This window comes from Lissotriton vulgaris, chromosome 4_1 (genome assembly GCF_964263255.1).
Source record: "Lissotriton vulgaris chromosome 4_1, aLisVul1.2, whole genome shotgun sequence".
Classification (NCBI taxonomy): Eukaryota; Metazoa; Chordata; class Amphibia; order Caudata; family Salamandridae; genus Lissotriton; species Lissotriton vulgaris.
The window spans coordinates 768031367-768175545 of NC_141691.1; positions in this window are offsets into that span (position 1 = coordinate 768031367).

Sequence of the window (144179 nt, forward strand, 5' to 3'; positions counted from 1 at the left end):
ACTGTTGCATACAGACAAAAGAATTCGTGCACAACTCGAAGAAAATCCGACTAAAGACTCTAACCAACTGTAACACATCAACTGTGATCTATGCGATTGTCTGCCCCTGTAATTTGATCTATATTGGACAAACCCAACAAAAAATCAAGCAGCGGGTTCTACAACATATGAGCCGCATTAGATGTGAAGTGTTGGGTGCACCACTAGTTGAACACTTTAAATCAGCTCAACACCCACCTGAGAGTCTAAACTGGACCGTGATTGAGAAAATCAATCTTGGTCCCAGGGGGGGCAATATCTCCAACATACTGAATGTCAGGGAATTGAAATGGATGTTTTTCTTTGATTCCATACAATCAGGGTTGAACGAACATGATAGTTCATTCTCACAACTTGCCACCTTACTGTAACAAGCATTACTAAAATTCTGTATCACGTAATGACCCATTAGCACAATCATCAGTGGCTAGATCATGTACTGACCCTATGATGTACGCATCCATTGCATTATGCTTTCTTTCGCCAACACATTACTCTAGTTTAATACACACTCAGGGGACAACCGCCTATACCGTCCTGTGACAGGTACGCGGCATGATGTTGAATAATAGAATGACTGCTAATGACATAGCTGGGTGCACTCTTATAGGTCTTTTGATAACCGTTTACGTAACATGTCTCTTTATATTGCTCATCAAATGACTGACAATCGCTGCCTTACCATCATGTGATAGGTACGCAGTATGGCAAACATTATATTGTGACTGTTGATTCATCATCCGATTACCTGCTCTCTAAATGCTTTGGACATAATGATTGTACAATAATGACATGATTATACTGCTATACGTTATTTTGCAAGTATGACCCATTTGGTCATTCTCGAACCTCCACTGTCTTATGTGCCCCTCCAATCACGACGGACTTCATTTAACCTACTCTAAATAGGATCAGTCATTAATAATCTCGTTGATAATGTTGTTGCCTTTAACGCGTAACCCCAATTTCCTAATTCATAGCCTCTAACGGGTCACATTATAGTGATTCATGATGACAGCTTTCCGGTTACCTAGGTCACGGACCAACCCCATGAGTCTGTCTTCCAGGTCTACCACATGTGACCTTGGTTGCCATGACTACTAGGATACCAGGAAGTTCCTCGACCGCCTCGAGGATTCCCGATTAAGACGCCGAGCACTTTGCCGACTGGTAAGTGCGCTGACTCTTAGGTGCTAAACTCTGTTAAACAATTCACTGCCTCGTAACTATCCATGGTAATGACGCAGTTTTTTATCTATTCAACCCATAGACACTTCACCCGATCTACTCAGCGTGTCTTTTGCGTTTCGAGCGGACTTCCTACCGACTCGGTAAATTCCGCTTTCACCCAACTCTCCATCAAGCCCTGCCTCCCAGAGGCCTGTATCTAAACGATGTTCCCTTCCTGATAGATTGTTCGAGCGGCCCCCGTCCAGCCAATGGATCTGATACGGGAATTCCGGATTTCACTTCACTAGTAGGTCCTTAATTATATCCTTACAATATGTCGGATTTGATCATTTCTATACTATTCTAATGATTATTCATATGATTCCTTCTTAAGGTTATGAACTCTTGTCACTGATCTCCAGTGGGATTTATCTCCCCATACTGATGTACTCAGGTACGTCCTTTTTTGTCTACCCTACCCACTTAAATTAGAACGAGATTTGTCCATTACAAAATTAACTCACCCCTCCCTTTTAACATTAGGTTGGCTGCCCCTTCCTTATTGCCTGTCCTGAAGAAGACCCACCCGCAAGGAATCCCAATTATCCTGCTTAATAGGGTCGAAACGTCGACGCCCGTCCCCCCGACAGCCCCGTTCAACCCACCATTCGTTTTCATGATGGACATGGGGGCATGTTTCTTTAAAATTTGTCATTAAGTAATTGTTTGCTGTGTATATTGTTTTACACTGATATCTCAATACTACTGGATCAATATCGTGTTTTTTACTGTCACTAAAGAACCCCCCTTACCTTACCTTCACTACATCACTTCCCCTCCTTCCCTATGGGGCACCTGTACCATCATAATTGTATATATTTTGTGAATACTCAATAATGCTCGTGTTCCTATAATGTGAATAAAACATTATAGAGGTACTTCTGTTTATGAGATTTACTTGATTGTTTTTCTAATTAATTTGTTCTCCTTCACTGGGACCCCCCTATTTATAACGGTGGGATGAGCGAAGCTGCCCTATCTCTACTCCCCCAAATTGCCAATCGCGGCACACTCTGGTATATCTGCAGTGCAGGAACATCTGGCGCGGACCACACTGCAAGCAGTCATGATCTCGCACATGGGGGACTTGTATAAACAGGGCCAGTTCCGTTTCCTACTGGACGTGCAGATGGGCCAACCGCGGGGCTCTATGCTGTGTTTTATGTACATGCAGGTTCGTCTAGCCATCCAGGATGTCTATTCAAATTTCCCTACGGAGCCTCAGACATTGTGGGCGCTGCAGGCGGTGCTTGTCGGGTAGGTCCGTAAGGGACTAAGCTTTACACTGCGTCTCTTCGCGAGCGGGAATCGGAGGAGCATACCTCATATGATAAATGGAATGTAGCCCTTGGTAATGTGCTGACAGTGGATCATTGGCACTATTGCCACAAAGTGACTGGGCGACTCACAGCCAACTGCAACCTAAGCATCATACACTTCTAATTTTGACATCACCTTTACTATACTCCTGTGCAATTGCGTAGATTTGGCTTGCAAGATACTGCTTGTTGTGTGCGATGTGGGCAGGCAGACACTGACTTATTACATCTCTCCTGGCTCTGTACTGGGATTGCCACCTTTTGGGTTAAAGTTGCGAGTGTACTAATGGACATTGTGTTGTAACGAGTGCAGTGCATTCCTGAATTATGCTTGTTGGGTAATGTGTGGTCCTTGAAACTTTGCAATAGGAAGCTGGTTGCTGTGGATACACTGATAGCAAAGCGGGCTGTGACACAATGTTGGGGCGCAAAGAGATTACCCACGGTTCGAAAATGGATCCAGGATTTATCCTATTGTAGGGAACAGTTGGAAATGTATGCAGAGGAGCTGCCTGAATCATCCCGGCCAGAGGACTTCTGGGCCCCACTTCCATTTTTTCTCATGAGCCATCCTGACCTATAAGCTAACTTGCACATTCCAGTTCGCTCCTAGGGTATCCTAATGTACTGGGCCTCAGGAATTTTTTTATTGCTCTTTATGGACTGGAATTGCAATTGGAATTGGAAGTGGATTTGTAGAGCGCGTGGCTACCCAGGGGCGTCCCAGCGCTGAGCTAGAAGAATGTAGCTAGGGAGCGTATGTGACCTAGGGGAAGAGCCAGGTTTTTAAGAGCTTACAAAATTTAGATAAGTTGGTTTCCATCCGGATGTTCAGGGGGAGGGAGTTCCACAGCTTGGGGGCATTATACGAAAAAAGGCGTCCTCCTAACCGCGCCAAAAAGAGGTGATCGGATCTTAGATTCCTGTTGGCTTTGAATGGTTTAATCAAGGTTTTCAGAATCGGGGGGCCCTTATCCTGCAGAATTTTATATGTTATGCAGAGAGATTTGAAAATAATTCTCTCTTGGATTGGGAGCCAGTGTACAGAGTTAAGGGCACATTTGGCAGAGCTTCTATTTTTTGTGCCTGTTAGCAGCCTAGCTGTTGAGTTCTGGACAAGTTGGAGTTTGTTTGTGACTGATTTCGGGGTACCATGATAGAGGGCGTTCCCGTAATCTAGTCAGGAGAGAACGAGGCCCTGAAGAAGGAGTTTCTTGGATTGTGGAGGTAGGAGGGGGAGAATTTTTCATGTGGTGCGATGAAGGTCAAGGCAAATTCCCGTGGTTATCGTGGCTTGGGTTTGAAAAGTGAGGTCCTGGTCAAGCCAGACACCTAGACTTTTTCTTTCTTTCTTCGGGGAATGAGCTTGTCCCATGCCGGAAGGCCACATCAATTTGGGGGGGAATTTGGATTGATTACCTAGCATTAGGATCTCTGATTTGTCTCCATTTAGTTTGAGGTGGGACTTGCTCATCCAGCTGGAGATTTCTTTGAGACAATGGTGTATGTTTTCTGAGGAGTGGTCTGTCTGTTTAAGGGAGACAACAAGTTGGGTGTTGTCTGCGTACGTGACCAACTTAATGCCAAAAGGGGCCACGATTTCCTCTAGTGGGGACATGTACACATTGAAAAGTGTAGGGCTTAGGGAAGAGCACTGAGGGACCCCGCATTGGAGTGGAATAGCTCTGGATCGAGTGTTGCCTTTAGAAACCTGAAGTGTTCTGTTTTCTAAAAATGACTTGAGTCAGGATAGGGCTGTCCCTGTGACTCCTTTGCTCGCAAGTCGTGGACCGAGCAAATTTCCCTCCTGGGGATTTTAATGGACTCAATTCTCTAAGAGCTGGGTCTGTAGCTGATTGGAAAAGTCTACACGTTACCTGGACCTTTGGAACTTCTGCCTGTTTGATTTACGATTTCTTGGCATCTGGGCATTCACGGGGGAGCGGGACTGCGAGGCCCAGAGGTGTTTGCGCTGTGACAACCTGGTGCCTCTTCCCGCCCCTCCTCCCTGCTCCTCCGTGCTGTCCACTGTTTATTTTAAATACGACTCGCCCCGCTACGCGGGAGCTGCTCGCAAGCCGTGGACTGAGAACATTTCCCTCCTGGTGATTTTAACGGACTCAATTCTCTAAGAGCTGGGACTGTAGCTGATTGGAAAAGTCTACATGTTACCTGGACCTTTGGAACTGCTGCCGGTTTGATTTACAATTCCTCTGCATCTGGGCATTCACGGGGGAGCGGGACTGCGAGGCCCAGAGCTCTTTGGGCTGTGACAACCTCGCGCACCTGGTGCCTCTTCCGGCCCCTCCTCCTCCTCTTATTTGAGGAACGCCCTTTACGCTACCGTGGGACGCGCGCGGGACGAAGCCCGGGCAAAGGGCAGGCAGTCCGAGGACGGTCGAGGCCGGGCTGGGCCATACCATTTGACTCCTGGTTTCGTGCCTATACTGTGTTAGTATATACTATATATTTAGTGAGCCTTTGCCATATCTAGTGCTCATTGGTAACTGCTGATTCTGTGTCATGGCTTTACGATCAGGGAAAAGTAGAACTGTTACCTTGAACACTAATGCTGGAATGGTCACGGGCAGATTGGACCAGTTCTTTAAATGGGCTACTGGTATCTTAGAGAAAGAAATAGCTTTTGCTGAAAAACGCTTTTCGATAGATATTTTAACGGGCAAACGGTCCTCTCCGGGTGCGATTGGGTCTGCTGTAACACTGGCTCATTGTAATGACCCGGTAGTTCTGGCAGATACTAGCATAACCTCTTGTCCCCTCTGGAGGAGTTGCCAGGTGGTTCAGTTACCGGCTCTATGCTGGGCTCAATCTTGATTAGTCAGCTTTCCAGTGACTTGAGCCATAGAACATCCACACCAACGCCTCCACCCCCTGCTCCCCATATAGAACAAGATCAGATTTCGAGGGAAATAAACAAGAATGTATTGTAACTCCTAAGCAGGGGAAAAATAAGAAAGGGGGAGGAAAGAGGATGGGCTGCGGTAAAAGATCCACAATAACCCAAAACTCCAGGGATGTTCCACAGGTCTTACTGCAGTCTCCTATCCAAATTGATACACTAACTAATATTGTTCCATTATCGATTCAACAAAATCCTAATGAGGATCTTCTTGCTAAAATGGAAATATTATTAAGGTCTTTAATACTACCCTTGATTAACCGAACAAAATTAATTAAAGAAAAATTAGATCAGATAGAGTTAATGACGAAAAGGAATACTTCAAAACTTGATGCTATAATTAAGAGCACAAAAAGTAATGAAGTTAGAGCCATCCCAACCATATCCTCAGGAATTGTTAAGCCGCCTAAAGCTGTTCAACTTGCTACAAATGTAACTCCCGTGGTTCAGAATATTCAATTAGCCACAGGGGAAAAAGGCGCAGCATGTAGAAAGACCCAAGCTACTGAGGCAGATATGGTGGCTGTCTCTAAACAGGTCTTAGATTCAGGACAAGGGGTTAAACAGCCTTTGAGTAATGCACCGCAGGGCAAAGAAGTGCCAAGAAAAAGGCTCCCGCGTGTAAATCTCCCCCCGGAATCTATGCCTCTGACTATTATCCTAACAGGGGTAACAGAAACTAACCCAGAACATCAAGATCAGGCTTAGTAGGAATAGGAGATTGCCCCCGGGTTTAACTTCAGAGATTCTAGGCGTGAGGCGAGTGGCATGGCTGGGGCATAGCATTAAGGACCTCGTGGGAGATTGTATAATTGTTAATCTCAGAGACCCATGGGTTGTGGACCACATACGTAGGGAACCAAGGTTTGCTAGATTAGGCGACATCAAATCATTAGGTTTAGATTATTTCTACTCCCATGTGAGTCCCAGCTTGCCACAACAAACACAGAATTTTGGTAGGGGTAGCTATATGGGTTTTAACAGCTTGGATTGGCTACCTCTAAGTTTGATCCACTCATGGGATTGAAGGGGGTGGACTGACTTCGGAATATTGGCTTCCTTAATAGCGGGGTGGAAGATATGGATAGGGATAGGACTGTTAGCCCAATGTGGTCAAACCCAGATAAATCAGCTGGAACTGTGGTAGAGACGGTTAGTAATATACATTTACATCCTAACCAGTTGATTGTTCCTTTAATAGCGACCAGGGGAGGGAGAGACACGGCCGAGCAAACAGTAAAGATATCTCTGGATCCAGATGATACCGATATTGCATTAAATCAGGGTGGGATACCTAATACCAGACAGCTAGAATCGGTTCCCTTGGTTACAGATACTAGCTCAATAGCAGCAATATGGAGTGAGAGTGATGCGACTCAGTTGAAAGTAATAATACCCCTGGGGGAAGCAGATAGTCTGGCCGAGGGCTGCCTTTTCCGCCTGATTTCATGGAACATAGCTGGTCTTTCCCAGGAGGCTTGAGGATCAGGCATGGTTAAAATATGTCGAATCTTTTGACATAATTTCCCTCCAGGAGACTTGGAACAGAGGGGACCTTAGCCTGGATGGATACCAAATGTTTAATGTTTGTGCCCAACCCTCACATGCTGGAAGAGCTAAGGGGGGTCTTATGACAGCTATCTCTGTGAAGCACAACATGATAAAAACTGTTACACTGGTGGAATCCCCCTGGTACCAAATGCTTATGATTAAGGACTTATTTCTGGTGCCTTTGCTTTTAATTAACTGGTACTACAATACATTTCATACCCATGTCACATCGGTAATTGAAAAATTACAGGATGAGATTGATAAAGTAACTAATACTATATTTCCTCTTTTTATTATGTGGCTAGGAGATTTTAACTATAGTTTGTGTAAATTTAGGGGCTCCAGAGTCTGTGGTGTGGTAGATCTAAATGACCAGCCATTGCCACACTTCAAGCACTCGAAACAAGGGGATGCCTTAAATAATATCATAATGATTAATGACCTTTGTGTCCTGGACATGCCCAATTTTTCTAGATCTTTGGGTATACCTACCTATCATGGTATAGGGGGTCAGATGAGTGTAATTGATTTTGCTTTGGTCTCTAGAAGCTACATTCATCTTGTGAATGATTTTCAGATTGAGGCAAATCCAGTTAGTGACCATAACCCTCTAATTTTGAGCCTGAGTCCTGTTTTGAAGAGAGCTCAGACCCGGGACCACCCAATTAAATTTAGCCAGAACCACTGGGGTCACCTTAAAGTGGGATAAGGTAGATGCAAGCCACCTAGAGGTGGAGATTTTTAAAGCAAACAAAGAAAGATAGATGATTGCTTAACCCCCTCTAACAAGCCAGATGTAATAATTAGGAACTTTGAGGCTCTTCTAGGCAATGTGGCTTCTCATCTTTTAAAAACTGTGGGTGGGAAAAAAGGAAATGGTTGCAAATGGTTTGATGCCGAATGTTCCTGAGCACAAATGAGATTAGCGAAGGCACTACACCAAGTCCCACGGGACAGGGAGCTAGTCAGAAGGTCAAGGAAAATGTACAGAGATGCCATTATTAGGCGTTAATCAGATTTAAAGAAAAAGGCATGGGACGACTTAGGAAAAGGCTCAGAACTTAAGGATAGTCGGCTCTTTTGGGAGGTAATAAACCGCCCTTTCTTAAGAAGTGATGATAAGGACAACATGCTGGTCCATATCCCAGGGGACACCTGGGAAGTACATTATGGTAAAATTTTTAACCCAAAAGGGGCGATCCAGCCAACTGTTAATGAGGGGAATAGTGATTTTAATCTGGAGTCAGCTCTAACGCTTAGCCTTTCATTGACCCTTCCAGAGGTAGAGGCCGCACTAAGAAAAGGTACCCCATTAAAGGCCCCAGGGCCGGACCCAGTCCCTTTGGATCTTTTTAAATACAACATTGAGGTGTGGGCACCAATCCTATTACTTTTGTTTAGAGCAGTTGTGGTAGGGCGTATTCCAACTTCCTGGCAAGAGGCGGTATTGGTATCGATATTTAAAAAGGGCAACAAATGCGATCCTTGTTGCTACAGACCAATATTGCTAATAGATGCGTCTTGTAAACTGATGGGTAGGGTGATACAGGCCCGCCTGGAAACCTGGGCAGAGTCAGCAGGTATTATTGTGGATTCCCAGTACGGGTTTAGGCGGGGAAAAGGAACCACTGAGCAGTGCCTTAATTTGGCTTAACCCCTTCGATGGGGATGACAAAGCCAGCTCGTCATGGGCTTTACCTGCGCTGCGCGCATGACGAGCTGGCTTTGTCATGAAAGCCACGATTTTCAAATTTCAGCGCACAGCGGGAAAACCCGCTAGCGCTCATGCGGTTAATCATGGGTAAGTACATGAGGGCTAAGCGTGGTTGTATCCGCTTGGCCTTCATGGACTTATCCAGTGCCTTTGACACTGTATGCAGAAACAAACTGTGGCAAATGATGGAGTCCATGGGGTTTGAAGAACCGTTGGTCACTCTTCTCCGTAGACTGCATGCTGCTACAACAGTGAGGATCAGATTCGGCCCTGGCGGAGAGAAGACAAAGTCCATTCCATCGACTGAAGGTGTCCGCCAGGGGTGTATCTTGGCCCCTTTTCTGTTCCTGGTGTACACAAATGGTCTGGAAGGTTTTTTTTGGAAAGTTGTGTAGATTTTCCCCAGGCAAACGGTAAACGGATACCGATGTTATCTTATGCAGATGACACGGTGCTGATGACCCTAACTGCCAATGGCATGCAAACTTGTTTGAATGCCTTTGAAACTTTTATGCAAGGATTAGACCTAAGGGTCAACTTCACAAAGTCCTTTGCCATGGTCTGCGGCACAAAAGGGGTGAAATCTTGCAGGCTTATGGTGAAAGACTCAATTATTGTGAAAGTTGATAGTTTTATTTACCTGGGGAATCTATTCAATAAAACCTTGAATTGGGATCCTCTAATATCAGCTCGTGTTCAAAAGGCTACGCAATCGATAGAGGGCCTTTTCCGCTTCTCAAGTAAATTGGGTCAGAAGCCGGTTGCAGAACTAAAAATCTTATATAAAGCAAAATGCTTCTCTGTTGCAACGTACAGCGCCGGCGTGTGGGGGATACAAAATTGTAATAAAATCTAAATTATGGAAAATACATTTATAAAGCGCCTCCTATCTGTCCCATCCGGTACCTCAAACATTTTTTGTCAACTTAGGTGGGTCTTGAATTTGTGAGTGACACTATCCATGTCTCCCACTTGCTGCTATGGAGCAAGGTTTGGAGTTCTGAAGAACTGAAACTCATAAAGGGAATTGTGCAAGATTGCCTTAAGCTTGATTATTCTGTGAAGATCCCATGGTTATTATATGTTAGGGAAACCTTTCACAAGACAGGTTTGGGTCATATTTATCTAAACCCCGAAACTGTTGGTAGGGAGACCAAGCTAACAATTAAAGAGGCCTATCGCACCAGGTTAGGCATGTTGAGAAATAGTGAGAGTGTGATATATGATAGGGGGAGGTTGCAGCAGCAGCCTTACCTTTTATATATTGTGCATACCCAATGGCGCTTTTATTTGACTAGGTTTCGCCTCAACCCACTGCATTTTCTTTTTGCTTTTCCAAAGCAGGTGGGGTGGTGTGAGAGACTACCCCCTTGCCCCTGTAATAACAATGTTTCACAAAATACTGTGCATCTTATTCTATTCTGTACCCTGTACAAAGATCGAATTATTAGGCCCATTCTGCTAACTCTTGGATCTCGTTACTACAAAGAGGGATACGAATATTTATTGTCCTTATCAACTCCAGCTATATGTAGTGCTGTGCTTAGCTTTATCAGACTGGCGCTCACCATCAGAAATCGATATTGACTATTACTATCGGAAATTATCGATTATTCTTTGATTTACATCTATGAGATCAGCGGGTACATTGCCATGCCTATGGATTGCACATGCACTTTACAATAATCCCTGTTTACATATATGTGATCTTTTAACTTAAATGTATCCCAAATGTACTGTAAATTTAATTCTGGATATATAATATGTCTTATGGATGTTAATATAACTGTATGGTCTTTTTAAATTATTTGTGTAATGTGTAATGTTCTTTTTAATCTGTTTATACTTTTATGATTCCATTATTGAATCGAAATAAAGTTTATTGAACTGAACTGAGTCCTTTGCTGTTAAGACGGTGGACAAGGATACGGTGGTCCACCGTATCAAAAGCAGTGCTTAAGTCTAGGAGAATCACTGCTGCAGATCCACCTGAGTCTAGGATCGTTTGCGCTTCTTCTACAACTGCCAGCAAGGTGGTATCAGTGCCCTGGCCAGGCCGGAAGCCTGTTTACGAGCAGTGTAAAAGGCCATTAGATTCAAGGAAGGTGGAGAGCTGTTGGTTAACCAAATTTTCTGCCACCTTGCTAATTCCAGGGAGTAAGGAGATGGGCCGGTAGTTGCCCAGCTCTAAGGGGTCCAGATGAGGTTTCTTTAGTAGTGCTCTTACTGTGGCTTTTTTTCCAGTTGGGGGTAACAGTACCCTGTTCTAGTGAGGTGTTTATTAAGTTGGTGATGGTAGGTGTCACAAGTTTCAGGATGTTAAAAGGTGCAGGATCGAGGGGGGAACCAATTTTGATTGAATTTAGAATATGGGGAAGCATTTCCTCAGTGAGGGGGGAGAAGGAGTCTAGGTGGGGGGTATTGATTGCGGGAGTGAGGGGGTGGAGTCTCTTCACACGTAGCAAGTGCTGTCACTGCCTAAGCTGAAGAAATCTCACTGACCTATAGAGGCGAACAGAGCTGAAACATGTCGACCGTATTTTAAAATCACCTTTACAGTGCGCTCGAATTCCATAAAAATTCCATAGCTGCACATCAGCATCCTCTTCCCATTTGGGCTACCCGAATCCAGAGCCATTAAAGTTTTTTTATCTGGCTGTCCGGGTATTTTAACCCCTTCTCCTAATCACACACTACCCTTCATTCACGATCACTACTGAATTTTAACCAAAGGTTAACACCTCCTGGCGGAGGTTGCATGAATACTAACCCAAGGATTATGCACACATGTGTTTATAAGAGAGGGGAGACAACATATACCTCTACGATAACTTTACTTACACGTGCATGAGGGTCTTTTATTTGAGAGACACCACACATCGACCTGCAAACCTTGGTTATGCAGGACCAGTGATCCTTCCCCCATGATTTTTTGAGTAACCATAAGGAGACTGAATGGATCAGTACTCTTCCTCCCCCTCTTGATTTTGTGAAGGGGGTGTGTAGCCAGGTGAGAGCAACGTGATTTTAAAAGCAATATTGTAGGAAGGTAGATACCTGACTATGGTTACCCCAGTTTTATTGCCTTGTGTTTAGCTGGTTTTCGACTTAGTTGGCCTGGTTCCCTGCTAATCAGGGCCCCCGGCTATCTGCTCTCTCCTTAAAATGGACTCCCTGCACCCTAGGTGCATAACCAATTTGGTACTGGACACCTTGTCAGCCCCTATACCGTGCACTATTGGTGCCAAGGCCATAGGTGCATCCAAGGCCGACCAGGGGCTGCAGCATAGCTTTTGCCACCCCTGGCTGGTTCTTAAATTGACACAACTGGCTGATCACTCAGCTGGGGCAAGGTGGTGTAATCACCCCTTGCTTAGATATAGTATACCTATATCTAAACCTATATCTGGACACATACAAACCTATAGGTCACTCCTATGGCAGGCCTTATCAATCCTGGAGGCAGAGTGCTTGGTTTTACGTGAGATGGTGCTCTAGCATGAGCTGAGCCTGTCTGCAGCTGTTGGGAACAACTCCATTAGCTGTTCCGGGATAATGCCATACCATATACTCTTTAGTGCATTATAATCCATCGCGGTTATGTGCTAACTTTGGTTTGGCTTTATCAAAACATGTTGTGTAAGGTTTCATACGATTTGGAATACTATCCCCTCGACAGTCCTGTCGACGGGGATAGCATCCCACTCTTCTAGAGGGAGAAGACATGTTACTTGGCTAAAACACGGTTAATCCTAACCAGAGCCTCAGCATCACAAAATGGATGCTGCTGCCACCGACACAAGTCTGACCTCCTGCTGCTGACCGAAACTTGGCAGAGGAGGCCTGGACAAAGGGTTTCCTGTCTCAGGAGGTGCTACACCACCCCAGACAGGAGCTAGTGTATTAGGGCAGGGAGGGCTGAAAGAAACTAGACAGTGCCTGGGGCTCACAAGTCTTCCCCTTGCATAATCCGGTCAAACCGGTTCTGGGGCACACCAGCCCCAGTCCCAGCGCGACCCTGGACAAAGGGAAAGGGGTGTAACCAACCCCTTCCTGGGTCCCATTCATAGGAGGGATCTTACAGGAGATCCAGCCCACTAGATTGGTATAAGAATGGGAGCAGTGCCAACGCACTCAGCTTATCCTGACTAAAACTTATGAAAGGAAACTCTGGACTCTTCGACATCCTACTCGACGTAGAAGACTGAAGAATCTCCTTTGTGGTCAAGGAGTGACCACCCTGTGCAAACAGGCACCATCCAGCACCTCAACGTTTGCTTTGTTGCAGTTCCCGCCGGAACTCGAGCGACAGAGATCAACAAGACCCAGCGTGCCTGCCTTCTAACAGCCTGATCCACAGTCCCTACAGAGCTGAGACCCGTGGAGGCGACCTGAAGCGTGGGCCGGCCATCTTGGAAATACTACGAGGCGCTGACAGTGCAGCTCCCGAGGCATCCTCAAAGCTGTGCATTGGGGTTTGAGAAGCTCCAGCCCTGAGCCACTCTTGCACTGAAGCTCACCCCTCTACACTCACCGAGTGCTGCATGGGGCCCTTCTGCATCTTTTGGCTCAACGCGTTGGTCCGGTCGCTTGCCCGTCGGCTAGCGGCCCCAGTACCAACGAACCTTTGAATCTAACTTGTGAGTCTGGTTGCTCCAGACTTTCCCTCGCTCCCCTGAAAAGGAGCACCCGCTCTGACCCTCCTGGTCTGAGTAGAAAGCGATCTTTGAATCCTGCGTGGGCTGAGCTTGCCAAGGGTTGTTTGCTCCGATCCGGAAGCTGACACCGCCGACAGTGAGAGCCTTTTGTGGGACAGATCGTGATCCACTCCTGGACATCCTCGGTGCCCCAGAATCCATGTGGCAGCGGAGACAAGCTTCACGACATCGACCTGATTGTGCCCGACATTGCCTGGTTCCTTCCTGGTTCCACCCTGGTCACTGCTGAGTGACCCAGACTCTGTCCCTTCTGCTCTCAGGTCATCTACATCTTTGATCCACCCTTGGATCGCACCGGACACTTCTCTTCTGGCCGCCTGCAGCATCTTCATCTCCAGGCTCCATAGATGTACACGACGAAAGCCGACACTACTTTGCCCTGTGCACCTGCTTCCTGTGGGTGAGGTAACTCATGAACGCCGGTGCTCCTGTACTGGTATACACCTCTAGTGTCCATATCTAAAGTTTTGTCCTTCTAGGTCAGTCAGAAGACTCTTAAAAGAGTAACTCGATAACTTTTACGCACCATTGGCTTTGCATCGGTGCATGTGTGTGCTTTAAGCGTTGCACCCGAATCCCGCGGGCTTTTCCCGACTTAAGCATTGCTAGTTACGATTGCTCCCAGCGATTCCCCAGGCCCTAGGCCTGACCACTGTTCGACTAGTGATACCACTTTTTTGATATATGGTTTGAGTGGCCCCTGGGCCTCATCCATAATTGTGCAACTTTTATATGTTTAACTGTGCTTTTGTTTAAACGCTTGTGCTTCTAGACTCATAAAGAGTATAGAGGATTATTCTAGTAATAAATACATATATTTTTATAATATATAACTTGTGTGGTGTTCTTTCATTTGATATTACAGGATTGTGATTGGTAAAACAGCTTGCTTAACACGACCTCTTGAGTTAAGCCTTTAAGTCTGCTTCGTCCATGCTACCCTTAGGATAGCTTGTCTATAAGGTTGACTTACAACCAGACACCATAAGGGATTTTTTGGACTGATACAAGGTGCCCCCATAATTGGAGACATCTTATATCAGGCCAACTACTCACAAATATTTAAAACAATCTTTTGCTGGTTTGAGAAGCGTGATAGTGCGCAAAGGTCTTGTGGGCAGAAATGGATTTAAAAGTAATCTATGGGAGCCCTTTGCGACTCGCTCCAGCAATGTGACAATTCGGTCTCCGTTACCTGGAATGTCGAGACTGTCGGTGCGTGGGAGAGCTCAGCTCTTGTACTCCTGGTGGGCAGATCAACTAGCCTGCCAACCCGCGCGCTGAAGTGAGGGGAAGTAGTATTCACTCCCGGCCCGCCTTCCCTCCACAACAACCTGACAATTTCAGTGGTGGGCCGGGGAAGGGGGCGTTTTGTTTTCCTCACAAATACTAGTTGCTATTTCCTGTTTCATATGGTTTCTGGCCTAGAACTGGGGGAACATGAAGTCGATAACTACCTGTATCGTATGTCCTAAATGACATGGCCGTCCCGAAGTGGTTGTAGGCGACTTGCTGTGTATAATTTACACGTCCATACTGTTCTGCTTGCTATTACCTTGCGCTGCCGACCCATTTAGGGATGGGGGCATCATGATGTGTTCCTTCAACTTTTTGCCCTCAATAAAGGTTTTTGAAATAAGCATGATGTCTATCTGGACCACCTGGAAGCTCAAGTCGTAGACTTGGATGACACCCATGCTATGACGAGTGAGCCCCTCCTTAGAATGGATAATGTTCTTTATCTAATGAAGTCCAAAAACAAGGACTTAAAGGTGCTATTGAGGTGCAACAACCTGTGCATTATTGCGTATGGGAATCTACAGCCATTGACAACATGAAGGACTATGTTACAACACTGTTAAAATCCCTGTTCGGGGAAGCTTTATCCTCAGTCTTCATAGTCGAACACGTTGATCGTTCCCTCACGCCGAGGAAACCACAGGGGACGTCCCATAATTGTGCACCTTTTAAACTACAAAAATAGGGATATTGTTCCAGAGACTTCGTCAAAACACAATCTCAAGGCGACGTTATCTCATTTTACCCAGACTTTACAATTGCAGCCCAAGCTGCACATATAGAATTCTTGTCCGCTAAAAAACCTCTCCAAAAAGCAGAGATCAAGTTTGATCTCCTCTATCATGCCAAATTGTTAGTCATGCAGGAAGGAAGAGCACACCATTTTACTGATGTGAAGGTTGCCAAATTCGCCAGAAGCAGTTCAACAATATCACCCCCAGGGTCCCCACAGGAATGGGAGGAAACACACATGGAAGAAAATTACTGATAGCACTGTCACTGAACTCATTTATACACCCCTTCAGCAGTAGCATCAAGTCGGCTGGTGCTACTGAACCTTATATGCCGCCACAAGCACAGATGTAACAACATACATGGATCAATGGACAACTAAATGGGTAGTACCGACCATTTCAGCAACCCAACCTTAGTTAAGCTGGGAAGTTTACTCTGCTCTTCTAAACCATCCAGGATGGGTCCCATATAGAAGCATTGTGTTGGGGAAGTAAATGGGGTGGTGGGTGGTAATGGGTTTGTCAACTAAGTTCAGTGGCTGGAGTAGGTTGGGGTGGGTTTTTGTGGTATTGTTTTGGACTGTTTTCTTTATTTATGATAATGTTCATTTCTTGGTGGTTCTGACAGCAACACGCCCACCCCTGATCCCTACACATAGCCAACACATATGTATCTGCACTTACACCTTATCTTGCTCCCCAGCACACCTGGATGGTCTAGCTTTAAATTTACGTCAGGGTCCATCTCTCTACACTCTGACCATATAAGTCTACAAGTTAGAGACCATGGCCCGATTCACAGAACTAACTTAAGACAAAATCCTAAATGTACTACTTTTGGTATTCACAGAACATACTTACTACTTTTGGTATTCAAGGAATGCACTTACTACTTTTGGTATTCACAGAATGGATTTACGACTACTAACTTTACGTCCGCACTCGGGTCAGAGATTCCGGCTCGGTGGCGGAGATTCCGGCCCGAAGGTGGATATTCTGGCCTGGAGGTGGAGAGTCCAGCCCGGAGATGGAAATTCTGGCCCGAAGGGGGAGATTCTGGCCGGTGGCGGAGACTTAGCCATGGCCAAAGTCATCAGGGATTTTTTAATGTAAATTTAGGGGTGGGGCTGCCCAAAATGAGCATGCCTATGCTCCCAACCCCCATAGAAATGACACAGTATTTCTGGACCCCGGAAGCAGATGCCCCCTGGGGGAAGAAAGTCCACTAGGCAACAGGGATTTTTTTATATAGGTTGGATTGGGGGCTGCCAAGAATGGACATGCCAATGCTCCCACCACCAAACACAAATGGGACTTTCTCCCCACCTGCATTTTTGGTCCCAGGCTCAGCGGCTACTCAGAGAATACTACCAAACCCAGACAGTTCTGAAAACTAGACACCTGGGTGAGTCCAGGGAGGTGTGGCGTGCATGGATCCCTCAACATTTTTCTTACCTAGAATCCCCTGGAAAAAAAACTCCAATTTATCTGAAATAATTACATTTCACTCACATTTCTGTGAGAGAAAAATGTGGGATCACCTGACAGATACAATTTTCCTACCACCCAGCATTCCCTCAGGTCTCCCAATAAAAATGGTTCCTCACTTGTGTGGGTGGTTCAAGTACCTGCAGCAAGGATGGGCTCAAAACATATTGTGAAGACATCAATATTATGTATCACAAAACAAGCTGGCTTGGCAGGGGGAGCACCTGCGTTTTTGGTCCCAGGGGCCCGGCTGCCATCTAGGGAAACCTACCAAATCCACATATTTCTGAAAACTAGATACCATGGGGAGTCCAGGGAGGTGTGACTCGTGTGGATCTCCCAACGTTTTCCTACCCAGAATCCCCTGCAAATCTCAAACTTATCTGGAAAAATCAAATTTTTCTCACATTTCTGTGTGGGGAAAATTGTGGGATCACCGATCTGACACAAATTTCCTACCACCCAGCATTCCCTCATGTCTACCAATAAAAATGGTACCACACCTGTGTGGGTGGGCCATGTACCTGTGACAGGAATGGGCTCAAAACATATTGTGGAGACATCAAAATGATCTATCGCAAAACAACCTGGATTTGCAAGAGGAGCACCCATGTTTTTGGTCCTTAGGTGCTGGCAAAGCTAAGATCCAAAATCCACAGCTCAGCACATTGCGAAAAAAAGCGTAGCTTTCGCTCAAAAAAGGTGATGTGTCCATGTTGCGTTTCCTGCCTCAGACCCTAGGCCTACCAACACAAGTGAGGTACCATTTGTATCAGGAGATTTCGGCGAATGCTGGGTGGTTGGAAGGTTTTTGGCTTCCCACAGATTCCAGAATTTTCCATCACATAAATGTGAAGAAATTAGATTGTTTTACCAAGTTTGAGTTTGCAAGGGTTTGTGGGTAACAGAACCTGGTGAGAGCTACCCAAGTCACCCCATCTGGATTCCCCCTGGATGTCTAGTTTTAAAAAATGTGTAGGTTTGATAGTTTGGAGGATGAAGCCATTATTCACTGGAACAATGTAATGTCCACATTGCGTTTCAGGCTGTTTCTTGTCGCGGGCCCTAGGCCTACCAAAACAAGAGAGGTACCATTATTAGTTGACTTTCGTTGCATTTCTGCCTTCCAAATGTAAGACAATGTGTAAAAAGAAGTCGTTTTCAGAAATGTCCTCTAATTCACATGCTGGTATGGGTACCCACAATTTTGGGGATGTGCAAATAACCACTCCTTATGAATTCTGTATGTTATACCCATTTTGGTAATATACATGTTACCTTGGTACTTTATATTTACCAAATAAATTGCTAAATACCGGGTACACAACGAAAAACATTGCAAGCCACACCTCAGATATTGCCTTTGAGTACCTCTGGTTCTTGTTGAACCTACGAGGCCAATTGATGCATAACACCACCAGAAGGGTCCAACGGTCGTAACAGTATATTGCTTTTAAAAATCTGCCATACGTAGAAGAATTTGCAGTTGAAAATTTTGACACAAATGGCTGTTTTTTCCAGCGCAAGCTAATTTTTTATTTCAACTGTTAGTTTCTATGGAAAATCCTTGAAGGATCTACACAAATGACCCCTTCCTGAATTCAGATTTTTGTCTACTTTTCGGAAATGTGCAGCTCCGTTACTGCTCTCACACCCATTTCCACCACTAACTGGAAAGAGGTTGAAAGTACAAAAAATCAGAAAAATAGGCTATGCCCCAGTAAAATGTTTGTGCATGTGTGAGTACGTGCATTGGCATATGTATAGGTTTGTGTATATAAATATAAATAGATTCACTGAAAAAACCATAGGTTTCAGGGACGTTGTAGTTAGTAATTAGCATTTAAAAAGCCTGAGAAATTCACTGAAAGAAACACAGATTTCACGGTTGTTATAGGTAGTTGGATATTTCACTCGTACAAAACCAGAGAAATTTGGCCGTTATAGTTAGTAGAGCTGATTATAACTTGCGCCCCCGCAATGCACTGCTGATGACGTCACATATTACATCACTCATTCCATGGTCAGTGACATCACTTATGATATCTCAAATTACATAATTGATGACATCACTTATGACATCATCCTTGTGATGATCTTATGCACCTCCTCACACCCTAATACAAAATTTTATACATCCACTCTAAAATACAGGCTACCAATATTGAAACCATAGACAAACCAATAACAGTTAGTACATACCCGCTCAGAGATTCCTATGTCTACACACACACACATCCACTTATTCACCCATACAGTAACTCATACATGTATTCACTCATCAATACAGCACTATCATATGAACTCATACACCTACACATACACTCACACACCGCCACTCATCCATAGACTTAATCGCACACCTACTCAGTTATGCAAAGAATCAATCACACACATTTACTCACCTATACAGTTATACACATAGTACCTCACTTAATTAGACAAATACTAACACATACTTTCTCTCTTATACAATCACTGATATAAGCACACACTCATCCATACAGCCACTCTCGCAATCACTCACTCTCACATATAGTCATTTATATACTCCAACACTCACATATACTGCTTTTCACATATGTAGTTACTCATACATATACCACTGAGACATCCATTCACTCACAAACAAACACACCATAACACACTTACCCACACATACAACATTTCACAGATGCACTCTTGAACCCATACACCCATGTGAATAACCCACTCTCATATCTATGCACAGTCACCCACCCCTACCTGTGAAATTGTAAAACGACAAACATGAACATTGCCGGCGCCATCTTGCTTAGCGAGAGCCTCTGCGTACGCGTAAGCAGCAACCATCTTAAACATCGAGGCCATATTCTACTCTGCTGGTCACCTATGTTTCACCCTGACCTCACTATCATCCCCCAGAGCTCTGACTAAGCATGAACAAAGGTACTGGGGTTGTAAAACCTTGTCATCCTTACAAAGCCCTGGAGTTACTTTCTGTCCTAAACCCGTTTGTCTTTTCATCCTCCGTACATGGGCAAGCCCTTCTGATAACCTCCCTCACCACACCTGGCTGCTCAATCCAGTCCCAGTCACTAACCGACCTTTGCGGACATAGTTTATTGCCCACACATGGCAGGACTAGTTGCACTGACAAAGAGGCCTGATTTAATCAATGGCGCGAACCCTTAGATCTGACCGATCCCACATGTTTTTAGATCCTGTCAGAATGTCCAGCTGCGAGATAGTGATCATCTGTTAGATCTGGGTGGGGGACGATTGCTGCTGGGTTTGTGTGGGAACCTGCTTGGGGCGAAAATTCCGAGGATGTTTAACCTACCAATAAACTGATGCAAATGTGTATATAAGAACGAGCCACAGAGATGCAGTTAGAGCACCTCCCGAAGACATTCTGGTGTCCGAGATGATGTGTTCTCCTCTGTGGTAATAAACCTGTTTCTTGCCTTCGAGTTGCCAGCGCCTGCCTCGTTATTATGATAGATAATCGTGAGTGAATATGAGGCGACTTGTGCCGGGCAGCATTGGTAGTATTAGGAGAGTTGCTGCTTTTCACACACCCACTCATACAAACACTCAGGCACCCAAACAGATACTCAGACAACCAATCATCAGTAACCCAAATAGACAGTCATGTAACTGCTTACCAACTCATGTAGTCACTTATACTCCCACTGGCAGACTGCTACAGACATTAACACAGTTTTCTCACTAACCCATGCATTCATTAAGATACGCTTATTCAGTCACTTATACAATCAGTCTTCCACCTACTAAATCATCCATTCAGAGACTTATAAACCCAGACTTATAAACCCACTCATTCCTCAATACACCTTGGCGCATATATATATATATATATATATATATATATATATATATATATATATATATATATATATATATATATATATATATGCAGAAAAACTCCAAGACGCAACCTCCAATCCCCCTTGGATCAGCGAAGCAGGAGACGGACCACCAGATCGGTTTACAGGTTTCTTTATTTCAGTTTCAGTTGGTAAAGCAAGACGCGTTTCGGGCTAAGGAAGCCTGTATTCACATGCAGAGACTGAATGTTACTTTTTGGATTTTATAATACTAGTGACTCGCCTACATCCAGCCTCTAGATTGATCATGTGACCATGGAAATAGACAACATACTGTGAAATTGTAACCTTTGTATAAATACACATTTTGAATCGTAAATAGATCACATATGGCATACACAAGTAAGAACAATTCCCATTAAAAAAAGATATAATTTAGATGGATAAATCCTTAGATGAAAAATGGGACAACACATTTCTGTATAATTCAGAAAAAAAGCATGTTGTTTTGTTAATACAAAAGAGTTTGTCGCTGGAATATAGAAAGGCGGGTATATATTGAAGTGCTACTAACAGTGAAATAAAGTCGGTGCCTGAAGTGCAAAAAGCTGTGTAAAAAGTGCAACAAAGATAGGGTATAAAGTGCTGAAGTGTATGATAAAACAACCTGTATATTCATGATTAAATATTGCCATCATTACAATTAGGACTAAGTCTTATTTTGTCAATAAAAATCAATTTAAAACATTTCATACTTTTTGGTAATTTATCATATTCACAAGTGATTAAAACACCCTGTGTATAAAAAAAGTGCTAAAAAGGATCAACGGGGAAAAACAGGATATTAAAAATGTTAAAGTGGGGAGGCTGGGGAACTGATATATACAAGGCAATGGATAACAGGGAACCTGACTATCCATTGAAAACCATAATATCAAATTCAAATTCAAAAGAAACTTTATTCGGTATATTTCAACCATAAAAGTACATTAAAACATACAGTACATACATCAAATTTCATTATAAATCCAAAAAAAAAGAATTGCATACATTAGTTCGTTCATTGATCCAGACAAAGACGCAGTTTGAGAACCAGCTTCAAAAATTCAAGAACTTGAAGGACACTTTCACTGTAAAGTAATTGTAAATATAAAAAGGCTGGTCGTATCTGTTTAAAATTCATTTTTTTAAAAAGGGCAATTAAAAAGCGTTTGCGGGGGAATTCATAATATTTACATAAAAACATAAAGTGCATCATGTCCTGTGGAGACTCTCCGTCGCAGCCACATGACAAAGGTTTTTTACAGAAGCTCTCCTTTTTGGGTCTTATAATCAGATGTTGAAACTGGTTAAATCTAAATCTTGTAAGCAAGAACTTATCATGGGTGCTGAAAGTGCCAAGTAAGTAAGGCTCAGTTGTCAAGCATGTTTTAACCATGATAAATTTCCTCACGCTGACTTTTTGTAGCTCAGCACCCTCCCTCTCAGCCTTCTTATGCTGAGTAAACACCTGCTTCACTAGGTCAATGTGCGCCTTCACAATTCCTGATGGGTTTTCAAATAGATCCGGGCGACCCAACTCAGAAAAACATGTTTTTAAATACTTCAGCCAGGGAGTGCCTAATGGGTTCTCAAGAGCCAAGAAGTCATTAACAATTAAATGTGTAAGGGGAATATCTTCACATAACCACATTTTCAACCAACATAATAGAGGTCGTAGGGACAGGATATCGCTCAAATACCCCACTCCTAATTCCTCGTGTACCATAAAGTTGGAAGTAGAGGCTGGAACACACAAGAGTCATTTATAAAACGTATTTTCTGTGATCTGAAGTTGGTCCCGACCATATAGCCCCAGAGCTCACTCCCGTATGCTGCGGTTGCTACAGATTTTGCGTCATATAGTTTAATCATAGCAGCCGTGGGTTTTTTACCAAGCTTTGACGCAAAGTTAAAAATGGAAGCATTAACCTTAAGCAAATCGCATTTTTTTTTGGCAAGTTGCGGGGCCCAAGATAATTTCGAGTCAAAGAGTACTCCTAGATAGGAAAATGTGCTAGAAAATGGTATAGCTACGTTATCTAGTTTGAAGGTATATTGTCTCTTTGGCTCTTTCCCCACCTGCATAATGAAAGATTTGGAGTTGTTCACTAACAAGTCTCTATCTTCCATGAACTTTTTGAATGCATTAAGCAACAATTGGAGGCCTTTTTCTGTTCTTGCTAACAACACCGCATCATCTGCGTATAGCAGAATGGGGATGCTTCTATTTCCCACTCTAGGACTATCTGATTTCACCTCCCGCAAAACACCGGCCAACTCATTTATAATAATAATAATAATAATAATACTGCATTTTATAAAGCGCGAACAGCTACCTCGCTAGGAGGTGTCCCGGCGCTAGGAGAGCACAGTTGACCTGGGGCGAGAGTAAGAGAGCTAGCGGGGTTGGGTGAAGAGCCACGTTTTCAGCAGTTTCCTAAAGCAAGGTTCAGAAGGGGCCCGCTGGATTTCTTGTGGTAAAGTGTTCCATGGTGAGGTAACGTTTGCCGAAAAAGTCCGTCCGCCTAGTCGAGCCTTTTTCGTACGTGGGACGGCCAGTTGAACGCGGCAATTGGACCGCAGTGCGCGGGTTTGGGAGTATCTCGGGAGGCGGTTTTTCAAGTATTCTGGGAAGGAGCCATACAGAGATCTGAACGCCAGCGTAAGTGCTTTAAATTTTATTCTGCTGGCAACTGGCAACCAGTGCAGTGATCGAAGATGCGGAGAGACTGACTGCTTGAGAGAGATTCGCAGTAGCAGTCTCGCAGCCGCATTTTGAACTACCTGAAGTTTTTGCGTCAGGTATTTTGGTAGGCCTAGGTAGAGTCCGTTGGCGTAATCCAGTCGTGATGTAACAGTGGCATGGATAACCGTTTTCCGGCAGCTCTCCGGGAGGAGTCTCAGGATTTTACGGAGATTTCTCAGTTTGCTCAAGCAGCAGCCGGAGACTTGTTGGATGTGGGAGGTGAAGGACATGCTATCGTCACACCTCACTCCAAGATTTTTTGCCGTGCGGCTGGGTGAGGGGGCTAGGCCCATCTCCGTCGGCCACCAAAGTTCTGAGGCGGGGGTGGGGCCTCTGCCGAAGAAGATTACTTCGGTCTTATTGGCGTTTAATTTTAATTTATTCGTGTTCATCCAAATGGCTATATCTATGGAGACAGCCTTTGAAGTTCGAGAAGGACTCCTGCGTCATCTCTGAGTACGGAAATACCAACTGGGTGTCGTCGGCATAAGAAATTGCCTTGACACCCCAGTTGGCAATCAACGTAAAGAGAGGAGCGAGGTAGATGTTGAACAAAAGGGGGCTGAGAGCCGACCCTTGCGGGACTCCGCAGCTGAGGACCTTGGGTGCTGAGGAGACCGTCCCTAGTGCCACCTTTTGAGTTCTCTGGGACAGATAGGAGTGTATCCATCCCAGTGCCTTATCCTGGATACCTATCTCGGCCAGGCGGCTGAGTAGTCTGGCATGATCCACCGTGTCGAAGGCGGCCGACAGATCCAGGAGTACCAGCATCGCTGAGTTACCTACATCCATCGACCACCTTACTGACTCGGCTACCTCGATAAGCGCTGTTTCCGTACTAAAGCCGGTCGGAAGCCTGACTGTGTCTCATGTAGTACCTTATTTACTTCTATAAATTTGCTCAGTTGGCGCTGTATGACTTTCTCCAACATTTTCCCCAGGGCGGCTAACAGTGATATTGGAGGGAGATTACTAAGGTCTTCTGGATCCCCGTTAGGTTTTTTCTTTAGTGGGAGGAGAGTAGCATGTTTCCAGACGTCCGGGAATATACCCGAAGCGATAGATGAGTTCCAAATGTGTTGTAATGTGGGGGCTACAAACTCAGCTAGAGAGCCCCATAATTTAGCTGGGCACGGGTCGTCTGGGGAGCCGGATTTGCATCGGATAAGTTCTTGTCTTACCTCACTCAGGGAAATATTCATGAACTGGGTGAAGGTCTCACCCGGCTCGTCTTTAATCGCGAGGTCCTGATCAATGTTTTTATTTCTGGTCCAAAAGATTCATACACCTTTTTGATCTTTTGGTCAAAGAACTCAGAGATGTGCTCGCATAGTAAAAGTTAAAAAGGAAAGGGGCTAATATGCAGCCTTGCTGTACCCCCTTCCCAGTTCTAAAATCGTCGGTTACTCACAGGTCTTGAGAGTACCTTATATTTGCACTCGTATTGTTATGGAGAGCCAGAAAATGTATAATGTCATTGTCCACTCCCTTGTCCCTCATGGACCCCCACAGCTTCCCCCTGTTAACACAGTCGAAAGCTGAGGATAGGTCCATGAAGGCCAAGTGGACTGTACCCTTTTGAATAACGGTATATTTACTTAGTATTAGGAAGAGGTTCAAACACTGAGTTGTGGTCGAACGGCCATTACAAAAACCATATTGGGCGATAGACATAATATTGTTGTCCCGTGTCCAATCTGAAAGTCGCCCCAATACTATTCTCCCCACAAGTTTAGCCATGGAGTTAATCAGGGAGATGGGCCTGTAGCAGAGGGGACTATCCCTGTCCCCCTTTTTAAATATCGGCACAATGGTAGAGAGCCCCCAGGATGGCGGGCATCCCACCTTTGCGGCTGCGTTGATAACTGCCACAATAATCGGGGCCCAGAAATTAGGATCAGATTTAAAGAGATCCGGGGGTATCCCATCCGGTCCGGGTGATTTGCCCGCTGTGAGCCCCTCTATTCCCACCACAACCTCTTCTATACTAACATTCATACTAGGATCCCCTATAGTGCATTCAAAAGGTACCGCGTTTATTTCAGATCCCCCATACAATTGTTTAAAATGTGCAACCCATTCCTCTTTTGTAATGACACATTCTAACCCCTCCCCTGAGTCTTTCACCAGGAAGGGTTTCTTAAGCACCACCCAAAATCTAGCACTGTTTTTCAGAGTGTGTGGTTCCAGAATCTCAGTCCAGGCATCGTTCTTCAGTACCTCCTTTCTCTTAGCAATGACTGATTTATACTCTTTGCGTGATCTCTGAACTAATTCCTTGTTTCGAGGTTTTAGCGACAAGGCCGCTCTGAGATCACTAGCTGCCTTGGAGCATTCCTTGTTGAACCACCTCGGGCCCACCCTCCCTCTACACGTTAAAGGTTCTGTCATTGAAATAGCTATTTTGTCAGTTAAGCTCTGAAAATCCGACAGAACCTGGGTTGGATCAGAACCAGCCTGAGTGCATCTATCGATGATATCGCTACAGTTAGTTTGGATGTTCTGATATATGAGGGCCGGGGTGCACATAGACCATTTTAGAGGCGCCGTCTGCCATCAGTTACTGTTACCCTGCCCTTACCCAGATTACGACTTTCTCTAGCCGCCCAGGGCCCCCTTAGATGTATAGTCAGAGGGTTATGGTCACTATGTAGATTATTATCTATGGAGAATGAGCACACAAACACCTGCATGGGCATGGTTAACAGCATGTAATCAATGAACGTCCCCTTCCCATGCCCTTTAAAAGTTGGGGTAAGAAAACGCTTTGATTTGAGGGATCACATAATGCCATTCCGATGGTGAGACCATGTTCATTAAGTAAGTTATTAAGACAGTCCCCCTCCATGGTATGTTCCAGGTGTAACCCATTTAATCTGGTACAGAACAATTCCTGAAGGTTTTTCCCTAGGGGGTCACCACAAGGGTGAATATTAAAATCGCCCACGATCAACAAGTTATGAGAGCAATCCCTCATTGAGGTACCTATATAATCACTTAAGGTTTCTAAGTTGCCATAACTTGTAGCATCGTTAGTAGAATTATAAAAATTGATCAGACCAACCTTGCAGTTGCCTGCAGATAAAACTAGCCCTTGTATACCAAGGGTACTTGATGGCCTGCAAGCAATTGTGCATTTTAGGGCTACCGATATATACATAACCATACCCCCCTTTGGTCTTCCCCGAATTGCTGATATAGCAGGTACAAAGTATGCCTTATATCCTTCAATGTACATATCACATTTTACAGACCAAGTCTCTTGTAAACATATAATTTGAAAGTCCCTAATGTAAGCTAACCAGCTTTCATCCTGCATTTTATTTTCTAAGCCCGCCACATTCCAACATATAACATTATTTTTTGGGTAGTTGGTGAGATCACCTCTATCTGTTGAACTGCAGGAGACTGTACGGTACACTGACCCTCCGAGACCCTCAGTCAGTCACAGGTGTCCAACCCTGAAAGCATTTCAAAGCGGTTCTGTATGTACCCTCTAATGTTCTGGTTGCCAGCATTAAAGTTTGCTGCAGGTGTCCGCCATCCATTGGCATTTACTGCCAGTGTTTGCCAGCCACTCAGCCCACTAGTATTATTATTGTACATGTAAGGTACTCCCGGACTTGGGATCTGAGCTTGTGATATGGGTCTGTACCCACGAAAGTTATTAGGGGGATTTTCCAGGGGAGTTCTGGTCAGGCGCATAGAAGTAACCCAGAGGTCGCACACAGACACTGTTTGTATTGTAAACCAGTGAGGATGCACGTAATAAGACCGTGGCGACATGTTGGGGGTGCTGGAAGTTAACAATCATACAATCCCCCGTGGTTGATTTCCTTGACGGTCCCACCCAATTAACTCTTTCGGTAGATATGATTTGATCATAATAGTGAGATGGGTAGCCACAGTTTTTGTTTAGCCATGCCACCGTTTTGTTTTTTAGAGAGTCGTGGGATTCTCCATGTGGTTGGGCTGGTACTTCCTCATAACGTGGAACATTAGTTAGCACTAACTCGTATGGGACACAGTCAGGGGGGAGATTTACGTTCCTAAGTCTGGGCCTCTGTGGGGCCACTGCACAGTTACCTAGGGGTACAGGGGCCTGCGGGGTAGGCTGGTTTACTGGAGCTGCGGGTAACACAGCCACATCACTAACCAAAGATTGGGAATTTGGCTGCCGCTTCTGCTGCCCACTCTGTCCCCTGGAAACATCCTCCTTCCCTCCCCCAACAGGGACAGTTTTAGGAGTTGTCACGCTTGGGGCAGGGGTCATGTATCCAGCCACCAAGCTGCCCAGTCTTTCTACCTCAGAAGCTACTATGTCAAGTTTGGACATTAGTGGAGTAATTAGATCTACAATTTTTGCCTCCAATTTTCCTACTATTGTATTTATAAGTGCTTCTAGATTGGTATCAGACAAGGTCACACTTCCCCCATTGTTACTACCATCTTTGTTAGTTTTTTCCAAGCCCTGATTGCTTGCACTATTGGTAATAGTGCCTTTAGAGTTATTGAGTGGATTGGTGTAAGATCTAGTATTTGCAGACTTTCCCCCGCACCTCCCATGTGTCTTTCTGCATTTCCTCACTGGTCTTTGTGTAGCGGGGACCTCTACTAGCTCTCCTACTGCTGAGTCTTCCTCTGAAGTGACAGACAGGTCCACGGGCTTCTCAGAGTGAACCTGTACTAGTACGCTGGGGCCCTTTGTACAGCATGTGGAAAGTTCTAAGGTGCCTTCCAAACATTCTGTGATCTCATTAGGCACAATATCCATGACAGGGGGAACACTTTTACTACCTAATGATGCCCTGCGATCATTATTAATTTGCGTAACTTTTTTTACTAAAAAGTTATCCATAGTTTGTAGGCCCGATGCTGCTGGGTCCGTGGTAATTGTGGGCATGTTGACTAGTCTCAGACGTGGTGTGTTATCCCAATATCAAACCAGTTACCCAACAACACACGAATGAATAATGAATGAGTTATGATCGGTGCAGAGTCTTACTTGATTGTTCTGGGACCTTGGGGCCAAGATCCGTGGCCCGTCCTGTCCTCTTCCGGCCACTGAGGGCCAACGCTGCCCACGCGCTCACGCGACGCGGGGGGTGGTGCTGCACTATATGCGCCGCCTGGCGCCAACTCTCGGTATGCGGCTTCTGGACGCAAGGAGCGCTGGGGGTTGTAGTCCTTTCCCCCGAGTCCCGGTCTGTGCTGCAGCGCTCGGTGCCAGAGAGCGCCGCGGCTGAAGGCAGAAGGGCAGGCTGGTGAAGTCCTTCAATGCGGGACCCCTGTTGTGTGCTGTTGTGTCACCCCAAAACCACAATATCAAGCTTCAAGGCAATAGAGCCCTACTTAAAACAAAGCATCCCCACAGGCAACAGGGAACTTGACTGCCTGCAGGTGTAGGGCACGGAATTGAAGTATGAGACAGAATTTCAAGAAAGACTTTAAGATGGGTGCATGCTGCAAGGTAGAAAGAGGCAACTATGGGTTTAAAATAAGGGAGCCAAATTAGAGATGTGTTTACAGAAAATTGTGGATGTCCTCGGTATTATTCAGGCCATTCGGCCATTTGCTACCAAACTTAAGGATCATGCTAGACTCCAGTTGTCTCAACCGGAGCTCCCTATTGCCTCCCCTACATAGTTTAGGTACTGCTCCCACCACATAGTAAGTCAGGCAGCCCACATCTTTGTTGTGTTTTTTCAAAAAACGGCGTGCCACCGGGTAAGCAGGATCTCTGTGTAAAATAGCTCGAAGATGTTGTAAGATCCTGACGTGACCTGTAGTTTGGTACTGCCTATGTAATTAAGGCCACAGGTGCACATCAGGACATACTCAGCGAATTCTGTCTTACAAGTGTGGTTGCCAATGATAGGGATTTCGGTGGGACTGAAGGTGGTGCAATAATGTGTTTTGTTTATCCCAAATGGGCACGCTCTGCAGTTTGAGCATTTGCGAAACCCAGCTGCAGGTTGCAGCCATGTTGCTTTTTGTTTCAATTCTGGGCTACTCTGATCTAGAACGGCCCCCATACTACGAGCTCTACGGAAAGTGACCAGTGGTTTGTTGGGTAACATGAAGCCTAGTATGTTATCTGTAAGAACAATAGGCCAGTTTCTTATGATAATGTTTCTGATCTTCGTTTCCTGATTGCTGAAGGCAGTGATCAATCTTAGACAATCATTTTGTTCATTGTCCACAATAGGATTAGATTCAATGACATGGCTGCTGGATGTGTCAGTTGGAAAAAGACTTGCCCTAGTTCTTAAATTGGCTTTGGCCAGTGCCTGATCAAACATGGAGTCAGAATACCCTCTGGCTTTCAGCTGACCTCGTAACTCCCTCACACATTTCTCAAATTTGCTAGTGGAACTACAGATTCTTTTGAGCCGTAAGATTTCTCCAAAAGGGATACTGTTGATGGTGTGCTTGGGGTGGAGACTTGAGGCGTGTAGAGTAGTATTGCCTGCGGTGGGCTTTCTGTAGAGTGTGGTTTGTAATCTATTATTGTCAATAAAGATCCTCATATCCAAAAACTCAATCTGCTTAGCACTAATATGTGAGGTAAATTTTAGGTTTAGGGAGTTATTGTTAATTTCTTCAATAAAAGCCAAAGCTTCCTTCTCCTCCCCTTGCCACAAAATGAAGATGTCATCAATGTAACGCAGGTATGTGATGATCTTCTCACTAACCCATACCCTGTGCGATGTGCGGAAAACCTGCTCCTCCCACCAGCCTACGTGTAAACACGCATAGCTGGGGGAGAAACAGGCTCCCATTGCCACGCCCCTCAATTGTCTCCACTTATATATATATATATATATGTATATTACCTACTGGCGGTCGCCAGTAGGTATATATAGTTAGGATTTTTTTGAATAGGGATTTCTGAAAATTCTATGTTGAATAACTTTGACGTTGATGGACGGAATTGGCTGACATTTCCAGGAAAATGGCACATTTTGTTTCTGAGCGTCCCCTGAAAGTTTGGGTGGGTTTCGTGAAGCGGGGGCCGAGAAAAAAGGGGGGTCCCAAAACATGTTTTTAACATTGAGTTTTCCGTAGGGCGGTTGGACTCACTTTTAGCTCGAACGGCTGAATGGATTTCTATGAAACTTGGAAAATTGTAGGGACTGGTAGTCCGATGTGCCTTTGCTAGGTCTCAAGATATGTGCTCCAGTGGATTTTGAGTATTTTAGGTTCAAAAAAATATATATATCTGTGACAGCGTCCCGGTTAGCACCCCGGTTCGCGTACCAGACGCGTAACGGAACTTCGCGAGGAGAAGCGGATTGGCTCTCCGTTGACTGTGAACATTCTAAACAGTTCGGAGCGGCCGCCATCTTGTCTCTCGGTAGGATCGAGAGGCAAGAGGTGGCAATAAACGAAGGGGGAAATGAATAAAAGGGGGCAAGGAAGACCCCTCCTGACCCCCTACGATTGATGTGGGGGCTATTAAAGGGCCCCGCAGGGCAAAAAAATAAAAAATAATTTTTTTTCGATTTTTCGTGGTGGAAGCGCTACCCGGTACGCGAACCGGGTAGCTTACCGGTAGCGTAACGGGACTCCGCCATCTTGCGTTAAGGTGTCATTTGGACACAAGATGGATGATAAACAATGCTGGGATTGTGTAAAAGGGGGCAAGGGAGACATATCCTGACCCCCTAGGTTTTGTGAGGGTGGATGAGGAGGCCCATATATTCCCCCCCCAAAAAATCAAATTTTCGCGTGGTTAGCGCCCGGTGCGCGAACCGGGTAGCGCTCCGGAAAGCGTAAATCGTGAAAATTAGTAAAAAAAAAAGTTACATTTTAAATTTATTTAGAGTGATCATAGTTAGGGTAGCTCTGAAAAGAGCTTTTGGGTCTGTGGAAGATTTAGGTACTTATAAGTAGGTACCAATACACAGTCTTAAATTTTGGATGAAAACTCTGTTCCCCTCATCTGAGAAGTGCACACCATCTCCTCTGTAGATATCTTGCATGTAGTAACGCAAGTTATTGTTGTAAATGGAGCCCATTCCATGGTCTCTCATGTAAGCTGAAATAGACTTATTTACATGCTTCCTCGCTTTCTCACTTTGTGGACAAAATTGATTGGACCACCTCCTTTTCTGTCTTTGGCATATATTTGAATATACTAAGGCAGTTTGAGGAAAAAGTGCCATCAATTGCTCAAAGGTGTCCTTTAAAAGCATTTCCAGACCTACCCCAGTCAAAGTGCCCAAATCATTTCCTCCACAGTGCACTATTATGAGGTCAGGGTTTGGCAAATGCAAAAAGGTTTTCACCAATGGTATCAATTGGTGACATCTCAATCCTCTCTGGCCAATCCACTTGATTTCCACATTTTGTAAATTGAGGTTGTGTAAATTTCTGTTATCAGCATACCTGTGAGCCCAGTGGATGTAGCTATGTCCAAGAATCCAGACAGAAAACATGGTGAGAGGAGGTTCTGCTGCAGTCAGATGAAGTGTGGGAATGAAATGGCAGTTGAAACAGTAGGAGTTTGTAATGAAAAAAACTGTGGAGTTTCAGTGCTAATGATTCAGTAGCAGTGATTGGTGGATTTTGATTGCTGAAAACAGAAAGTTAGGTTGCATGGATGTGTTCTTTGAAAGATGTAATTCGAATGGTTAAGACAAAATCATTTTAAGAAACATTGCACTGGATAAGCAGGTGTACTGAGAGTTCAGAGTTCAGTTGAAACATTGTTGCGTGAACTTGTAAACATGAGAGATCTGTCAGGAGCTAGTTGCTATGGAAAAAGGCAAAAAGGGCAGAGGGGGGAAGTGTGTTGATTTGAAAAATGTGAGGGAAGAGTTTTGATTCGATGACATGAGAGATATGTGTTATGAATTACAGAATTTCTGTGCCATTGTTGGTTGCAGCCTCTGGAGTGCATACCCTTTGCTCTGCTAAAGAAAAATTGGTGTGTGTCTGAGACTGTTTTGAAATTCAAAAAGCATTTGCTAAGGTGAGAAAAGATTCATTTAATTTAGATAGAGACTAGTATGCGTTAGGGAGAAAATTAGGAAGCAAGTTGTGTATTTAAAATGTTGCTTTGTGTCAAGTGTTTTACAAAAAAGATTTTGTTTCTTTGAGAAATTGTAATTGGAGATAATGTGAAGTATTAGTACTGACAGGGTGTGCTTGTACATAGGAGCTGTGCTGTGTTTTCAAATTATGACTTGAAAATCGTTTTTAAGGAAAAGGAATGCTTTTTAAATTTATGAGAAGAAAAAAATGGTGTCTGCTTCTTTAAACAAATATTTCACTTGCCCCATGAATCTGGGAGAATAATTTGCTTACTTGATGTGTTTAAAAAAGTTTTTTGAAGTCATTTAGATTTCTTGATATGTACTGCAAGAGTTTCATAGCCAGCATGGGGCATGTTTATAAGGACTTTGAGCCACTTTTACGTTATTTTCCCCATGTTAAAAGTGACGCAAAAGTGGTGCAAGGGCCTTGTAAATACGCCCCCATGTGTGTTAGGCCATTTTAAGTCATTTCCCCCATGAATCTGGGAGAATAATTTGCTTACTTGATATGTTTAAAAACGTTTCTTGAAGTCATTTAGGTTTCTTGATATGTCCTGCTAGAGTTTCATAGCCAGCATGGGGCATATTTACAAGACCTTTGACCCACTTTCACGTCATTTTCCCCATGTTAAAAGTGACGCAAAAGTGGTGCAAGGGCCTTGTAAATACGCCCCCATGTGTGTTAGGGCATTTTAAGTCACTTGCCCCATGAATCAGGGAGAATACTTTGCTTACTTGATGTGTTTAAAAACGTTTCTTGAAGTCATTTAGGTTTCTTGATATGTACTGCTAGAGTTTCATAGCCAGCATGGGGCATATTTAGAAGGACTTTGAGCCACTTTCACGTCATTTTCCCCATGTTAAAAGTGACGCAAAAGTGGTGCAAGGGCCTTGTAAATACGCCCTCATGTGTGTTAGGGCATTTTAAGTCACTTCCCCATGAATCTGGGAGAATTATTTGCTTACTTGATGTGTTTAAAAACGTTTCTTGAAGTCATTTAGGTTTCTTGATATGTACTGCTAGAGTTTCATATCTAGCATGGGGCATATTTACAAGGCCTTTGAGCCACTTTCAGGTTATTTTCCCCATGTTAAAAGTGACGCAAAAGTGGTGCAAGGACCTTGTAAATATGCTCTCATGTGTGTTAGGGCATTTTAAGTCACTTCCCCATGAATCTGGGAGAATAATTTGCTTACTTGATGTGTTTAAAAACGTTTCTTGAAGTCATTTAGGTTTCTTGATATGTACTGCTAGAGTTTCATAGCCAGCATAGGGCATATTTACAAGGCCTTTGAGTCACTTTCACGTCATTTTCCCCATGTTAATAGTGACGCAAAAGTGGTGTAAGGGCCTTGTAAATTCGCCCCCATGTGTGTTAGGCCATTTTAAGTCACTTCCCCCATGAATCTGGGAGAATAATTTACTTACTTGATGTGTTTTAAAAATGTGTTTTTTGACTTAAAATGGCTCAAAGGCTTTGTAAATATGCCCCATACTGGCTATGAAACTCCAGCAGTACATATTCTGAAACCTAAGTGACTTCAAGAAACGATTTTAAACACATCCAGTAAGCAAATTATTGTAGAAGCATTCCATTCCATTGCTACTATTTGTGGGTTTTAAATTTGTCTATGCTGCTAAATTACCGTAGGTAGAATTGACAACTAGTGTGTTAATTGTTTGCTTACTGTTATTGGTTTACTGTTTGGTAATAGTGGTTAATAACCTTTTTTTTAGAAAATTTACCACAGATTCAACTCAAGATCTTTTGAAAAATTCAAAAATGCCCTCAAGGCAAAGAAAAAGAAAAGAAGCAAAGCGACTTACACCCCACATTGGTAAACCTTTGCAGCAGTCCTCTACAGTAAAAACTTGTCAAGTCACCAAAAAAATTCCGGGTAAGACAACAAAATCTTTTTTAAGAAACATTTGCAGACGAAAAAGTATCACTACAGAACATGTTTTAGTCCAGAAGAAGAGAGCCAATTTAAACGGGAAGGAAAGGCCCCTCAAAAATTTTACTGCTAGAGCAGGAGATAACTCTGTGCATGGTAGTAGAAGGAAAAATCTGTTTAGGGACATTCGTAGACGAATGTTCCGTAACAGGATAATTGGCAATTTGTTAAAAAATATTAAGAAAGGTCAACAGAAAGTGGCTTTTTATAAGAGAAAGAAAAATGTAGAGAAAATGATTGATCAGGCTTTCGAAATTAAGCGAAAGTTATTTATTTTGATAATCAATAGAATTAGGAAACTAAACAAGGCAATTTATGATTTCAAATCAAATAGTAGATGGAAGTGAACAGTTAATCGTAGTAATTTTTGTGAAGTTTTTTCAGGAGAATGGATGCATAGTTCAAGTTGTGAGGCATTTTTTAATGAGGAGAGTTATTTCCAAGACAATGATTTGGTGCATGCAGTTGACACCATTGGTCGAGCATATGAGGTGAAAGACGGTTGTCCGGTTGAAAAAGAAAAACTTGTGTCAACAGAGGCAGAAGAGGTGTTAGGTAATGAAGTTTTAGGGAGACGTCCTAAGGGACCAGTGTACACCTGAAAGTGTAGTACTATTTGCAGTGTGCGACAGGATTCCATCAATTTGCTTTGTGATTTTGTACGGACATTTAATAAGAAAAGTTTAAAACAGAAAAAGAAGTTGTTTCAAGAATTAGATCCTTGCAGAGTGAGAGAAGTGACAGGTTTGCATGGTCATTCACTGGTCTTTCCAGGAGAGTATGCCAGAGTGTTTTTCATCATTTCAGGATGCTAGCAGTGCATCATAATAAAGTGAGGAAATCAGTTAGAATGTTGTATTATGCTGAGTCCAGCAATTATGCTTAAACAATTAAGCACTGCTCTTTTGCATGGTTCGGAAGTAGATGTGAGGAATATTTGTGAAGAAATGTTTGTTACTTTGCTAGTAAAGAGAACAATGTTGAAATTGACCCAGTAGAAGAAGGTAATGTGGAAGAGTGTGTACAGATTTCCAGTACAGATAAGTTTCACAAGGAGATTTGTTTACGGTGAAATCAAGTGAGAGGCCTAATTTCACTTGTGTGTGTTGTCGACGGACTTATTATAAGAATCAGACTAAGTTAGTGGATTTATATGCAAAAAGTGAAATGGAAAACAATAGTGAATGGAAGGATTTTGCAACATACTTGATGGTAGAAAATTGTTTTGATTTGGGATCAGATCAACGTATGTGTACTTATTGTTTTAACAAATTAAATCAAAACCGGATGCCTGCTAGAGCGGTCCATAATAATCTGGAATTGGTTGACATTCCTTCTGAACTAAAGGATTTAAATACTTATGAATCTATTTTGATTCAAAGTGTCCTTCCTTTTCAGGCTATTGTTCGAATGGAGCCTAAGACAGAGACATTGCCTCCTTCAGATTTACAGAGAGGATTAAAGGGAAGAGTTGTTTATTTACCTCTGGATTTGAAGAAAAATATTGATACAATTGGTGTAGACAAAGTGGAAGAGGAACCTCTGGTTATCCTAGTTAATGGGGTTCCGACAAAGAGTAAGAAAATCTGGCAAGATTTAGTGGATGTTAGGAAAGTCAAAAAGGCAACGTTGTATTTGATGAAAAACAATGAGTTCTACAAGAATGTATGTGTTGCAGAAGAGGAACTAAGTGAAGAAGAGGACAGCGATTTGTGTGCTGGACAAATAGAGAAAGTAGATGCCTCTAAAAATGAAGAAATTTATGAACATTATAGTGTTCATCCTTTGCATTCTAAAGAAGTCATGGGGAATGCTATTGAGTTGTTTAAAATGAAACAAGCCAAAGGGAGTCCCATTAGTGTTTGGGAGGAAAGTTTGGAAGCTCGGTGTTTCCCACAGTTATTTCCAACAGGTTGAGGAGGAAGATATGATGAGCGACCTGATCAAATTCCTGCTTCTGAATACCGGACTTTACGATTGTATGCAGAAGATCCTAGGTTTTGTCAATGCATTCCCTATTTGTTTCATCTACTGTATGAAAGTGATCTGTCTGGACTGTCTTATGCAGTGAACCACATCCTTAAAAGTGGTGTACAGCTGCAAAATATCTCGGCAAGGGAGTTTATGGATAAAGTCAATGTGCAAGACAGTATTTTGGATTCTCACCTGATTAATCTCATGGCATGTCAGCGTGGTACTAATGAGTATTGGTACCGTCGTCATGGTGACTTAAAATCTATGCTTAGGAACCTAGGAACTCCCACATGGTTCCTCACTCTCAGCTGTGCCGAGCATTGCTGGGAAGACTTACTTGAATTTCTACGAGAGGCAAATGGAAACATTGAAAATATCGAATTCAAGACACCCGGAGAACTGTGCTCTTTGGATCCAGTCAATGTATGCAGGTACTTCAATCATAGATTTGAAGCTATGATGTCTTTCATTACGAACAAGAAAAATCCACCTCTTGGAGAGGTGTTGGATTTCTTCTGGAGAAAGGAGTATCAAGCAAGAGGTCCTCCTCATATACATATGCTGCTATGGATCAAAGATGCACCCAAATTTGGAACAGATCCGGATGACTTAGTGATGAGTTTCATAGAACAGTATTCTACATGTGGTGTTCCAAAGACAAAGGAAGACAAAAGTTTAAGAGAACAAGTTTTACGCTTTCAAAACCATCATTGTGGAAAGTACTGTCGTCGTAAATTCAGAAACAAGAACAAGTTCTATACAAAATGTCGTTTTGGGTTTCCACGATCAGTGATATCTAAAGGAAGAGTGAACAATTTGATGTCTTGGCTGCGACATAATGTGACGAAGAAATCACCCAAAAATACATACAATTTAAAAAGAAACGAAGAGTCCAAGTACATCAACAACTACAACCCAGTTATTTTGTCCATGTGGAATGCTAACATGGATATACAGTTTGTGGCTGACAACTGTATGGCTGTGGCTCGGTATGTGACATCTTATATCACAAAAAAAGAAAAGACAGAACTGAAGGATAATGTGGGATGACATTTCACATGAAAAGAGCCTCAGTAAGAAGTTGTACAGTTTCAGTCTAAAGATGTTGTCGCATCGAGAAATCGGAGCATACGAATGTTCTGATCGGTTATCTTCAGCAAGTCTCTATGCCAAATCTAGGAGTATAATTTGGGTGAGTCTTGGTCTTGCTGCAACACGTAATCGAGTTCTGAAACCTATACGGGAAATTGAGTATTTGGCGGAGAAGGAGCCAAACAGTACAGATATTTTGAAGACCAACATGTTGGATACATATTATCCAAATAGAAGCAGTCACCTTGAGAATGTTTGTCTGTATGAGGTTCTACAAAATTACATATTCAAGAGGAACATCAAAGAAGATATTGATAAAGGAGTGTATGCTGTAATTGGACGTGAGGGATGTCTGGTCAAGCAAAGAAAATGCCAATTGGTAAATCATCGAAAATTGAGTTGCGAATCTCCTGAAAGAAAAGAGTTTTTCTATTTAGCTCTTTTGCAACTTTTCAAGCCTTGGCGTGCAGAAGAGGAACTGCTTGGAGATTTCCTCTGTTATGAAGATTCTTTCAATGCAGCCAAGGAGTCCATAGGATGTCCTGTTTTTCCTAAATATCTAGAAATGTTGAAGGCAGAAATCGAGCAGGAAGCGACAATTGCAGCCGAGATTGCTAGACGCAGTTCTCAGTCAGTCAGAGTTCCACTTCATTGAGTCAGGATCCACTAGGAGGACCAGTTATCGAAAATGAAGCTGCCACTGCCATGATTGAAGTGGAAAGAGCCATGGCACATGCTCAGGAGGATGCGGTTAACTTAGAAGATTTGGAAAGACAACTCAACGTTGAGCAGAGGAAAATATATGACGAAGTTACCAACCAAATTGATCATGGATTAAGTCATGAGAAGAAAGAGTGCTCATGTACGTCGTTGAAGCCTGTCCGACTGTACGTGAGTGGAGAAGCAGGAACTGGAAAAAGTTTCCTCATTAAAGCAATTTCATGTTGTTTGCAGAAAAGGACTGAGTCATCGCTGTCTTGTGTTGTCACCGCTCCAACTGGACTGGCAGCACATAACATTAAAGGTATTACTTTGCATCGTCTACTGACGCTGCCAGTGGAGCATGATAACAAATTACAATACCACAAGTTATCTGGAGATGCTTGTTGTGATGTTTCAAGAGTCCTAAAGAAGATGAAACTTCTTATCATTGACGAAGTAAGCATGGTTTCCAATGTCATGCTTGCCTTTGTGCATTTGAGAATGCAAGAAGGTCTTTAAACAGAGTATGATGTGTTATTTGGTGGCAAACACATCATTGTTTTCGGTGAACTTCTGCAGCTGACACCAGTGAAAGGACAACGAGTGTTTAAACTACTTACGCATGAAGATACCAGGAAGTGCCTAGGGAGCATTGGCAACGTTAATATATGGTTAAACTTCAATTATGCTGAACTGCGTGAAAATATGCGTCAGGCGAAGGATGAAGATTATAAGAATATTCTACAAGATGTTAGAATCGGAAAAGTGACCGAGCATGGGAAGGAAGCTTTACATGCACGATTATTGTCAAATTTGTATCCAGATGAAGACATTCTGCCAGAGAATATTTTTCAGAAAATTACTGAGAAGAAATCTGGGATATGTTTGATGCCAACTCTGCAAGAATGTTCCATCTTCAACAACAAAATGTTGAATTTAGAAAACCAAGACATAGTGAAACTGGAAGCTATTGACAGAATTGAGCATATGGGAGCAACAATTATTTTGTCTGAAAATTTGAAATCTAAATTGGATTTATTAGAGAAGACTATATCTAAAACTGCGGGTTTTGAAAAGACTTTGAATGTGTGCTTAAATTGCCGTATCATTTTGAGAAGGAATTTAAATGTTGAAAGAGGTCTGGTAAATGGATCAATGGGTAATGTTGTTGATTTTGAGAAATACAGAAATAGAGATGGAATTGAATTTTTAAAAATTAAATGTGATGGCATTGAGGATGTACAGCAAATTGGTTGTTGCTCTGCTAGGTTTTTGCTTGTTAAAGACTTATATGTTCGGTGTAAGCAGTTTCCTGTTTGCTTGGCATATGCAGTGACAATCCATAAATCGCAAGGTTTAAGTGTAGACAGTGCTTTGGTGAATATTGGCAGTTCTGTGTTCAAGGAGGGTATGGCTTATGTGGCATTATCACGGGTCAGAACTTTATCTGGATTGTACTTGATTGGGTGTGATGAGACAAACATTTGTGCAGATCTAGATTGTGTTAAGGAATACAATAGGTTAAGAAGAGAGTATGCGCCACATTTGTCTCATTATCCTTTGTTTGAAAAACGTGTGGTAGGCCGGAAACGAAGAAATGTAACCAATAGTAGGGAGGTTGTAGCAAAAACACGAAAAGTCGATGAACCCGAAATTGTAAGCAGAAAGAAAATGGATGCCGTTCAAGATGTTGTTGGTTTTCAATTTGAAAATAGTTCTTGTGTCAACTGCTATGCTAATGTAGTGGTTAATGTTGTCTTTTCTCTAGAAACATTAAAAGAACAGATTGTGGTCAATTCGGATCAAAGATTTTGCTGTTTGTTAAATTCTGTGTTAGAGAAATGTAGCACTGATAGAAGAAAAATAGAAAGTGTGTCTGAAATTCGAAATCTCTTAGACAAATGTTCAGGTCTAACGCAATTCTCTCAAAATATTCAGCAGGATTGTCAGGAGTTTTTAATGTATATGCTTGATGTATTGCAAGATGAAGGTGTAGATGTTTGGCCTTTCTTATCAATGGCAGCATGACTGCGAGAACTGTAGGCTATCAAGTACTACTAGTGTAGACTCAGAAAGATTTCTATATTTAACTTTGCCTGACAGTAAATCAGTATCCTTTAATAAGCTAGTATAAGCAGCTGATCAAACCATGGAGTGTAGCCAATGTAAGTCTGCAATGATGTCCACATTATTTATACAAAGTTATGGCCAGTATGTCATTTTAATGTTCCAACGATGTAGGTCTGATGGAACTAAATTGACAACTTTAATTAAAAATGTTGTGGCTTCACAGTTGTCAATATCAGGAAGGACCTTTGTAACTGCAGCAATTATATATCATGACGGTCCTTCAACAACTTTAGGACATTACACAGCTTATTTAAAATCTGGAAACGGCTGGTCATTCTGCAATGATTCTGTTTTAACTTTCAAAAAACGTTTACCATTCTTACCTATTTTTTTTACAACCAAAATTTTAGGGAAGGAAAGTGGCCTACGAAGATTGGAGCAGTTGATAAATTTTAGTCTGCTGTTTTAAATTGCTTTGTGAATTAGAGTGAACATAATAAATAAAAATGTAAAGTAGTCATAGAGGTACATAACTGGCCTATAATGATTCAAAGAGTTGATATGATTCACTCTGTTGTTTTGAATTGCTTTGTTAGTAACTGAGATCAAGAGAATGAAAAAATTGGAAAAGTCATAGAGGTAGTGTAAGTGTACCTCATAGTAAGTGGTATCAATGTTATAGGAAATGTGAAACACGAGTAAACTAGAAGGGGAGATATTATTAGTACAAGATTGTGGAAGTGATTTTGGACGTGTTCTTTCTGAAAGTCGGGGAAAAAGAAAATGATGGGATTTGCTTTGAGGAATTCGAAGAGTTTAAAATGGCTCTTACACGATTTGGCCTTGGGGAGAAGTGTGGTAGAGAGCGAAAAGTCATTTATTGTTTCTAACATATTACTTAAAAAGAAAGAGCTTTTCTTTCAGAAAGTGGCGGGCACGGATTTTTTAGAGCACAGCAGAGTATAAGCTGTTCATAGCATATCATTCAACGTACTGGAAAGTAAGTGTACTTTTGATGAGTTCTGATTTCTGATTTGTTAGATTATATGGGTTTTTTAAACACAATCATTTTGATTGTGGTTTTTTTTCCCCGCTGTTATATGATGAATACCTTCAACTCACTGTTTTTAGTGAAATTTGATACATTCTGAGAACAGCAAAAAGTAAACCATTTAACATGTATAATTAATTCTATATTTTGTATTGTGATTTTTAATTTGTACTCATCGTGTCTCATGCTCATTTGTCTTTTACTACCTTATATCAATTCTCTTTACATACTCACATTGCCTTTTGTTTTATTCTCTTTCACCCTTGTTCTCTAACTACACTTATCTTTCAACCTTTGTTTCCTTATTCCAACTCTGCTTTTTTCTTTTCTCTCATGCACCATTTTCTAGCTTTTAGACCCTCTGCTTCGCTTCTCTTTTCCATCTTTTCTCCTTTTGTTTTCGAAATTAAATTTTTGGGGGTTCTCCTTTTTTGTTGCAATCAGTTAGTATAACTCACCTTCACTCATTTATCTTTCTTTGTTGCTTCACTCAGTCTGTATCTGACACTCTTTCCTTCACTTTCTCTGTCCCCTCTCTCCTTCACTCTCTTTTCTTTATTCACCCTTTCCTTATTTAGTTTACCTTACTCACATTCTTTTAGTATCTTACACATCTTCAGTTTATTTTTCTCTTCTATCCTTCTTTTCTGTCACTGAAACTATCCTCCTTTTTATTCTCTTAGTATTTTACTCTATTTCTATTTCTTTTTGACTCTGTCTGTCTTTCACCGTTACTTTATTTTCCTGTTTGAATGTTTATCTCTAACTTTATTTCTTTGTAAAATTGTATGATTTTCAACCTTATGCCTTGTCTTTTCTATTTTTTAAATACATGTTTTAATATTTTTCAAATTTTTGTTCTTTCTTTCACAGATTGATAGTAAAAAAATTATAAGTGATGGAGTTAACAACAACTATAAAGTAAGTATTTAGTACTTTTTCCCTTACATCTCTATCACAATCAACTTCTATTACTTCTACTGCTTTATTCCCTTAACCCTCAGTTTCCTTCCTTTGCTTTTTCCCTCATTCCTTTTCAATTACTTACTTACTCCACTCCTTCCACTCCTTTTGTCAGTCCCTCTGTTCTCACAGTTCCTCACTCCTTTTCACTTAGTCCGTCTCTCTTATCTCTCACTGTCTCTGTCTCTTCACTCTTTTACTAGTTGTTCATTATGCTTTCTCCCTGTAGTTCAAGCACACTATCTTATTTACATTTTTTTGCTGCTTCAATTATTCTTTTTCTGTCACTTCTTCTTTTCTTCTTTCTGTTTTTTCTCTCTGTCATTCCACATGTTTTAACCTTATTCACTATCATACACCTTGTTTTAATCATATTTACTTTCACTCACTGTTTTTTTAACAGCTTCCCTCAGGGTTGTTGTTTTAGTCCGGTTCTATCCCTACCTCTTACTCCACATCCTTTACTCTCTTTCTTTTTAATTTGAAGATTCATTCACATTCTCCAAGTAACTCTTGTTTATTATTCTTCAACTCTCTTTTCTTCTTTCACTTCCTTTTCTATTTTCTTTTTTTCAAGTTTACCCTCTTACATCTTTACTTTGTATAATTATCTATAATACAGTATCTCTGTGTTACTCCCTCTAGCTGTCTTTCTTTTAACATTATTCTCTCTGTCTCCTTCCCTTATATTCACTCTCTATTTTTTTTTTTATTTTTTTTTTTGGTTTGCTTCCGGTTCGCGCACCGGCGCGCGAACCAGGATGCGAACCAAAAAAAAAGAGATTGCCAGAGTTTTAAACATTTTAGAAATTTTTTATAAATGGGAGGTAGTTCTGAAAAGAACTTTTTTTATTGTTTTTGTTGTTTTATATTTTTTTTATTTTTTTTCTGAACTTTTTTTTTTTGAACAATTTTAAATTTTTTTTTTTTTTTTTGAGGGGGAACAACGAAAAACAGGCATTAGAAAAGGCCCAACAGGAGCAAAAAAAAAATTACTTTTTGGGGCGTTTTGAGCACTTGTGGTTTTCATATGCTCTGTTCATTAAATTAACACTCCTCTCCCCATAACAAAGTAGTTCCCCACAATAAATACACACTAGCTTTATGTGTGCAAAATTGTTTTGAATACTGGGGACCGTCTCCCTCGCCTCTGGTCCCGATAGACTTTCCTGTGTCGAGGTGGTGGCCACAGGAGTTGGTGGATTTTCTTGGAGGTGACGCACCTCAGCCATGCTGTAATTAATTGGATGCCACCTCTGCATGTGGCGGTGCATAGTATAGTTTCCGAAACTATACTTTTTATCTGTGCCTCAGGACAGAACTCCTTTGCAAATGAGGCATGTTACATGTCGGGCATTGACCTTTTTTTGGCCTTGAGGGAAAGAAAAAAATTGCCAAATAAAATTGTCTTTGTGGTGGGATTTCCAGGGCTGTTCAGGCAAGAATTGTCTCTGCTGTACCTCCTCTTCCTCTTCTTCCTCCTCTTCCTCAGGGTTGGGAAGGAACTGTGTAGGTGGTCCTTCCTCCCTAGGAGGATGTGGTGGTGGTGGGGGTCCACCAGCTGCAGCTACTACTGAAGCCATCACTGAATAATGAGAAACAGGTCTTCCTCTCACAAAGTTGAAAGTCAGAGTGAGAAAAAAGGTGGGGGCTTTCATCATTTGGGAAAAAAATGTTCTAAACCAATGAAAAGTGTTATTTTCAGGTCACATGACCTTTTACGCTTACGTTACGCGTCCCGCTACGCACCCGGAGCGCGTCCGGGGTGCTGCGCTTCGGGCCTCGGTTCGCGCTCCGGAGCACTTCCGGGTGCGCTAACGCGGCGCGTCATAAGATGCATTACGCGGCAACGCGATACGTCGCGCTTACGCGACGCGTCATGATGTTGTTTTCGAACGCGGCAGTTGCGCTAACGGAACGTTTCCCGGAACCAAATTGAGCTAACGGGAAGCTACCCAGTGCGCGGACGGGTAGCGAAACAAAAAAAAATAAGAAACATAAAAAATTATACACATAAAAAAATTATATTAAAAACAAATAAAATATATTTTTCCTTTAAAAGAAGAATACATTTTACAGCTTTTAATATTTGCTATTAAAAAAACATTGAAATTCACTCAAAAACCATAGGTTATAGACCATATGTAGTTAGAAATGAGCATTTACAAAACCTTATTTTACTCACCCAAAACCATTGAAATTCGCATATATAGTTAGTTGCACTAACTATATATCACGCACCCGCAATCCACTGCTGATGATGTCACATATTACATCATTCATGACATGGTCAGTGACATCACTGATGACATCACTGATGACATCTCAAATGACATCACTGATGACATCACTGATGACATCTCAATTGACATCACTGATCACATCACTGACGATATCATTCATGTGATAATACGATGCACGTCTTTACACTCTAATATAACCTAAGAAACACTCTGTTAAATACAGACTACCATTCTTGAAACCATTGACACACCAATACCAGTTACTACATACGCACACACTAATTCCTAGGTCTACACACTCAGTCACTCATTCACCCATAGAATCACTCATACATACAGTCACTCATCAATACAACACTATCATATGCACTCATACACCTATACAGACACTCACACTCTGCCACTCATCCATGGAGTTACTCACACATCTAGTCAGATATGCAAAGAATTAATCTCACTTCCATTTCTTCAACTATACAGTTATACACACAACACCTTACTTATTCAAACATATACTAACACATACTTACTCTCTTATACAATCACTGATACAAGTACACGTTGATCTGCACAGAGTCACACAACTTTCAAGCACTTACACACACACTCAGTCTCCCATACAAATACTTGGGCAACTAATCCATAACCCATATAACCACTCATATAGCTAATAATCAACACATGCAGCAGCTTGCACAACAACAGACATAATGATGCCAACATTCAGACAGTTTAGTCACTAACCCATGCATTCAGTAAGATGCATTTAATCACTCACTCATACAGTCAGTCACGCACCTACTAAATCCTTCATCCAGACACTTATACATCCACTCATTCTTCAATATGTAAAACATATTTAAACTTTACAGAAACACAGTAACTTGATGATGTCATCAGTGATGTCATCAGTGATGTCATTTGAGATGTCATCAGTGATGTCATCAGTGATGTCACTGGCCATGTCATGAATGATGTAATATGTGACATCATCAGCAGTGGATTGCGGGTGCGCGATATATAGTTAGTGCAACTAACTATATATGCGAATTTCAATGGTTTTGTGTGAGTAAAATAAGGTTTTATAAATGCTAATTCCTAACTATATATGGTCTATAACCGATGGTCTTTTCAGTGAATATATATATATATATATATATATATATATATATATATATATATATATATATATATATATATATATATATATATATATGTGTATGTATATATATATATATATATATATATATATATATATATATATATATATATATATATATATATATATATATATATATATATATTACCTACTGGCGGTCGCCAGTAGGTAGTTATAGTTAGGATTTTTTTCAATGTTAAATCTCAAAATTCTATTTGGAATAACTTTGGCGCCGGTTGACGAATCTGCCTGAAAATTTCCTCAAAATGGCCTCGTTGAGCTCCGGTCCTTCCCTGAAAGTTTGGGGGGGATGCGTCAAGCGGGGGCCGAGATAAAAGGGGGGTCCCAAAACGCGTTTTCCACATGTTAATTTCCATAGGGCGGTCGATGTCACTTTTAGCCCGAACGGCTGAATGGATTTCCACCTAATTTGTCAAAATTGTAGGGACTGGTAGCCCGATGTGCCTTTGCTATGTCTCGAGATATGTGCTCCAGTGGATTTTGAGTAATTTAGGTTCAAAAAAATATATATATCTAGAGCCGCGCCCCGGTACGCGCGCAGGGGAGCGCTCAAAGCGCGCCACGTGACTTGCGTACGGAAAGCTGATTGGCTCTCGGGTGTCTGTAAACATTCGAAACAGTCCGCAGCGGCCGCCATCTTGTACCTCGGTAGGATTGAGGAGGTAAAAATCAAAGGGGGAAATGAGCAAAAGGGGGCAGGGTACACCCCCCCTGACCCCCTAGGTTTGATGTGGGGGTCATAAAAAAGCCGTACGGGGCCCCAAATTTTTTTTTTTTTTAATTTGCGCCGAGGGAGCGCCTGGTACGCGCACCGGTGAACGTACGATTGAGAAAAAGAATGACACTTTTTTTAAAAAAAAAATAGCATTTTTTAATAAATTGGAGGTAGTTCTGAAAAGAACTTTTTTTGTTTTTGTTGTTTTATATTTTTTTTATACTTTTTGAAACGATTTTATATTTTTTTTGGATTTTTTTCAAGGGAAAAACAAAAACAGGGATTCAAAAAATGCTCAACAGGAGCAAAAAAATGAGAAAATTTAGGGACGGGGAGAGCATTGGTGTTCCTGTTTCTTTATTGCAATGAGTTCAACGCTCTGCTCCCCGTAACAGAGTAGTTCGTCACAGTCCTTGCATAAAAATTTTATTCCTGCAAATACCGGCTGGACGTTGTTTCTTTATTGCAATGAGTTCAACGCTCTGCTCCCCGTAACAGAGTAGTTCGTCACAGTCCTTGCATAAAAATTTTATTCCTGCAAATACCGGCTGGACGTTAGGGACCATTCTTGCACGTGTTGAACCTGAAGGTGTTGCTCCACCAGTGGAGGTGCTGCTGCCATCTCTTCGTGCCTTCTCTGCCAGCTCCCTGACACTCTCCCTGGAGTAATTGTTGGGGTGTCTTCTTTTGACATGCCTAATTAAATTGGCATTTCCAAAGCTGTATTTTTTTAGAGGATTGCCTCTGGATAAAATACTTCCACATATTTTACAAGTTACTTTACTTGCATTAACTCAGGGGTCTCCAACCGGTCGATCGCGAGCTACCGGTAGCTCGTCGAGACCCTGTGAGTAGCTTGTTATACTTGCTGCTCAATTTAGTAACCCTTAGGTGTTGTTTGGGCTTTTTAGGCTTTTTTCAGGCTGCGATTCCCGACCTAATCCAAACCAGCAGCTCTGATTGGCTTAGAGTTAGCTGGGGCGGGTTGGGCCGAAGAGGATGACGTTCCTCTTCTACATGGAGATCAGCCCCCTTCCTTTTCCTCCATAGCACTGCGCTGTTCATTGTTAGAATCACGAGCGCGAAAGGTGCTAGTGTGGAGCAGAAGCAGTCATTGCAGAGCAGGGTTTCGAGGTCATACAAGCAGTATAGAACTGCCGGGACCCGCGCCATCTGCTGATTACACCAGTGCAGCCTGCCACCTTATCGATCATCAGCAGCAGGCAAGACGTGAGAGCACACCTTGGGGCCTGGATCCACAACACTCATGCGGGTAAAAGTAAATTTTACATACAACGCTAGAATACTTACAGCTTCTTTCCATGTGCGTGCACAATAAACACCTCAGTTGTGCCCTGGTTTTGCAGTTAACCTCTGGCAGTGCTACTGTACAGCACACGAGAAAATGTCCCACAACATCTTATTCCACTACAGATGCTGCAATTTTCACAGCGCGACACCAATTAAAGTCCCTTCACATCATTAGTGCGATCTCCCAGCCAGATGGACGCCTCTTCTGTGCCTGCCAGGTCTAAGGAGGCAGGTCTACAGTCAGTTATCTGTAAAGGGAGGCAGAGGCCCCGGGGTGCCCGGGGACAGACGGAATTCCTGCAGCACAGCTGAAAGAGGCCTGCTGTACGTGCACTAGGTGTAGGGGCAAAGTCAAAGGGCACAATCTTAAATGATGAACACATTCCTGCTCACAGACAACACAGTAACATTCTAAAGTAAAAATCATTTTGTGTTGTGTTTTATAGCGTTTTACTTTCCCACTACTAGCAGTTTCTTCTCACTTAAACAAAGGACACCAATTCAAAGCTTCTCTTTTTTTTTAACGTTGTGCATGAAACAGAATGACTACACATCATGCCAATGTGCACTGTATCACCGTGCGCACTTTTAGAGTAACATGGCTCGTTGATGGCACCTCTTCAAGAAAGCATATTGACTTTGAAGCAATTTTTTCATGGTGTGCAGCTTGAAAAGAGCATTAAAGTTATGAAACCGGGGACACACTGATTGATATTCAATTCCAGACGTCTGTAAACATCCATTCCAGAGCGTCTTGATAAGTGTGCTTGAAGGAGCAGGACTGCTCTTGAAGCCCTGGTATCAGAAATGAAAGGCGAGCGTGAGACTTCAGTGAAGCAATGTGAAAGCAATAATTAGCTTTTGGCGTCTGCCACCAAGTCTTTAACCGCCCCCAAATGAGTTGCGCCCTACAAAGTGAAGGGGCACCCTGTGGCCTGGTGTGGTGTCATAAATCACACAGTCCTAGAGCCGGACCTGCGTTGGTGGCATTCATGCATGACCAACAAGGAATTAACAGAAAAGCCCAGCATCTGATCGCTCAGGGGTGTGATAGCTGTATGTATCGAGTCTCAAAATAACAGAGCACTCTACATAGGTCAGGAGGTGAAAAGGGGAGCCAGTAGCTCCGGTGTGTCAATCCCTGGGCTTTCAATAGTTCAGGTCTGGAATATTAGCCCATTACTCGGGCCCCCCATGTCCTCTCTTGCCCTTTGTGTACTAAAACCGGCTTGCCCAAACTCAATTAATCGGTCAGCATGGGTGGACCACATCGCCTCTGTAGTGCCTCGAGGTTACAGTAGTAGTGACTATTTTATTGCCAAACATTGCGTGCTGCAAGCACAGATAGACTAGTCTTCATACCTTGAAAAACATCTCCTACTATTCAAAATGTCTTTGGTTTACAGTTTAAAACCTAATTTGCAAATGTTGCCCACTTTTTAGCTTTTAGATTTGGCGTGGGGGGGTCTCTCGGACAAATGCGCGAAGTGCTTGGGGTTTAGTAGCTCACGACAATTTTCACGAACCAGAAGTAGCTCTCACTACACAAAAGGTTGGAGACCCCTGCATTAACTTTTTTTTGTCCTTCAGGGATGTCATAAAATTTCCAGATGAAGTGGTTCTTTGTTTTCTGGTGAGGAGGGTCCTCTTGCACAAATCCATCTGAATCACTGCTGGAGGACTCCCTTGCAGTCATTGCTGTAGATCAGGAAAGTATGAGTTCAAAATTCACAAAACACCTCTTGCTCTCTCCAAGTGCAAATCAATAGTGAGAGAAATGGGTGGGTTTCTCTAAATTTAGAAAAAAATAATTATTGAACCAATGAAAAGTGTTATTTACAGGTCACATGACCATGGGCTTCATCATTATGAAACCAAAACTGTTATCAACCAATGAAAAGTGTTATTTTCTGGTCACATGACCCGACGCGCTTACGCGACGTGCCGCGGGGCGCGGCCAGAGGCGCGCCGCGTAAGCGTGTCAGACGCCTACATTGCGCGATCGTATTCGCTCGAGTGCTTCCGGGTGCGCTTACGCCGTGCGTATCATGCGGACGCGGCTACGCGATATGTCACGATCATGTTTTCGTTCACGATATTGGCGCTCTCGGGACGCTCCCCGGAGCGCGCCTCGGGACGCTTTATAGAAGTACACTTTTCGGGGCGCTCCCCGGGGCGCGCATCAGGAACGCACAAAACAAAAAAAAGGGAAATTGTAGGGACAGGTAGCCCTATTCTGAAGTGCTTTTTACGAAAATTAACTTTGGAAAAAAATGTATTGTGCTACATTGGGCTTTATATATGTTAGAGCAAAAATGTAGCTCAAATATAGCCGAACTGTAGCCCAATGACAGAATGTATCAGAGTGTTCTAAACAACTAGAGCGCTAACAGTCTTACTTATGAAGTGAGACTTATAGTTAGGAATTAGCATTTAAAAAACCTATGAAATTCACTGAAAAAACCATAGGTTTCACACCAGTTATAGTTAGGAATTAGCATTTAAAAAACCTATTAAATTCACTAAAAAAACCATAGGTTTCACATCAGTTATAGTTAGCTGGAAAATTTTACTGACATAAAACCATTGAAATTCAACCTTATAGTTAGTTGGACTCACTATAACTTGCGCGTGTAATGCACTGCTGATGACGTCACATATTACATCACTCATGACATGGTCAGTGACATCACTCATGACATCACTGATGACACCCTCCAGTGAATGTGTGGCTTTCTGAAAAATAAATATATTTTATATATGTATATGTAAAGGTCAATGGAAGAATAAATGTTTAAATAAGTGTCTTAATGGATGTTTTTTAAAAAAATGATTGGTTAACTGGCTTATTAAGTGTATCTTAGTGAATACAAATATGATGAGTGAGTATATGAGTATATGTATGAGTGACTATATAGAACTGTTGGTGAATGAGTGAATGTGTATATAGATGGTGGAATTATTGAATTGGTTGTTGTAACTAGTATGGGTATCTCCATTTTTAAAAATGTTTTAATTTATATTTTTCAATATGTGTTTTCATGGGTTACATTACAGTGAAAGGAGGTCTGTCACTCTGTCACAAGGATGATGTCATCAGTGATGTAATATGTGACGGCATCAGCAGTGCATTACACGCGCAAGTTATAGTGAGTCCAACTAACTATAACGTTGAATTTCAATGGTTTTATGTCAGTAAAATTTTCCAGCTAACTATAACTGATGTGAAACCTATGTTTTTTTTAGTGAATATATATATATATATATATATATATATATATATATCGCAACGCACTTCCAAACTTTTGCGTCTAGAAAAACGGCAAGCACTCCGATGTTGTGATCAAAAAAGTTAATTTATTTCCAAACCCCCTTCACCCCCGACAGACGCGTTTCGCTCACAGGCTTCGTCAGTGTAAATATATATATATATATATATATATATATATATATATATATATATATATATATATATATATATATATATATTACCTACTGGCGATCGCCAGTAGGTATATATAGCTAGGATTTTTTCTCTATGGGATTTTTGAAAATTTTATGTCTAATAACTTTGGTTTTGTTTCTGAGCAGCCCCTGACAATTTGGGGGGGTTTCATCAAGGGGGGGCCGAGAAAAAAGGGGGGTCCCAAAACGCGTTTTTTCCATGTTAATTTCCATAGGGCGGTTGGCCTCACTTTTAGCTCGAACGGCTGAATGGATTTGCACGAAACTTGGCAAAATTGTAGGGACTGTTAGCCCGATGTGCCTTTGCTAGGTCTCAATATATGTGCTCCAGTGGATTTTGAGTAATTTAGGTTCAAAAAAAGATATATATCTGGGCGGAGCCTAACCACACATCTGATCTGATTGGCTGTCAGCACTTCATCCAAGAAGTGTTGGCAGCCATCTTGGGACTAATATACATGATAGCACCTCATTAAAAAACATTGTAGTTAATAGAGGGTTTAGGACTTTAGTTACATTATAAATCATTTGTTGATGGTACCATACTCGTTTTAGGAATTGTGGTGGGTTCTAAGGTGATTTTACCATGTGAAAAAACCTTCTGCTGTGATATCATGAATATTGTTTGAAAGAAAACTAATATCTCATGATTTTCCCACAGTGGTTTGGAAGGGGATCTATAAGCTAAACTGAAAGCATATTTTCTGTAAATTCACATTATCTTTCTCAGTCATGTGAAAATGAAGTCTGACATTCTCAGTAAAACATCTACATCCAACAAGGACAGAGACTGTCAGTTGATTCCTTTGTGTTCTACTGCAGCCTCCTAGAGTGTTCTAAAGAACAACTAGAGCGCTAACAGTCCTACTTATTACAAAGGTATGGCACACCTGAAGCCATCTTGATTGGAATAAAGTGGTAACTCTTAAAATATTTAATTTAAAAAGAAACAACATGAGGGGGTATATTTTGCCATAGAAAGTATGATTAGTGCTGCAGAAAGAAAAATTAGGGCACATTTTGAGTGACTTCTCAAATCCTTTTCTATTTCATTAAAACATTCTGACATGCAGTCTACCAAAATGGCCACCAGAGACAAAAGAGCCCAAATGTAGCCCAAATATCACCCAGATGTAGCCCAAGTATAGCCCAATGACAGAATGTCCCAGAGTGTTCTAAAGAACAACTAGAGCGCTAACAGTCCTACTTATTACAAAGGTATGGCACACCTGAAGCCATCTTGATTGGAATAAAGTGGTAACTCTTAAAACATTTAATTTAAAAAGAAACAACATGAGGGGGTATATTTTGCCATAGAAAGTATGATTAGTGCTGCAGAATGAAAAATTAGGGCACATTTTGAGTGACTTCTCAAATCCTTTTCTATTTCATTAAAACATTCTGACATGCAGTCTCCCAAAATGGCCACCAGAGACAAAAGAGCCCAAATGTAGCCCAAATATCACCCAGATGTAGCCCAAGTATAGACCAATGACAGAATGTCCCAGAGTGTTCTAAAGAACAACTAGAGCGCTAACAGTCCTACTTATTACAAAGGTATAGCACACCTGGAGCCATTGTGATGGGAATAAAGTTGTAACTCTTAAAACATTTAATTTAAAAAGGAACAAAATGAGGGGGTATATTATGCAATAGAAGGTATTATTAGTGCTGCAGAAAGAAAAATTAGGGCACATTTTGAGTGACTTTTCAAATCCTCTTCTATTTCATTAAAAAATTCTGACATGCAGTCTCCCAAAATGGCCACCAGAGACAAAAGAGCCCAAATGTAGCCCAAATATCACCCAGATGTAGCCCAAGTATAGCCCAATGACAGAATGTCCCAGAGTGTTCTAAAGAACAACTAGAGCGCTAACAGTCCTACTTATTACAAAGGTATGGCACACCTGAAGCCATCTTGATTGGAATAAAGTGGTAACTCTTAAAACATTTAATTTAAAAAGGAACAAAATGAGGGGGTATATTTTGCCATATGAATTATGATTAGTGCTGCAGAACGAAAAATTAGGGCACATTTTGAGTGACTTCTCAAACCCTCTTCAATTTCATTAAAAAATTCTGACATACAGTCTCCCAAGATGGCCACCAGAGACAAAAGAGCCTAAATGTAGCCCAAATATCACCCAGATGTACCCCAAGTATAGCCCAATGACAGAATGTCCCAGAGTGTTCTAAAGAACAACTAGAGCGCTAACAGTCTTACTTATGACAAAAGTATGGCACACCAGAAGCCATCTTGATTGGAATGAAGTGGTAAGTCTGAAAACACTCAATTTAAAAAGGAACAACATGAGGGGGTTAATTTTGCCATAGAAAGTATGATTAGTGCTTCAGAAAGAAAAATTAGGGATCATTTTGAGTGACTTCTCAAATCCTCTTCTATTTCATTAAAAAAATTCTGACATGCAGACTGAAACATGCACTTTGAATACCAGCAGCAGACGTCCCTGGTGAGCAGTATCTTTACTACAGTGATCTAATGTGCAACTAGAGTGCTAACATTCAGAATTTATGGCAAATGTGTGACACATCTGAATGCCTTCTTGATGGAACCAAAGTAAACAAGCATTGAAAATGCAACAGATCTCGCCCTCGTTTAAGTTAAAGCCATTCTGTTTGTAATGAGGTGGCTTTTTAGCTTTGCTTTTATTAGTGTTTTTTCAACTTTCATGTAAATAACATGCATCTGTATGCATATAAGTATATGTATGCATGCATTTATGTTTGTATTTATATAGATATACAGATGATATATGTTTATATATGTATGTATATATATATTCACTGAAAAAACCATAGGCTATAGACCATATATAGTTAGGAATTAGCATTTACAAAACCTTGAAAATTCACTGAAAAAACCATAGGTTATAGACCATATATAGTTAGGAATTAGCATTTACAAAACCTTGAAAATTCACTGAAAAAACCATAGGTTATAGACCATATATAGTTAGGAATTCGCATTTACAAAACCTTATTTTACTCACACAAAACCATTGAAATTCCATATATAGTTAGTTGCACTAACTATATATCGCGCACCCGCAATCCACTGCTGATGATGTCACATATTACATCATTCATGACATGGTCAGTGACATCACTGATGACATCACTGATGACATCTCAAATGACATCACTGATGACAACATCCAGTGACTGTATGTTTCTGTAAAGTTAAAATATGTCTTACATATTGAAGAATGAGTGGATGTATAAGTGTCTGGATGAAGGATTTAGTAGGTGCATGACTGACTGTATGAGTGAGTGATTAAATGTGTCTCACTGAGTGCATGGGTTAGTGACTAAACTGTCTTAATTTGTGCATCATTATGTCTGTTGTTCTGTAAACTGTTGCATGTGTTGATAAGTAGCTATATGAGTAACTATATGGGTTATTGATTGGTTGCCCAAGTATTTGTATGGGAGACTGAGTGTGTGTGTGGGTGGCTGGGAGGTGTATGACTCTGTGCATAGATGTGTGAGCAGTTGATTCACTAGATGTATGGTTTCAAAAGTGCATGTGGAAACAGCTGTATGGGCGGTTGACTGTGCATGAGTGTATTGGTGAGTGAATGGATATCTCAGTGCTACATGTCAAAGTAAGTACATATGTAAAACACAGTACATGTGAGAGTTGACATATATAAATAACGGTGCATAAGAGCCAGTGAATGTGTGAGTGGCTGTATGGATCATTGTGAACTTGTATCAGGGATTGTATAAGAGAGTAAATATGTGTTAGTATATGTTTGAATAAGTAAAGTTTGTATAACTGTATAGTTGAGGAAATGGAGGTGTGATTGATTCTTTGCATGACTGACTAGGTGTGTGAGTAACTCCATGGATGAGTGACAGTCTGTGAGTGTCTGTTCACACTGATTGCATCTAACGTTATATTAGAGTCTGAAGAGGTTCATCGTATTATCACATGAATGATATCATCAGTGATGTGATCAGTAATGTCAAATGAGATGTCATCAGTGATGTCATCAGTGTTGTCATTTGAGATTTCATCAGTGATGTCATTTGAGATGTCATCAGTGATGTCACTGACCATGTCATGAATGATGTAATATGTGACATCATCAGCAGTGGATTGCGGGTGCGCGATATATAGTTAGTGCAACTAACTATATATGGAATTTCAATGGTTTTGTGTGAGTAAAATAAGGTTTTGTAAATGCGAATTCCTAACTATATATGGTCTATAACCTATGGTTTTTTCAGTGAATTTTCAAGGTTTTGTAAATGCTAATTCCTAACTATATATGGTCTATAACCTATGGTTTTTTCAGTGAAAGTGGTGGCTTCTGATCTCTTGAAGTGAAGTGGTCCTTAACAGAATATATATATATATATATATATATATATATATATATATATATATATATATATATATATATATATATATATATATATATATATATATATATATGTATATATATATATATATATATATATATATATATATATATATATATATATATATGTGTGTGTGTGTGTGTGTAACATATTTAAACTTTACAAAAACACACATTCACTGGATGATGTCATCAGGGATGTCATGAGTGATGTCATTTGAGATGTCATGAGTGATGTCTCAGTGATGTCACTGACCATGTCATGAGTGATGTAATATGTGACATCATCAGCAGTGCATTGCGGGGACGCGAGTTCTAGTTAGCTTTACTAACTATAAAGGCTGAATTAGTGCCACAGAGCTGCATTGAAGAGAGGTGTTCTGAGGCCACACCCCTTTTACACCACACTGCAAACGCTGCTTCTGGCACACTGTTTGGAGGATGAAGGCTACTTGTGTCCTGAGGTCCTCAGTAGTCGGCGATTCTGCCAGATCGATTATAATGATTACAAACACAGTTTCCATGGGGAAAATGGGTAACTGCGGAAAACCTTGAACCCTGTTGCGGGCACCCCATGGTGCCTGCCACACTGTGCATGGTTTTACAAGGGGGTACCCCCTCAACCCCAAACCGGAGGACTCAGGATGAAGGGAGGCTTGCTAGTGGTCCCCAAAGTCAGTTTCCAACAGCCTTTTTATGACGAACAGACCGAGTCGGAATGGCTGTCGGTCAAAATCGCTGTCCATACAGCTGTATGAATTTTCTCCTACAGACTCCTGATTCTCTGAGTGCCGGTCAGAACCAATTCAGTATGACCGAACAGTTCCCCTTCCGACTGCAAGCATCATAATCGGTTGGTCGTAATGTTTCCAAGCGTAATATAAGGAAAATTGACAATTATATATATATATATATATATAGTTAAACAAATTGCCCAAGCTGCGAGAGGGAACACGACCGTGCTCAGCCATCCGGCAGTAGTAGTGCAGCCTGCATTCACTCCAACTTGGTTATTTTTCGCCGACGCGTTTCGAGGTCCTGAGCCTCTTCTTCATGGGCTGCTCAAGAAAGCACACTGACGCAATGCAATTCAGGCCATTTCCGGTATATTTATTAACCATGCTCACTCTCTGTTGGTGTTTTGCATATAAGCCGTGAATGATGCATGATGGGTATCTGAGTCCTGAAGTGCGTGCATTTGTATTATTTTCTTTCAGTAAGTTCAGTTTTTTGCTTTCTGCTTTAGGGAGCGTTTTCAATTGTTTACAATCCTGTAGTAGGAGTTAGAGTCACTCTGCAGGCTCAATTCGCATATTGAGAACGGTGCTTGAAGGGTCTCGATCCGTTCGACACCAAAAGCCTCTATCAGCTGGAATTACGTTTCTTTTCCAACTAAAGATGGTTCCCCTCTCCACGGCAAGACGGCCGTGTAAAATGTAGTTAAACAAATTGCCCAAGCTGCGAGAGGGAACACGACCGTGCTCAGCCATCCGGCAGTAGTAGTGCAGCCTGCATTCACTCCAACTTGGTTATTTTTCGCCGACGCGTTTCGAGGTCCTGAGCCTCTTCTTCATGGGCTGCTCAAGAAAGCACACTGACGCAATGCAATTCAGGCCATTTCCGGTATATTTATTAACCATGCTCACTCTCTGTTGGTGTTTTGCATATAAGCCGTGAATGATGCATGATGGGTATCTGAGTCCTGAAGTGCGTGCATTTGTATTATTTTCTTTCAGTAAGTTCAGTTTTTTGCTTTCTGCTTTAGGGAGCGTTTTCAATTGTTTACAATCCTGTAGTAGGAGTTAGAGTCACTCTGCAGGCTCAATTCGCATATTGAGAACGGTGCTTGAAGGGTCTCGATCCGTTCGACACCAAAAGCCTCTATCAGCTGGAATTACGTTTCTTTTCCAACTAAAGATGGTTCCCCTCTCCACGGCAGGACGGCCGTGTAAAATGTAGTTAAACAAATTGCCCAAGCTGCGAGAGGGAACACGACCGTGCTCAGCCATCCGGCAGTAGTAGTGCAGCCTGCATTCACTCCAACTTGGTTATTTTTCGCCGACGCGTTTCGAGGTCCTGAGCCTCTTCTTCATGGGCTGCTCAAGAAAGCACACTGACGCAATGCAATTCAGGCCATTTCCGGTATATTTATTAACCATGCTCACTCTCTGTTGGTGTTTTGCATATAAGCCGTGAATGATGCATGATGGGTATCTGAGTCCTGAAGTGCGTGCATTTGTATTATTTTCTTTCAGTAAGTTCAGTTTTTTGCTTTCTGCTTTAGGGAGCGTTTTCAATTGTTTACAATCCTGTAGTAGGAGTTAGAGTCACTCTGCAGGCTCAATTCGCATATTGAGAACGGTGCTTGAAGGGTCTCGATCCGTTCGACACCAAAAGCCTCTATCAGCTGGAATTACGTTTCTTTTCCAACTAAAGATGGTTCCCCTCTCCACGGCAGAACCAATTCAGTATGACCGAACAGTTCCCCTTCCGACTGCAAGCATCATAATCGGTTGGTCGTAATGTTTCCAAGCGTAATATAAGGAAAATTGACAATTATATATATATATATATATATATATATATATATATATATATATATATATATATATATATATATATATATATATATATATATATATATATATACATAATACTCTTCCACACAGCTGACATGTACACAATCATTTACAAACATACTCATGTAATCTTTCTTATTGTTTACTGTTTGAGAATGTATACACCTCTATTCTCAAAATACAATACTGCAATCTAGAATACACCACCAGGCTCTGCTTCAAACTCTTTTGCACTTCTTGTGTTTGAGGTTCTGCATGGCAATAATAGTTCATATTACACAGCGCTGTCCATAACAATAACAGTTCTTTCTGTAGATTTAACTGATCAGAGTTCTTTCTCTGCTCAATCTGGCTCAAATGCGGCATAAATACCAATGCCGGAATAGTTTTAGTCTCTTAATTATGCATGCATCAAAGAGAAAATGGGTTTTACCTTGAGTGAATGCTACTAGGAAAGCACATTGAAAGCGCCATGCTTGAAGCTTGAGTAATGCTGCTGTGCTTCCCTTTCAGACATTATATTAATTAGAGGCAGCACAGCAAAATCAATGGTGAGGAAGGGGGAAAGAGATCGTAGAGTCTCCAATGTGGTCTGGAATGGAGCGGAGCTGAAGCCAGGTAAGTGCTGCTGATGAACGGGTGGACTGGGATCACACGGCCCCCACCAGTCCAAAATTGGCCCCATCCTTCTGGCCCGCCGGGGAAATTACCCTTGCCCGCTTTGGCCAGTCCATTCCTTCTGATAAATCAATGTGGCAAGGGTCTGTAAGGATTATGCTAATGTCTGTGATGTGCACAAGTACAGCAAGTGCATGACTGTCTATATGGGTTACTGATTAGTTGTCTGAGTATCTGTATGGGTGCCTGAGTGTCTGTTGGGTGAGTTGTCGGTGTTAATATAGAAATGTGTGTGGGTGTTGTTTTTGTCTGCTCTTGGTTGCCAACAGGTGGGGTTTAAGGGTATAGATACAGGCAGTGTGTGATTTATGAAGCAGACAAAATGTGCAAGATGCTTACCACTGCCACGAGAGATGGTACAAATGGGTCTACATAACTGTGGCAACACATTAGTCGTTAGAACATCGTTGAGTGCCTACAACTGCCACATATATCATACGGAAAACATACATCTTTTTGCTACACACAGAGGGAGTGCACTGGTGCAGAGACACCTGAACTACATGCTTTCATGACACAACTTGGTTTGCGGGGTGGACAATTGGACACAGTTATATATATCTTTTTGGTTAGAGATAATGTCAAAAAAGAGAGGAATTGAGCATAATTTAGGTATGAAAAATGTTGAAATTACATGAGTGGCTGAAAGAGATTTAAGTTGTATTAGAACATTGGAATGTTGGACGCTCCATTGGAACAATGGCGTTGTTCCGGGCTTATAATGGCTGGTATAAGCCCGGAGTTCCAACATTCAAATGCTACTTTGTTCACAGCTGTGGCTGTGAGCAAAGGCTTCAGGGAGCCTTGGGGATTTCAATTCCCTTGCACTCCCTAAAGCATTTGTTTCTGCACTCTAGTGGCAGCATGTTCTAATAGCCTTTTTTGCCCTTCCTAGCTTTGCTAAACCGGCTATTAAATTCCCGCTCCCTTGTTAAAGTCCCTCGCATTCAGCTCAGGCCTTTATCACTGGAGCGGGCCTTTAATGGCTGGTATACCCCGGTACGGCGGGCTATAATGCGATCATAACATCCTACCTCTCATTTCATCTCTTAGTAATTGTGATCCTCCCCATTTTATAATTATTCATTGTGGAGGGAAGGATATTGGTCATCTCACTGTTGTACACATTGAAATGGAGATGAAAGCTAATTTAAAATCTTTAATAAGTATATTTATTCACAGCTATTTTATATATTCTAATATTTGCCAAAGTACTCGGTAAAAAATGCAGCAAAGTATAAACAAATTACAGGCAAATAAACAAAACTGTGTCTGCCTTAGGCCTGGGCGGTGAACTCTGCTCCTTTTGTGGAGTTTACAGGGTTTTCTCCACTCAGTATTCTGCTTCGTGTAGTGCAGCAGAGTTGTTTCCCACCTCGCACACAGTAAGTTCGCAAACGCGAGCTGCCACTCGGGTAGAATTTCTGCCCGAGCGACAGGAAGACCAGTTGCACTGCACACTGCCACTTGCGGAACACCGCAGAGCTTTTTTGTAACTTAACAGACTTCCGCGAATCAAAACTGCGAACTACACCCAGGCCTGGTCTGCCTTCCTAAGAGATCACACCATGTGTTCCATATGTCACCTCAATATTATGTTTCCCAAAACGTACCTTTAACTTGCAGAAAGTTTATATTTTATAGCAACTGACAATAACATATTCATTAATAACATCTGGCAACTCCTACTAAACCATATGTAAATCCAAAATACACATATGTGATAAAAGGCTCTGTTTTAAAAGAAAATACTTGTATGGTACTGTAGCACTCTCTAGAGACAAGTGCAAAAGTAATGCAGGACATTTATACATTTCCAAACATAATTGAGTACATATCACAACAGTACCGACCTCAGTACAACAACAATTACAAGCCACAACTTTTTTCATGACACCTGGTGCAAAACACAGTGAACGTGCTGTACAAAACAACTTGGCTGGCATCAGGATTTGGAAAAGTGCACATTAGCCAATCAGATAATCCCTTCTCATCACTATGTACCAAGATTGTACTGCGGCACTACTGCGGCCACAGATATATCTAAAAAAATACCTTATAACTTAACTTCTACTTATTCTACTTTGATGCACTAGCCCACAGACTCATCTAAACCCCTTACTATATAATCTCAAATTTCACAAAAATCCAGGTGGCAGTTTTCACTCTATGCAACATACAAAAGTTCATGAAAAAGGCATTGGAATTCAAGCATGTATTGGGACCCTGCATTTTACTTTGCACCCCCTTCATGAAATGCCACAAAACGTCCAAGACTCAGAGAGTGAAATAGTGGCAGCAGGTCTGCAAAGTTTCACGGACATTCGTCAAGCTGGTGTCAAGTTATGAAGGGATAAATATCATCAAAACCTCTATCTCTCATCCACCTATTGGTAACCACAGTGTGGATACTGCCACTTATATTAACATGCATTCCATAGCTAGCAGTAATCACAGTTTCTTTAGCTATGTAGTGTGCTCAGGGATTGTCTCTGTGCCCCAGTTTGGTAACAGAACCAGTCTTGTGGCATTTAGAGCTATAGCTATTTGTCTTCCCAGAGTGAGAACAAGGGAAAAGTCAGGTGATTGGGGAGGCATAGGAGTGTGTAGGTTGGGGAGCATGGGATAGCTGTGTTGAAAGCTTATAAATATCATTTAAGATCAATTTCCAATATCGCACCAACTTGGCGTGGAGAAGGGAGCCAGTCTGTCTGCATCCCTGCCTGCAGAGCATCAAAAGGTCTCTATTGGAATTGAGTAAGTGAGCCGGTATTAGGTACCAATATGAGGCATCTTTGTAGGCTGCCTTCATGCCTGGCATGTTGTGTGCTGTATGGTGTACTCTATAATGTATGTCCTGTCATTCTTTGTCGGATAAAGAAAGGGAGAGGATGTAGCCTGACGACTAGACCGGTTGACTTTGAAGCTGGAAAACCAGGTTTCAACCTAGGCAGGAACGCTCACTATCCTGTGATTCTGGGCATATCACCTAATCTCCCCATGCCTAGCAAAAATTAATGTGTCCATCTATAACAAAACTGGTCCTCATGTAAAGCGCTCTGATACCTGATATCTTCGGGTCGAGTAAGCATTATAAAAAAATAAAAAGTGCACCCCAGCTCCTCCTCCCATTTCAGTTGCCCTTTTGACTTGGTAGGTTTGTGGGGTCACTGAGAGGAGGGCATTGGAGATGATGCGTTTGCTGCCATCTTTGGTTAGCTATTTTTCGAAATGGGTCATTAAGCCGAGGCTCCTGGCCTCATGTTCAGGAAAGACACTCAATGTGACACCTGACTGAATGGGAATAGGTCAGATGCTAGGAGCAAGTAGTCACGCAGGAGCTGGTCATATGGAAATATCCCATTGGGATCGTATATTGAACCTAATCGCTTGCAGCTCTGCTCGTGCCAATGCTGAAATACCTCGAATTTTCATCCGGGGTGGGGGGAGTCCGGGTGTCTACTTTTTGCGTCATCGGTCAGGGGAACGTTGTCAGATTGTATCACATTGCTACTGCATCCTAGGTCTTAAAAGTCGTGGCCGTCACAGGAGAGGAGTGGAGCCCTCATGCCAAATCTCTCTCCATGTGTTTGTACCTGCTGGTGTCTGATCCATAAAGGATCAGTGTTTTTATGAGAGCGGGCGGTTCCATTATATTATAAAGCGTAGTTGTGAAGGCTGAAAGTATCTAGAAGTCAGGGGTAGCACCATACCCCCTCCATTTAGGTTTAGTGATAAGATGAAAGATAAGACGCAGCTGCTTGCCACCCCAGACAAAAGGATTGATTGCGCACTGTAAGTTCAGTAGAATCGACAGGGGAATGGTCTGAAACATATAGAGGATACATGTAGCCAGAATGCACATGAATATTATCACATCCGTGTTGAGCAGAGAGATGGTGCAGTATGTTCCCCATTCCTTGGGATCCTTGTGAGGCTTTAGGATTATGGAGATGGATGCGTCAGACACCAAATCGGGTAGGCGTCCTGAGTGTAGGAGCGAGTTGAGCAACTGGGCCTACAGCGTGGCTAGGTTCTGACAGAACGTCTTATAGAACAATGTGAAGAAGCCATCTGGACCTGGAGCTTTGGATGGTTTAAGGCACTCAATCACTGAAACCACCTTGTCAATTTAGATAGGGTGATCCAGGTGGGAGGTTACCTCAGATGGGACCTGCACTAGCTGCACTTCCTGTAGATACGAGTTGATGACACCAGAGGTAGAATCCTCTCCTGCATAGAGCCTGCTGTAGAAAACCTGGAAGGCCTCTGCAATCTTGGGGTCTGAGCACACCTCCACTCCGTTGGGGGTGCCAACCGACTCAGAGATTACCTTGTTGCATAATTTGTGAGCTAGCATACAGCTTGAACGATCACAACAGACAAAGAATTTATGTTGGAGATAGAGCAGGGTGTATTCCGCTCGGTTGAGGCCCAGCCACCGTAGGATCAGGCACTGCTTTCCAGCTCCCCCCCACATCCTGGAGGTGCCTATGAACTTATGGATTGATTCAAGCTCTGCTACCCACGTCTCTATCTGTTGTCGCTTCTTGGTGCTCAATTTATTATTTTCCATTGAGATAGCTATTAATTCACATCCGATAACAAGTTCCAGCGCCTCCTATACCGAAGTGAGGTGGGTCTCCTCACAATCATTTATGCTGAGGTAGTTTGTAATAGTTGTGCAAATTTATTTTACCATCTGTTTGAATGGCAGCATGGCATCCCGCAGGCACCAACGAGATGGGCGGCAGTGGAGGGCACCAAGATTCAGCGTTAGTATGATTGCGCCATGATCAGACAGAGAGCGGGGCTCAATAGCAGGTTCTCCCATGCAGGGTGCTCAGGCAGCCGTTGTGAGTAAGTGGCCAATGAGAGCATGGGATTTGTGGCTGCTGAATAGAAAGTGTAGTTTCTGGTAGTGGGGTGTAGTAGTCTCCAGGTGTCATTAAGGGAGCTGCCAGCCATTGCAGCCCAGAAGGTGAAAATGACCCTGAGTCATGCTTTTGCTTGATCCACCTAGGTCTGAGTCAATGACCAGGTTGAAGTCTCCTCCTATCAATATGGCCTGATATGGAGAGGTTAGGAATAGCTCTAGTGTATTGATGAGGAACTTTTCCTGATTATCATTTGGGGCGTATGAAGTGGCTGCCATGAAATGTGTGGACCCCCATTGAATCCAAAGCCCTTGAGCTCTGCCCTTAATTTCCATTGATGTGGAGGTGACTTTCCCATGGAACTTCTGGACAAGCAATATGGCCACCCCATTCTTTTTAGTTGAGCCAGATGACCAGAACTGTCATTGGTACCATATTGAATGCATGCAGTAAGTGTCCTTAGCCAATAGGTGCGTCTCGTGGAGTGTGCATATGTCGCAGCCCGATCACTCCAGGAAAGACAGTATCACTCCATGCTTTACTGAGCTATTAAGGTCTCGGAATTCGCGGCTTAAAATACGCAGAGACTGCTTCACGTGGCTGTGGGGTGCAGAACTCTGGCTAAACTGCTTTGTTTGAAGGGCTTTAATGAGGTGAGGGAGGAGCGTGTGCAGGCCCGTATCGAAGTGGCGGTGGCTAGCGTTGGACGAGGAGGATGGTACAGAGGAGAAGTAAATGAAAGAAGACAGAAAGATACCCTGGAATAAAATGGAAGGAACATAGACAATAACATCTGTTGACCAAAGTCCATCTGTTCTGTTTGGTTGGGGAGGATCAGTGACTAAACACAGTGTTTCTCTGCAGCAGGAAGGTGATTCCTGGCACTGCACACTCCACTCGGGCCGGGCAGTGGAGGGTTATACCTTCAATGTCCTGGACCCTCCACTTCCCCTGCTGCCACCACATTCACCACTAGGCCCCCCTCCATGACCAGTTGCAGCCAGTCTGGCAAGGCCTCTGGATGCCCGTGATGGCAGATTCCCCAAAGAGGGCCTGCAGGACCAGCTGTCTTCATTGCAGATGGTGTCCAGATCCAATTTTGTTCTGGTCAGTGTGTTCTTGCCTTGTTGCCATGTCTTTTGTTTCAACTTCTTACTGCTAACGGGAAGACAGCCGCTCCTGGGTGTCACCTGGTGTGTCAATTTTCAGCAGGGGACAGGCGTCCTTGAGGTGTCTGATCTAGTAGAAGGTTCTTTCAAGGCGGAAGATGATGCAAAAGGGGTGGCCCCATGAGTAAGGGATGTTGGCTTTTTGTAGATGTTCTGTGACTGGGCCAAAGTCTCTGCATTTCTATAAGGTGATCCAGGAGAGTGGTCTCGAAACTCGATCAGGTGAGCATCTCATGCTTTCTTGAGAATGTCTTCTTTTATTTGAAAATCATGCACGCATATCAGGATATCCACAGGGGGCCATCTCTGGTCCGAGATGGTCCTCTCCGAAGGACCCGGTCCAGCTGCAGAGCTGTTTAGCTTGTTTATCCCAGGATATGGTGAAAATGTATTCTCAGAGGTAAGACCCTTCTGTTTTTGATGGCACTCTCTTAATGCGGATATCATTCCATCTTGGTTGTTTCTCTAAGTCCTCATTGTTTGCCTTAAGGTCCAGGTGTAGTCCCTTGAGTCTCAGGACTTCGGGTTTTAACCATTCCAGTTCTTCTTCCTGGCTTGTTTCTCTGTCTTCCATAGCAACCACCCTATTGCCCACCTCCTCTATGTTTTACAGCACTTCCCAGAGATCCGCCCCAGCTCCGTTTTCATGGTCTGCAAATCCACCCGCAGGGTTGTGAATAGTGACTCTAGGAAGGTCTTAGTCACCAGCCCCTCCCTGTCATCAGGGTCCGATCTAGAAGCACGTCACTGCTTGTCTGTTCTCAGGAGCGGCACTCCCCTGCTTACCAAACATATCTTTTAGGAAGCAGTCCCTCTGCTATGTTTACTGCCATGTTGCTGTGTCGTATGGGGACTCCAGAAGAGGGGCTGTTCTCGCACCTGAACTGCCTCCTAGGAACCCTTTCACTTCAAGTCCCCTCTTTGAGTGTCGAGGCCTAGGTATGTGGCATTACGGAACTACTGGATTTGTGGGTGTATGTTGCGCAGGTCACTGGACAGACCAACGGCGAAAGGCATGCCCAGCTAGTTTTAAGTCTATTTTTTGTGAGCACTCATGGTGCGTTAGGGGCCTCCTCTGTCCCAGCCCGAGAGGTCCCACAAGACCGTAGGAGGTATTGAAGGGCCCGGGCCTTTTTGCCAAATACACAATTGAGGGTAGTGTACATTGCCTGGGCAACCATGCCTCATTTTCCCAGGCCCCACAGAGCCCCCAGTGTGCTTCCCCTGGCCGGGCAAAGAGGCAATGGAGACTCGTTCATATAAAAGCTACCTCGCCTTTTCATGTGTGCAGCATCAGGGAGAAAGTCTGCAGAGTGTGTCATGGCCCAGGCAGCAACAGCACAGTAAGTCTTTGTGGGGTACAAGAGTGACCCCCTTTAAGCGGTCTTGTGTCTCCTAGGGGGACCGACTCCCGGTTGTTGCCCCTAGTTTCATTGCCATCTCATTGTTATAAAACGCCAGGGCATGGTTCCAGTAGCTTGAGTCCTCCTCGATCTTCACCTGGACTGTGTCACAGAGTGAGTTGCAGCCCAGAGTGGACAAAACCACCAGGTTCACCCGGGTCTGGGACCGTCATTGCCGCAGACGTCAAAGTGAAGCGCCAGTGAGGAGACTTTTGTTTGGCCCTCCCCGGCTCACCCACTACCCCAAAGCGGCCTTATGCGATCCTTGACCCCATTCTGCAGCAGACCAAGAAGTGGATGGGGGTGACTCTTCTTTTCCTAAGCACTGCTGTGGTCCCCGGGGTTCTCACTTGTGGGTTGTTGGGTTTCCAGGAGCCCGAAGGGTATTGGGGAGGCCAGGCACACCCCAGGACCACGCAGTAGGCGGCACCCAAGTCCGGATGCCTCCTACTCTGTTTGAGTGCTGGGTCCCGATTCATCATTGGGTTTGGTCTGGATTGCTATCTCCTGGCAGGCGTTCCGCCATTCAAAGTCAGTGGCACCGTTTTGAGGCCCTGGATGAGCCGCCGGTGGGCTAAATCTGGTGCTGGTGTTGGTGGCAGCTCGGAAAGATCAGGAAAGACGTCCCAGCTGTCTGCCATCTTGGGCACACCACTGGAGCATGTTTCATAAAATAATTTTTGTCAGGTGCCACACTGGATCCATGATTCTGGCCTTCAGGCCCCCCAGCGATCCCAGTGGAAAATGGGTTACCTGGCTGGACCCTGGGGATTGGGTCCCTGGAGCCAAAATCAGTATGTGGAGTGGGGCTGTATGGCTTCCTTCAACCATTTGAAAAAGACCAAGCCCTAGGAGAAAGGGATCCATGGGGGTCTAAATCTGTCTGTGGAGAGGGGCCACGTAGCTCTGCTCCCTTATTACAAATAGGCTGGAGCAACCACTAGTACATATTATATAGTAATGTTAGTGTACAACCTACACTCTGCTTACACAAACTAGCTTTTAAGTAGTAACTTTTAATCTAAATGTATATGTATATACAAATGAATATATATGGATGTAAAAGTACCCCACATGGTGGCACATGTGCACCCTTACCTGGAATGCTCAAGTTGCAGTGGTTTGTGGATCCCTGATTTTCATGGTCATGGGCATACACAGATCATGCTTGTGTGCCATGATATAGGCTTGTCTCATGGATAGTGGTCTAGTTGGGCAAGGAGAAGTGCCCAAAGAGGGGGCTACAGTAAAGATAACTACCACTCCCAATTGGGCCCTCACCTGTGTACTGAGTTAGAGGGTGCCACAGAAAGAACAACAAGATTTGATCATTGTGGAAATGCCCAAGCTCCCAGGGGCCCTTCCTGCACTGTGCACTGGTGACGGCTGTGAGCTCTGGAATGTGTTTGGAATGTGGGGGCCTCCTCTATGTACTTTGCGGGTGTCCCTCTTAAGTTGAGTTACACTACTTGATTTGCCTAGTTCAGGCTTGCATCCAGAAGAGAGCCACTGACTAAGGATCAGGACCACAGCAGATGTCCTCCCATTCCTGTGTGAGGGATCACAGGAGCTTACTGTCTCATCTGAGGAAGCATGTTGACTATAGTGAATGGGAAATAAACCTCACTGCTAGTGAGAGGGAAGTGGGATTCAGAGACTTGCCCATCGTACACCAGAGCCCTGACCTCAGGATAAAATATTCAAAAAATAATATTATGATACAAAAATATTGTGTCAAGAAAATCGGGATATCAAACATATTGTCGTCAGGAATATCAAAGGTAAAAATATCATTTTAAGTGTTATTTTGAATATTGTTTTGAAAAAAATACCAATTTCAAAAATATTGTTGCATATGAGAAACGGACCGAGTTGGTTCGATCATTACTGTACCGCTTCATTAACTGACCTAAAACAGGCGCTATCACAAAAGCCCAGGGATATTAATTTAATTACTAAATTAAGATTGGAATATAAATGCACACTAAAACAGAGGAAGAGAGAGTTACAGCAGCAGGCCTAGGACTCTCTCAATCAAGCAGGGGAGTTATCGAATAGTACTTTGATTTGGGCCATGGTTAACTCTACTTTTCTTAAAGATGAAAAAAAAACAAGTTAACTTCTAATGTACCGAGTGATGGATGGATCGCTCATTTCTCTAATATTTTTGAATTCAACAGAATTGTAGAAACTGATCCTAATAGGTGGTCTGTCTTGCCACTGGATATTTCGGTAAGAGAGGTAGAATGTGGCATTCGTGCAAGTAAGGGAGGGAAAGCCCAGGGCCCGGATGGGGTGCCTATCGACGTATATAAAGCAGCACCTGAGATGTGGGCACCTCTTTTGGCCACTGTTTTTAATGCAGCTGTATGTACTGAGACCCCTGCAACCTTGGGAGAATCAATTATAGTGCCGATTTATAAAAAGGGAAGTAGGTCTGATGCTAAAAACTATCGCCCCACTTCCCTTCTTGACTCCTCAGTTAAGATCATGAGTAGAGTCATGCTTGTTAGATTGAAGGAATGGGTCGAGCAGGAGGGCATTCTGGATGACAGTCAGTACGGATTTAGGAAGGGCCGGGGTACACTCGATCAGTGCATTAATCTCGATTTATTGATCGGGAAATATACTGAAGCTAAACCTGGCTCACTCTACCTCTGCTTTGCAGACCTCAGTAGTGCTTTTGAAATGGTAGATCATTCTATCTTATGGCCTACTTTGTTGCAGTTAGGAGCACCTGTTGGCATAATCTTCTTTCTCGCCAGGTTGTATGAGAAATTGCAAACATGTGTGCGCTTTGGAACCAGAGGAGAATGCACCCCAAAATTTTGAGTTAAAAGAGGGATTAGGCAGGGCTGCGTTTTGGCCACCCTCCTTTTTATATTATTTATTAATGGAATTGATGCTGTTCGAAAAAAAGGTTAATGCAGACGCCCCAAGATCAAAGGTGCCCCGGTGCTGGTTTTATTGTATGCCGATGATGCTGTTTTGCTTTCCAGTACACCCGTGGGACTACAGCGATTGATTGACAGTTTTTCCTCCTTTATAAAGGATAGACAATTAGTCATTAACAAAGAGAAAACTTACACAATGACCTGTGGGGCCAAAAGCACATTTTTAAATGCCTTTTTTATTGATAGTGAAAAGGTGCAGCAGGTTGACAAATGTTGTTACCTCGGTATAACTTTCTCCAAAGACAGGAAATGGACCAACGAATTTAATAATATTCGGAATAAAATGGCAAAAAATGCACATGGAGTTTTTAGATTTGCTGCAAAGGTCGGGGACCGACGCACCAGGGATATGCTTAAGATTTATCAGGCAAGATGTGTTACCATAGCATTGTAATGGGCGGGTGTATGGCGCCACAGATGCAACTATAATCTGCAGCTGGAGGAAACTTCTTTCCTAAAAAAGCTCCTGTCTTTACCAACCTCCGCCCCAACCGAACTAATCCATCGAGAATTAGATACCAATTATTTAATTGATCTGTTATCCCTAAGGCCACTTATGATTTGGCACGCTATTTGGCTTAGGGAAGAGAATTTTCTTAGCAGGTCTATAATCGAGGATTGCTTATTACTGGATAAACATCTAAAGATACCCTGGGTAAAATATGTTGTTGTTTGTTTCTCAGATATATTTGATTTGAATATTTTATCTTAACCAAGTGCAGCATCTAGGATACCTAAAGCTGAGTTGAAAAGTAAATTTATGGCATTTAGGGAGAGGAAGCGGGCAGTAGCCTACGGATCTCTATCCACTTGCATGTTTTATGATAGATACAGTTTTGTAGAAGGATTTCCTCTCTATTTAACCATGGTGACAAGGCCTATACATAAGTTTGTGATCACCAGACTAAGGTTTGGAATGGCTCATCCGGATATAAAAAAACACCCGATTGGGCCATGTATGTATGATGGCGTTTCTATTCCGAGCACTTTGCACTTTCTGCTGTTTTGTAAACTGTACATGAACTTTCATACTACCTTTCTGAAACCTATGTTAGTAAAATATGGTGTACGTACAGTTAAACAGGCCATGAATTTAATTTTTAACCTGCAATCTGCAGATATTTGTTTTTATACTGCAACCTTTTTAAATTGCTGCTTTAATTCCAGGAAAAGTATGTGTTTTTAATGAATTACCTCTGTTAAATCTACTTGTAACATTTTTCTATGAATGGTTTTATCTGTTATCCTTTTATGTTGTTTTCCTTTGTGCTTTTATGGTCATTTTATATGTACCGAATAAAGCTTCATGAATTGAATATCATTTGTAAGTGATTAGCATGTCATTTGTTGTAGTAAGTTTATTTCTATAAGTTTATTAGTTTTTTTGTGTGTTTTGATTAAGGTAATTTATTAAATATGAATTTGTTGATATGTGTGTTTTTAGTTGTATTAATGTATAGCAGCAAGATAATGGGTTCAAAGGGAATAATGTTCTGGATATTTTGAAAAAGTGGATATTTTTATGTAAATCTAATGTTAATTATTTTATTATAATGGAAATTAATATTGTAGAATGTGTTCATGTATTTTGTAACATTAATAATTTTTATAAATGATCAATTACAACATATAATAATTATATCACATTTATAAAAAATGTAATATTAAAATACATTTTTAAATTACTAACTTTTACAAAAATAAAACATAAATCCAATAACATATGTTTTTAAATAGCAATGTTAAATTTTATATTTTTTTGTGAAAAATTAATTGAAATAGTTACTTTTTTGGGGAAATTATATCTTTGCAAAATAATATTTTTAAAAATGTGATTAAGAATTTTCTTAACTTTATAGTTCAAAGTGTAGGAACAGTATTACATAGGTTTTTTTAATTATTACTAGTGATACAAATATTCTTTTGAATGTTAATGCTTAAATAAGAATATTTAGGTTTGTAGTTTTGATTAGATTGTTTGTAAATTAAATTTCAGTCTATTACATTGATAAAAATTAAGTGTCCGTATGGAGTATTGATTGTGTATATAAAATCTTTAGTCTGTAGCACCATCTATAAAATGTTTTAGATTGCAGTGGAAATGTTAAATTTCATCACTTTAGTGCCCAACACCTTCCCCAAATTGGAATAGGTTGGAATGGGAATAGAAAATGCCATCCTTTTAATGTCCAACACTTCCCCAAATTGATTTAGATTTGGATAGGAATAGTAGATGCAGGGCCGACAACCAGGTGGTGCCACCGAACCAGGTACTTATTTCAGGTGAGGGTGCCTGTTTGCAAGTATATTATGGTTTTAAAAGCACCTGCTGCCACCTTCGTGGGCTCCAGCAACGTTTAGCCAGCCATAAAAATGTCAAGGTAACTCCAGTGATTAATGTGGATTAACGTGAAGAAGTGTGGCTCAATGGTTAGAGCAGGCAGACCTCGATGCAGAGCTCTGGCCAGGGACCAGGGTTCGATTCCTGCCCCGGCGGGTCTCGGGTTAATTAATTCCCCAGACCGGATATTCTTGCCTCAGTGCCTATTCTGATCATGGGTCCCATGCTGCAACTCTGGTCAATAGCTTGCTTAGTCTCCACAATGGCCCCACAACGCGAGGGATGCCTGGTCTGCACCCTGGGGGTGCCCAGGAGTGGACACTTCACAGGGAAAGCCAGGAAGGGTTCCCCTGCGGTATTCGTACAAGCGCCGGGAAACCCACTGCGGGTAGCTGTGCGCTCTACAAGTACAAAAACATTTACATTTACAAAGTTCATCCTGGAGAGAGTTCCGAGTTTTCTGTGGTGGAAGTTTTGATTCATCATAAGGTAGCACAGAGGGTTAATATTCGTGCCGCAAAGAACATGTACTGTGCAGATCATAATGTATATAGTTCAGTGGGTTACTGCTTTTGTCAGAGACTTCCTTTTGTTACTTGGAGTTTATAAGTTAAAATCCTAATATAGAACAATGAGCTATTAACTGACATCAAAGAACTGCTTGCAGACTGAAAGGCATAGATGAGAGCGTTATGATTTTTTCCAAATCTATAATTTCCCTAATGTTGCAAAAAGGGTTCATTTGGTTAGAAGTCAATGTTTATTTTTATTAAAGCGAACTCTCAACCCTGGTGTTACCATTTTAAATTCAGATTTTGTGCTATTCCAGACCAAGCACTCTTAAACTATACTACTTACCAGTATGGGCGGCATGTGAATCCTATAACTAGTGGTCCTCTGTCTTATGTAGCATTTCCTATACACTGATTTACACACCTATGATTGATTGTCTCTGTGCAATGTAAGTGTGATGTAAAGTCGTCTGATGGACTTCACTTTTATGAGTGACGCAATAAAACTAATTTAAATTCATCTGATAGAGAGTGGTTATGCAGACTAGAGGGGCACTGTTAAAGGTTGATAGTGAGATAATCTGTGGTGGAGGTGGTCATAGGGGAGACACCCAAAAACAGTGTTACATTGGGCGCCACCAGAGACAAAGAAGGCTCTGAATAATTGTAGCATCTTTAGTGATCAACATCTTTTCCAATTGGTGTAGATTGTGGTGGTAATAGTAAATGTCACCCTTTTAGCGTCCAACGTTTTATAGATTTGAGTGGAAATAGTAAATACACCCATAGAGTGTCCAGAATAAAAAGATGATAGACAGAGTGCCGAAACTTTTTAACACTCACCCCCAGTCATAAGTTTAGGCTTAAATTCATCATTTTGTGGCTCACCATGCCACTCAATTTAGATCCAGACTTATGCATCCAATTTTGACCCTGCTCCTCATGGGAACTTGAGGAGCAGGCCATGTCTTCCCTGGAACAAAAGCACGTATCCTGGGATCGGTTTTAAGGTATTACCATTTACCAGCCAGGCTAGTTTTAACCCAGTGGCACAGCGAGCAATATATTTATTTTTAATTTAAACATGTATATAAAAACATTTTGGTTTATTTGTAATAATCGCTTATGTAAATAGTGGTTTTTTATATTTATTAACAATAATATAATTATTTTGGCAATATTGTGTGAATTGAAATACTTGAAATGGTATGTTTGTTTAAAGTTCACATCATATTTATTTCCATTATTTGTGTTTTCGATATTTTTGTGTTTCAATATTGTATGCATCAATAATATGTCACTGATCTGGGACTATGTGTTGCTTGTGTATGCTGTACTTCACTTTATTTTTCTAGGTAAATAACTTCTTTCATAAAAGCAAAAATGTGATTAAACATTTGTTTCTTGCTGTTATTGAATGCATGTTTAGGTGTGAGTCTCTGTTCGTTCCTTTGCATCAACCTCACCCCTGAGAAGCCTTGGACTGCTTGACCCCCACAACCACTAAGATTCAAGTGACGCTCTCCTGGGACAGAAGGAAGCTGCAACCTTTACCTGTGACGCTGCCCCCTACCCTTGACTTCTTCTGCCTTACTTGCCAGCTTCCAACATTGCCACCATCGCTGGGGTGGAACTCGGTCCCCTGCTCAATGCTCTTCCTGGCAGGGGGCAGGGCTACGGAACTGATGCTGTAAAGGTGCGGCAGCACTCCTGCAGCACGGGATGCTCTCCTGGAACAGAGGAAAGCCGCAACCTTTACCTGTGATGCTACCCCCTACCCTTGCCTTCTTCTGCCTTGCCTTCCAACATCGCCGCCATCGCAGGGGTGGGGCTCAGTCCCCCGGCTCAATGTGCTTCCTGGCAGGGTTGGGGCAACAAAACTGACGCCGCACAGGCTCGGCGGCACTCCTGCAGCATGGGATGTGCATGGGCCAAAGGCAGGCCCGTTGATGCTAGTCAGAGCCCGAAAGAGGCTGGGCTTGGCCTACTCTCTTAGCTCAGGGTACTGGGCATTCCCCTGCAACCACTACTGCATACTCTGTGCTCAAGCATTTTAGGACCCACTGGAACTTTGTTCATGTTCCTGAGTAAATTTATTGACTCAAAAATAACTTTCTTTTAGTTAGCGCTCCTTTTCCTTTATTATTTGTGTTTTAAATGATGGCTCCAAAGTCCTTTCAGGAACTCCACGCTCGACTGCTTTCTATAACAAGCTGCCAAGGTCATTGACAAGGAAATCTTAGTTGCTTTCCCTAGAGGAGGTTCTGATTGCAGCTGTAAACATGGAACAAGTGCAGACTGGGCAGTTATGTGTCATTGAATAGGGTATTCACGCTCATGACAAAATCATGTAAGAATTATCTCCCCCCAAGTGGACCTCGCCACAATCATCTGTAACCCCGTCATGTTATCTCCTAGTAAAAAGGAAAAAGAAGGTGAAACACTCGGAACCTCCACCGGTCGCAAGGACCAGATCCAGGAAAAAGACTCAGGAATCAATAATTGAAGTGTATAGTTACTCAAAGCAAGCAGCTTCAACTGTGATGCACTCTGATTTGTCATCTCCTAACCGTATAGGCATATCGCTGCAAGATATTGAGGCTTTTATGATCTGCTTTGAAAATATAATATCTAAAAATATCTGGCCAATATTGGACAGGCTTGACAAATTGGAGACAAATATGGGAACAATCCAAAAGTCTCTTACTAATCTAATGACTGGGGAAGGGCTAAACCAAAATGTTGTGAAGAGGGGGCACATTCCCATGAGAAACTGCACACTGTCGTGTCCCTACCACTGAAATACATAGGAGTGAGTTGGGGGACAGTATCACAAAAACCATTGGAACCTACCTGCATCAGACATCTGGTGAGGGAAAGGCAGCCCCCTAGTAACATCGGGTCTACTGCATGCAGTACCTCACTCACAGGGAATGTAATTGAATATAGTAGACAGACACCCCCCGAAATGTTTGATTTTACTCATACGAACAATTGGGCCAATGAGATTACCTTACAAGTTCCCCCATAGTGTTGCCCATATGTGGCAATTTTTACTAGTGCCCCCCATTGCAGAACAATCACAAAGAAACACACAACTAGCTTAAAAATAAAGTTTGCAACTGGTTATCCGAGAGCACAAATTTTTCAATTACAAACTACCATGATATTTTGTTTGTGAGACGTGTAGGCTGGATTAGCCCTCTATGCAAGACCTCAACTGGAGACTGCATAGTTATTAACTGTAGGTCACCAACGCTTGCAGGGCAGTTGCTTAGAAGTGGTAAGTTTCCATCTAACCAGGGGCCTAGCCAAGAGATTGATATTGTGCCACTTGGCTTTTTCTACAGGCATCTCAAAAACATAGGCCCAATCGTCCCACAAAATGTGTACAATGCCCATAAACCGTAGGTGAGACAGGAGCTTTTCCAGCTGGAAACTAGAAATAGATATGAAGCCCTTACTGATTTGGACACCACCGACTGACTAAACCCTGGAATCACTGAATCGCTAATGACCTGCAAGGCATTTCCCGTCATCCAGTCTGAAGGGGTTACAAACACCGAAATTGTATTTTGTGGCCCAGTTACCAACTTATGCCACCCTGCACTTAATCTAGATTCAAAAAGAGCACATCCTACAATGGTATGTCAGTCCGAGGAGTGTGTAAAAAATTACCAGGACTTGAAAATCATATCTAGGAACAAGGCCAAAACTATATTACCCAGAATGGGGAGATTTTGTGCATGGATTTCACATATGTTTGTTCCAGGAAACCTGGGCGATTGAACAAGTATATATATTGGGGTTTTCTACTTTTAGTTTTGAGGCAAGACATTCTCCAGCTGGCCGTCAACTGGTGGATTATTGATCTGGGTTAAGACTATCCTAGCATGTAAAATCAAGTTACTGAAACTAGAGTCAGAGGGGAGACTTGGTTTAGAACTGATATATTTAAAAGGAAATATTCATCTTACGGTATTTACTATATATATATAATCAATTTAGTAGCCCCCAAAAACCTTACAACACGATAACCTCACTAACCAACTTTCTTTATACATCTAGGGAACAGCACCATCTCATAGTCGCTCGTGATTTTAATACAACATTTGAGCCCATTGACTATATACAGGAGAGGGTGCAAAATTACCAAACAAGCTAGAGGGGTCAAAGCTCCAAATGCCAGCGATTAAGAGATGTACTAAGTATGGTAAGGCAACAAGTGGTATCTACACCATTGCCTATGGAGTACAAACTTGTAATGGGTGAACTTGTTGGGACGCAGAAGCGTGCTTTACAGTTAAGGAGGGGAAAGCCAAGAGCAGGATTGACTATATTTTGGTAGACCTTGACCTCTGGCTAAATGTTAATGACATGAACGTATTAAATTGGGATGATAGTGATCATAATGCTCTTTCACTGATGGTAGCCGGTCTCCCAATTCTGTATGGCTGACCCCGACAGATGGTGACCCCTGTTATTACCACTAATAACAATAAAAGAGTGAAATGGCCACAGATATTGGCTGATGGGAAATTCCTCCCAAAAGTTTATGCTGAAGTAGCACAGGTCCTTCCTGTCATGGGTAATCTAGATATTAGTGATGAGGATATTATAACTACTTTCTAGCAATAATTTTATACCCTAAGATCCTTTTTTAATAAGCAGTGCAATTTTAATCCAATCCAACGGAACACTGCTCCATCGTATAATGAAGATTGTAGGCAAGCCAGAGATGGACTAATTGTGGCAGTTAAGAAAGAAACACAGCTAGATATTAAAAATACAAAGAAAGTGTATATTAGGGCACAGGTTGAGGGAAAAAGGGACTTGGAATTCAGAGAACTGGTGCATCCTTGTAGAAGCTTCAAGACTTAAGGATTGTCAATTATTTTGGCACCTCTTGTCAAAAAGGACACCCAAGCAGAAAATTGAAACTGACTTCCATATAAAACTCCATGTCTGGGAAGAGTATTTTACGAATCTCTACAAAGGCAAAATGGAGATCTCTGTCTAGAAGCATAGGGCTAGATTCACAGAATGAACGTAAGACTCAAACCTAAACTTACTACTATTTTGGTATTCACAGAATGCACTTACTACTTTTGGCATTCACAGAATGAATTTACTACTTTTGGTAGTTAGGATTTTGTATTAAGTCTGTTTTAAGACAAACTTAAGACAAAATCCTAACTTCTGTGAATACCAAAAGTAGTAAGTTCATTCTGTGAATGCCAAAAGTAGTAAGTGCATTCTGTGACTACCAAAATAGTAGTAAGTTTAGGATTGAGTCTTAAGTTCATTCTGTGAATCGGGCCCATAGTCTTCCAGAACAGGATTAGCACAAGCCTGTGAAATTAGCTTTTCAATAGAGGAAACTGTTACAGCCATTAGCTCTTTGCAGAATGGGATTGATCGGGAGTTGGACAATCCACCAGGAGATTTGTTCAATGCGGAGCCTACCATATGGGGACCTCTGTTACAAACTGTTTTTAATTCCATCTTGCGAGGTGAAGATATTCCTGGAGAGGTGCTGAAATAATCCTAATATTCAAAAAGCGAGACAAGGGGGATCTAGGGAACTATAGGCCAATTAGCCTTATAGATGTTTCTCAAAATAGTTTTAGTAAAATCGATTTAACCCGGATCCATGGTTGGATCGAGGAGAATAATATTTTATCCAATCTATAGGCAGGATTCAGGGCTTCCACTAGTTCTCTAGACCGGTACTTTTCTCGTGTTTGTAGGAAGGTGGATATCTGACTATGGTTACCCCCAAACTTTTTGCCTGGTGTTTAGCTGGTTTTTGACATAGTTTGCCTGGGATCCTGCTATTCAGGGCCCCAGGCTGATTGCTCTCTCCTTAAAATGGACTCCATGCACCCTAGGTGCATTACAAATTGGAACTGGTTCACCTTATTGGCCCCTGTAACAGTGTACCCTAGGTACCCAGGGCATAGGTGTTTCCAAGGCCTACCAGGGGCTGCAGCATGTATTGTGCCACCCCTGGCCTGGCCTCCATATTTGACACAACTGGCTGATCACTCAGCTGGGGTAAGTTGGTGTAATCACCTCTTACTTAGGTATAGTATCCCTATATCTAACCTTAAACTGGACACATATGTTCCTATCAGCCACTCCTATGGAAGGCCTCATCAATCCTGGAGGCAGAGTGCTTGGAAATATGTGAGATGGTGCTCTAGCTTGAGTGGAGCCTGTCTACAGCTGTCGGGAACCACTCTCTAAGCTGTTCCGGGATATTGCCATACCATATACTCTTAAGTGCATTATAATCCTCGCGGTTATATGCTATCTTTGGTTTGGCTTTATCAAAACATGTCGAGTAAGGTGTCATACGAATTGGAATACTATCCCCTCGACAGTTCTGTCGACGGGGATAGCAGTCCACCCTTCTAGAGGGACACGACATGTGTGTAGCCTTAACCCCGGTTAAAGTTAACCAGAGCCTCAGCATCACAAAATGGATGCTGCCACTGCAGACACAAGTCTGACCTCCTGCTGCTGGGAGTCCTTCCAGCGAGGGAGGCTTGGACAAAGGGTTTCCTGCCTTGGGAGGCGCGAGCACCACCCCAGACAGGGTTTTGTGTATTGGGTAGGACAGGGCTGAATAGATTGAGACATGCCCGGGGCACACAAGGTGTCCCCGTGCATAAGCCAGTCCAAACCGGTCCTGGGACTTTCCAGACCCAGGCCTGGCGAGGAGCTGGACAAAGGAAAGGGGGTGTAACCGCCCCCTTCCTGGTCCCACCCAGAGGAGGGACCTAGTAGGTGATCCACCCTTCAGATTGGGAATAAGAGTGGGAGCAGTGCCATTGCACAGCAGATCATCCTGAAATCAACTTTAAACAAAGAAGAAAACTGGACTTCGACATTCTGCTGCACAGAAGACTGAAGAGAATCTCCCTTGTGGCCTAGGAGTGGCCACTCTGTGAACACAGGTACCAACCAGCGAATCGTTGTCTGCTTTGCCGCCGCCTCCCGCCGGAGCCCGAGCCCAGAGCCTGACAAGACCCAGACTCCCAGACTTCTCACAGCCCGATCCACAGTCCCTGCAAAGAAGGGACCCGTGGATGCATCGAGAGACGTGGAACCGGACTTCTTGGAAGACACCCGAAGAGCTGACAGCGCAGCACCAGAGGCATCCTCGACGTTGTGCTTTGGGGACTGAGAACCCCCACCACCGAGCGGCCCTTGCACCGAAGATCAGCCCCCCAGCATTGCCACGATCTGCGTGGGGCCCTTTTGCATTGCGCCACTCAACGCGCCATCCCAGCCACTAGCCACGTGGTCAGCGGCCATCTTGGCAACAAAACTGACAAACTACACTGCGGGTCTGGTTGCTCCAGACTTGCCCTTGCCCAACCCAGGATCTGAACCCTGTGGCTGGACCGGTGCCAGAGGAGAGTCCTTCCTCCCTCTGCACCCCCTGCCAGGGTTCCGCACCCTCCCACCTGGAGTAGTACCCCTGAGAGTCACAACCGGGGGAACTCTGAATACAGAGATTCCTCCCGCCAGGTCAGGCAACCCCTGAACCTGGCCATCCAACCCAGGATCTGAACCCTGTGGCTGGACGGTGCCAGAGGAGAGTCCTTCCTCCCTCTGCACCCCCTGCCAGGGTTCCGCACCCTCCCACCTGGAGTAGTACCCTTGAGAGTCACAACCGGGGGAACTCTGAATACAGAGATTTCTACCGCCAGGTCAGGCAACCCCTGAACCTGGCCACCCAACCCAGGATCTGAACCCTGTGGCTGGACCGGTGCCAGAGGAGAGTCCTTCCTCCCTCTGCACCCCCTCCCAGGGTTCCGCCCCCTCCTACCCGGATAGGTACCCCTGAGAGTCACACTGGTAGGGTCCTTAGTTACTGGTACCCCACCCTCCAGGTCAGGAAATCCCTGCACCTGAAACCCCAGTCCAGGTTCTACACCCTGTGACTGGTCCAAACCCTGAACCTCGGGTACGCTGCCAACATGGAAGTACCTGGCACACATGATTCTAAGGTCTTCAGCTCTGACTCTGTTAGCTGAAGCCTGTGTGCCAGCTTCCTTTCATTCCTTTGCAAGGCTCACATTCTCCCTCTCATGCTCTAACCTCTCTGACGACGCACACCTCCTCTCAGGGTTCTCTGGTGTGCCCGCCTCCCTGGGTGTGACCTGCCCCTCCTGTCCCCATCCCCTCTCCCCTCTGGGTGGGCTCCTACCCATGCCCCCAAAGTGGTACGGAGTTCCTTCTTCCCTCCGCCCAACAGGCAACCCCATCCCCTGACAACACTCCAGTACGCCAGGTGGGGACTCAGATAATTCAGGAAAAAGGTTCTAGGATGTGGCGACAGGATGAGGTCCAACAGGCCCTGATACACTCACAGGCTAGACAGTGGAGGGGTCAATTCCTAAGGCTTGCACACACAATAATTGTGCAGCCCAATTGCTGTGCACCCTGTCCCAATGAAGGGTGCTGCATGGTCACAGGTCCTGGATCCCACCGCTCGACACCAATATGTTGGAACTGGGGTCACCAGTCCCCTAGGGTAGCATGGCACGAGTGGGTAGGCATCCGAAAGCACATGTGTTAAGCGATCATGCAGCACACACTCACACTGAGACAGAAACCTGGGCACGCAATAAATGACTCCACTCCAGAGCTTGTATAAAAACAAGTGATTTGTATTAGGATAAATAATCAGATAGATAGATAGATAGATAGAGCAGGATCAGGGAAATCACAAGTTCATTTAAAATACATATGTCTCAAAACTTGCAATCAATATTGGATGAATTGATATTAAATATTGGATCAATAAATATTAGTTAGATAAATAGTAAATATTCAAAAAATATCAGATATTAGATAAATACATTTTCAGAAAACCACAGGCCTGTCCTTCGCCTTGCTTCTTGACAGCACCTGTAAAAAATGCATTAAGGAGACAACCAAATAACATGGCATTTGTTCCTGCAGGTATTTCACCCATGTTTCACCAACCATAAATAGGTAAATAAATAACTGTAGGTTTCAGTAAATATAGCACTGTATAGGAGAAAACATGTCATTAGAATAAACATCCCCTAGTGCAAGTATATCCATCTCCTTAATCAGGAATGACCAATTTATGCATCTCTCCCAGTAGGAGTAGACATTCCCTAGATCAGGGCTACACAGTTTCAAAACAGTAACATCTCCTTGTGCAGGAATAAACAGGGCATTAAGTGTGGAGCAAACATTTCCTAAGTATAAACATCCCTTGTGCAGGTTTAACTAGTTCCTTAATTAGGAACAACCATTTTAGGAATTACCCCTAGTAGGAGTAGGTATTACGCAGTTCAACAATAGACGTAACCTTTTCATTGTAAATATGCCCATTTCAGAAACCCTGAATAGGCATTGCGTTAGCCATTCCTTCAACCGGATTAACACCTTTAGTGAAGTAGGGGTAAACATTTCAACATGAATATCTATCTCCTTAAAAGCTTCCCATCAGTGCATTTCAGTAATCCTGTCTGGAAAGAAATAATGTTTCCTTATACAGCAGTAAACAAGCAAATGAGTAACGGTAGGCTTTCACTAAATATGGCACTCAGTGGGAGAAATCATTTCATAAGAATAAACATCCCTTAGTGCAAAATTAACCATTTTTAACAGGCAAGCCTGAGCTTAGAAGACTTGGTTTATGCATGTAAAGCCTTTTAGTAAATGAAAACATTTCTTTAAAGCAAGGAGCATCTCACTCCATAACTGTGGGCATGTGCTCCACCTTTCAACCAACATGAATAAATATTTCATTATCCAGCAGACACAGTTCATTATGCAGCTGTTGGCGTTTCCACCCCCAGGTCAGAATCAACATTCTAATTCCTACATTAAGCAGGCATAAACCTTTCAGCACCCAAGAGTAATAGACGGAGTGCTGAAACTTTTCAACCACTCACCCCCAGTCAACAGATCTGTGTTTAATCCATCATTCTTTTGCTTACTATGCCACCCCAGCTTGGATACCGCCATGACCCTGCTCCTCAAGAAAACATCCTAGCCTGAAATGGCAGGCCTTGTATGCTCTGGACCAGAAACAAGAATCCTTGGACCATTTTTGGGGTATCACCCCATATCAGCCAGGCTAGTTTGAATCCAGTGGGACAGTGAGTAAGGGACTCTTGCTTGATTCGGCTCCAAGGAGGACCTGGCCTGGCAGTTCTAGCTGGACTGTTCCCATGAGGAGCAGGGTCAAGACTGATTTGTATATGGTGGAATCTAAACTTGAATACCATGGTGTGCAAGACAACGATGGGTTTAGGACCAGATCTCTGTACTGGGGTGAATGTTTAGCATGGTTTCAGCATTCTGTCCATCAATTGATCTTTTTGCACCGTAACAGTTCTAGTCATTAATGTAAAAACAAATTTACTTAATCAAAGTACAGAATTGTTCCTTTTGTAGAGTAATTAGAACACCGTTTTTTTTCATAACCAAGGACTCTCTGGAAAAGATTTCAGACGCCTGACCAATAACATCATACATTGAAAGTATGAATAATATACTAGAACTTATCTCTGTCTCTTGGTTGGATGCTGTTCTAAGTTGCTGTGATCGTAATCACCCCCTAAATGTCCAGGTCAGTGGCCACCTAGTTGCAATGGACTGGAGAGAATGTGTATCTTCCCAAGGAGTTCCATGGTGTTCTATCACTGGGAATGCTGTATGATATTTACATTAGTATAACAGAGGCTCGTTAAGAGTCAGGCAAAGTGGGAGCCACGGTGCCCGGTGTAAACAAAAGGACCCCTATGATGCATGGCGTGGGTGTAAATGACAGCTACTTTGTCAGAAACATGAGCAAGAAGGCAGAAAAGACACTAGCACATGTGTGCATTCTTATGAGACCCCTATAGACTTGAAGTCCAATAACTAAAGTCCTCTCCCAAAAATGCCTTAGTTCTGTTATGCTTAGAATTTGATATATATTTCTGAATAATAGGTTTGGAAATTAGACTGGGAAATCTCCCATTGTTATCTTGTTTGCTTTCTTAATTAATATCAAAAAAGAGAAAGCCTTGAAGTCACATGAATAGTTTATAGTCATCTTGATCCCGCCTTAAAGTTGCATGAATAGTTTCTATTCATCTTGATCCCGCCTTGAAATCACATGAATATTTTGTAGTCATCTTGATCCCGCCTTGAAGTCACATAAATAGTTTATACTCTTCTTTGTCCCAGCTTAAAGTCACATGAATATTTTCTAGTCATTTTGATCCCGCCTTAAAATCAGATGAATTGTTTATAGTCATCTTGATTCCGCCTTGAAGTCACATGATTAGTTTATGGTCATCTTGATCCCCTCCTTGAAGTCACATGAATAGTTTATAGTCTTCTTTGTCCCGCCTTAAAGTCACATGAATAGTTTATAGTCTTCTTTGTCCCACCTTAAAGTCACATGAATCGTTTCGAGTCATTTTGATCCCGCCTTGAAATCAGATGAATTGTTTATAGTCATCTTGATTCTGCCTTGAAGTCACATTAATAGTTTATGGTCATCTTGATCCACTCCTTGAAGTCACATGAATAGTTTATAGTCTTCTTTGCCCTGCCTTAAAGTAACATGAATAGTTTATAGTCTTCTTTGTCCCACCTTAAAGTTGCATAAATAGTTTCTAGTCATCTTAACCCCGCATTGAAGTCACATGAATAGTTTTTAAACACCGCCTTAAATTCACATGAATAGTTTATAGTCATCTTGATCCCGCCTTGAGGTCACATGAATAGTTTCTAGTCATCTTGATCCCGCCTTGAAGTCATATGAATAGTTTCTAGTCATCTTGATCCCGCCTTGAAGTCACATTGAATAGTTTATGGTCATCTTGATCCTACCTTGAAGTCACATGAATAGTTTATGGTCATCTTGATCCCTTCCTTGAAGTCATATGAATAGTTTATGGTCATCTTGATCCCACCTTGAAGTCACATGAATAGTTTATGGTCATCTTGATCCCGCCTTGAAGTCACATGAATAGTTTATGGTCATCTTGATCCCGCCTTGAAGTCACATGAATAGTTTATGGTCAGCTTGACCCCTTCCTTGAAGTCACATGAATAGTTTATGGTCATCTTGATTCCTTGCTTGAAGTCACATGAATAGTTTATAGTCTACTTTGTCCTGCCTTAAAGTCACATGGATAGTTTCTAGTCATCCTGATCCCTCCTTGAATGAATGAAAGGATTAATTAATACTTTTGTAAAGCGCGCAATACCCGAGGGTGTCTTGGCGCTGAGTGGAGCTAGATGAAAAAAGGGGCAAAGACCCGGGAAGTGTGTTGGCAGACACTAGAGCTCAGTCGGCGGAAACAGCCAGGTCTTTAGCTGCTTTCTGAACAGCTGCAGGCTGTTTGGGAGTGGAGGGCCGGAGGGAGGGAAATCAATAACTTTCCCCCCTGGAATGTCAGAGTCCTCCCGCCCCATTTCAATCGCTTGATTCTCGGAATCTGAACCTTATGCTCCATGCTAGATGTCAATTTTCTGTCACATGAATAGTTTTTAGTCATCTTAATCCTGCTTTAAAGTCACATGAATAGTTTCTAGTCATCTTGATCCTGCCTTGAAGTCACATGAATAGATTCTAGTCATCAGAAACTATAATTGGGCTATTGGAAACTGAGTCATAAAGAAAAGTAATATTATTCTGATCTGAAAAGAGAGTGCAGAACTTGTCACGTGACTCCCGTGATCTATGTAGCAACAATCCCACTGACTACATCATCCTGCTTGGTCACTCTAGTACCGGTATAACAACAACTAGTGCCAATCACAATCTTTCCTATCTAATCCACAGCTGCAGTGCGCCAATATGATGTGGCTAATTCAGAAACCTCCAAGAAATCCAGTTTGTCAGAAGTATTCAAGGAAGCTAGGACTGGTGTGAAAAGTACAAGTACCGGACCTCAAAAGTCCAGAACCTTGAAAACCAACCACAACACAGGTATGACCTTTCCTAGGGCTGTGATAATGAATGTGTGTTATCTGCCAGTGTACCTGTGCTTGCATTGCTTCAGCTCATGCCTAAGTGTCGACCTGAAAATCTTTCTTTATAAAACATGTATGCCTCTTTATGAAGCACTGAAACTGCATGAATTTTGTACTCCATAGAGAAGGTGAGGAGTTACGAGTTGTGCATGCACAGTTATGGGTCGAGATGGTATTCTGTCTGCCTTTGGGGTGGCATGTTGCCACTTTCTCTTGCATGTCGCTGCATACATCTTACGCTTTACTTCCATATTCAGCTATTGGTCAAGATGATGATGGTATCAATATTTTGTCATCAAGAGCAGTACTGTCATTGTAATAGGAATTCACATCAAAGAGGCGTAAACACAGAATGACGAATTATTAAAATGGTCACATGCACGTAACCTATACAACAATTGGAATAAAGATACTGGACAATTAGTACAAATGTCCCTGAATGAAAGAAATCATAGTTGGAGCTCTAATGAACGCTGATGACGTGAGCAGCACCTGTGCAGGTTTTTTAAAGACCGAGATAGCACCTACTGTTTGGTCATGACATAAGAGCGAGATAACAATTAGAGGAGCATTGGCGGATGGTACAATCAGGAGTCCCTAGAGGATGATTTTAAAGGTCACTATCTCACTTTTTCATCCTAGTCTCGCCTTAGGAAAGTTTGAGCTCCTGGTATTGCAATTGACACATTTTTTATTAATGTGTTGGTTTTGAAAATAGCTAAATTAATAGCTTTGTCATTTACAATGCCAATAGTTTTAACTTTCACAAATGTGACACTTATAGCATTTGTAATGTAATATGTGTTGTATTTACGTGACTTAGATGTATTGATATTACAAATAACAATGGCTTTTATTTTTTTTAAAATAATTAATACTTTTAAAAAAACTATTGTAATTTAAAATGGCAATAGCTTAAACTTTTGAAAATAACTTTTGTGAAGATTATGTTCAGTGCATTTTATTGTGATGCAAATCCAAGAACAGAAGTGAAATATTGACATCTTTTTGTGACGTTTGTAATAAAGCTTGAAACATTGAGAGAACATATTTGAACCAGTTCTTGTTGAATGGTTGCACAGATTGATGCTGTGGTGGCGCTGAATGATGTTGTGGTGGCGACGAGTGATGCTGTGGTGTTCAGTGATGCTGTGGTAGCGCATAGTGATGTTGTGGTGCCCCTGAGTGATGCTGTGGTGGTGCTGAGTGATGCTATGGTGATGCGATTGATAGATTGAGTGAGTGCGATAGATAGATAAAGTGAGGGCGATAGATAGATAGAGGGAGGGCGATAGATAGATAGAGGGAGGGTGATAGATTGATAGATAGATAGATAGATAGATAGATAGATAGATAGATAGATAGATAGATAGATAGATAGATAGATAGATAGATAGATAGATAGATAGATAGATAGATAGATAGATAGGTGGCGATAGATAGATAGATGGAGTGATGGTGATAGATAGAGTGGTTGCGATAGATAAACAGATTGAGAGGTAGATAGATAGATAGATAGATAGATAGATAGATAGATAGATAGATAGATAGATATATAGATAGATAGATAGATAGATAGAATGAGGAGTGATAGATAGAGTGAGGGCGATAGATAGAGTGGGGTAATAGATAGATAGAGTAAGGGCAAAAGATAGATAGAATGAGGGCGATAGATAGAATGAGGTCGATAGATAGAGTGAGGGCGAAAGATAGATAGAGTGAAGATGATAGACAGAGTGAGGGTGATAGATAGAGTGAGGGCGACAGATAGAGTGAGGGTGATAGATAGAGTGAGGGCAATGGATAGATAGAGTAAGGGTGATAGATAGATAGATAGATAGATAGATAGATAGATAGATAGATAGATAGATAGATAGATAGATAGAGACAGATAGATAAAGTGAGGGGGATGGATGGATGAAAGGATGGATGGATGGATGGATGAGTAGATAGATAGATAGATAGATAGATAGATAGATAGATAGATAGATAGATAGAATGAGGAGTGATAGATAGAGTGAGGGCGACAGATATTGTAAATTGTAAATTGTTGTGTCTTGTAAAGCGCGCTGCTACCCGGGGGCCTCGTAGCGCTATAGACCGCTGGGGAACCCGTCCTGGCTTTCCCTGTGAGATAGTCCCTCCTGGGGGTCTCCAAGGTGAAACCAGGCATCCCCGGCGTTTGTGTGGGGCCGTTGTGGAGATGAGGCAAGCTAATGCCCAGAGTTGCCGAGTGTGCTCCCTGGTCGGAGTAGGCACCGATGCAGGAATTATCAGTCCGCTGACCCTGGTCCATGACCCTGCCGCGTCGGGAATCGAACCCTGGTCCCGGGCCGTTCTCTGCACTCAGGTCTGCCGCCTCCAACCAGTGAGCCACACCTCTCCACGGTAGACAGAGTGAGGGTGATAGATAGAGTGAGGACGATGGATAGATAGAGTAAGGGTGATAGATAGATAGATAGATAGATAGATAGATAGATAGATAGATAGATAGATAGATAGATAGATAGATAGATAGATAGATAGATAGATAGATAGATAGATAGATAGATAGATAGAGACAGATAGATAAAGTGAGGGGGATGGATGGATGGATGAAAGGATGGATGGATGGATGGATGGATGGATGGATGGATGAGTAGATAGATAGATAGATAGATAGATAGATAGATAGATAGATAGATAGATAGATAGATAGATATATAGATAGATAGATAGATAGATAGATAGATAGATAGATAGATAGATAGATAGATAGATAGATAGATAGATAGATACAGATAGATAAAGTGAGGGGGATGGATGGATGGATGAAAGGATGGATGGATGGATGGATGGATGAGTAGATAGATAGATAGATAGATAGATAGATAGATAGATAGATAGATAGATAGATAGATAGATAGATAGATAGATAGATAGATAGATAGATAGATAGATAGATAGATAGAATGAGGAGTGATAGATAGAGTGAGGGCGATAGATAGAGTGGGGTAATAGATAGATAGAGTAAGGGCAAAAGATAGATAGAATGAGGGCGATAGATAGAATGAGGTCGATAGATAGAGTGAGGGCGAAAGATAGATAGAGTGAAGATGATAGACAGAGTGAGGGTGATAGATAGAGTGAGGGCGACAGATAGAGTGAGGGTGATAGATAGAGTGAGGGCAATGGATAGATAGAGTAAGGGTGATAGATAGATAGATAGATAGATAGATAGATAGATAGATAGATAGATAGATAGATAGATAGATAGATAGATAGATAGATAGATAGATAGATAGATAGATAGATAGATAGATAGATAGATAGAGACAGATAGATAAAGTGAGGGGGATGGATGGATGGATGAAAGGATGGATGGATGGATGGATGGATGGATGAGTAGATAGATAGATAGATAGATAGATAGATAGATAGATAGATAGATAGATAGATAGATAGATAGATAGATAGATAGATAGATAGATAGATAGATAGATAGATAGATAGATAGATAGATAGATAGAATGAGGAGTGATAGATAGAGTGAGGGCGACAGATAGAGTGAGGGTGATAGATAGAGTGAGGGCGATGGATAGATAGAGTAAGGGTGATAGATAGATAGATAGATAGATAGATAGATAGATAGATAGATAGATAGATAGATAGATAGAGACAGATAGATAAAGTGAGGGGGATGGATGGATGGATGAAAGGATGGATGGATGCATGGATGGATGGATGGATGGATGGATGAGTAGATAGATAGATAGATAGATAGATAGATAGATAGATAGATAGATAGATAGATAGATAGATAGATAGATAGATAGATAGATAGATAGATAGATAGAGACAGATAGATAAAGTGAGGGGGATGGATGGATGGATGAAAGGATGGATGGATGGATGGATGGATGGATGAGTAGATAGATAGATAGATAGATAGATAGATAGATAGATAGATAGATAGATAGATAGATAGATAGATAGATAGATAGATAGATAGATAGATAGATAGATAGATAGATAGATAGATAGATAGATAGATAGATAGATAGATAGATAGATAGATAGAATGAGGAGTGATAGATAGAGTGAGGGCGACAGATAGAGTGAGGGTGATAGATAGATAGAGTGAGGGTGATAGATAGATAGAGTGAGGGCGATGGATAGATAGAGTAAGGGTGATAGATAGATAGATAGATAGATAGATAGATAGATAGATAGATAGATAGATAGATAGATAGATAGATAGATAGATAGATAGATAGATAGATAGATAGATAGATAGATAGATAGATAGATAGATAGATAGATAGATAGAGACAGATGGATAAAGTGAGGGGGATGGATGGATGAAAGGATGGATGGATGGATGGATGGATGGATGGATGGATGGATGGATGGATGGATGGATGGATGGATGGATGGATGGATGGATGGATGGATGGATGGATGAGTAGATAGATAGATAGATAGATAGATAGATAGATAGATAGATAGATAGATAGATAGATAGATAGATAGATAGATAGATAGATAGATAGATAGATAGATAGATAGATAGATAGATAGATAGATAGATAGATGGATGGATAGATGGATGTATGGATGGATGGATAGATAGATAGATAGATAGATAGATAGATAGATAGATAGATAGATAGATAGATAGATAGATAGATAGATAGATAGATAGATAGATAGATAGATAGATAGATAGATAGATAGATAGATAGATAGATAGATAGATAGATAGATAGATAGATAGATAGATAGATAGATAGATAGATAGATAGAGATAGAGTGAGGGCGATAGGTAGAGTGAGGGCGATAGATAAAGTGAGGTGGCCTCGTGGTGGACGTGATGGTGGCCGTGGTGGTGGACGTGGTGGTGGTGGACGTGGTGGTGTTGGAGGTGGGTGTGGTGGTGGTGGTGGTGGAGAATGTGGTGGTGGTGGACATAGTGGTGGTGGATGTGGTGGTGGTGGATGAGGTGGTGGAGGTGGTGGTTGTGGACGTAGTGGTGGAGGTGGTGGTGGGTGTGGTGGTGGATGTGGTGGTGTTGGTTGTGGACATGATGGTGGACGTGGTGGACATGGTGGTGGGTGTGGTGGTGGACATGGGGGTTTTGGTGGTGGACGTGGTGGTGGTGGGCGTGGTAGTGGTGGACGTGGTGGTGGTGGATGTGGTGGACGTGGTGGTGGTGGTGGACGTGGTGGTAGTGGGGGATTTGGTGGTGGATGTAGTGGTGGACTTGGTGGTGGACTTGGTGGTGGACGTGGTGGTGGGTGTGGTGGTTGTAGTGGATTTGGTGGTGGTGGAGGTAGACATGGTGGTGGACGTGGTAGTGGCCTCATGGTGGACGTGGTAGTGGCCGTGGTGGTGGTGGACATCGTGGCGGTGGACATTGTGGCATGGTGGTGGTGGATGTGGTGGACATGGAGGTGGTGGAGGTGGTGGTGGTGGTAGTGGTGGTGGACATGGTGGTGGTGGTGGACGTGGTGGTGGTGGAGGTGGGTGTGGTGGTGGTGGACGTGGTTGTGATAATTATGGTGGTGGTGGACGGAGTGATGGACATAGTGGTGGTGGATGTAGTGGTGGTGGATGTAGTGGTGGTGGATGTAGTGGTGGTGGACGTGGTGGTGATGGGCGTGGTGGTGGTGGAAGTGGTGGCTGTCGACATGGTGGTGGTTGACATGGTGGTGGTGGATGTGGTGGTGGTGGATGTGGTGGTGGTGGATGTGGTGGTGGATGTGGTGGTGGTGGTTTTGGTGGTGGACATGGTGGTGGTGGATGTGGTGGTGGTGGTGGACGCAGTGGTGGTGGAAATGGTGGTGGATGTGGTAGTGATGGACATGGTAGTGGTAGATGTGGTGGTGTTGGTGGTGGACATGTTGGCAGTGGGCATGGTGGTGGTGAATGTGGTGGTGGTGGACTTGGTGGTGGACATGGTGGTGGTGGTGGATGTGGTGGTGGTGGTGGACATGGTGGCGGTGAACGTGGTGGTTGTGGACATGGTAGTGATGGACGTGGTGATGGTGGAGGACGTGGTGGTGGTGGACATGGTGGTGGTGGACGTAGTGGTGGTGGATGTGGTGGTGGTGGATGTGGTGGTGGTGGATGTGGTTGTGGATGTGGTGGTGGTGGTGGGTGTAGTGGTGGTGGACGTGGTGGTGGTGGACATGGTGGTTGTGGACATGGTGGTGATGGTGTGTGCTTACTCACAGTGGTGGACGTGGTGGATATGGTGGTTGTGGATATGGTGGTGACGGTGTGTGCTTACTCACAGCTTTGATTTCCGTGCAGCGGCACACAGCCAAGGTGATCTGTGCGCAAGGAAGGAAATGAGTGAACTGGGACAATAATTAGGGTTCAGTGGGCCCTCGGGTCAAGTCGCCAGTGCACCTGCTACGCCAAATGGAAGCTGGGCCCCAACACTGGAAGAAAGCTGCAAGTAGCCTGCTTCCGGGCACAGAGGTGTGCACTGTGCACCACGAAGATCACAGGTACAAACGGAGGTGAACTAGACTCCTATGCATAGCTGAGAGGCAGTGACTCGGATTGCAAATGTTTCCTTACTTTGAGAAGCGAGATCCCCAGAGACCAGCCCTAGGTGTGCCACAGAGCCCGTGCCAGAGTGACTGCGCACACACCGCCTGCTCGAGGGTCACGGGGCACTGTTCTGCCCTTTAAATGGAGAGTATTAGAAGTGTCAAATTGCACATCATCCGACTTTGCCCAACACTGCAGGAATGAGGATTACCCCATTCCCCTGCCCAAAACCCCGTAACGGCCACTGAATATCAATTACAGTGAACCTATCACTGGGGTACCGAGAGAGGGTGGGAAAAAAGGAAATGGGTAAAGACAGGACATGGAGAAAAAACACATCCTTCTGGCCTCCTCCTTCCCCTATTCTATACTGCATAGGGTATGGACAGCGCCTGTATAAGGAGACAAACAACAATCCCTATAAATGCAGTAGGTGTCTCAATAAACATGCACATATAAGCCAGTTTGTAAGTAATGAAGTAGCCCTTACCAGTCCAGGCTGGAGATGTTTCCTCTTACTGTAGTCCAGGAACTCCTTGGAGACATCAATGTTCAAAAATTCCTCTCCTTTGTAGTTGAAAGATCTCATAATCGATCCAGGCTAAAAAAAACTCTTGAAACAGAAAAAAACCCCTACTGACTTAAGGCCAAAAATAAGACAGCCCAAAAACGCCCGAAAATACAACAAAAATACTGGCCACTAATGAACTGCGTAAGAAAAACGCGATGAAACAGCACACTCGCGTTTTGACCCGAACTCCACACAACGACGTGGAGCGGATACAAAAGTACAGAAAATGAAAAGGTCGGTAGTCACCAGATGGCAATATCTCGTTTCTACAGTCCCAAAACAAGGGATTACAGGTTCACAAGAGTCTTATTTATTAATCATAAGGCTCCTCAAGGCTGCCACGATGTTTCCATTCTGCCGAGGACCATTATCGGAATCCTCCGATTTTTGCCACAATGGTCCCAAATGCTACCTGAACCAAGCCCAAGAAAGTACAGGGAATAAAGGGATCCAAAGAAAACCACGATACTCATGGAGGGCCCGATTCACAGAACTAACTTAAGACAAAATCCTAAACGTACTACTTTTTGTATTCACAGAAGTTAGGATTTTGTCTTAAATTTGTCTTAAAACAGATTTAAGACAGACTTAAGACAAAATCCTAACTTAAGTCTGTCTTAAGACAAAATCCTAACTTCTGTGAATACCAACAGTAGTAAGTTTAGGATTTTGTCTTAAGTTAGTTCTGTGAATCGGGCCAGGAGACACAAAGGTACTGGAGATTCCAAAACCACAATCCTCAGGGTGAGCACTAACAAAGTAGATAACAAGCACCGAGCTCCACTCAAACACTCCCCTTTGCAGGCTGCTCCAGTCATGTGACCAAATGTGCATGAAAAGTGAGACAGGACTGCGGGAACCCAGTCTAATTCCTAACAGTATCCCCCCCCCCCAAGGCCTCCCTACAGGGCGGTGTTTTGAAGGATGACGAAGATGGAAACTGCATACTAAAGGGGGAGCATGACCCCCCCCTGCTGGCTCCCATGTACGCTTCTCCGGAGGATAGCCCTTCCAATCCACTAGGTAGTATAACCTTCCCCGCCTTCTCCTGGAATCCAGAATAGCATTAACCTCAAACTCAAATGGAGAGGAACTCCCACAGCTGGTTATTCACAAGGTGATGAATTGTAAAGAGGTGTAGTGTGCTGCAATAGGAAAACACTGTCTGGCCATACAGTGCAAAATCCAAAGGAACTAATACAATGCTCCCTCAACTGGGAGAGAGCACCTCTGAGCACAACGGAGGGGACCAAAAGGTCTTATTCCATAACACAGTCAGTTGGCCAAAGGTTAGTGGCAAAAAGAACCAAACTGTTGTTCCAGCATTCAAAATTTATTAAACTGATGTTAAAGTTGATGATTCATAAATCATTGGAAGAAAGTTATTCAAAAACATGTCTCCATCATTGGAAATTTTTTTTAAACAAATGATCACACATCCCGATGCATTTCGGGCCACGCCCTTCTTCAGGGGATTACTCTACGAGAAAATCAAAATAAAACAAATCAACAACATGTCTTTCTGTTAACAGGAGAACAAAATTAACGTGGTACTCCTGTGTAACCAAAGTGGAGTGACGGTAGAAAAAAAGCAGCCAAAATAGAAACCCTAACCTGAACCGCATATCCAAATCATGCAAGATAAATGAAGGTGAACAAAATATAATCTGGTCAGAATCATGAGATGTATAAAGCACAAAAAGGATATCACCGCGTGTTGCGTGGCGTACTCTGAAGTGAAACAGATGAGTATACGCAAGGCTAGTGCAGAAAGAATGAATACGCATCACTCGTGCAGCTACAAATAACGAAAAAGTGCGGAATCAAGTGAACTAACAACCATTAACGGAGCCGAAGGCTCCACATGCAGTTAAACATCATAGATTCAGACAGAGTCCCAGACAGGGTACTTACAGGAGCGTGATGTTGCTCAAACTCCGCGGAGTTCCGCAGAGAGAATGATCAGTCGGGTAAGCCGCCGATCGACTAGGTTGTAGCGTGTAGGTGAGATAAACATAAAAAGTGGACTGACGGCCTGAAAGTAAACAAACGGTGATAGAGTGAAATGTGCAAAACGTCGCCATGATGGAACAGGTAGGAGAGAGTAACCAGATACATATAGGTGGGTGTATCACATAAACGAGAAAATAAGGAAAAAATTGACCTAGGAATGTTTATCTCACCTACACGCTACAACCTAGTCGATCGGCGGCTTACCCGACTGATCATTCTCTCTGCGGAACTCTGCGGAGTTTGAGCAACATCACGCTCCTGTAAGTACCCTGTCTGGGACTCTGTCTGAATCTATGATGTTTAACTGCATGTGGAGCCTTCGGCTCCGTTAATGGTTGTTAGTTCACTTGATTCCGCACTTTTTTTTTATTTGTAGCTGCACGAGTGATGCGTATTCATTCTTTCTGCACTAGCCTTGCGTATACTCATCTGTTTCACTTCAGAGTACGCCACGCAACACGCAGTGATATCCTTTTTGTGCTTTATACATCTCATGATTCTGACCAGATTATATTTTGTTCACCTTCATTTATCTTGCATGATTTGGATATGCGGTTCAGGTTAGGGTTTCTATTTTGGCTGCTTATTTTCTACCGTCACTCCACTTTGGTTACACAGGAGTACCACGTTAATTTTGTTCTCCTGTTAACAGAAAGACATGTTGTTGATTTGTTTTATTTTGATTTTCTCGTAGAGGAATCCCTGAAGAAGGGCGTGGCCCGAAATGCATCGGGATGTGTGATCATTTGTTTAAAAAAAAATTCCAATGATGGAGACATGTTTTTGAATAACTTTCTTCCAATGATTTATGAATCATCAACTTTAACTTCAGTTTAATAAATTTTGAATGCTGGAAGAACAGTTTGGGTCTTTTTGCCACTAACCTTTGGCCAACTGACTGTGTTATGGAATAAGACCTTTTGGTCCCCTCCGTTGTGCTCAGAGGTGCTCTCTCCCAGTTGAGGGAGCATTGTATTATCAACCTCAAACTCCTCATGCCCATCAACTTCCAAAGGAGGAGGGGGTGTCAACTTCAATGTAGTCCTAACATAAGGCTTCAAAAGGGAAGTGTGAAAAACAGGGTGCACTTGGTACTTCTCAGGCAACTCAAGCTTCTTTGCCACAAGATTCACCACCTTAATGATAGAAAAGGGACCTATGTACCGGGGCTGTAGTTCCTTGACCCACTTAAGAGTAGATTTCTCGACGCCAACCATACCTGATCCCCTACTGCATAAGAAGGAGCAGGAACCCTATGCCGATCCACATGTCTCTTCAAAGTATCTTTAGCTGTCTGTAAATGTTCCCTAGCCATATCCCAAACCTGAGTCAAAGACTAGCTAAGTGTGTCTATTGCTGGCACCAGTCCCGAAGGTTGGATTGGAATTGCTCTAGGATGATATCCCATGGAACAAAAGAAAAGGGTCATCCCTAAAGCTGTATGCATGCTATTATTATACGCAAATTCGGTCAAGGGAAGAGCCTCTACCAAATTGCATGTCAAAGAGATTAACAGACATCGAAGGTACTGCTCCATGGTTTGATTAGTATGTTCCGTCTGGCCATCTGTCTGTGGATGGTATGCAGATGTCAAACGCACATTTATTTGCAGGGATTTACACAATTCGGTCCAGAAACGGGACACAAACTGTGCCCCCTTATTTGAGACTATTGCTGATGGCAAACCATGCAACCTCACCACCGAGCCCACAAACACTGATGCCAATTCCCTTGCTGTTGGAACCTTAGGTAGCGGAACAAAATGTGCCATTTTAGTGAATAGATCCACTACAACCAATATGGCAGTAAACCCAGACATAAGGGGAAGATCCGTTACAAAATCCATACTTAACGTATGCCAAGGGGCAGGAGAAACGGGCAATGGATATAAAAGACCAGAGGGGCTAGAATGCAAGGGTTTACTAATGGGGCAAACAGGACAAGATGCCACAAAGACCTGCACATCGTGAGCCAACGTATCCCACCAAAACCATCGCAAACAAAACTCCTTAGTTTTAGTCATTCCAGGATGGGCCACCAGGGAAGAGGAATGACACCATTGAAGAACCTCATTACGTAACTCAGGAGGTATAAACAAACGTTCCTCCCGATACAACAACCCATTCTGCATCACAAACTAAGGGGTAGACAGCCAAGGAGTCAAATCTATCCCCTTTAATTTCTCCTTTACCAACAACATGAAATCCTCCACAGAAACACTACCTACGATCTTTTCACTCACTATCATTGGTGTTATCTCCTTCTCTAGTCCCTTTTCCGCTTGATCCACATGTATACGTGACAGAGCATCAGATTTTACTTGTTGGGCTGCAGGTCTATACGTGATAACAAAATCGTATTCATTGAAAAACAACAGCCAACGCATCTGTCTAGGGGTTAGAGCTCTAGCTGAACGAAAGAACTCTAGATTTTTATGGTCAGTGTAGATCGTTATTGAATGGTGAGCACCCCACAAATAGTGTCTCCATTCCTCAAATCATAATTTGATCGATAGCAGTTCCCTCTCAGCCACTGTATAATTGCGCTCAGCTGGCAGAAAGGTCTTAGAAAAGAATGTGATTGGATGCATACACCCTGTCTCAGCATCTCTCTGTGAAGGCACCCCCCCTACTGCATATAAGGAGGCGTCAGTTTCAACAAAAAAGGGCAAAGCAGGATCAGGATGCACTAGAACTGGGGCCGAGGTAAATTTACAGATCAATTGCTGAAAGGCGGCTTGCGTCACTGAAGACCAAACAAAAGGAACCCCCTTCCTCAGCAAAGCGATTATAGGCGACACTACATCAGAGAAATGAGAAAATAACCGCGATAGAAATTGGCAAATCCTAAAAGAACCTGTATGTCCTTAACACATACGGGTATAGGCCAGGTAACGATAGCTTCAATCTTGCGTGAATCCATCTTAATGCCTTCAGCAGAGACAATGAAGCCCAAAAATTCTACACTGGACGTATGGAACTGACATTTCTATAACTTCACAAACAACTAATGTTCCTTCAATTTCTGCAACACTCTGTAGACGTGTGACTCATGCTCAGCAGTGGATTCAGAATAAATCAAAATGTCGTCAATATAAACAATAACACTCACATCCAAAAACTCCTTCAAAAGCTCATTAATGAAAAACTGAAAAGCGGCCGGTGCATTACATAAACCAAAAGGCATAACGCAATATTCAAGCAAACCAAATTTCGTTTTAAAAGCTGTCTTCCATTCGTCTCTGGTACGAACACGAATGAGATGATATGCTCCCCTTAAGTCCAACTTAGTAAACACAGTAGCATGGTTCAACTCGTCTAATAACACAGGAATCAGTAGAAGGGGGTATTTATTTTTAATTGTGACTTTATTGAGAGCTCTATAGTCCACTCATGCGCGCAGACTACCCTCCTTCTTTGGAATGAAGAAGATGGCAGACGACACAGGCGAAGTGGATGGGCGTATAAAACCGTTTGCCAAAATCTCATCCAAATATGTCTTAAAATGTCGTTGCTCTGGTTCTGACAGAGCGTATATTCGACTGCATGGTAATGTAGCACCTGGCACTAAATCAATGCGACAGTCGAAGGGACAATGCAGCGGGAGACTATTGGCCTTGCCTTTGTCAGACACATCGCTGAACAGGGCATATGGGGTCGGTATATCCCTAACCTCACCCCCTACCCCTGCAGTACAAATCAACGGTGTAACCCAACCCGTTGCAACCTGATAACAACTCTGCAAACAATGACCAGAATCCAAGGTGGCAGTCCGCCTTACCCAATCTATCAGAGGGTTGTGCTTCTGCAGCCAAGGTACCCCAAGGACAGCCCCAAAAGAAGGAGCATCAATAAGGTCAACCCAGTCTAATTCCTAACATGAAGTTAATAGTTCATTACATTTCAAGAGCCTCTTAATGTTACGTTCGGTGACCGGCTAATTCCAGCGCCCTAATGAGTCGAGAGCCTGCCTCAGTGCACACGAGGGCCGGAGACATGGGCAGAAAGGGATAGAGTGGTAAGAAAGAGCTTTCAGGGGGAGGTAAAAGAAAGGAAGAAAAGAGAAACAGGGAGGAAAAGTGGTAAGTGACGTGAAAAAAGAAGAAATGGTGCAAAAGAGAAGATAAATGGGGGTGCATTAGGGACGGACGAAGGACAGAAGAGGAAAAACAAACGAGCATGGAAAGATAACAAACAGGGGGTGGAATAAAAAACACAGCGCAATAAAGAGCGAGGGGCGGGAGGAGATACAGAAGTTGAGAAAGCAGGGACAGATGCACTTAGAAAACAGAAGAAAAGTTGGGGTAGGGAGAGAAGGGGGTTAAGAGAGGGACAGAAAGCAAAAGAAGGGAGAGGATGGTAGAGAGGAAGAGAGAGACACGCTACGGGAAGAAAGTCGGAGAGCAAAGAAACAGAGGGAAGAGAACCGGGGAAAGCAGGGTAGTACAAGTAGCAGAGAGTGAGTAAAACGGAACAAGCTCTCGGCATTCTGTGGCGGGGAGGGGATTCTTTGTGTTTAAGAGCTTGCAGGAGGAGCGACTCCTTTAACAAGCTCTCGGCATTGCATGGCAGGGGCGGATTCCTTTGAAGTCTGATGCCGGGGCTCACAGGCTGCCAAATGATGTGCAACGTGCACACGCCGAGCTCACATGCATTGTAGGCAACCCGCCTTTTGGTGCATTTTTAAGAGCCCTTACTTTAATCTCGCCAAGCATCCCTAACGGGGTGGCTTAGGCGAGACCTAAAAAGTTCAGCCACTACTGAAAGAAGGGCTGTTTAATTAGCGGGAAATCTCGAGAGGGTGGGTTTTTGTGCGTTCAAAACAGCTACAAATGAACACAGTGATCTAATACACACGGGGCTGCCGCACAGCACTTCAGCCTTCTATTCTAACCCTGCACATTGTCAGTCAATATAGTTGTAGCTTTATGATCTAAAACACTGAAACAACAATCACGCAACAGACAAGAGGTGTGTGGCGATGCCAAATGCAAGAAGTATCGGGGATAATTTTAACTACAAGTTGAAAACAGAGGAGGAGGAACAGTTACAGTTTCCAACTATGCTCGGCCTAACATTTTTTGCTCAAACAGCTTGATGCTGCACCTATTACAAGATGCTGTCTCCAATACCACTATTGGTAGCAACGCAAGTTATTAAAAAAGTAAAAAACTCTGTAAATTAAACTGTACAGTGTATAAAAAAAATTGCATTTCAGGATATAGGCTTTTGCAGCAGAGGATTACGGAAGTAGAAGAGCCTCCTCATGTGAGTGGTAAAAACGAAGACATTTCAGCCTCAAGTTTATTCGAACATCACAGGATAGTGAAACAAATACTTTCCGAATGGTCTGTGAAACTGCAAATCCTAAATGAACTCCAAGTTGCATTGTCTTTGCGCCATGTTGACTCAGACAATGACAATTCTGTGCATTAACACTAAAGAGTTCAGTCCCAGGTTATAGTGCCCAGACAAAAACAAATACTACTAACAATGAGAAAGTCCCAAGATGGTTTCGAGAAAACAAAATACATTTAGTTGGACAAGAATTCAAAGTTAACTGCCAAGAGCCTAATGTTCCGCCTGTGAGACAAAAAAAGTTTTCCCATCTAGCATTATTGTCACTAACTTGAGTGAAGGAGTGAAAGGATAAATGGATGAGAGAAAGGATGGATAAGTGATAGGGTCAATGGATGGATTCATGAGTGGATGAGTAGATGGATGGGTGGGTGGATGGATGGAAGGAAGGATTGCTAAGTGAAAGGGCCGATGGACAGAGAAAGGGAGGATGGATGGATGGATGACTGAAAGGGTATTCCTTCCTTGAAGGATGAGTGACTGGGTGGATGGATGAGTAAGTGAAAGGATGGCTGGATGGGTGAAAGGGTAAATGGCTTGATGGATGAGTGAATGGATGGATGGGTAGAAGAGTGGATGGATGAGTGTTCAGATGGATAGAGTGAAAGGGTGGATGGATGGACAATGGATGGATGGATGAGTGAAAGGATGGATGCGGGGATGCATGAGTTAAATGATAGATGGAAGGATACATGATGGAAAGGTTTGCAAATGGTTGAATATGTTTCGATATTACTGGGCTTACTTACATACTATTGCGCGAACTCTGATGTGTCTATAAAACTTATCCAATTGTCCTAAAGTTTTGTCCTGAATTTTGACCTTCTGTCCTGAATTTTTACACTTACCGTCCTGAATATGCACCAATGCCAGTTGGTCACCCTATATAGACCACATGCAGCGAGTACTTGGGTCACAGTGCAGTAGTTTGGTGAGTTCAGGCTTGAATACTACTAACAATGAGAAACTCCCAAGATTGTTTTGAGAAAACTAAACACATTTTAGTTGGACAATAATTCAAAGTTAACTGCCAAGAGCCTAATGTTCCGCCTGTGAGACAAAAAAAGTTTTCCCATCTAGCATTATTGTCACTAACTTGATAAAATGTACTACTGATACAAGAGTAAATTTAGGAGAACAAAACAGACAAAAACTTCAATCTAAACAATTACAGTCTAATCTTGCTACAGCAACAACCTCCATGTGTCAGCCTAATTATTAAAATAACCAAGTAAAAGAAAAGAAGAGCCTTAAACTTTATATGCATATCGCCTGCTAGTTCTGCACTACAAATGATCTTGATTAAAGACAGTGCAGCAGCAAATCAAGTTTGCACTCAGAGCAGTAGAATCCGATCAAATATTCCCCTAGAGGAGTGCGCCTGAAATGTTGATCAATAAACACGTGCTGGACTTCAGTTGTCAAAAACTCGACTTCAGTTGTAAAAAACTGAACTTCAGCTGTCAAAAACGTCACTTTCTATGTAATAGTGAAGTCGGAGTACCAACAAAGAGCTTATGGGTACATCTTCATAGAGGGTATAGACCTCGGGTAACAACCGTCCATAAAGTTCATGGACAGTCCATAATTTTCGGCCGTCGGTCCGTTGTCCGTGAAGGATTCTTTAACGGACGCCATTTGTCCGTAATTTTAACCCATCCCACCACCCTAAAGCCGGCACAGCTGGCCCCCACCTCCCTTCTTGTCTCCGATGCTGTTGAGGTCGGGTGTAACAGACTCCGATGCTGTACCAAAGCTCAGACACCCAGCAGCATTGGAGAGGCACAGCAGGATGGCAACCCTCACACCTTCAGCCCTTGATGAGCTGTTAAGAGCCGCTTGAAGGTGACTGAGAGGGAGGGGCTGCAGCTTCAGGAGCAGGGGCATCTATTCAGATGCAAACAGCCCTGAATGCATCATGTCTCTGCAATTTAGAGGGGCCTTGCACATTCCCTTTCTGCCCAGGGCCCCAAACATCCTAGAACTGGCCCAGATTACACTGAGGCAGCACGTGGTTCTCTTCACAGAGCTTAATTACTGTCACTAAATTGTAAACAAACCTCGGTTCTTCAAAAATGCAGTCTATAATGTAATAAAATAAAGAAATAGCACAATCGCACCCACACTGATTAACAAAGTATGGAGGACAATCAGTTAAATCCGTTCTCTTGGAGTATCTCCTTTAAGTGCTGTACATCACAGTGGGGGATGGGTGGGATGGCAAACCTAACATTTTGGAAAGCGAGCCTGTCTTCCCGTTGTCTTGTCCAGGAGGGTTTGAGTAGACATACCCCATCCTGGAAGGGACCAGGATGATACTAGAATACTGCATGCCCACCCCTGTGCTCACCCTGGTGGATCCTGTTCCCCCTCCTGTGATGGCTCCTGCCCCCTCAGTGATGGCTCCTGTCCCCCCATGTGGTGGCTCCTGCCCCCCCTCCACCATTGATGGCTCCTGTCCCCCCATGAGGAGGCTCCTGCTCCCCCCTTTGATGGCTCCTGTCCCCCATGTGGTGGATACTGTCTCTGCCCTGGGTGGCTTCTGTCCCAGTCTTGGAATGGCTCCTGCAGCGAGGGTGAAGTTCTTCATAGGCCTCTTCACAAAAAGGCTCAGCTCCAAATTAATATGAAAAGGTGGGCGAGTGAGTAAGTGAAGGGATGGGTGGATGGCTGGATAAATTAGTGAAAGGGTGAATGGATGAATAAAAGATTGAATAGATGTATAATGAGAGAGGATGGATGGATTGATGAGTGAGTGGAAGGATGGAAGAGAAAAAAGGTAAATACCTGGATGTATGGGTGGACAGGTAGCTAGATGGGTAAAAGGGTGGAAGGATGAGTGAAAGGATGGATGAGAGAAAAGGTGGATGATGAGTGAGTGAGTGAGTGAGTGAGTGGGTGGATGGGTGAGTGAAATGATGGATGGATTGATGAATTGATAAGTGCAAGGGTGAATGGATGGATGGATGGATGGATGAGTGAAAGGGTGGATGTAAGGATGGATGGGTGAGTGAAAGGGAGGGTAGATGGACAAAAGGATGAATACATGAGTGAAGGAGTGAAAAAATAAATGGATGAGAGAAAGGATGGATAAGTGATAGGGTCAATGGATGGATTCATGAGTTGGTGAGTAGATGGATGGGTGGGTGGATGGATGGAAGGAAGGATTGATAAGTGAAAGGGTCGATGGAGAGAGAAAGGGAGGATGGATGGATGACTGAAAGGGTGGATGGGTGGAAGGATGAGTGAGTGAAAGTATGGCTGGATGGGTGAAAGGGTAAATGGCTGGATGGATGAGTGAATGGATGGATGGGTAGAAGAGTGGATGGATGAGTGTTCAGATGGATAGGGTGAAAGGGTAGATTGATGGACAATGGATGGATGGATGAGTGAAAGGATGGATGAGTGAAAGGATGGATGAAGGGATGGATGAGTGAAATGATAGATGGAAGGATACATGCAGCCGATGCTCGGTGAGTCCCGCGAGCAGCGTGGGGGAATCCGCTGGGGCAGCTTCACTAATTACTGGGAGCTGTACACCTCAACTGATGATCATCAGGGCATCCACTACGTGCACGTACACAGGGGCAGTGATTCTTCTGGCTTCCAAGGGACTCTCAGCTCTAAAAGACCCCGCGCCTGACCCTAAGAAGGCGCCCCACACTCGAGTCCACAGCCGAATGAAAGAGACTATAACGGCTTGTGGGCTCCCTGCACCAACTGGCTTTGCACCCCTCCCCCATGCAATGCTGGGGCCCTTGAAGTGTGGAGACTGTGAACAGTGAAGGTGTGCAGTCTGGGAGATGCCGCTGGTGCTAGGGCGCACAAACTGAAACGCCGACTGCTCTGACCCTCGAGCAACTAGCGGATTGCGTGTGCATTGGCAGGCTCAAAGAGACACGCAGTCGGGTGCAAAAAAACTGTAGGCTGAGGTGCTACGAGACTGTGAGGATTGCACCTGGAAGCTGCCGACTGGAAGATGAGTTTTTGATGGGACACTGGCATCATTGTAAGAGCACAGAGGTGGGGTGATGAGCAGTCTGCAAGGCGAGCTGTACTGCGTGACTCGTGCCCTCCCCCTATGCAATATTGATGCCCTGGTATTGTGCTGACCGTGAGTGGTGTATGAGTGCAGACTGGAGCTCTACTGCTGAACTTGGGGCATACGAATTGAGGGGCCACCTGCATACTTTTTGTATGATGCCCGGTGGAGCTACCTCGCTAGCTATGGTGGAGATTGACTTTGGGCTCCCTCTTTGACTTTCACTTACCCAGCCGGACTTCGGGCTAACGCGCCCGCGTCTCTCCTGACCTTACCTTCCCCCTTCCCCCAACCTCCCCCCTCTCCACTCCCACTCTTTCCAGCTTCTGTCCTCTGCCCTCACATGCCCTTGCCCTTTGTTCCCACCCTGTTTTTCTGTGAATCTCTTCTCTCGCCACTTGAGACTGATCTATTTTGTCTAATGCTCGATGGAGCTACCTGGTTTAGCTATAGGGGAGATAGGCCGTGGATTCTCTCCTTGGTCGTCACCTACCCAGTCGGTCTTCAGACAGACTTACTTTCGTCTCTACGGCTGTCTCTTCCCTTATCCTCACTCTCTCTCCTCCTCTACCCCCCACTATTTTCTCTTTCCTTTCTCTCCTCCCCTAATGTATTGCTGACTGTTTGATTTAATGTTTACTTGTTGTTCTTTTTCTGGTATTGTTAAACCACATTGTTGCACTTCCTTTCGTCTCTCCTGTTGTCTCCTCCCGCATCCTCCCTCTATTTATGTCTCTCCTTCCTTCCTCTCTCAATGTATTGAGACCAAACTATTTTGTCTGATGCCCGATGGAGCTACCTGGTTTAGCTATAGGGGAGATGGGCCGTGGATTCCTTCCTTGGTCGTCACCTATCCAGCCGGTCTTTAGGCAGACTTCTTTTTGTCTCTCCTTATTGTCTCTTCCCTAGCTCCTATCCTCTCTCCCCTGAATCTCTTCCCTTGCCTGCTACTCTGCCTACCCCCCTGTCCTTTGTGCCCTTTGACTAAGCACTCCTTCTCCCCTTGTTGGGGAAAGATCCAATAGGTATACTCTGGAGTCTCAGCAAACCCACTGAGTGAGTCCACTGCGCCAAGGGAGCCACTCACACTTGAGGTATGGTATGGCACCCCTTGCCAAAGCACTCCCTCTCCCCTTTTTGGGGAAGAATCCAGTATGTAGGCCTCGGAGTCTCAGACACCCCTCTGAGAGAGCCTACTGCGTAAAGGGGGCCTCTCGCAATAGAGATAGGGAAGGGATACCACTTACCCAGGGATCACAGCTTACTGGACTTTGGACGTTGCCTTGACTCGTCTACCGGTTTGTGTCCCCGTCACCCTTCCCCTCCTCTCCCCATGCTGTGCCTCTCACCCTCCCCTCCTCTTTCCCGTATTCATTATCTGTCTACTTCCCCTGCTCCAACCCCCCCCTGCCCTGAATCTCTCACCTTGCCTGCTTTTCCCCTTACTTATTTGTGCCTATTGTTTATCTCGACCTTACAAGTAACTATGTTGCCATGCTCTAAGAACTATGTAACCTTTGTAACGATGTAACCTGTAACTATGATCTGATGCTCATGTGAAGCGCTCTGATACCTCCGGGTCTAGCCAGCGCTATATATAACTTTTTTTTTTAAAGGATAGGTTTGCAATGGTTGAATATGTTTGGATATGGCTGGGATTACTTACAGACTATTGCTCGACCTCTGATGTGTCTGTAAAGCTTATCCAATTGTCCTGTAGTTTTGTCCTGAATTTTGACCTTCTGTCCTGAATTTGTATCCTGAATTTTGACACTTTGTCCTGAATTTTTACACTCACCATCCTGAATTTCCACCGATGCCAGTTGGTCACCCTATATAGACCACATGCAGCCAGTACTCGGGTCTCAGTGCAGTAGTATGGTAAGTTCAGGCTTGAATGATGTTTGAAGTATGGTGCAGATCCACAGGCATGCAAGCGCAGCAAAGCAGAGCCCGACGACATCCCAGGCCGGTAGATGGTCACATGGTTGTTTGCAGGCTTCATCGTGCAGCAGGCGAGCTGGGCTCGACCTGCACAGAACCTGTAGGAAACGGTGTGTGCTTGGCAGCAGCCAGGCCTAGAGCGCACCCCCAACAGGTACACGCGCGTAGCTGCACCGTGTTTGCAGGCATTGCGCAACAGGCGGGGGCGAGGGAGGGGAGACGAGCATGTTCAGCAGGGGAGATGGGATCTGGTGTAGATAAGAGAGAGCGGGCAGACATGGGTGCGGAGGGAAGAGTGCGCAGTGGAGACTGGGGTGGTGACAGGGAGATGCATGGGCATGTGGGGGACATACCTGCCAAGTGGCCCCATGTCACGTGCGACTCTTTGAGCCCCTGCTGGCTTCATAGAAAACACCACTTTGCACACACTTAAGGCTTACAGTGACACTACAAGTCCCAGAATGCAACGCTGTGAGGTTTGTGAGAAGAGAGACCATTGTGGGAGGCATGAGGATGGCAGAGTTAGGACATGTGACTGGAGATTAGCAGTGAGTAGGAAACACGGGAGATTTAAGACTTCAGTGCGGAGGGGAGTGAGGAAGAAAGGGGATTGGCATGGGGTTAGGGAGGAAAACATGCATGGAGGGAAGGATACCAAAAATGACGAGGGAGCAAGGGAGAATAAGAAGTGACATGGAAAGGAAGGGAGGAGTGCACGTTGTGTAGGTAGTTGGGAGTCAATTAAGGGTTGTGAATGGAACCCCCTTGGGGCGAAGGCAGGAAGATGAAGACGTGAGGGAATCACTGAAAGGCAGAGGAGGGCAGCGGGCCGGGGTCCAAGATAGGCAGTCAGCTGCGAGGGGGCGTGGGAGTTACCTGAAACATAAAGGGCACATAGTGGCACTGCGAAAAGTGTCCGCCCACTGCGGTGGAAGGGCCTGGAGTCTACATATCAGAACCCTGTAGTGGCACTAAGTAAATGTTACACGTCACACATTATAACAAGTGCAGCGAGGTCCCGAAAGCAAACAAGCTGGAGCCCGGTGACTGACAAGCAGGGAGGGGGAGGAGGGAGTTGTGAAGCAGAGAGCGAGGGTGGAGGTAACAATGAGACCATTAATAGCGTGGCGCTCATGAAAGGGCGCCGTGCTGAATATGTATGCGTGTGTGTGTGTGTGTGTGAAGCTCGACCTGAAAAAAAGTAGTCCCCAAAATACTATATAAACACTCTCAGTGTAGGGAAACTAGCTGGTAGGTGCTGCTTCCTCCCAAAACGGAACTGACGTATGGGATTGCCAGCGAACAGTAAGCGAGATAACATTAGCAATGCGGCAGATAACCAATGGCAAACGGCAGGAGAAATTACCCTCAATATTGTATTTACTATAGGTCTCGCAGCGCTGTCCACGCGAGACCTAAAAATGTGGCCCACGGGCAAGCTGGCTTTTGGTTATGTGTTTTCTAAATAAATTAGTAGACTTAACGTTTTCAACAACAGGTACAACTCATAATTCTGCTACCAAGGTTCCCAGAAGTCGATCATGTGAATGTATAATTGGGTGCATAGAAGAAGAGTCAAAATGGAAGTCTTGTCATCTGTTTTGACGCAGTGTTCAAAGTTTACCACCTGTCTCATTTGATGGAGGGGGGTACACCCACACCGATAGCACAACAATCCGACTGAAAACAACCACCTTTGATATCTTTCTTGATTGTTTACTCTACTGTAGGTATACCCAATGTTAATCAGGTTATTTCTCATCTGTACCTACAGTTCCTCAAGGTGATGTGGACACTTCAACCACATCTGAGAAATCTGGAACATCCAACGGTGCAGGAGCGAGTATTGCAGGTAAAATGGTTGCTGTGGTTGAGCAAAGGAGTATTTATCTGCCAATACAGATGCATATACGTTACTTTCATTCATATATAGGTATTAACTAGAAGTGTGTCTATTTATGAAGTACTAAAATGTGCAACATTCTCTTTATACAGAAGTTAGCAGGTGATAGGGTGTGAATTCTTGCATGCAATTTCTTTCACAACAAAGTGTTCTAATTCCCACTTGGTGGTTCATTTTTATAACCTGTCTTTTACTTGTAATCCAGTATATCACTTAAATGCTAAAAGGAAGTACTTAGTGCATTTTGGCTGCATTAGTGGGTAGGACGAGGTCTGTTGTTGGGATGCACTCACATAATTTCCAGATGTTGAAAGCCTCACGTCGCAAGAACCGTTCAGGTACCTTGCTTTCAGGAAAGCTCCCTGGAAGTGGCCATAGGGAGCTGTCTATGTGCTAGTAGTAGCACAGAGTCAATTCTAGACGTGATTTGATCTATTCTGATGCACATTTTACAGACATTACCATTTGACTTACCTGGGGGTACATGAAAAGTATTCCCTTCTAAAACAGCAAATATTGGTTACTTTTTCTTGCTACTGTGCTTTGTTTTCAAATGTGCTTACTGACAATGTTGCTGTCTCTAATATGTTTTTGATTCTGTGAAATGGTACAGCAGGTGCTGACTTGAGAATTGCACACATGTAGTATCACATTCCGGGACTATATAACTCTGTTTACACATTACTTCATTACTGTTTAGATATAATTCTGAAAATCCCTTTTTCCACCAGATTGTTGCATTCTCCTAATGTCCATCCTCTATGGTTGTCGTTAACTGGTGGACCTCTGTCCAGGCCCTCAGAGTTTTCTGAAACTCCAAAGCCATGGTGTCCTTTGTCATTTACAGTCCCCTTTCCTTATCGAACTGTTTAAGCTTATCCACAGTTTAACTTCCTTGGTTGACCAGCTGAAAGTCCATTACTGCGCATAAGGTCTCAGACAGTCCAGTAGATTAATAAATATCTGAATAAATATCTGAATCACACACCAGATTTTCGTATGCACACAATGTCAGTAGAGCACTTCTCTTAGCAAAATAAAATTAAAAAATTGCAAACTTTCTCTCTGATTCTGCACACATATACACGTTCCGAGCAGGCGAGCTGGGCTCGACCTGCACAGAACCTGTAGGAAACGGTGTGTGCTTGGCAGCAGCCAGGCCTAGAGAGCACCCCCAACAGGTACACGCGCGTAGCTGCACCGTGTTTGCAGGCATTGCGCAACAGGCGGGGGCGAGGGAGGGGAGACGAGCGTGCTCTGCAGGGGAGATGGGACCTGGTGTAGAGAAGAGAGCCGGCAGACATGGGTGCGGAGGGAAGAGTGCGCAGTGGAGACTTGGGTGGTGACAGGGAGATGCATGGGCATGTGGGGGACATACCTGCCAAGTGGCCCCATGTCACGTGCGACTCTTTGAGCCCCTGCTGGCTTCATAGAAAACACCACTTTGCACACACTTAAGGCTTACAGTGACACTACAAGTCCCAGAATGCAACGCTGTGAGGTTTGTGAGAAGAGAGACCATTGTGGGAGGCATGAGGATGGCAGAGTTAGGACCTGTGACTGGAGATTAGCAGTGAGTAGGAAACACGGGAGATTTAAGACTTCAGTGCGGAGGGGGGTGAGGAAGAAAGGGGATTGGCATGGGGTTAGGGAGGAAAACATGCATGGAGGGAAGGATACCAAAAATGGCGAGAGAGCAAGGGAGAATAAGAAGTGACATGGAAAGGAAGGGAGGAGTGCACGTTGTGTAGGTAGTTGGGAGTCAATTAAGGGTTGTGAATGGAACCCCCTTGGGGCGAAGGCAGGAAGATGAAGACGTGAGGGAATCACTGAAAGGCAGAGGAGGGCAGCGGGCCGGGGTCCAAGATAGGCAGTCAGCTGCGAGGGGGCGTGGGAGTTACCTGAAACATAAAGGGCACATAGTGGCACTGCGAAAAGTGTCCGCCCACTGCGGTGGAAGGGCCCGGAGTCTACATATCAGAACCCTGTAGTGGCACTAAGTAAATGTTACACGTCACACATTATAACAAGCGCAGCGAGGTCCCGAAAGCAAACAAGCTGGAGCCCGGTGACTGACAAGCAGGGAAGGGGAGGAGGGAGTTGTGAAGCAGAGAGCGAGGGTGGAGGTAACAATGAGACCATTAATAGCGCGGCGCTCATGAAAGGGCACCGTGCTGAATATGTATGCGTGTGTGTGTGTGTGTGTGAAGCTCGGCCTAAAAAAAAAGTAGTCCCCAAAATAATATATAAACACTCTCAGTGTAGGGAAACTAGCTGGTAGGTGCTGCTTCCTCCCAAAACGGAAGTGACGTATGGGATTGCCAGCGAACAGTAAGCGAGATAACATTAGCAATGCGACAGATAACCAATGGCAAACGGCAGGAGAAATTACCCTCAATATTGTATTTACTATAGGTCTCGCAGCGCTGTCTACGCGAGACCTAAAAATGTGGCCCACGGGCAAGCTGGCTTTTGGTTATGTGTTTTCTTAATAAATTAGTAGACTTAACGTTTCAACAACAGGTACAACTCATAATTCTGCTACCAAGGTTCCCAGAAGTCGATCATGTGAATGTATAATTGGGTGCATAGAAGAAGAGTCAAAATGGAAGTCTTGTCATCTGTTTTGACGCACTGTTCAAAGTTTACCACCTGTCTCATTTGATGGAGGGGGGTACACCCACACCGATAGCACAACAATCCGACTGAAAACAACCACCTTTGATATCTTTCTTGATTGTTTACTGTAGAAATACCCAATGTTAATCAGGTTATTTCTCATCTGTACCTACAGTTCCTCAAGGTGATGTGGACACTTCAACCACATCTGAGAAATCTGGAACATCCAACGGTGCAGGAGCGAGTATTGCAGGTAAAATGGTTGCTGTGGTTGAGCATATGCCAATACAGATGCATATACGTTACTTTCATTCATATATAGGTATTAACTAGAAGTGTGTCTATTTATGAAGTACTAAAATGTGCAACATCCTCTTTATACAGAAGTTAGCAGGTGATAGGGTGTGAATTCTTGCATGCAATTTCTTTCACAACAAAGTGTTCTAATTCCCACTTAGTGGTTCATTTTTAAAACCTGTCTTTTACTTGTAATCCAGTATATCACTTAAATGCTAAAAGGAAGTACTTGGTGCATTTTGGCTGCATTAGTGGGTAGGACGAGGTCTGTTGTGGGGATGCACTCACATAATTTCCAGATGTTGAAAGCCTCACGCCACAAGAACAGTTCAGGTACCTTGCTTTCAGGAAAGCTCCCTGGAAGTGGCCATAGGGAGCTGTCTATATGCTAGTAGTAGCACAGAGTAAATTCTAGACGTGATTTGATCTATTCTGACGCACATTTTGCAGAGATTACCATTTGACTTACCTGGGGGTACATAAAAAGTATTCCCTTCTAAATACAGCAAATATTGGTTACTTTTTCTTGCTACTGTGCTTTGTTTTCAAATGTGCTTACTGACAATGTTGCTGTCTCTAATATGTTTTTGATTCTGTGAAATGGTACAGCAGGTGCTGACTTGAGAATTGCACACATGTAGTATCACATTCCGGGACTATATAACTCTGTTTACACATTACTTCATTACTGTTTAGATATAATTCTGAAAATCCTTTTTTCCACCAGATTGTTTCATTCTCCTAATGTCCATCCTCTTCAGTTGTCGTTAACTGGTGGACCTCTGTCCAGGCCCTCAGAGTTTTCTGAAGCTCCAAAGCCATGGTGTCCTTTGTCATTTACAGTCCCCTTTCCTTATCAAACTGTTTAAGCTTATCCACAGTTTAACTTCCTTGGTTGACCAGCTGAAAGTCAATTACTGATTCAGAAAAGGGGGTGGTGATGAACAGAGTGTCTGAATTAAGCAGACCACTCTTACCGAGTCCAAAGATCAGGGCTTGATCCATCACCGTTTTTTAGCTCACTGCACCATCCCAGCTCAGAACTTGGCTATATGCAAATTAGTCTGACCCTGGCCCAGTGCATCATGGGAACAGGGCAGACCAAACTACCAAGCCAATTCTTATACTGGGAAGGAAACAAGCTACCGGGGACCGGTTTCTGGCATTTCAGCCGTCTTCGGCCCGGCTTGCTTGAATCCTGATGGTGCAATGAGCTAGGGACTCACATCTGAGTATACCCTTCCACGCTTATGGTGGACAAAATTGATTCAGAAAAGGGGGTGGTGATGAACAGAGTGTCTGAATTAAGCAGACCACTCTTACCCAGTCCAAAGATCAGGGCTTGATCCATCACCGTTTTTTAGCTCACTGCACCATCCCAGCTCAGAACTTGGCTATATGCAAATTAGTCTGACCCTGGCCCAGTGCATCATGGGAACAGGGCAGACCAAACTACCAAGCCAATTCTTATACTGGGAAGGAAACAAGCTACCGGGGACCGGTTTCTGGCATTTCAGCCGTCTTCGGCCCGGCTTGCTTGAATCCTGATGGTGCAATGAGCTAGGGACTCACATCTGAGTATACCCTTCCACGCTTATGGTGGACAAAATTGATTCAGAAAAGGGGGTGGTGATGAACAGAGTGTCTGAATTAAGCAGACCACTCTTACCCAGTCCAAAGATCAGGGCTTGATCCATCACCGTTTTTTAGCTCACTGCACCATCCCAGCTCAGAACTTGGCTATATGCAAATTAGTCTGACCCTGGCCCAGTGCATCATGGGAACAGGGCAGACCAAACTACCGAGCCAATTCTTATACTGGGAAGGAAACAAGCTACCGGGGACCGGTTTCTGGCATTTCAGCCGTCTTCGGCCCGGCTTGCTTGAATCCTGATGGTGCAATGAGCTAGGGACTCACATCTGAGTATACCCTTCCACGCTTATGGTGGACACAATTAATTCAGAAAAGGGGGTGGTGATGAACAGAGTGTCTGAATTAAGCAGACCACTCTTACCCAGTCCAAAGATCAGGGCTTGATCCATCACCGTTTTTTAGCTCACTGCACCAGCCTCACGCCGCAAGAACAGTTCAGGTACCTTGCATTCAGGAAAGCTCCCTGGAAGTGGCCATAGGGAGCTGTCTATATGCTAGTAGTAGCACAGAGTCAATTCTAGACGTGATTTGATCTATTCTGACGCACATTTTGCAGACATTACCATTTGACTTACCTGGGGGTACATGACAAGTATTCCCTTCTAAATACAGCAAATATTGGTTACTTTTTCTTGCTAATGTGCTTTGTTTTCAAATCTGCTTACTGACAATGTTGCTGTCTCTAATATGTATTTGATTCTGTGAAATGGTACAGCAACTGCTGACTTGAGAATTGCACACATGTAGTATCACATTCCAGGACTATATAACTCTGTTTACACATTACTTCATTACTGTTTAGATATAATTCTGAAAATCCTTTTTTCCACCAGATTGTTGCATTCTCCTAATGTCCATCCTCTATGGTTGTCGTTAACTGGTGGACCTCTGTCAAGGCCCTCAGAGTTTTCTGAAGCTCCAAAGCCATGGTGTCCTTTGTCATTTACAGTCCCCTTTCCTTATCAAACTGTTTAAGCTCTGATTCTGCACACATATACACGTAAATATCAAATCACATTGCTTCCCACATTCATTCAAAAGCTAACACACATTTCTATTGGTTACACATTTCAACCTTTTCCAATTGACATAACTTTCAAGCCTACCCCCATTCTGCTTAATGCCTGTTACCATAGTAACAGTTCATGGAACACTCAACTGAACACACAGGTCACAAGTTCAGCACACAATGTTGCAAATCCAAACAGCAAGTGTTCCTTTCAAACAGTTTTTACTAACTAATAAGGAACATGATTTTAAAATACAGAAACATGCACCCTAATGTTCAGTCTAAATGTTCTCAACAGCCAATCATTTCTCTTCTTTTTTTTAAAACTGCATCTTAGCCACCATATTAGAAAAGTTTTTTAACTGCCCATTTCACAAACAGACATCTTCTGAGTGCATCCAGACATCCCTTCAAGATTCTTAGGGTTTGGATTATGGGACACAGCTATATTTTCTGGAGCAAAATGTATGCTGAAATCAGAGGTATTGACAAATATTTAGCGTTGCCAAATGTAGACATTTAATGGATTGGACAGAGAGGATTAAAGTGGCACTAATTGATCCCATTGGTTAAATCCTTTTTGCATTCCCAACACCCTCACCTCATAATTGTGCAATATGGTGGCAATGACCAGGGCTCTTTGACTGGGGTAGGTCTGGAAAAGCTTATTAAGGACACCTTTGGAGAAGGCATGTCACTTTTCCCCCAAACTGCCTTTGTCTATTCTAACATATGCCAAAGAGAGAAATTGAACTGGTTCTAATCAAATTTGTCCACAGATTGAGAAAGCTAGGAAACATGTCAATAAAGCTGTTACTGCTTATCTCAGAGATTTTAGGATGGGTCCATTTACAACAACAATCTGTGTTTTAATATGGATGGCATCTATAGGAGAGATGGTGTACATTTTACAGATGAGGGTAACAAAGTTTTTCTCAACAACTTTAGACTCTGCATAGGGACTTACTTGTAGGTACCAAAATCTCCCAATAAACACAAGGGCTCTTTTTAGAGCCACCCAAGATCTAAACACATTAGCTTGATGTATATTTAAAAAAAATATGTTGTTTGTTTGGAGTCGTGGACCAAGTGCATTTTGGAGTTGCACCCCCAAGCCGTTCACACCAGGGTGCTACGCTGGGAGTGGCGTACCCAGCGCGTTCACACCAGAGGGCCGCGCTGAGTTGCGACTCCAAATTTTACTGCACATTTTTTTTTACCTCCTACCACTAATTTATATTCTTCCCAGGGACCCCATCCCCCGGGGCCTATATACAACCTTGGAGACCGTGGGGGGAGTCCCAATGCCCCCACGGTCCTGCCGGCTCCCCCCATCCTTTGGGAGCTGGCATTGCTTTTCCATATGGGAAGCTGCTAACATGCATGCAGCTCCCCATGTGGAAAAGCAATCTGGTTTGCATTTTGAAAGAGAGAGCAGGTTTCCATGCTCTCTATTTCAAAATCAAAACCAAGTTTGCTATGGTAGGGCAGGAGCCACGAGGCTCCCACCCTGCCACAGCAAACAGCAGGGTCCCAGGTATGGGCACCCTGAGACACTGCAGGAGCTCGAGATCCCCCCACAAAGGTGAAATATATATTTTTTAAAAGCCCAGGGGTGGCAGCCCTGGGACTGCAGGGGGGAACCCTTTCCCCCCACATTAATTATTAATTAGAACCCTGGGGGTGGTGGTTTCCCGGGCTGCGGGTGGGCCGTGTGCTCCTGCAAATATTCATGTTTTGCCCCGGGGGTGGCGATCCCTGGGGTAGTATGTGGGGGGATTGGGCCCCCCACACTTTTTTTTCACACCCAGGGGCTTTTATTAAACAAAGTGCTGTAGACCCCGTTTTTTTTTTCATTTCCGTGGATGGATCAGCGCACCCTGTGGGCATCATGGCATTTAAAAAAAATGCATTTTTTTACCCCTAGAAGTCCTTCTAGGACCCCATAAGCAGATCTACGGGGTCAGGGTGTTTCAGCTCTGGCCCCTCTTCTTGTTTTCCATCTTCATTTTACTGCCATCTTGTGCCTCGCTTCTACTGAGGCACAAGATGGCTGCCAACAGTTCCTGGTTTAGCGTGGTTTAGAGAGTTCACAACCTATTACAATGCAGCTCATTGTCGGCAGGGTGCGCGGATCCTAATCTGCAGGGTGCACGGATCCTAATCTGTAGGGTGAGCGGATCCTCCGCGGCCATAGATATATATATGTTTTTACTTTTGATTTTAACGTCAACTACTGAACGGATTTACACCATTTACCAAAAAGGGTTCTTTCTGAACCAACTACTATCTCTTTGTCAAATTTGGTGTAATTCCGTTCAGCAGTTCCGACTTTAGCCGTGTCTAAAGTTTCCTATGAAAAATTGCATGGGTAAAAAACTGTTTTGAGACCCCCCTTTTTCCTTGGACCCCGCGTGCCGAATCACCCCAAAACTTTCAGGATAGGAGCGGACCAGAGCGCCCCACGAGTTTTGCAAATTTTGCGAAGATTCATCAACGGCACCAAAATTATTGGAAATAGAATGTTGAGAACTTCCTATGGAAAATAAGTCCTAACAATAACTGCCTACTGGCGACTGCTTCCTTCCTGGGGTGGGGCAACGCAACTGATGCCGTAAAGATGTAGCGGCACTCCCGCAGTGCAGGACGCACGCAAGCCTGCCCGTTCAAAGCCTGGGCCAAGGGCGGGCCCGTCCACGCTAGTCTGAAGACGCTGGGCTTGACCAAATCTCTTAGCTCAATGTACTGGGTATTCCCCTGCACCCACTACTGCATACTCTGCGCTCAAGCATTTTAGGACCTACTGGAACTTTGTTCATCTGCCTAAGTTAATTTATTAACTCCAAAATAACTTTTGTTTTACATAGCGCTGCTTTTCCTTTATTCTTTGTGTTTAAATTGAAGCACTTAGGGAAAAGGGTAAACACTCCAAAGTCTTTTCAGAACTCCACACTCAACTGCTTTCTCTCCCAAGCTGCCAAGGTCATTGACAAGGAAAGCTTAGTTTGTGAAAGATGGCTGTCCCTAGAGTGGGGTCTGATTGGAGCTATAAACATGGAGCAAGTGCAGAATGGGCCGTTAAGTGTCATTGAACATGGTATTCACACGCACAACAAAAGCATATTTTGATTATCTCCTCCAAAGTTGACCTTGCCACAATCATTGGTAACCCCGTAATGTAATCTCCCAATAAAAAAGGAAAAAGAAGGCAAAACACCCGGAACCTCTACCGGTCATAAGGACCAGATCCAGGAAAAAGACTCACGAATCCGTAATAGAAGTGTTTAGTGTCTCCTAACCCCAAGGTCTATCCCCGCAGGATATTGAGGCTTTTATGATCTGCTTTGAAAAAATAATATCTACTAATCTCTTGCCCATATTGGACAGGCTTGACAAATTGGGGAAAAGTATGAGAACTATCCAAAAGTTTCTTACTAATCTTATGACTGGGAAGGGCCAAAACCAAAAAGTTGTGAAGAGGGGGCAAATTCCTATGGGAAATAGGACACTTGAATGGGGAACCATAGTAGGAACCTTAACTCACTATCATGTGTCCTTACCCCTAAAATACAGAGAAGTGACTTGGGGGCAGTATCACAAAAACCAATAGAACCTACATGCATCAGTCATCTGGTGAGAGAAATGCAGACCCCTAGTAACATTAGGTCTACTGCACGCAGTACCTCACTCACAGGGAATGCAATTGAACATAGTAGACATACACCCCCAGACATAAATGATTTTAATGATAGGAACGATTGGGCCAATGAGGTAACCTTACAAATTCCCTCAGTGTATTGCCCATATGTGGCAATTCTAACTAGTGTCCCCCCATCGCAGGATAATCACAAAGAAACACATAACCAGATAAAAAATAAAGTTTGCTATTGGTTATCCCAGAACACACACTTTTCAATTACATACAACCATGATATTTTGTTTGTAAAATATGTATGCTGGAATGGCCCTCTACACAAGACCTCAACTGGAGACTGCATAGTTATTAACTGTAGGTTACCCACGCTTGCAAGGCAGTTGCTTAGAAGTAGAAAGATTCCATCTAACTAGGGGCCTAGCCAAGAGATTAATATTGTACCACTTGGCTTTTTCTACAGGCATCTCAAAACCACAGGCCCAGTTGTCCCACAAAACGTGTACAATGCCCAGAAACCAAAGGTGATACAGGCGCTTTTCCTGCTGGAAACTAGAACTATATATCAAGCCCTTACTTATTTGGACACCCCTGACTGACTAAACCCTGGAATCACTGAATCACTAATGACCTCTGAGGCATAGCTCGTCATCCAGTTTGAAGGGTTACCAACACCAACAACCCTAGTGAAATTGTATTTTGTGACCCAGTTACCATGCTATGCCATCCTGCGCTTAACCTAGATGCAGAAAGAGCAAATTATACAATGAGATATCAGTACCAGAAGTGTGTAAAAAATGATCAGGACTAGAAAATCATATCCTGGAACATTGCGCAAATAATATGACCCAGAACGGGGTAATTTTGTGAATGGATTCCACATATATTTGTTCCAGGAAACCTGGACAGTTGAGCAGGCATTCTCCAGCTGGCCGCCCAGCCAGAATATTTTTCTGGATTAAGACTCTCCTGGCTTGTAAAATCAAGTTACTGAAACAAGAGTCGGGGACAAAGCTAGCCACAGAGAGTGATGGCTGTGTTCTGAGAGAGCTCACCTCTTACGCCTGAACAATCCTGCAAAATCCTCACAGAAACAGGTGCTGGTCGACGGGAAATGGTGAGGGGCGGCTTGGATCAATATCGAGAGCCTACATGAAAGAAAAGTCCACTCCAAATAAAAGAAAAGGCTGCTCAGCAGCTATCGGCGAATTGGAGGTCAGCCGGTGAAGGTGAAAGTGCAGCCGCGGGCTGTGGTGAGCAGCGCGGCCACGACGTAGGGCACGCAAACCTGTCTGGGATCGCGGCTCGGAACGTTGCTATCGGGCAGCTGACCGGAAACCAAGCAGAAGTAGAATAAAAGAAATAAAAATTTCAAAAAGTTACAGAAAGGCCTTCCGAGACTGGTAGACACAGCTGACAACGAGACTGAAATGTGGGGAGAAGCAAGACAAGTTGCAGCAGAACAGAGACCTCCCGCATGCGCACAATATAGTGGGAAGAGGAGTCGTGCTGTGGGGAACAAAGCGCACACTTGGTAGACCTTGTGGGGTGAGTGCCTAGACGGGCACCTGTTGCAACTGCCCCTCACAGGGCAGATTACACGCTTGGTGGCACAACAAGCGCTGAACGCCGCAAGTAGTAGATAGGGCAGATTTTGGCAGTGGGGGCTACACCACAAATACATCTACAGCCGGAAGAGCAGCAAGGTGTAGGTGGCAGCTTTAGGAGATTGTGGAAGGGCTACCCTTGCAGTACTATGGAAGCAGACCAGAGGGCAGCCAGGGCTCTAGGCCGCAAACAACAGAACAGTGAGTAAGTGCTATGGGTAGGAGAGGTGTGGTAGGCTGGACCCATGTGATGTTTTAGCCATAGCTTTGCTGGCACTGGGCAATAGTAATTGCGAGGCCCCCCTCCTGGTGAGTGGAAGCTACACTTCAGCCTATCAAGGACACGAGGACAGCGCTGTGAAGGCGCGACCAAGGTGGGGCTGCTAAGAACCAGAAAGTGGAGAAGGAGAAGGGGGAAAAACACCCTCGCCACCGATGGCCAACAGCACACCAGAGTAAGCGGTGAACAGGTTATTACCACGCAGGCGACATGGTGATCACAGTGCAACTTGCAAAACCCACAGTACAGTAAAAAATTACAGTGCTGGAAAGAAGAATGCAAGGACATGATATAGCAACTGTGTGGGCGACCTATAACTTCTAGCAGGGCGGGTGGGCTGACTGGGGTGCCTGAGGGCATATCTCTAAAGGGACGTTGCTACTGTTTCATGTGATTGTCAGTCAGACATGCTTCACGCTCCCCCAAAACAACTGCAAGGGGCTACAGCGGAGTTCAGTGTGATAGGTTGCGGTGTTGCTGCTCTTAAAACGCTGCTGATTGCATCAGGAACTGTGCCGTCAATCAAGACTAGAAAAGGCGTGGCCACCAACATCATGGGAAGGACAAATAAGACTCAACCCCAGCTCACCTTCGACCAGGCGAAGAAACAACCAGGCCATGGAACAGAAGAACAATCTTATTCACAATCGGTGGCAGGTGCAACTGGAGGAGTAACAAATGATGACGTACAAGCTATGCTCACCACGATACAAGCTGCTTTGTCAAACATCGATGGGAAAATAGACTCACTAATGTACAGAGTGGCCAGGATGTCTGAACACATAGACAAGCATACGGAAAGGATCGATATGGCGGGGCGTAGAATATCTGAGGCTGAGGACAGCCAGGTGCAGATGGATACGAAACAGGCCAAGATGGAGAAGCAACTAGTGGCGATGAGTGCGAAAGCGGAGGATTTGGAAGCGAGGTCCCGTACAAACAACATTCGCTTAACGGAGTATCGGAAACAACGAACACGGGTCCGATGGAACAATTTGTGGAGAAACTGCTTATATCCCTGCCGGGTAGAGAGACATTTTCTGACATCTTTATAGTAGAGAGAGACCATAATCGGTTGCGCCGAAACCACCAATCGGTCCAAGACCGCGGTCAAATATAGTAAGGCTTTTAAATTACAGAGACAGGGATGCGGTGCTCCGAAAAGCCAGAAAACTGGGCAAATTGAACTATGAGGGAATGGATGTTTCCCTCTATCCAGACTTTGCGGCATCTGCACAGGAAGCAAGGAAAATGTTTGGCACAGCGAATCAGAAGCTAAGAGAATTGAACATACAGTACGCCATGCTGTATCCAGCCAGACTCAGAGTCACGGCGGATGGAAAATCACGGATCTATACTGAACCTCAGGAGGTACTGAAATGTATTCAAGAGAAGGGACAGACAGGAGCTCACCAAGGAGAGAACAGGAGGAACAACCCACCACATCAGAGATAGAAGGATTGGGCATTGTGACTGCAGCCGATATCTCAACACGCGCAAACAATGGAAATTGCACTAATAGGTAGATCTCACATTTTTAGCAAGACACCTGTAGTCAGACAGGGGCGATGTGGCACTAGTCCAGTGCGGCCCAGTGAGCACACCTCTGTTGAACATGATGTAGGGGCCTATGACACCTTGCACGGAAGAGTATGGAGGACGCGTCGCAGAGGACCAGATAAGTCGAGAGACACGTCTCACTTTTCATTTTTCTTTGATCTACATCCTAAATTGAAACTTTACTTTACGATGTATAGCTATGTAGTTGTTTTTCTGAGTCTCCTTAGTCTCTGGATAACTAGCTTGCTCAGAGCCGCTGACTCACTGGACTAAATTTGTAAATTGTATAGCTGATATGATAATAATAATAATCTTTATTTGGATATAAAAAAAAGATATCCTTAAAAGCGCTACTCAGTAATTCCCACAACTCAACACAATATTAAATGAGATAGGAGCACATTTTAACAACAATTAATCAATGAGGGTCGTCTGGATCGTGTCGTTCAATTTCTGTTACCTATTAAAGATTAAAACATTGTATGCCAAGCGATAAAAACGTTAACATTAGGACAAGAGGGGTTTGTTGCGCTGACAGTTAACGACATTCAACATGTAAAAAACAGTCCATATTCAAGAAGTTACTGCTAGTTATAATAAAATGCAGTCGAATTAGAATAGAACAACTAGTAAGTAATAACAATTATAATAAAATGCAGCCGGTTATAAACAATTTTAAAAACTTAAAAGTAAAATGTGTTTTAAATTAAACAGTTAGATAGGGGAGGGAGGCATTTCATGGTCCCTCCAGCCTTTGCGTAAAAATACGGTATGCTTGCCGTATGTAGATTGTGAAGGCTGTAATTAAAACTATGTTTTCTGGGCTCAAAGATGTAATAATTGCCTGTCTGCAGGTCCGAACACCAGCCTATTCCACTCTACTTTAAGTTTGCATCTGCGTTGGGAAATGAGGGCGGGGCATAAGCAGACCAGTGCTCCATTGTTTCAGCTGTCTTACCGCACAGTCTACACGTTAAGTCTTCTGTGGTGCGCCGCCAAGGAGGCAGATCTTTTAGGAACCGCCAGTCACCCATTCTAATAGCCATAAAACTGTGTTTTAAATACAGTGAGTAAGTACAAGAGATATAGGTAGCAGGGGATATCCGCCCATAGGAATTCATACCTGACCATGCATGACTGCATTTAGAAAAATGAGCTTTATCGATAATAAGAGAGCTCTTTCTGATGCCTTTTTTAATTCTGGTTTTAAATGCTGTCTGCCAGGGTTAAGGGCCCATAGATCACCCGCTGAGATTTCGCAAATAGAATCCATAAAGAGGCGACCGTACGAGCCCCCTGGGTTTTTCTGGCTGATCTCTAACCAAACTAAAGACTCTAAAGTGCCTATCTCTGCTTCTCTAAGTTTAGGACAGAAATTTAAGTATGTGCCGATGTTGGAGACGTCATAATTTAATAAGCCCAATTCTAGCCTGATCTGGGCAGCGGAGGCAGTGTTAGACAGATAGAGGACTTTTTTTATAAATTTTGGTCACGAGTTGATTTAAGGTTGTGTTTAGTTTACCCCTGAATATCTAGATGCCATACGCCAGGGTAGGCCCAATTTTTGCTCTCAAAACTTCCAATAAGAATGATAAGGTTGGACCAGACAGCTTTTTTGAGAGCTTAGATAAGGTCACCTGTAAGGTCGTGGCTTTTACTGAAATCTCGTTGCGCTGTTTGGTGAAATTACCCCTAGAATCAAAATGAACACCTAAGTATTTATATGTACTACCTATTGCTAAGTTTGTATTGTTATATGACCACCCACCACCAACGTTACGTTTCCTTCCAAAGGTTACCACTTGGGTTTTCTTTAAATTTACCATTAATTGGTTCTTAGTGGTGTAGCTGTGTAGCTTATTCAAAAGCCTTTGCAGCCCAACCGTGTAAGGCATATAGAAGATTGCCTATTGCCGAACCTCCTACCTTAGGGGGGTGACTGTTTGTTTCTTCCAGTGTGACTGACAAGTCAGCTATAAACAGGTTAAAGAGAAGAGGGGCCAGCACGCATCCCTGTTTGACACCTCTGGTTGTCATGATTTTCCGTAAGCGATGCGTGCCAGACCCCAGCTTCACCTGAACCCATGTGCGTGAATACAGTTGGATAATCGCCTCCAGGAGTTTTTCGGGGATCCACCATTTATTTAGTTTTTCCCATAGTGCTGCCCTTGGAACCCAATCAAAAGCAGCTTTAAAGTCAACAAAACAACAGTGCACAGCCCTAGATGTTGAAAGTGCTTTGTCGATGATTATGGACAATGGCAGTAAATTGGTCGTAGTCCCGGAGTTGGCAGTAAAATCAGTTTGATTCATTGGGATCAGGTCGCGCTGCTCTGCCCATGACCTCAGCTCCTTCAAAAGAATTCCTGCGTAATGCTTGGCCTCGATGTCTAGGAGGGCAATTAATCTGTAATTGCTTGGAGAGGCGTGGGAACCTGATTTGTGGATTGGGTGGATTATTGGACCACGCCAAGAGTCCGGAACTGTTGAGGTTCTTAGTGCAAAATTGAAAAGGTTGGTTCGGGGTCCCGACCAGAGAGCTACATTTGATTTGAACAGACTCTGAGGTAAGCCGTTTGGGCCCGGGGCTCAATCTGATCTTGCTTTTGACACAGCCTTGGTAACTATTTCTTGGGTGATCTGGAAGTCTTCACTGCAGGAATCTACACAGCCTGTAGACCTGCACCCAGTATTACTTGCGGTGGTTTCTGACTCGTTGAGGGTGCAGATTCTTATAGGCGCTATGCTCTCTGGGGACCTAAAATGGTCAGTTAGGAAGGCGGCTGAATCGGATTCTTGTATGTTTGCCGACCCAAAGCTTGATAGACACGAGTTAGGTCGGTTGATTAAAGCCCAGAATTTTCTTGTGTTGCAGATTTTACTCTCCCATAGTAGTTTGCCCCAAAATTGATTTTATTGTGTCTTTTTTTTGCGGCCATTCTGAATGATTTTTGTGCTGATTGGTACACATGCAGGAGCTTGTTGTTTCCTGGAGATTTTGTAAGCACCCGCAAGTGCACAGCCCTAGATGTTGAAAGTGCTTTGTCGATGATTATGGACAATGGCAGTAAATTGGTCGTAGTCCCGGAGTTGGCAGTAAAATCAGTTTGATTCATTGGGATCAGGTCGCGCTGCTCTGCCCATGACCTCAGCTCCTTCAAAAGAATTCCTGCGTAATGCTTGGCCTCGATGTCTAGGAGGGCAATTAATCTATAATTGCTTGGAGAGGCGTGGGAACCTGATTTGTGGATTGGGTGGATTATTGGACCACGCCAAGAGTCCGGAACTGTTGAGGTTCTTAGTGCAAAATTGAAAAGGTTGGTTCAATGCCCCGACCTGAGAGCTACATTTGATTTGAACAGACTCTGAGGAAAGCCGTTTGGGCCCGGGGCTCCATCTGATCTTGTTTTTGACACAACCTTGGTAACTATTTCTTGGGTGATCTGGATGTCTTCACTGCAGGAGTCTACACAGCCTGTAGACCTGCACCCGCTATTACTTGCGGTGGTTTCTGACTCGTTGGGGGTGCAGATTCCTATAGGCGCTATGCTCTCTGGGGACCTAAAATGGTCAGTCAGGAAGGTGGCCCAATCGGATTCTTGTATGTTTGCCGACCCAAAGCTTGATGGACACGAGTTAGGTCGGTTGATTAAAGCCCAGAATTTTCTTGCGTTGCAGATTTTACTCTCCCATAGTAGTTTGCCCCAAAATTGATTTTGGTGTGTTCGTTTGTCTTTTTGTGCGGCCATTCTGAATGATTTTTGTGCTGATTGGTACACATGCAGGCGCTCGTTGTTTCCTGTAGATTTTGTAAGCACCCGCAAGGCATTGTTTCTGGTTTTCTTCAGCACCCTTGAATGGCTTGAAAGTGAAAAGTGACGGATGGAAGTAGCCTTGTGCAGATGCTGTTTATCTAGAAAAAGGGTTACCAGTTGTGAGCAAAGTGTCGTCCATGCAGCAATCGGGGAGGCCACCTGGTCTGTTCCACCTGCAATGGGAGCCAAACTTGCCTTCATGATGTTAGGGCTTATGTCTTCACTCCATCTTAGGCGCTTCAGATTTTCAGTGTAGATTCCTGTGCATGTAGTTAAAGCAGATGTATGGTACTCTGGCTTTATGTTAAGGGTAATGACCTGGGGGCGGTGATCACTTTCCAATCGAGGTTGGACGCTAAAACTGACCAGATGTTGGAGCAGGGCTGCATTGCAGATGATATAGTCCAGGTAGGATTGCTTATGGCCATTTGTCCAGGACCATTTTGGAGGAGTATCGTCCGTTGATCTTCCGTTCATTACCAGATATCCGGCACTGTAGAAATGCAGCACACAGAGTTCTCCCAGGCCGCAATGAACTTGATTTGGGGGTTTAGATTGTGCCGCTGCTTTAGGTGGTATGAATGGAAAAAGCACTTTGTATTCTGCAGGTTTACCCTGGAAGAGGTTGGTGTTAACACCTTGGCAGCTTGAGATATTCCTCTCCTGTGCTGGGCCCTAATAGAAATGGTTGTGGTGATGACGAGCTCAGCTCGTCATGAGCACAGTGCCTCATGACGAGCTGAGCTCGTCATGAGCACCGAAGGGGTTAAAGTCCCCTGAAACGATGCAGTCCAAAACGGGTTGGTCTGCGGCCATATCACTCATGATTTTTGATAGACGTGCCAAATGTCCCTTTTTTGTGTGCATGCTTGGATTGATGTAAACATTAAGAAATAGGAGTGAACGTTGTTTGCACCATAAATTGATTTTGACACCAAGTAGCCAGACTTCATCGAAGTTTAGTGGCACAATCGGACCTTTTAAGTTGTTTGAAACATAGATCGACAAGCCCCATTTTGGGTGGCCATAGCGGCAGTCTCTGATTCCCGGTTTCCATAATTCGATAAAACCAGTGACAGGACAGCTTTGAGTAGCCCACGTTTCTTGCAGGGCTGTTACAGCATGCCCGCATATGAAGGAGTGCGTCTCAGAGTTGGTTATTTTCTGCTGGAGACTGCTGATATTCCATGAACACAGTGTAAAAGTGGAATCTGCCTGGGGGCTCGTAACGATTTCCGGTGGAGATGATTGGGGTCTTGCTTGTACCAATGCTTTACAGTTTTGGTCCGCAGGGGAAACTTCCTGTGGTCAATCTGTGTTTCTACTAGCCAAGGCAGCCGGGAGCCATCCCCATCCTTGAGTTTTATCAGGGTAGAGGTCACCCGTTGGGGCAGTTGTGTTTGGTTCTATTGTTCCTAACGCATTTTTTAGAATTGAGTACGGCCTGGTTTTGAGTACAGATCTAAGGCTTTCAGCTTTTGTCCGGGTACCTGACTGGTTTGATAGCACTGTGGGGTAACCTGGGGTAGAATATGGATAGATTCTGATGCCCCAGTCCCAGAGGGTAGTCTTATGGTCCAAAAATACTCCCGCCCAGGTGGCCGACCTAAATGACACCAAGGTTACCTCGAATGGTTGTGTGCCTCTTGGTGGAAGGAATTCGATGGACTCTATGTCGTCCGATGTTAATGCCTCGAAACCGGGGATGCCATTCACTAGTTTTATTATATTTGACCTGTTAAGGGTGTTGTACCGCCCTTTTGATTTGTATTCGGGAGTTAGGAGAATATTAGTGTATTTTGAATCACGTTTAGTCCCCTTGTTACATGGGCTTGGGTTGGACTGAGTGGTTTTGTCGACTGGGGAGCCAGCATCTGGTCCCCGTTGGGATTGGGGCTGATGTCGGGGACCTTGACTCAATGTCTGACTGTTTGTAAGTGAAGTTAATTTATGATTGTAGATTGTTTTTGAAGGAATAGTTCCAGTGTTGGATTTTCCCAGCTGAGGTGGGGTTGGTGGGAAGGCAGGTTGAAGTTGTGTTGTCATAACTGTAGTCCTCGGTGTAGTTGGTTCGTTAGGTATAGGCCTTAGTTTTTCTATGGCCGGCTGCGGCTCTGATGCCACGGTTTGAGCGGAAGTCATGTTTGAGTCGTGTCCACAACCAGAGGGCTTTTGACAGGCACTTGGGGGTGAGTCCCCCTTTGATTGGCTATGACTGGAGTTTATTGAGGTTGGTGGTAGTTGTGGAACACTTAAGACCTTTTTGTTAGATGCCATTAAGAAGAGAGGAAATAATTTCAGAGGGGCTGCTGGTGGATTTGCTCTTAGTTTATTTCTTTGTTTACGCTGACATTTGCGCTCTCTCTTGCTGCAAGGTGGCATGGGGCAGGCAGTGTTTTGAGGTTGAAGAGTGCTGGAGCAGCTAGGCTGACAGACAGCCCTGCCATATTGGGGCTGATAAGATGTGTTTGCCCACTTGCTGACCAAGTGTTTGGGGCTAAAGCAGCAACCAGCGCTGATGGCATTGGGAGCAATTGGGGTTGGTGGGGTTTTATTTGGTTGTTGCTCTGACTTAATCGGGGATCTTGTTCTCCGCTCGCCTGATTCCCAATTGCAAAAGATGTCGGGGGGATCTGAGATCAGATTTGAGGGTCTTTGAGGTTGCTGGTGGGGAGTTTCAGGAGAACTGCCTCCCTTCAACAGCTTGACCTCGTTTATTAAAGTTGATAGAAAAGCTGGCAGCGAAGAGAGTGAGTCAATGATGGGTGACGATGATTGTGCTCCTATGATTAAGTTGTTCAATTTATCCAGTTTATTGTCGGTTCTAGCTGTGAATAATGCTAAAGTGTTCAGTAGGTGATATGTTTAGCATCTAATATACGAGTTAATGGGCGTTACCATGTGGATTAGTTCCACAAGAAATGGGGTGGCAGCTCTAGTCCCTCAGCAGTGTGAACCACAACAGTTTATTCATGGCTATTTCTTTCTTTTTCTTTTTACTTTTCTTTTGTGGTGGTTGTTGGGGGGTGGTGGGGAGGAGGGATCCACAGAAGGGGGATTTGGAAATGGTTCTGCTGTATGTGAACCTGTGGAGTGGGTGGAGGGTGGGGTATGGGTATTTACAAAACAGTGTCCAGTCAACATTAAATAAATGCATATGTATTGCTTTTAAACTACGCATGGTAATCAAGGGGGTCGATGATCCATACATGAAGGGTGTCAGAAATGGCTAACACGGGCACACCTACCCGCAAATTGACATTCCTGACGTGGAATGTTTGCGGACTTCAAAATCCACAGAAGATACGAAGAGTATTGGCATACTTAGACAGGCACAGCGTAGACGTTGCCTGTATGCAAGAAACACACCTCATCTCACACACGGAAGTTAGAGTGGGTGAGAGATGGGTGATCTATTGCGTGGCCTCCTCATTCTCAGCGTATGCTAGGGGCGTGATGATACTGGTCAAGCGTGGCACTCCCTTTCAACCACTAACTACATTTAAAGATGATCAGGGGCAGTACGTGATAGTGAATGGAGTATTTGGAGGTGCAATACAGATGGTAGTGATGTCCTATGGCCCAAACAATGACGACCCTGACTTCTACGCAGCCATATGGTCCAAACTCAGAGAATTGCCCAACGCGATATTCATATGGGGAGGGGATTTCAACAAGTCCCTCGAACCAACCCTGGGCAGATCACCGGGTAATGAGCGATATGGCAAACAATCAGCTAGAGTACTGCGGGAGGGCATGGACACATGGGACATGACTGATATATGGTGAATGCAACACAACAGACGTAGAGAGGGCACCTGCACGTCCACGACGCATAACAGTTGGTCAAGAATTGACTACTGGCTTATCACACCTACCTAAAAAATTATCCGACCACTCTCCAGTCCAGCTTATGCTAGAAGTCCCTACTTATGTGCCTAGACAATTCACATGGAAGCTGCAAGGCGAAACTCTTTTAGATCCAGTGTTTCTAGTGAGTTGCACCAGGCCATAACGGACTACTTTGATTTGAACACAGGATCATTGGAGAGTGCGGGATCGCTATGGGAGGCGTTCAAAATTAAAATTAAAATTACAGGGCATTGTACAGGCAAACATGCTGGTATCCTAAAAAGGATATACAACAGCAATTACATACCATTGAAAGGGACATTGCACGCCTAGAGGAAGAACACACACAAACACAAAACCCAACACTGTTGAAACAAATAAGGGAGATGATAGACGATTATCAACAATATGCAGCAGATGAAATAAAATACAAATCATGTAGATATAAGGCACATAGGTATGGGGAAGGAGGTAGACCGGGACGAGCCTTGTCAAGCAAAATAAAACCGGCACCCACACAATCATACATAACACGACTGATAGATGATGAGGAACACATACACTATGATACCCTGTCTATTCTGGAGTGCTTCAAAGATTATTTTGGCTATCTTTACGAAATCAGAATAACTGCTGGTGCACTAGAAATTGACCAATATCTGCAAGATATACCCATAGCATGGCTGTCAGACACCCACCGCAAATTTCTATGTCATCATATCACAAAAGACGAAATAGTGGAGGCAAAAAACTCCCTCCCAAACACCAAAGCACCAGGCCTGGATGGGATACCTGGTGAATTTTATAAAGCGTATAGCGATTTGTTGATACCGAACCTAGCTGAAATGTTTGAAGAGATATATGAAGACGGCAAATTACCTGATTCCTTGAGAGAGGCCATTTTGGTAGCACTCCCCAAAATGGACAAAGATCACAGAAAATGTGATTTGTACCGACCGTTATCTTTAATAAACATAGATGCCAAGATTTTGGCCAGAGTAATTACAACCAGAGAACAAACTCCTCCAGGAGAAGTTGGTATTGCCGGACCAGGCAGGATTTGTGCCTAAAAGATCGACAACTCATAACCTTCGCACCATCTTCGCATTATATCATCATCTAGACCCTGACACCCCAGCAGCAGCGACACTACTAGATGCGGCCAAAGCTTTTGATTCCGTTGAATGGGTGTACATGCTAACGGTGTTACAAAAAATGGGCTTTCCAGAGCCATTTCTGAAATGGATAGAGATATTATACACAGATCCCAGCGCCAGAGATCGAATAAACGGCTACACGTCAGACGCCATAAGTCGTGGAGCGAGACAGGGATGCCCGCTCTCCCCTATCCTATTTACGCTGATAGTAGAGCCGTCTGCATGCAAGATTAGACAGTTGCATCCAGAGGCAGCACTACAATTCCACCTCCGCCCACTCAGCCTCTCTCTATATGCCAACGATATGGTGCTTTTTACTCAACATCCGGACACACATTTAAATGCACTCATTAGGGAATATGTTCGATTTGAGCACTTCTCCGGTATCAAAAATTAACTGGGATAAATCGGTTGTACTACCGCTCACATTGGTCACAACACAACCAAATGTAGACTATCCGCTGAAGTGGAACACGAACCCGGTAAAATACTTGGGCATCTGGATACATAGAGATCCAGAATTGGTGGTGAGGGAAAATTATGGCAGAGCTATGTCTAAGCTGGAAGAACAGATAGATAAATGAACACGGATGCCTCTCTCATTAGCTGTTCGTATAGCTTTACAAAAGATGATTGTACTGCCAACATTATATCTATTCAGTAACCTCTCTATCTGGTTGACACAGACGCTGTTCACAAAATTAAGGACAGCAATGCAGAGGCTCACATAGGCAGGTAAATAAGCCAGAAAACACTGGGATACTTAAACCAAACCATACAACAAAGGGGGATTTGGGGCGCCAGATTTAAAATTATACTACTATTGGGGGCAGGCACAGCATGCTTATTACTGGCTGCAGCCACACGCTTATATCCCACATGTGGCGGTGGAGAGAGACAGTGTATATCCAACACCATTGACAGCTTATGTCTCGGATCCTCTATCCTTTACCCACAGCGACAGGATTCAAACTGTACACTGCACCTCGAGAGCGTGGTATATGCTAGCGAGTAGGGCCAAAAAGTTCTCCGTCTGGGGGGCGTGGCCACGGCGGCAACCGCAATGGCTGCTCTGCCGTGAAGCTCCACCGGGCGGGCGCCCAAACTGGACCTTAAGGAATGTAGTCCACATCCCTGCCATCCCTGAGTGCATCGTTCAGCCGCCTGATGGTCCGGAGCAGCCTTGGAGACGTTCCTGGGCAGCGGGGACGGCTGTTTGCAGCGGCCGCGGCGGAGGGGATCTGAGGCCTCCGGAGCCTGGCGCCATCTTCCCCGCAACACTGGAGAGCCGGGTGAGTGCGCTTCGGCGGACGGCGGCCGCGCCCCCTCTCCTCTGATCCCCTGCCTCCGGCGCTTTCGCGCGCTGCTTCCCCCTGGCTGCTCGGCCCGTCTTGCCCCTGGTTCCGTGCTCACGGGTGTGGCTGCTATTTCGGCCTGCTCGGGGGTGGAGCCGGGGACTGGATTTGGGTCCCGGGCCGGGTTAGAGAGGGGTGCTGCGGGCGCGTTCGGGGGTCCGGGGGGGAGGGGGGTGCGAGCTTGCTGTTCTGACCGGGGGCGCTCCCTGATGACGTGCGGAGGCTCAGCCGTACGCCTGCACACCGCGCCACCCTCCGTCGCCGCGAGGCTGCTGATGCTGCTGGCGCCTGGGATAGGAGGCCTACCACTGCTTCTCGTGGCGCCATTTTCAGCTCCCCGGCTGCCTGCATCCCTGCTACCTTGACTGCAGCTTGGGCCTTCGATTGCTGTCCTGTCCACGAGGCCGGTCACTGGGGGCCGTCCTGCTTCTGCCATTGATCCCCGCTCACCTCCGCTGTCGCAGAGACTGCGGCTGCCTGCATCCCTGCTACCTTGACTGCGGCTTGGGCCTTCGATTGCTGTCCTGTCCACGAGGCCGGTCACTGGGGGCCGTCCTGCTTCTGCCACTGATCCCCGCTCACCTCCGCTGTCGCAGAGACTGCGGCTGCCTGCATCCCTGCTACCTTGACTGCGGCTTGGGCCTTCGATTGCTGTCCTGTCCACGAGGCCGGTCACTGGGGGCCGTCCTGCTTCTGCCATTGATCCCCGCTCGCCTCCGCTGTCGCAGAGACTGCGGCCACGCCACACATCCCCCACGATGGGGAAGAAGGACCTAGCCCAAAAGACCCTCAATTTCGAAAAGGCTCCCCCTGCCGCTGACCCCCCGCCGGGTGCTTCTGCTGGAGCCCAGGCTACACAGCCTGCTGGTGACGCGGCATCCATGATGGCCACTATCATGGGGGAGATGCGGGCTGGTTTCAAAGCCCTGGACACTAGATTCGATAGCTTGGAGCAGAAGCTGTCCGCCATCAATTCAACCGTACAAGCCCACGATAGGCGTCTGGACTTGGCGGAGTCTAGAATATCCGACATTGACGACGACTCCTCCAAAACCCGAAAGAGACTCGAGAGGGTGGAGAAACTTCTAAAGGAAGTCGCCATTAAAAACGAGGATTTAGAAGCGCGTGGCAGGCGCAATAACATCAGAATCCTTGGCGTGGCGGAGACGACTGCCACTGGCCGGTTTGACACCTTTGTGGAAAATCTCCTCATCGAACTGTTTGGCAAAGATACGTTCACGGCAGGTTTTGTGGTGGAGAGGGCACATAGGTCCTTGGGGCCTAAGCCGCGCTCGGGACAGTTGCCCCGACCCATCATCGCACGGATTATGAACTTTAGAGACCGTGATGCCGCGCTTCGGGCAGCGCGAGAAATGGGTGAGGTACGATGGCAAGGGAGCAAGCTGTCCTTCTTCCCGGACTATACAGTCATGGTGCAAGAGGCCCGGTGAAAGTACACCAGCGTCAAGGCGGCTCTCCGAAACCTGGGCCTGAAATACAATATGCTCTACCCTGCCCGACTGAAAGTAGACCTCAATGGCCGGTTTCGCATTTTTGACTCTCCAGCGGAGGTTCAAGACTTCTGTAGTGCTTATAAGTCTGGGTCTGGATCAGCCTCCGGCTCTAGGCCCACTTCTCCCCCGCAGTCAGACACGCAGGTCAGCGCTGACCTGTTCACGGACGCTGGACAGGGTTGATTGCTCACTCTACTTTGGCCTTGGATCTTTTCTTTGTTGCGGGTGTGACTAATGTTCCTTCATACTTCTCCGTTATGACATTCTCCATGTTCAGTTGGATTGTCCGCCCGGGGGCTAGCGTTGCCTACCCCCCTAGCACGGGCTAATATGTTTCGTTGCGTATTCTGGGGGTGTCTAGCTTGTGTAATGCTACCATTTACGCCAGTGTTTCCTACATTGCACTTGCTGTCTTGCCTTTCAGATTTGCAAATGGGGGGGTTCTGCCTCTCACGGGGTGTTGTTTTTTTTGTGTTGGTTTCTTCTACTTTATATTGATCGCGAGACACATGGCACTGGTTTGTTCACGGGTCGCTTCTTGCCCACGATTTTCGACTTACCTCCATGGCCCGAGTAGGATTGCAGACTGGCCCTTCTATTCTAAAGTTGATGACCTCGAATGTCCGGGGCCTGAACTCTACCCGGAAACGGAAACAGGTTTTACAGTATGCAGCAAGACATCATGTTGATATTTTAATACTGCAGGAAACACACATGGTTCATTCAGACACGCCCTCCTTTGCACGGAGCTGGGGCGCAAACAGAGTGTTTTCATGTTTCAGTAGGTATGCTCGGGGGGTGGCGGTCTTGATTCACAAACGCTTACCCTTTGTCCTGACTGACAGTAAGGTGGACGGGGAGGGGCGATATGTGATTTTACATGGGCTGCTGTTTGGGTACAAGGTTTCCATTGTGGGGGTTTATGGCCCTAATGTCGTGGGCCACACTATGGGAGGGATTCAAAGCAACAATCAGGGGGGTTTGCATCACCAAGCATGTAGGGGCGCTGCGTGAAATACGGTCCACCCTGTCCCGCATTGAGACTGACCTATCGGCCATTGAATCTCGGATCCTGACTGACCCCTCCCCAGCCAACGACGCTAAACGCATCGAGCTCCTGTTAGAGTTCAGAGACACGGCGGACAGGGAACTAAAATACGTAGGCAAGTACCATTCGGCCCGACAATACGGCGAGGGGGACAGACCAGGACGGCTATTGGCGCAATTGCTGCGCCCCCCCCGGCAGGCGGCGTATATCACACAGATTGTGGCTGCAGATGGCACATCTCATTTCACCACTCCTGACATTTGTAACACTTTCTTGTCTTACTACAAACAGCTCTACAAATCCGCCCTAACGGTGGAAACTCGCGATCCAGGTTTATACATCAACGAGATAGCCATGGTGTTCTTGGAAAAGTACATGCAAGACTTCCTGGCGCACCCTATTACTCCCGAACTGATCACAGAGGCAATAGACTCGCTGAAGGGTTCCTCGGCGCCAGGCCTGGACGGTTTCACAGCAGATTTTTATCAAACATACAAAGAGGAGTTGGTCCCTATCCTGGTCGAGGTGTACGCGGAGGCCCTGGAGTCCGGTGTTCTCCCCCCTACGCTCCGTGAGGCAGTTATTGTCTTGCTACCCAAACCTGGCCGAGACCCAACGGTCTGCGGTTCCTATCGCCCGCTATCACTCCTAAACCTAGACTATAAAATCCTTGCCAAGGTGCTCGCTATCCGGCTCGCGCTGCTAGTGAATTCTATCATTTCACCGGTTCAATCCGGCTTCGTGCCCCAAAGATCGACTTCCCTGAATCTACGCACAGTCTTCTCGGTCCTACATAGAATTGACCCGACCGTCCCAGCGGCGGCGGTCTTTCTGGACACCGAGAAGGCGTTCGACACCTTGGAGTGGCCCTTTTTCCTAGACGTGATGCGTAGGATGGGCATGCCGGCTATGTTTGTGGCGACCGTTGAACTGCTGTACACGGCTCCCACGGCGCGTCTTCGCCTCAATGGAACTATCACCGACAGATTCACTCTGTCTAGAGGAACACGTCAGGGATGCCCCTTATCCCCCTTACTTTTTATTTTGGCTATGGATCCTCTGGTCCGTCACTTTCAGGAGAAACACTTGCACAGGGGACTCCAGTTCCGCACGGGGCCTCTGCTTGTCTCGCTCTACGCGGATGACATGGTTCTGTACATCCGCACCCCAGAAACCAACCTGCAGCCTCTGCTGTCGGAGATTGTACGTTTTGGTGATTACTCTGGCCTCAGGGTTAATTGGCACAAATCGCAACTGTTCCCCCTTACCCTTGCCACTTCGAGGTGGCCTTGCGTCTTCCCATTGGAATGGTGCGAGGACTCCGTTAAATACCTAGGAATTCACATCCACATGGACACCGTAGCTATCATTCGCATGAACTATGGACGCGCCCTCGATTTCTTGGAAGATAACACGGATAGGTGGCTCCGCCTTCCCTTGTCAATGGCTGGTCGCATTGCCATAGTGAAAATGGTGGTACTGCCCCGGTTCTTATATTTATTCAACAACATCCCCATCCCTCTCACTCGGGTTTTTTTCGCGCAACTACGCACGGCCCTGTTGAGATTGGTTTGGGGTGGGAAGCGCCCACGTCTGGCCTGGAGCGCGCTGACACTGCCATATGAAAGGGGGGGCTTTGGGGTCCCGGACGTCTACCTCTACTACCTGGTTGCCCAGTGCTCGTATGCCCATTCCTGGTTCCATCCCGACGCCAGGATTCAACACTTGAAACCTGAGGCGGACGCTGCACTCCCTATATCACTGGACAATGTGCTCCCTAAGGGCCTTCCTCGCGATCCGAATGACATACTTCCTCTTACCACTACGGCTTGGGCCTGGGACAAACTTAGACGCTTACTGCCTGTTGACACTCTGTACTCACAGGCCCTCCCACTGCCCAACCCTCATTGGCTCCCCATAACTGGCGAAACATTGATCTGTCGTACACTAGCTAAATACCAATTGACTACGATCGGTGACTTGTTCCCCGACGGCCACGCGCTTTCCGTTTCCAAGGACCCTCGCTTCTCGGAGCGCACTTTCATGGACACCTTTGTGCTGGCTAGACTCAAGGCATTGTTGCGTGCCACGTTCCACACCTTCCCGTTGCCACCGGACGACACTCTCACACTCACTTCCATTATCCAGAACACTTCAGGGGCCCACGTGGTATCCAAACTTTACAAATTATGCTTATCCTCACTCCCTTCGTCGGATGAGACGGTTCGTGCCGCTTGGGAAAAGGATCTGGGCACCCAGATCTCTGACGATCAATGGGACGCATGTTGCACCACGACAAGAGAGGTGTCGATGAATAACAGACACAAACTCATTCATTTCAAATTCCTTCGCCGACTGTACCACACCCCAGCGATGGCCCACAGAATCGACCCTGCGCGCCCCCACACCTGTCCCAAGTGCAACGCCCCACAGGCGGACTTCGCCCATCTCTCCTGGACATGCCCAAAGCTCCACGCCTTTTGGGTTGCTATACATGATACACTGGGTATGATTATAGGCATTCCACTGGCCGTCTTACCTGAGATTGCCCTGATGGGATACATGTCCAACTTTCCCCGAAAGATACGCAAATTGGCATCGATCTGCTTCCTTCTGGCCAAGAGAGAGGTGGCACTGCACTGGTGCTCGAGACGGGCTCCCACAGTTGCCGCTTGGCTGCGTAGTGTGGCTTATTGCAATGTCAATAGTGTGGAATATTCTGGCCAACTCCCGGTAACCTCCCGCCCCACTGACATCTGGGACCCGTATCGCCAATACATTGCGGGGAGGGCGAGGGAAGCCACAGCGCAGTCCCTACACCCCAATTTACCTACTGGGGTGGGCTAGGCCTTAGGTACCCCACGCGGCACTCCTTAGTTAGAGCTTCTGCCACGACACGCCGCTCTCCTGTGACATGGGGCTGGACCGTCCCGTTTGCTCGCTGCTTTACCATACTCTTGGTCCCTCAGGTATTGTTGGCGATCTATGGCCTTCTGTTTTTACTCCTGTTCCTCCCGGGTGGGGTGCTTAGATGTTTGCTGTTACAGAAGTGTGGTTATAGTCTGCGATGCCTCCTATTGTGATACGGAACGGACTGATGTGCTGGTCTCGCAAGCTGTTACTTCTATAAGATGCAATTTTCTTTCTTTTTTTGAGTTTTTTGGATTATTGTTTATGCTTGCTTTGTATTTCAGTTGCTTATCAGAAAATTCTACTATTGTGACATTGGTTATGCTCCATGATGCGACCTAACTGTTTATTTTCCTAGCGTCACTTTATGTTACCGGAACTGATTAGACTCTGCCTACTTGACGCTATGATCAAAATCTGTAAGCTGTATTACTGTGGTTTGCGTCAATTTGCTTTAATAAAATGTTTTCAAAAAAAAAAAAAAAAAAAGTTACCCGTCTCAGCACAGGCACTCCCAATTGTGTATCATCCGAAACTATCAGTCATGCAAGAACAAAGGATGCTACAGCTGCTGGCTGAAATTAACTTAAACACTATGGCAGATGTGTTCCCACGTGGCAGTTTCATTTGGAGGGAGGATCCATCATTAAGCACACACAATACACAAATGAAGCTGTTTGCCCACATGCGTTTACAGACAGTGATGAAAGGACTATATGACTCTTACCTGGATGAACCACCTACATTGCAAGCGCTACAAGCACTACTAACAGCGCATGGCCCCCGAAAATTGGTCACCTGTTAATACAACACGTCACACTCAGACCAAATAGGCTCAGCAGACAACTTACTTAGAAAACTATCAGCGACCAAGATTGGGATTATAGCTGTATGCAACTGCAACTGATGACACCAAACTGTAATCTATGTATAGTACATGTTAATTTCCTACACCAATTTAACTCTACTCCAATCCAATTACATAAATACGGCCATTGCCCAAATGACAAATGCTATGAGTGCGAAGTTTTAAGTGCTAATTTCCTACACACGGCTTGGGCTTGCCCACAAATACACAAATACTGGTAGGAAGTAACAGGGGCGCTAACTACCATGCTGTCTGAAAAGATACCGAACGCACCACGAATATGCTTACTGGGTATTTATAAGATAACACCAGTAAAGAGAAGGAAATTCTTGACAGTAGCACTCCTACTAGCAGAGAGTCGTGTTGCCATCAGATGGGGTAGTAAGCGCCCCCCTAGATTCAAGGACTAGCTCAAAGACATGACATATTGCAGGGACACCGTAGAGATTTTTTCCGGAAGAAATACCACACGCATCCAGACCAAAAGATTACTGGGAACCCCTGCTGCAATATCTCCAAAATGCGCAGGTGGACGATTGAACAAACGGTTACATAGAACGATAGCTGAGTATATGACGATTTAAAAAAACAATAGGAGGGAGGTAGAGTACAGGGGTAGGATTCTTACTCCACGGGCACTGTTACATAAACAAAAGGAATCCTACTCACAGTGGAAAGGGAAATGTGACCACCATAAGTGTGGGGACACACAGTGTTTTGTAAAATACCCCTCACACTCCAACAGGCCCCTTCGTGTCATGCTTCATCATAGGGGTCTTCGCACCCCTCTAGCGGGATGTGGCGTGCTGCGACCTACGACTACGTGGGAACACTGAAAGGTAGACTATGTGTGGTGTGTGTGATGCAAGTAGGGGTACTTAAATGTGAGTGGTGGGATATAGTGAAGGTTTAAAAAGCACCTGGCTCGTGGGTGTACAGAGAAAAACTTTATTCACAACCCCGGGCTGGTACTGTTAAAAGAAGTGCAGTGTGAGGTAATTAACTGTCGTGACTATGGACGGTACCTCTGGTGTGCGTCGACATGTTTCGCAGCATATGATCCTTCTTCAGGACGGGGCACAACTTCCCCACCTTACTCACGTATTTCTATGATTCGTGTAAATAACCGAAAGTGCAGGACTATTTGCAGTGTCTTAATACTAAATAAAGGCTATAATGTGCCTACAGCGGTATTAAGATCATACATTTGCATGACCTAAAAAGAGGAAAAAAGAAAATTAATATGGTTACCCTTAATAGGGTGGCTCATACAGGTGCAGTCACCTGGAACACCACATGGCATATTAGCACTGAAAAGGAAATTGACAGACAAGACACACAACATAGATAACACACATAAAGTTGATTGAAACATGTTGGTCATACTCATTGTATAAAGATGGCTTGGTTCATGAGCATTCAAGTACGTCTGGGGTTGATTGCTAACTTTGCAATCTGGAGGGACAAAGGATCGTTTTCAGTATTTAATACTCACTTTTTGGATGGAAAATGGTGTTTCTATTTACCCAATACTCACAGACTCAGGACAAGTTTGCCTCCGTGCTACCCCACACACTGCTCTGCTGGTAGTGACTGGGGATGTATGTTGTGTGATATTTATACTCTGATTCCCTAATTGGTTCGGCAGTCATAGGTTGATTGTCGGATGTGCCTGATGCCCATACATGGGAAATCCGTTCAATTAGTGGTTCGTAAACACACCATACATGGTATGTCCGGTGAGGCAGGCAGCGTAATCAAATAGCCCGGGTGCGGCGGTGGAAGGTAGATCCGCGCATGTGCGAATGATCTGCAGCTTGCGCATGCGTGAAGTGACTAGACTTTCAGCATTCTGATCGTTGAAAGGCACATGCGCGTGTGGGAAGCATCTGCGCCTGGAGCTGTATGCGGTGATTTGAGTTCTAACGCGCATGCATATTAGGGTTACTCTAGCAACGCTGAATGACAGCAAAGCATTAGATAGCTCATTATGATGCATATAGTCGCGATTTGTGTGCCTCTAGTAAGGTCATATCGGTAACGGTGTTTGCAATTTACTAAATGTTTATGGGGGCAAGCAGACCTTGTTGGTAGTGGCATTTTCAAATAAGCCACAGAGCTGTGGGGGCAGGTCAGTAGGCTGAGCCGATTAATTCCTGTAGGGGGCCTTTTGGGTATCAGGACCAATGAATTACTGTAGGTTATCTGGAACAATGAATTACTGTGGGGGGTATTTTGGTTAACTGGACAGTTGACTCCAGGGGACATCATTGTTCAAACCTTGGGTATGTGTGCCCAGGCGGAACACCCACCGTTGTTCTTTCTGAAAAAGACCTGTTTCAGATGGCAAGTGTTCGATTACAGTCCATTTTAGATCGTTCACACAATGTTGTTTCTCCGAGTAGTGAGTTGCCATTTTTACTGTGGACTTCTTGCAGCGAACGTTGCTTTTATGTTCACCCATTTTAGTTCTCACAGGCCTCGTGGTCATGCCCACATATTCCAAACCACACGGACATGTGATCATGTACACTGCATTTTTAGTATTGCAATTTGTGAAATGTCGTTGCTCCCAAGTCGTACCATTTGTAAATGTCAAGCTGTTGCTTTTCTGCGTGAGATGGCAACTACTGCAATTTCCAGAAGGGAAATGTCCCTGTATCCCTATTGTGGTCTGTCTCGTAGTGGTATTGGGTTTGGGTCTGGTGTGAACCAATAGGTCTTTGAGGTTCCTACCTCGGCGGTGTGCATGCATTGGTTTTTCAAGATTAAGTCTACCACAATTTAGTATCCTCCAATGTTTGTTTATAATTTTGGAAGCCTCATTTGATACTGTGGAGTAAGTAGTGACACATATTGGTCTTTTGTTTTCATCTTTATTTGGTAGTTTTTCCTCCAGGAGTGCTCCCCTTTGATTGTTCTTGGCCCTTTTCATAGCCTTGTCTATAATTTTTTGTGGGGTATTGTCTCTGTATCAATTTCTTTTTTAGATCACAGGCTTGTGATTTAAATTCAGTAACTTCTGTGCAGTTGCGTCTCAACCGCAAGAATTGTCCATATGGCAGATTCTCCCTCAGATGTCTAGGATGAAAGCTATCATACCTCAATAGGCAATTCCTCGCAGTAGGTTTGAAATGTGTGGTGCTCTGGAGTCTATCACCTTCTGCATAGATATTGAGATCTAGAAACATCATGGATTGATTGGAGATCGTACTTGTGAATTTCAGATACGCATTTTGATTGTTTAGCCAGTTCACAAAGTCAATGGCAGTGTCTGTTTCACCGTCCCAGATGATGAAGACGTCATCAATATATCTTTTCCAGGTATTGATGTGGGTTCTGTATGGGTTGTCTGTATGTAGTATCCTGTTTTGCTCTAGATGGTGGCCATACAATCAGGCCAGACTTGGAGCAAAAGTACTGCCCATACTGGTGCCGTGACTCTGTAGGTAAATTGTCTTGTTATATTGGAAAAAAATGTGTTGTAGTGCCAGGGAGATGCATTCAAGGACTAAGCCTAGCGGTGTTTGGTATTTCCATTGGTTGGTGAACAGTACTTCCTCAATTATTTGGAGTGTCTCATCATGTGGCAGACTAGTATATAAACTCTCCACGTCTAGGCCCAACAGGAGTTGTTTCGTGGGATCAAAAGATTTATCCTCCAGTAACTGTAGGACTGACTTCGTATCTTTCAGGTAGGTGTCAGTGGACTGTACCAGCGGGCATAGGAAGGCATCAGCAAATTTAGAAAGTGGCTCAAGGATGAAGCCGATCCCTCATACTATCGGTCTACCAGGTGGGTTGTGGATGTTTTTATGGATCTTTGGAATGCAGTAAAAGTATGGGATTCGTGGTGACTACTTATGGTAGACACATTTCCCATTCCACTGTGAGTAGGATTCCTTTTGTTTATGTAACAGTGCCCGTGGAGTAAGAATCCTACCCCAGTACTTTACCTCCCTCCTATTGTTTTTTTTGTATCTAAGCAGCGGAGAGCTGCACGAGTTTCCCAGACCCAATACACACACATAGTGACACACATCATAGAAAAGAAGCCAGTGGTCAACACACAATGGAGGATGAACATGGCCTCACTTTTGGGGAAGATGAAATCGATAAAATCCTCACGGCCATCAACCCCTTTGAAGGCCTGAGCAATCCAGAAACCGGTCCGAACATCAATGACTGGAATGAACTAGTGAATCTCAGACGATACCAAATAAAGGCAGCCTTCATGGTCTATTCATGACCGAATATTTACAGAATAAAATGGCGCCACCAGGATTAATTGTTAAAAATGAACCGCTTATTTTCCAAAATGATTTGGTTTTCAAAAAAGAGTGGTCATTGATATCCTGGCACTGCTCAAGAGACTGGTTAGTCCTAATAGTGAAAAAAGCAGCTAGGATCACCCAGGAGCTGAAAATTGAGATTAACAAAATAGAAGTACAGCTAAACACATATATATATCCCCCGCGGATTTGAAAATAAGGCTGGATGAAACAAATGACGGACTTTGAGTTCAACCTGAAACAAAGCAAATCTAACAAACTAACTAAAGATAAGGCCAAATTTACACCAGAGAGTGCATACCCCTACACCAAACCTGACTATGTTCCAAAATATTCCAACAGTGATGCTGATAGCGATGTGTCGGACAATGGATCCTCAGGTTCAAATTCCAGTGGTAATAGCAGGGATGTGGAATTCCTATAGCCCGACGCCCAGGACATATTGTTTGGGGTCAAGGGCAACAAGTTTTAATGTGCATTTTGTCCTTGGGACAAGCTGGCCCAACCCCCTGCAGCACAAACCCTTTGGCTGCCAGTTTGCAGCACCACATTGAGGATCAGGGAAGGGCATTGCCTGCAGTTAAGTTAATATTTGTGTGCATATTTTCATGCTGTTCAAACTTGTATTTGTGGTTCATTAATTGAGTCTTTGTTATTAGGCTGAGCGCTCTCAGTAAATGTAAGTTATGTCTGCACTACTGACAGTGGATCCAGTATAAAAATGTGGACACACGATTTCAAAGTTAGGCAATATGAGGCTATGCATAATGCTCCCAAAATGCTCTCTGATTAGATGCAAATATTTGCAGAAGCTTGAAAGCAAGATTAATGATGATTTGCTTTCAATATAAAATGTTCCAAAAAAATGAAAGTAGGAAAAACATTTTTTTGCTAAACTACTGTAAAATTTCAGGTAACATTTCTTTGCAGCATCCTTTAGTAAAATCTGTTGATGCATGCTAGTATTTCCCCAAAATATTCATATTAGAAAATCAGTGTAACCAGTTTCAATAAGATTTTGGGAAACATACAAATAAACAAGCATTGGCAAAGCCAGTAGGTCTTAAATGGTGGTCTGCTTTTTAGTTTTGGGAACACATGACTTGTTTTGGCATGGTTTTTGTAAAACCTTATTGTTGTGAGAGCTGCCGGACCCTCACCATTATAACAAACATTGGCAAAAGCAAAAATTGTTTTCGTTTCCAAAATGCACACACTGCCACATTAATTACTGGCAATGAACAAAGCTACTTTGTGTGCCGATATGCTCCTTGTGATAGAGCAGAATGATGTCACTCACCATGAAGCCAGCCGATACAGAGAGAGAATTTTAATAAACACAAAAGGTCATGGTTAAAGCCAGACTAAATTAGGAGCCCAATTAAAGAAAGTCTCAAAAGTGCCCCCTTGGTATATGTCCTTGCATTAAGGGCAGCTATATGGCTTTTGTGAATTCACAAGAATTTATAGCAGTTGGGCAAGAAATAGTACTCCTAGAAAATATTTGGGAACTGCATTTTAGCATGAGCAAATATGCATGTGTAGATTTGCTCATGCGAAAACCTGAGTGTTTGCAAGTTTATTTTCCCTCCAACCACTTTTTTCCCAACTCTGGAAGAAGGTTTACGTCTGCCACAGTCAGGAGTAAATTTCCAACATTTCTCAGCATTGGAAAAGATTAGAGAAAAGTTGTTGAAAACCCTTAAAACATGCAAGTTAGTATGTGTGTAGAGACTCAAAAGGACATTCCAACCTTGGAACTATTGTTTATCACTACCTTCAGCCCCAGTATGTAGATCTGCGGAAACGTGGCAACATAAAAGGATTGCTAGTATTCAAACCCTACTATGGTATGAGCCCTGGGATAATCAGAGAGGCTATATAAGAGCTCTTTCATAATGAGATTGCTGCCATAATTTGTAGCCACACAACATGGCACCAAAGGGACAAGTGGATTGTGTTACAGGACAAGTAGATTCAGGAAGCGACCTGCCCTATGGACAAGTAGATATTTTAATAAATTCCACACCCCTGTAATAGAGGATCCAGACCACGGAGAGGAGGATGGAGACAGAGGAGACAGCAGTTCCCCAGACAACGAGGATGGAGAGGTTACCAACCCCAACCACAATACCCACAATACTTGGGCCCACCTCAATTCAACCCTTACCAATACGGACCTCTACCCGGTGGACAAAACTACCAACAATGGAACCCTGACTACAATGAGGGATATTACGGCCAACAACAACCTTTTTTGGGCACGCGTCCCACGACAAAGGGAAGGAACCGGAAAGGCAACAATGTTGCATGGGAAGACCAGGACCAATCCAACTCCCGAACAACCAGGAGCATGACCTGATCCCTCCCGAACCAGCCATCAACGAGCAAGAGGGGGACATAGTAGTCAACCTGACACCTTGGCCCTTGACAGACACACAAAGGAATGTGTTAAACAAAGGACTGGGTTTTGTGCCTACTCAGAAACCAGATGTCTTCAAATTGAATATAGAACTCCAGGAATTCACACGAAAGCTGAAATTACAAGCCTTTTTTCAAGATAAACCACAGACCGCGGAAACCACGGACACTGGCTTAAAACTGAAGTCAACCTTTACCCCTCCAGACTCTTCTATGCCAATTGAACTGTTAACTTTCGCGAAGGCTATCATCACTAAAGTTAACAAATTGAACTTGAGGGATAACAACTTTTTTCACAACACCAGTAAAGAAGAACAAAAGGCAATCAGAGAGCTATCTAACAACAAGGAGTTGGTCATAAAACCGGCAGACAAAGGCAGAGCCATCGTCCTACAAACCTTAGAAGCATACGATACTGAATGTATGCGGTTACTGTCAGATACACAGAATTACAAAGTCCTATTGGAGGACCCTACAGAAAAATTACGTATCAGGATTGAAGGTATGGCAGAGGAGGGTTTGGCCCACGATTGGCTAAGTAAGAAAGAAGCAGAATTTTTACAACAACCCTCACCA